This window comes from Saimiri boliviensis, chromosome 2, assembly GCF_048565385.1.
Source record: "Saimiri boliviensis isolate mSaiBol1 chromosome 2, mSaiBol1.pri, whole genome shotgun sequence".
NCBI lineage: Eukaryota > Metazoa > Chordata > Mammalia > Primates > Cebidae > Saimiri > Saimiri boliviensis.
Genome location: NC_133450.1, coordinates 114,565,074 through 114,709,252, shown reverse-complemented (window position 1 = coordinate 114,709,252; position 144,179 = coordinate 114,565,074). Strand labels below are relative to the sequence as shown.

Genomic DNA, 144,179 nt, shown 5'->3' with positions numbered 1-144,179 from the left:
ATAACAAAATTACCATGCTCCATCTTTCCCCAGTCATGTCTGCAGTGTTGTTTCTGAATGTATTCACAGGTTGCAAGTAAAGAAGTCTCTGGTGATCTGGCTCAGAAGGTTGAGCTAATGAGTGATCACTTAGAAATACTGAATCAGGCAATGGAAACTCTTAATCGGTGGGCTCTGGAGAAGGAACTGAGGGTGAGGTGACTCAGAGCTATTATAGACCATGGACAAGCTGAAGGCACGGGAAGCCTGACCAGCAGACACAGGAACGTGAACTTGGTGACTTGGTGCAGAGAAAAGCAAGGACGTAATGAATGAAAGACCCCAGAGCCTCCGGTCTAGTCCATGGAGCAGTGCTGTACTCCGTTGCCTACACTTGGATTTGCCAAAGAATGCTTTATGTCTTTATAATAAATCCACCTTTGCAGGGCCAAAAATGAGTGGGTCTCTGTGTCTTCAAACCTGAGAGCTGAAACCGAAAAAAGTCACTTACGTTGCTGTAAAAGAGACTTTTACTCCTTTGTAAGCATGGAGATGTTTCCTAAATCTAACCAATGATAGAAATAACTTGCCTCATTCAAAAGTATAGATTGTCAGGCTCCTTCTCTGTAGATTGAGTCCAAAGTTCTAACTTGGGCCCTGAGAAGATTTTTGTATTCTTATATTCAGGCAAGTTTGGGCCACACTCACTGAAGTGAATTCTAAGATCTTTTTAACAGCAAGGTCAACAAATAGAAACTAACCATTCCTCCACACATAGCAGTAGTTTAAGTTCACAGATGTAGAATCAAAAACATATTTCTTGTCTTCAAAAAAAAAAAAAAAAAACTTTTTTCTAGAATATACTAGACTAGGCCAATCAATAGAGAAATTTAAAAAGCTGAATTATGTGTGTACATTTCTGTGTGTTTTGATCTAATTTTAGAGATTAGAACTCAAAAAAATATTTGAACTATGTCTGCATTATATATCACTGAATCCATATAATCTGTAAACGTATGAGCTCTACCTCCCCAATACACAGCGCTGAACATCATATAGTTTAGGGGAGGGGAGTAGTCTATTTGAAAAAGACTCTCTTGCAAATATGGTTAGAAAAAAGGATGTGAAAGTGAACATTCCATGACAGTACAGAGTTTAATTAATTAGCTAATTAATTAATGTGAATTCTGCAAAGTTGCTATGAAAGTACTAAATTTGAATTTCCGAGACACTATGACCCAAATTTACAAGAAATGCCTTATGGAATTTTGGAGGAATAGACCTAAGTTTCAGGTTGGACTTCTGCTTTACTTTGCTTCTAGTTCTCATAAAAGCTATAAATAATTCCATGATTTCTACTTAGAGAGCTCTCTCTCTTCTGACACTAACTTAACCTTCTACTTAGAAGATAAGCCTTCAACCCCCAGAGGCCTGAAGATAGGCAATGTTCCAACATGAGAGCTTACTACTTGAGTCAGACAGATATGGGCTTAAATCCATCAGTTTCTTAGTCCTTTTACTTGTATGACTGACCTTGGTGGGCCAGGTCCATTTCCTCTGAGTGTCAGTTTTTTAATCTATAAAATGAGATTAAAACCAGCTACCTCGTAGAAGCACTGTGAGAATTAAATCAGATAATATACAGACAGCACTTAACACAGTATCTAGCACATAATTAAACCTTAATAAATGACAGTATATGAATATTTAGAAGATTGTTCTGCAAGGGCCTGTGGTGATCAATCAACCCAACCTTCACATTGTATAGATGAAGAAGCTGAGGCACGAGGACAATCAATCGCCAACTACACAGACGGGCAGAATCTGGAGAAGAGGCCAGTCTTGGGCTGTCCAGTTAGTGTTCTAATAAAAAAACCATTCAACTGTATTTGAACAACACCTTAACTCCAACAGAAAGTGAATTATAATTATATTCTTTTAAGGTATTCCCTGGAAATTGATTGGAGATTGTCACATTTTTGTCAACATCTTTTTTCAGAATATTCTCAGCTTTACACATTGGGAATAGGACTGCAGTTCAGTTCTCTTTGAAAACCTTTGCTTTTTGTAAATTAAATTTGCTTTTAAAAACAGGCTAAAAACAACATTTAAATGCAGGGTGACAAGACAGAGAATTAACTTGGTGGTGGGAGTGATAATTACTTGAGTCGATGTGGTCAGAGAGAGCTTACTAGAAAAGTGACACTTGGGCTGGGGTCTTCGTGTCATGAAGGAAGCAGCCAAGCAAACACAGGGGTACAAAGAAGTACAAGTGCAGTCCCTGAGGTTAGAAGAGTATGGTACATTCCAAGAATTGTAAAGTATTTCAATGTGACCAGCTCGTACTGGAAAACAGAGGAAAGTGGTTGGCAGGCATGGTCCAATACCACTATAATGTATGAAAACAGTTTCACATAGTGGCCACACATATCTATGCTGAATAAACAACAGCTATGGTTAAGTAAACCTTTGAAGGTCTAAGCCAGCGTTTGTAAATCAGACGCTGCTCCTAGCAGACAACAGGTCCTCAATAAAGGGTAGTTGTTTTTAGACAATAAAAGTAATCAACATAAAAATTTTAACAAAGTGTTTGGTATACAGTAAGCATTCAAAAGCATTTTCAAATAGGCAAAATATTATGTAAGGTATTAATGTAGCAAATGTTTAACTGATATATATGTGTTTGTTAAATGAACAAGCACTCAACACAGTACCCAACTGACCAAGCAGGGGAAAGTCCTAAGTGCTACCTGGCCTATCTCTAACAATTAGTGAGTGTGTCTGTAGTGGTAAAAAGATTGTGTGTGGGGGGGTGTGTGTGTATAAATAGTAGCTCCTCTCTAATGAGGAATTATGAGCAGTAGGACCAGGATATGAACTGAATATGGTATGACTAAAGTGTGTGCTCTTTATTTCATACTGAAGGTTAAATCTGACTTTTTTTAATTTTATAATTTTTTGAGAGTTTAATACAAATTTATGGGGTACATGTGAAATTTTGTTAGATGTATATACCATGTAGTGATCAAGCCGGGGTATTTAAGGTGTCCATCTCCCAAGTACATTTTTGTTTAATTACAGTGATTCTACTGTTATCAAACATCTAATGTATTCCTTCTATCTAGCTGCATGTTCACACCCTTTAACCACTTCTCATCATCCTCCCCCTACTCCCACGCCCACCCTTTCCAGTCTCTGCTCTCTCTTTCCACTAGCTATCTCTATGTGATCAGATTTTGTATTGAGAATATGTGATGTTCTTTTTCACCAGCTTATTCCACTAAATGGCCTCCAGTTTCACCCAAGTTGACCAAAATAACATGGTTTCATCCATCCTTTATTAATTGGGAAACACTCTTTGCAAATCACTACACTCCACCCTATTCTTCAAGACAAACCTCAGCTAAGCTCAGACAAAGACAAACACAGGGAAGGAAACTACTGCTAGTGGAACGGCCACGAAGTACTACCCCATGATCTCTGTGGTCTCAATGCTCGCAACTTTTGAAGGCAGGTATTATTATTATTGCCAATTGTTATTCATGAGGAAGCCAGCACCCAAAGACATGAAATAACTCACCTGGAATCACACGATGAGTAGGTGACAGGACAAGAATTTGAGGCTGAGCCTCTCGTCTGCACCAGGTCAGCACCCTGAAAGGTAATCACGGGCTGTGGCACACAGAGGCTCCTAAGGCACCAGCCTCCTGTATCTTACCCAGGAACCCAGACCACACAGCAAGAGGGAAAGCCTGCTTCTTCTGGTGCAATCAAAAGACAAACCCAGCACATTTTCAAATTCCACACTGCATGATAAAAATATTTTAATGACTTTAGCCTGACAGTATTTCAAGGACTGCCCTTCCTCTGCAGAAAACCTAGATGCTGAACTTCCAAATGCCTCCCTCAAGAAAAAATAAATCTCTAGCTCTTGTTTCTTCCAAAGCTCCATTTCTTTTGGGAGAAAAGAAAATCAATCTCTTTCATCAAAAGAATGGATTTAACCAATATCCTTTGCCTTTTTCAGGATTCCTTTTGCTTAGGTTTCCTCCCACGCAAAAGCCAGGGAACATACTCTTGCCAAGGCAACATCAATGCGTACTAAACATTACTTCTCCTTCTGCGGGGCAGGAGAAAGCTCCATCCATCAGACCCTGCCTGGGAGAGATAAGCCAGTGATCTTTCACCTAATGAAAGGACAATCCAGCAGCTCCTACAATAGTACTTGAGTCTGGATAGAGAGAAGACAGGAAACAAGGACTCCAAAGTTATAGCATGAGGCTTTTATTCCAGAGTCCCTCTCAGAGACATGGATGTCATGTCCATTTGGGTAGACATGGTGGTCATCAGAGAACAGTCAGAAGACTCAGACCCCATGGGAGTGGGAAAAGCAAAGAAAAACAATAAGCCCGGCAAGACCTCATATCTCAACCTAGAATGTTTTATTTTCAATCAGGCTTATGAACAGATTTACAAATACCATTTGCAGCTCTTCTCCTTCAAGGTGGGGACAAAAATACCAATTTTATAAATAAAGAAACTGAAACCAATAAGTAGGTGACTAGCTTAGGGATTCTTGGAAATTTCTTTGGGAAACTGGGGCTAAAAAAAACCTACATTGGTCTCCACATGATTTGCTCTGAAATCAGAAACTTGGATGGGCCTTTCAGAACTGCCCCCAAGCTACATTTTACTCACATGTAAAATAGATCTACTGATAACACCTACTTCATAACAATATTATTAGGATTAAATGAGATGACCTTGGTAAAAGTACATAGCACTCAGGGTCCCACCTGGAGACAGAGGGCACACACCAATATGAACTGAAAAAGTTTATTACAAAGAACTATGAATGGGAAATTCGCTACTAAAAGGGAATTTTAAAAGAGCTCTAAAGAATATCCTAGATCTGAGAGAGAGAACCCAAGAAACAAACTTGGAAGGGAGACCCCATCTCCTAGGCTGGGATTCAGACCTCCTTGGAGAGGGCATGACTGCAGCACATGGATGGCAGGGAAGCTTTCGGCCAGAGCGGGTCAGCAGGCAGCAGGGCAGCAAAGCACAAGAGGGAAACTTCCCCTAATGCTGAGATGCCACCGGTCAGGGAATCACACCTTTGCACTAGAAAGCTGGGATGAGCATCAGTGGGTATCACTGTGCTGCTGGCCACTGCAGGCCTCGGAAGCAAGCCAAAAGCAGAAGATCCCCCAGGGTCCTGCCAGTGCTCTGCCCGCTGGCAGTGGAGAAATGTTCCAATATGACAAGCAAGGCCACAAACAGCGGGTCTGGGGCTGACCAGTAATAAGCTGATAACTGGCACAGAGGCCTCGTTATCACCATACATCTCCTTTAGAGCCATATTGCCAGAGTACATGGGCAGTGGCAATGGAACATGAGTGAAACTGCTATCTACCTAAACTCTGAATTGGGCTTATCTTCCCTACTTGCAGATGGGCACACCTGGTTTGGGAAACGGCTCTGAGTGCTACTGGAAAGCTGTGACCATTTTCACCTGGTGACCTCCCTTCTGCATGCTGGGATCTATGAGGCTCGCTCTCTGCTAAGCTGTACACTCAGGAAAAGCCTCTACAACCATTGGAGTCACTAGTTGTTCTTTCATAGAACCCACCCAAACCCAGAGCTGTGTAAGTAACGTTGCTTTTAATCATGGGAAAGCACAGACAAAAAAAAAAAAAAATCAGCTAGAATGAAATCTACTTCTGACTCCCATCTTCCCACCCAAGAGTCTCTTGTAGCCACTGTAGACAACACAGGAAGAAGAGGAGAGGCAACTTTGCATCATCATTCCTGAACACAAGGCAATAGACATCAACTCACCTTGCAACTAGGGGGATTTGAATCAGACCTAAAGAGAAATATCCATAATTGGGTGAGGATCATATTGGGTTTGGTAACATCTGCAAAAAGCTGCAAAGCCTTCTCTTTAAAAGATGCTTTCCGATGGCTCCAGCCTCATCCAGCTTGTGAGTAGGGGTTTGGCTGGGATAACTGCTTGAGATACTTTCTTGCTGCCAGCTCCTATAAGGAGGTAATTGTATGTGCCATAGCAGAGGATAAAATAGAAAGAGGGACTGTGGAGGGAAGAGCTCTGAGGGCCTCCTATTTTCCTTCCCAGCATGTGCCAAGCACAGTCCCTGCAGCAGCCCCAGGGGTCCCTAGCGGGAAGCTGTTTCAGGCCACACAGGAGACAGCAATAACCCACTATTACTGGGTAAACAGTCCAGGACAAAATAACTGAGAAATGATGACATTCTGAAATAATGCAGCAGTTCTTGTGTCCAGAAATTTCTCCTTGAGGAAGAAAACAAGGGGCCTCCTACTTGGCTGTGTGACTGGCAAGGGAGAAAGCATATTTCAGCTCAGTATGTATAGCTGTGCTCCAGGCTAGGTTGGGCTGAAGCAGTTTTTCCATCTACATTTTTGAGGAGATTCCAATTTCTTCTGAATGAACATTTTCCAAATATTCTGCCTGAAAACTGTCCCTCACCAATATAGGACACGCTTTCCTTTCTCAAGGTAACACCACCAGCGAGCTGCCAGACCCGTAGTACCCAGCTAGCCTGGAAGAACCTGTCTCAAAGCTTCGGTGGAGCTTTTCAGAATCACAAGGCTCTAGAAAAAGGTGGGGTGGATTTCCCAGAGCTTGTACCTTGTACTTAAAAACGAACATACTGAACCCAACCGGCTTATTTTCCAAATGAGGCATCCAGGGCTTGATGTGGTAATGAACTTGTCCGGGAACACACAGTCACTAACAGTAAGTAGTGAATCTGACATTTCTCTCTCCTTTACCTCACCCTGGGCCTTCCCCCAACCCCATACTCCAGATACCTTAATAAACTATTCAGAGATGAGTATCCAGATAATCTTGTATTTTTTGCATGTCTGCCCCAAGTCCAATCAGTCCTGGAAAATGACTTCAGTTTGATAGGACACAGCAGGAGCAGTGCCTAGGGTTTTGACTACATTTAGGGCAAGGGCTACGGTTCAGACTAGGATGGAGATTAGGAGAATAGTCCAAAAATAAAGTAGCGACCTCCCTAGAAGTGTCTCAGTTTCAATTTTCATCTGGTCTGTCCTAGGTCCTTGGATATTAATAGTATGAACAAAATTAGCAGATAGAGACAAACTGACAAGTTTTGGAAGAATATATAGCTTGGTTATTCTGCAATCTCATGGTACTAAAGCCAGTGTGTATCTGTTATCAATTACTGTGTAACAAACTACCCCCAACGTCCTTAAAATGCAACCATTTTATTGCATAAATGTCTTGAAGGTTAGGAATTTGGGCAATGCTTAACAGGAAGGTTCATCTGTGCTGCACATGGTGTTGGCTGAGGCAGCTCAGCGGGGGCTGGAGGATCTAAGGAGGTCTCACTCGCATGCCTGGGCCTTGCTGCTGGCTGTCAGCTGGAGTGTCTCTCTCCACGTGACCTCCCTCTCCAGTAGGATTGCCTGGACTTCTGTACATGATGGTTGGGATACAAGAGGGAAAGTGGAAGATGCAAGGCCTCTTTAAGGTCTGGGCACGGAAGCCCCAGAACCTCACTTCTATCACATTCTATTGGACAAAGCAATGTCTATTGGACATTCTATTTGTCCAATTCTATTGGACAAACCTCAGCGAGGTTCTGAGGCCAGCCTCCCTGTGTCCATAACCCCTGTCACATAACTTTGCTGCTCTCTCTCATCATCCATTGATGAGAGAGAGCAGCAAAGTTATGTGACAGGGGTTATGGACACAGGGAGGCAGGGCTTTGGAGCGGACCCATTTTTATCATTGTCTCCATAATGCTTGTCACAGGGAAGGACAGTCTGATATAACAGAGAGAAAAGGGACTCAATGGGGGTGATGACATCAGAGTCTCCTCTCTGCCCTTTGCTATCAGTATGACCTCAGGCAAGTCACCTCCTGAGCTCTCTATAATACAGCAACTTTCTTCTCCTATAATACAGGGATATAAAGGCTTAGCTGGAAAGAACAAATAAGATACATGAAATAAAAGCATATTGAAAACCGTGGGCTCTAGTGCAATTCTAAAAATATTACACATATCTGTATATTATATACATATAACATTTTCTTATAAATATAAATTAATATAAATATATAATTTTTATAAATGCATATAGATATATAGATACATAAAGATATGTATCTATATATTAATACTGTATTACCTTATTTCTACTTTTCCTAATAAACATTTAACGCAAATGATGAGTGGCTGGCTGGCAGAGGGGTATTTACAGTCCTGAAAAGAGCTGTCCTGTCCCCCAAGCTGAGGCTGCAAACCTAGTTTCACACTTTTTAACATGAGGAATCCCTCACCTTCCCTGACTTTCAGTGTCTTCATCAGTAAGATTACAATTTTTGTGAAAATTAGGGTTTTTGTAACTTGGATTTTTATAAAGATTGTCCCAAAATTCCCCACACAATCCATACTAGTATTTTAATCACATTATTCAAACATTTAGATTGTGACCAAAGGAAATCTGAAACTCACAACTTCAACAGTCAAAATTCCTAGAAAAGTATGCTTTATCTCTGCCTGAGTAGCTTTTTAGACATAGATTTTATAATTGAAACAAAACCAAAACCAGAACCTTTTCAAGTTAGGATCCTCTCTTCTAAAAAAAAAAAAAAGAAAGAAAGAAAAGCAAAAGCCCTGTTACTGAAGTTGGGTTTGTGACTGGGAGTGTGAGAAGTTCCATCTAAAGTAGTAGAGTAGACATCTACATTTGGCCTCAGGCTGCAGGGCCACCACTGTGGCCAGGGAGTGTCTTCTCTGGGCGTACGGGTTGGGCAAAGACACAGACACCATGCTTTATCTAACTCTTCCCACCCCAAGAGCTGGTCTTCCTGTCAATGCCCAACCCCACTCACAGGGGCCATAGACTCATGTCTAGGTACTTAAGGCCAAGTCTGGCAGCTCAGGAAAGACAAAAATGAAAAGTTCTGCTCCCATGACACTGCAAATGCTTGACCTGGGTGTAGCTGCTCTGCCGTGCTTTGGTGCAGTTTGCTGGTATTCAGTCAGCCTGCAGCCGTCTTCCCAGTTCACACTGTGCTCAAATTCCACCACTCCTCCAGCCCTGTTCTCTCTTGCCACTGTTTGGACCTGGCCTCAGGGCTCATGACAAGCACTGAAGTCAGCTGGACTTGGCTGCTCACACAAATTGGTGTGGACGGCCCTGAGGACTGGGGTCCTGGGAAAGGGAAAGAGGGCAAGGAGATGACTAATGAAAAAGAAGGGCTCCTGACATGCTTGGTTTCCTGCAGCCAAGCAGAGCCTAATCCTAAACGGAACTGAGGGGATGGGCTCTTGAGACAAAGCAGGACCCACATGTAGGCAGTTTCCCTAATCTATACCTGAGGATTCTTTTAAAAACTCAGGTTGAACTTGAGCAGTGGAAAGCCAGAAACCATCACAAGTTCTGAAAAGAACAAAAGGAGTGTGTAACTGATACTTTAAGCTATGATGATGGGTTAATGTTATCCACCTTGGCTGTAAAATCACCTGGAGTGGTGTTTTGTTTTAATTTCATGCCCAATCAGTTTAATTGGTCTGGAGCGTTAAGTACTGCAGGTGATTCTAATAGGCATCAGGATTTCGTGCTCTGAGTTAGAGCAAGAGAGCCTAGAGCCATGATTCTCAATTCTCAGCATGCCTTAGAGTCACGTGCAGGCGCTGGTTGAAGCACAGACCACTGGGCCCTACCCTCTGAATTTCTGATTCAGTAGATCTGTGGTAGGGCTGAGAATCTGCATTCCTGACAGGTTCCAGGTGATGCTGATTGCTGCTGATCAGAAACCATACCAGAGCCAGAAAGCATCCTGATGCTGTCAGGTGGAGGCTTTGAGTTCTGGCCTGGGGTTATAACAGTGCTAATGGGGGCAGCAAGAAACATCTGAGGCATTTCAGAGGCAGGACACGTGGCTCCCCAGGTATTGGTTTGTAGGGTTAGTCAGCAATGGCAGGTAGTGTGAGAATAGGCTTGATGATGTGGCTTTGAGCATTATCTGCACAGAGACAGAAAACTTGGGAGATTGAGCATGTCTCTGTTTTGATTTTAAACAGCCAGAGGTCAGATTTCTCTGCCTTGCATTCCAAACTACTATTGTGTAGAATTCTTAATATAAATCAGTTCCACCCAAATGGTGAACTCGATTTACAATGCTTTAGGAACACTTGCCACCCTTTTCTAAAAACACACTGAGTTTTTCCAGATCTGGATGAAACTTTCCTCCCACTTACAAACTTTCATCCTATGTTGTTTAGCCAGCTTAAGTGTATCTTGCCAGCGTCCAAATTCAAAAAAAGGAGACTGTAGGGTATCATCACTGAAAGAAACATAAGGTCAGCATCAAGTTACTGCAGGAATTGTGGAGAATTCCAGTAAAATCATAGTAGGAGAATCTGGCTCACTTCGTCACAAGTATATGGTTCTTGCTGAGATAAGCTGTGACTGTAGAATTCCTATTTGGGAAAAAGAATATTCCTTTGAGGCAATTTAGCCATTCATTCCTCAAAGTCTAAACTAAATAACCACTCTCAAGAAGGTAAGATAAATAAGATAGTAACCACATTAGCTTCAATTCATCCAGTACAGGGCCCTTTCAAATCCAATCCCGTTAACACATGTTTAAGGCAAGAAACATTTTTCAAGAAAAAAATGAGTCATGATGATTTACCAAGATACAGTGTCATTCAGCCAGCCATTTGGGCCATGCAGTGACACCACACAGGTGATAGAGGGGTGGGGAAAGACAGCTCTGGAGCCTACCTCACAAAATCCACACGGATAACAGCCTGTATCAGTCCGTTCTCACACTGCTATAAAGAACTGCCCGAGACAGGGTAATTTATGCGGAAAACAAGTTTAACTGACTCACAGTTCGGCATGGCTGGGGAGTCCTCACGATACTTACAATCATAGTAGGCGAAGGAGAAGCAAGACACTTTCTTACTCCGGCAGCAGGAGAGAGTAATGGACGCCGGGGAAACGCCAGACTCTTGCAAAACCTTGAGATCTCGGGAGAACTCCCTCATTATCGCGAGAACAGCACAGGGAAAACCACCCCCGTGATACAATTACTTCCCTCTCTCAGCAGGTGGGGATTATAATTAGAGGTGAGGTTTGAGTGAGGACACAGAGCCAAGCCTTATCAGAGGGAAATGGGGTACATTCTCCAGGCTGGCCTACTCGGCTTCTTTCAAACACACTGGCAACGAGCTGAGAAAGCGCTGACCTAGGGTTTTATGGATTTTCTCTCATTGTCAACATCCTTGGTTTGTGGAGGAATCCAACTGGCAAGCAAGCGTGGCTCCCCAAAAGAGCCAGGTTTGGGACGCTCTGATTGTCCGCCCATTCATTCATTCATTCATTTGTTCAGTCTACAGATATCTCTTGACTGCCCACCACATGCCAGGCCCCGTCTAGGCACGGGTGTGACAGAGACAAGCTACATGTCAGTGGTTCTTGTCCTCAGGGAAGTCAGAGGCCAGAAGAGAGGATTGATTATTTGGTGGGCCTGCAATAAAAGCAGATCATCTGCATTAGCAGCTGAAAAAGAGCCACTAGGTTTGTCAAAATGGAAGTTTAAAAATAAATACAGAAAAGGTTGTCCCCTCAGTCTGGCCGGCAGTCATGAACCTATTGTCAGCAGGCAAGAATGAAGAAAAATAAGCTAATTTTGCTTTTTTATTGCCAAAATTAAATATAAGTGGGAAAGAAAACTTGCCACAAAAGCATTCTAAAAATCTTGCATTCAAAAAATGTAGTCTGTAATTAATTAAGCCACAGCCCCTCTAGAAGTTGATTGTACTAAATAACAAAACACGCCTCTCACGCTCTCAACTTGGAAAAGTAGGCCTCGTGCAGTAGAAGACTGTGAACTCAGGGAAGTGGGCAGAGAACTTCAAGTAATTAATAATTGCTACAATTTCCTGGGGGTTTACTATTTGCCTACTACTACTCTAAGCAGTATTCTACATATTAGTTCATTAATCTTCACAACTGCTGTATAAAATGGTACTGCTACCAGCCTCATTTTACAGATGAAGGAACAGGCAAAAAAAAGGCTAGGTAACATGCTGATGGTCACACAGCCAGTTCATGGCAGAGCTATGGATTGAGCTGAGTCTGTGCAAAGAGCCCGGCTTTCCCTGTAGCTCCAAAGGGGGATGTCTGTGCTTTTTGGCAGCATAAGAAAAGAGTGATGTAGCAGGAATTTTAGACTGGAAAACCTGAGCTTGAATCCTGATTCTGCCACTCAGTGGTATGTGATTTTTGGTAAGTTATTTAACTTCTCAAGTCACAGTGGCATTTGTCAAAAAGTACTAGCAGTCACTTTTAAGACTGTTGTGAGGATTACATGGGATGAAAATGAAATCCACATAGAATTCCTTGCATAGGAAAGAGCAGTTTTGCCTATAATATTCATTCCATACCTGTGAGTTTCAATTACAGTTCATCCAGTAAGTCACATGTCATCCAGAGATGCTTCGAAGCTGTGACAACGATTCACATGTGAGCAGGTCTGATTCATCTGTATCCCATGGCAAAAGCCAGTTTCCTAATTTTCTATACCTCTGACCAACTCAGAACGATTTGCTTTAAAATACCAGAAAGTACAGTCATTAATTTAACCAACGAGATCAGCAGCTTATATCACTACAATTGTGGAGAAATTTGAGGAGTTCTGGATTGTGTAAGATGACTGAACCCTCTTATTAGCAACAGAAGTCTCATCCTAGTCCAGACAATGACCAAATACCATGAAGGTGAAAAGGTGTTCACAATGAACTGATATTGTATGCATATGTATATTCGCAGTAGAAAAGCGGATTCGCATTTTCTTGAACTCCCAACCTCAGGTGATCCACCCGCCTTGGCCTCCAAAGTGCTTGGATTGGATTCCAATTTTCACAGAACTTTACGACTGGGAACAACTACATAGAAGTCCTAAAGATCACCTAATGTAAATACTTTCCTAATGCTTGCAATGGTTAGATGAAACGTGAGTTTAGGATCCTCGACTTTAATATTCTATGATTCTTTAATAAAGCATGTTGATTTCTTGTAAACATTTTCAGTGCTCATTTCTATACCCTGCTCTATGCTTGGTGCTCAGTCAATATCAAACTGATGAATTCTGAGGCTTTCCAAACACACTATAGGTAATTAACTTGGGTTCTATACAGTTCAAAGTATTAAGACTCTAAAATAATACTCTAAATTAATGTCTACCTTTTACTGGAAAGAAGGTATACAATTTTCATGACCTCCCCATGGGGTCTGTAAACAGACCCCAAAAATATGTATATTAAAAACCAGGTTACTGTAGACCAGGCATCCCCAAACTATGACCCACGGGCCGCATGTGGCCCCCTGAGGCCATTTATCCGGCTTCCCGCTGCACTTCCGAAAGGGGCACCTCTTTCATTGGTGGTCAGTGAGAGGAGCACAGTATGTGGCGGCCCTCCAACGGTCTGAGGGACAGTGAACTGGCCCACTGTGTAAAAAGTTTGGGGATGCCTGCTGTAGACTGACCAAACTGTGCCAGTGTGGGCCTCCTTTTTTAGAATCAGCATATGACACATATGTGGAAAATAAAATAAGCTTTGATCGATTTGCAGATAACAAACTTCACCTGCCTAGTGCAGAAAAATCTGCATCTTACTACTTCGTTGGGAACGCAAATGAGCAATAATATTAAATACATACCAATATGAAATACAGGGCTCTGCTACATATCTCTTGGCTTTTGCACTTTTAACATGAATATTAATGGCTCATTCTTTATGATTGCTCTTCCATTTATTCAGAGTACACTATTTTATGCCTAATTATAGGGATACTAAATATCGGAAAAACAGTATAATAAAGAGACAACAGATTTTCTGTCAGACACATCTGGGATCAAATCTGAATTTACAACTTATTACCTAGATGCCTTGGACAAGTCATTTAGTGTTTCTGAGCTTCAGCATCCTCACCTTTAAAGTACAGGTATTAATGCCACCACAGAGGGTTTCTCTGAGGACAAATGAAATAATGTACAGAACATACCTAAAACATTGCCAAGGATATAGCAGACACTCCATAAATACTTGTTGAAATGAAGCTAGGAAAGAATGTTCTTATCTTATTGAAAACCACTAAAAGCAGATTAAGAACTAGAAAGATGAGTCAGCAACAGCTACAAAGATATTTTTGTCTTGAAGTCTGAGGGGAAGGATTTCAACAGATACCACAGTCTAGTGGATGATACAGACATCTATTCATTCATTCAAAAGTATTCACTTGAGTGTCACTATATGTCAGGGATATGATTAGGAATAGGTAAACATTAATGACTATATAAATAAATGTAAGAATGAAACTGGCAAGTGCTCAAAAGAAAGATTCCTGACACAAGAATGTGTAATATGAAGGAGTCACAGGGACATGGAGATAGGGACACTTGCCCTGAGATCTGAATGATGAGTGAGTGGATTCCAGTTAGAAAAGTGGGGAGGAAGAGAATTCCAGGCTGGTGATTTCAGTCATGATAGAGAGGAGAGAGACAGGACAATGGCTAGAGATGAGCAGTCAAGTTACAGTGTTATCATTATTGTTATTGGAAGTTTTGAATGAAATACCAAAGCAACAGATAGAAAATTCCAAACATAAGGCAAATGATCAAAGGAGGTGTTCTTAAACCCATTGCATAACCTTTTTATAATGCTTCACCATCATGAGACTATAAACAGGTCAGGGGTTACTGGAGATGAGGTGTTTTGGAGAGAACTGTTGGTATGATATGCACCCTACCCCACTCCATGGAAGAAAGCATGGGAGATTTCCTTTCTGAAAGTTTGTTCATCAACTCAAACCTAGAGAAAGGAGTTTCCCAAAGCAACTTGGAAAGCTTCATCTGCGTTCCCCTAGTGTTCAGGGAATAGTGAGGACTGGGGTCCAACCCAGCTAGGTGGTCGACCAGAGGCTCTGATGGGACAGCAAATGTATGGTTGCTGCTGCAGTGAGGTCAGGCTTTGCTCAAGAGAAGATCCCAAGATGCAGAGTCCAGACCAGTATAAGGCTCCAATATTGAGCCACCTCCCTCAGAAGGAAGCTGAAGAAACGGACTGAGCCCCCTCTGATTACAAAAACCTTACTAGTTGCTGTAGCCTCAAGTGACCTTCCATTCTGCACTTCCCTCAAGAACCAGAAAAGAACAAAAAAAGAGAGCATTTCATCAATACCACCTAAAGCCACTTGGAACATTCAGGAGGTTAAAACTGCAGCAAAACAGTTACCCATGGGCAAAAAGATAGGACGATGATGGATGGTATGGAGAGAGATGTTAGAGATATTTAATGTTCTAGTATTTGCTGGGTTTTTTTTTTTCCTTTTGGTAATGTCGTGGTGGTTGTTTTTGTTTGTTTTTTGAACCACTGCCAGGAAAAGGAGTTTTGTTTATGAAGTTTATTTGTACACAGGATAAAGTCAAAGGGGATTATAATGGCGGGAGACAGGAAATGCTACACAGCAGGGAAAACCCAAACGTTACCCTTGCTTTTGTGGCTTGAACTTGCATACCACCTATGTCATTGGGAAATTATGTCTGCATCTCAAGAACAGCTCATACGTGGTCTCCTTAACATTATTATGATGACGTAGCACTAATTAAGCATTTACCGTGTGCCAATCATTGTATGAGGCTTTGGTAAATGGTTTCTTAAAAACTGTTATTAGGGAAAGAAGGACAACTCTTCTCTCTCCTGCCTTTCTTCTCAGCACCATTTTTGTTTGCTGCCACACTGTGACATTTGGAACTCGCAGAAGTCCCGCCTTCAAAGAAAAGCTCCCCTGTGTCCTCTGAAGGCCATTCTCATGCTGAGCTCACCTGCGCATCTGTGGGACCAAGAGCTACCTGAGTCCACAAACCAGACCTGCCTTTGCAGCCACTCCTGTTGGGGCTGTGGGTTAATTGCTGCACTGTGTTATGGCGCAGATTTTAAGGCATAGTTTTATGTATGCAGTGTCAGGTGTCATATATAGATTACCATAATTTGTATTACATCCCCTGATTCAAGGAAGGTGCCTGTTAAACTTGTGAACAAAAACAGAAAGAAATGTTTTTTAAAAAGTGTTGTGGTTGTTGTCATTGTGAAGTAGTACCAGTATTCCAAGGCCAGACTTGTGTGGTTTTACATTTCATGCTCTTAAACACAAGACCATTCAGGTTCCAGAGTCATATTCCTGAACAATTTACACATTGGGTTAAAATTTATGAGCCAGATTCCCCCCAACTACCCTTCATTCACACACACACACACACACACACACACACACACACACACACAAACACTCCACACCACTGACCCTCATCTTTCTCCCTGCCCAGGGAGACAATTCAATGCACTCCTCACATTGCTCAGAGCCCAGCCTGGCTCTAATGGTGAGGGGCTTCCTTTTGCCCTTTGACATCTCCTGTCTCTTTCACAGACTCTCTCCCTTTGTCCAGTCCATGAGTGTGTTTGGTTCTTGGAATTCCATCTCTGACCCAGTCTTCTTCCTACCCTACATGCTTTCCTCCCTACGATTAGCTTCCAACCACACACAACCCTTTGCTCACACCACCCCCATCTGTGACTCGATGCAAGATCTCTCTCCTGACCTCAGATTCTATATCTACAGCTGTTTTCTTCTTCCCTGTGGCCACCTCAGCTTATCCACTGACTTGTGAGGTCCTCAAATGTCAGAACCACACCTCAGTCACCTTCGTGCACCCTTCATTTCATATATTTTAAAATATAATATATAAACATGAAAATGAATAAATACGTGGGTTCAATTACTGTCTGTTTCATGAATAACAAATTAAGGTAAAAGGAGAAAGAAAACTTTAAAAGGAGGGGCCATCTGTAGCTTTATCTTCTTACCTAGGACAGAAAGTGCTAGAGAATAGCCCAAGAAACAGCGGATTCCACGAGCCAGAGCATGTGTGCTAGACAGTGGCATGGGCAGGGACGTTTGACAAATGCTAGATTTAAAAAAAAATAAGCAGGACAGTTTGATCCTCTAATATACATTACTACAGTTCAAATATTCAAAATATGTATATAATCAGTCATCACTTAATGACAGGGATACCTTCTGAGAAATGTGTCATTAGGTGATTTTGTCCTGCGTGAATATCAGAGTGTACTTACATAAACCTAGATGATAGAGCCCACTACACACCTAGGCTAGATGCTGTAGCCTATTGCTCCTAGACTACAAACCTCCACGGCATGTTACTATCCTGAATACTGTAGGCAACTGTAGTACAATGGTAAGCATTTGTGTATCTAAGCATATACAAATGTAGAGAAAGTACAGTAAAAATAAGATATCATAATCTTATGGGACCACTGTTACACATACAGCCCATCATCAATGAAAACATAGTTATGAGTCAAGTGCAGTGGCTCATGCCTGTAATCCCAGCATTTTGAGAGACCAAGGCAGGTGGATCACGAGGTCAGGAATTTGAGACCAGCCTGGCCAACATGGCAAAACCCCGTCTCTACTAAAGATACAAAAAATTTGCCGGGCATGGTGGTGCTCACCAATAATCTCAGCTACTCGGGAGGCTAAGGCAGGAGAATTGCTTGAACCTGGGAGGCAGAGACTGCAGTGAGCTGAGATCACACCATTGCACTCCAGCCTAGATGATAGAGTGAGATTCCATCTCAAAAAAAAAAAAAAAGAAAGAAAAGAAACATAGTTATGAAACATATGACCGTATTTTACATTTTTCAGCACTTGTTAAATATATTTGAATACATTTCCATTTGGGTTTTGCTTAGCACATATTAATTGTTCTGCAGACTGAGATTCTACAGTTAACCAATTGGGAGAAACAGGCCCTAGAATATAGGATTCTTGATGAGTCACTACTCATAAGAAAATAATTTTTAAAACAACACCAGCACAAACCCCTCAAAATTGACGCAATTATTGTATTTGGAGCTTTCGATCTTTTCTAAGAACAATTCAGTGGATCTGTGCAGACACCAAAGAGACTAGGGCTTGGCCTCCCGGGAGCCACACCCTAGAGGGTCGGGGATCTGGACCTGCCCACTCTTCAGGTGGCTCAGGTTTTCTAGCCATCAGGCTACCACTGGCAACTCTCTTGCTATGATGAATACCACTTTCCTTCTGCAGCCACAAGTCAGTGACATTTTGGTCATGAAACCCACATGCACTGGCTCTCAACTCCAGCACCTCTCTGGGGTCTGGGGGTGGAGGGCAACTTCTCAGGCTACAGCAGCTGCAGGAAGTGCTGGGTGACATCACCTCCCCCTAAGCCAAGAAGGTCAGGCCCAGAGCAGCCATCTTTGGACAAAAAACACACAAATAATCCACCACTTTCCACCCCGGAGAATGAGCTCACAACTGCGGGGGTCCCACCTTTATATGCGTGCCAGGTGATGTCAGGGTGAGTGTCCTGGCACTCTGACACTCTGCAGGTGCTTCATTCATGGACACCCCACAGTTCACACCAGATGGCAGCGTGGGAGAGGAACATCAGCTCTAGACCTTCCCTCACTTCAAGTTATAAGGCCTTTGGGGGACTGACTCGCCCATTTTCTTGGACTGTGTTATATGAATATTGGGCCAATCATAATGGGATAGATACTGGGGTAGGGTGGGGATGGAGAAGGGCTTCTCTAGAGGTTTCTCTACAAATAAAATTCCTGGCAATAAGCTCTCGCTTCTATCATCAACTACTCTTCTCTGGGTCATGGAAAATCCTGCATTGTTGGTCACACAGGGGGATGGAGCGGCAAAGCTGAAAGAGAACTGACTGGCTCTTGGCAAGGTGAACAGAGGTGTAATAGAACAGGATAGATGCCCACACAGCAAGCTGGATAACCTGATACCTACCCTGGGCTTCCCTATTCCAGACTTTGCTGTGTCCAAAGCCAAGTGGCAGAGTTTAAAAGCACCCTGTATTGTAATTCCATGAAAAATGAGTGATTTTGTTGTTGTTCAAGTGCTGATACACTTGGCTTGACTCTATCCTGCTTTCTTATCACAATAAAAATGGGCATGAAGATAAGCAATGTGTTTCTTTGAACCCCTCAAAAGAAAAGGTTCTAGTTTGACACCCACATTTGAATTGCCTGTAATTTCCTTATTGGAATCTTTTGACGGCCAAGGCCTTTCTGTGTCAGGCGGTGCCTGACACATGATATGTCAGGGACACTCACTTTCTAGATTACCCTGGAAAGATGTACCCTTAAAAGGAATTAGTCCCTCCAAGCATTGACTCCAGCATTTAATCTAACGCCGGAAGCTGACTGAGTTGGCTGCTTAAGGAAGGAAAGAAGACGAGGAAGACAGGAGGGAGGGAAAGCAGGAGAAATGGAAAGAGGAAATGGAGAAATGGTATGGGAAAAGGGAAATGAAAGGAAGGGAAGCAGAGAGGCAGGAAGAGATGGAAGGAAGAGGTAAATTGGGAAGAAAACTTAAGCTAGTGAGAAGCCCATTGATTCTATAAATAAACCTCAAAAACATGAAGCCTGGTTCTTCCCAAAAGGGTTCCCACTTTCCCTGACTTCATCCTGGTCCAGCCAGCCTCAAGACTGAGGAGAATCAGGCAGCTGTCGGGGGCTTCAGCCTGCAGTCCCAGTGGGCATGAGTCACAGGCCGTGCTACAAGCGGGCTCCTCTGAGGGAGCCCTGGAGGACCGGCCGTGGGCGTTCGGACCATTCCTGCTGCCACTCAGGAATGTCCCTTCAGGAAGTTGGTTCACTCCAAGGTCATTCTCTTTAGGATTTAATGAACAAGCCTCACAAAAATGAATCCTGAAGCCCCAAACAATACGCCAGCCAACTTATTGTTCCTTTTGGAGCTTAGCACCTCCTTTAGGAAACTGCACAGAAGAGTGACTTCGTTGTGAAGGTTCCTGCCCATAAGAGACACAGTCCTTTCATGGCACACAGATGCCTGTGGCAGGGCAGAGGAAAATGATTGAACTTGAACAAAAGAGGCAACTCTTCCTGCTGTCAACAGCTGGCTCCTGGCAGAACTGGGAAGGTCCAGGGACAAGAATCTGAATCCCTCATCCTCCGCCTACCGGGGCCAACAGCGCCTTTGCCTGTCACCACCCATCAATCACAGAGCTCCAGCAGCTCATCCACAATGCAGTTGTCCCTAAGCAGTTCAGTCTCATGGCCTTTTCTTGGGATGACTCCAGGCTTTCCCTACACTTCTGTCATTACCACGCTGAACAAAACGGCTCCACTCCTGAAATTCATCCAGCTGCCGACTTGCGAGGGCACATGAGCAGCTATTGCTACAGTGGAGAGAGGAGGGCATGGGCTTTAGAGTCAGGCAGCCAGGCTCAAATTCCAGTTCTTCAGTTACTTGCTGGTGACCTTGAGAAAGTAACTTAACCTCTCTGAGACTCAACATTCCCATGCTAGAAGTCATGATAACAAAAGTAGGGTCATTATGAGGATTGCATGTGTCATCTCTCTGAGAGCGGAGAAATAGTCTTATTTATTGGTGTTTAACCCACAGAAAGCACTGAGTAAATATTTATTGAATACATGCAAAATGCTTCACACAGCGTTCAGACATAGACGGCTGCAGTGAGTGGATAGCGTTATCTTCCTTCTCTTTATTTTCTGCCTCTCTCAATGCTTCCCATGGAGGAGCTTATTTTGACCCTTGTGTCAGTCAGGGTCCCAGCAGGAAACAGATGGTATGTTCCAAATGGGGAGATCTTCGTGAAGGACCCATCTGCCGGCGTGACGGAGGGAACCGACAGGGAGGGTTAAGCATTCCAGAAGTAGCCACAGCAGAAAGGTGCCAACTTTTCTCTCCCTGGAGGGCCAAGCAGGGAGCTGCTACCAGAGTGAGAGAGCCATAGCTGAGAGGCCAGCTGCAAAGGATCCAAACCTTCAGGGAATAGCAGAGCAGGGAGGGAGAAGTGGGAATTAATACCCAGCCCTCCTCTCCTCCCACTCTATGATCTCTTGCTGGTGCCTCCCAATGGCCAAGCCCAGTATCCATTGATGAGACCCTTGTAAAGCAGCTTCCACAGAGCAGCATGGAGAATGGTAGGCTGAATCTAGCCGTGCAAATGGAGAAAATCTAGGACAGCCATTAAGTCTCCAAGGATTTATGTGAATAGTCACCTTCCCCCACCTCATGGGTTCTTCAGCAGATTTACACTACAAAAGATAGTATCTTCTCAAAAAAGGTGAAATCAACAGGAGATTTTAGTTCAAAGATGACGTGAACCAGAATCACCTTTATTCCTTCCTGGTGGGGGAATCTAAACAACTAGAGCACAGCTGTTCCAGGGAGCTGGTTCCACACCTATATCACACCTTTGCTGCCCTTTCTCATGCTACAAATTTCTATACATAAAATCTAGAAGTGGATACATTTCTGGTGCCTTGAAAAAAATAAAAGGTGAATCCAGGTATGAATAACCTGTATGTAATTTTTTTATGTTTGCAATATGTGGGTATTTTTAAATACGTAACAATTAAAATCTACCAACGTTTTCCCATCATCTTTGTATTGCATATTGTGTTTGCAACAAGAAATGCTAGGCTTGAAGAGCTAAATAAGTTCATTGCTAAAGCCCTGGCATATCCGTGGCAGGGGATAAACTGGATAGCAATTGGAAGCCAGCTCTGCAGAGATGCCCTGGTCTTTGGAGGGTGGCATTCACTTTCCCAACACTGCACATGTTGGATGGACATCCTGCTAACTGGCATTCAGCTCTACTATCCAACAGCTGCCAAGAGACCCAAGGCCGTCACTGGATATGGAACTCAATGCTGGTATCTGAACACTAGCCCTCTAGACAGTCAGCTTCATCTGTTAAGTATATGCAAAAATGCATAAAGCAAGATGAAAGCCATGTTAAAATGAAAGCATACTCACAGTGAGGCATGGTTAGTTCTTCGTGGACTCTGCTTCAATCGAGTTACCTGGCCCTAAGAAAATAGCAGTATTTAAAAATGGAGGGAGGCAATGAAGGTGCTTATGAGGCCAGCCAAGAATTTTGCAGCATTTCTTTTGTTCTATATGCTACACTAACTGACTCACATAGGTTAACTCAACCTCATGCGCCACCTCACAAATAAGCATGTGTTGTAGATTTTCCTTTAGAGATGGGGAACGCAAAGCCAAGTCATATTAGGTTACTTGCCTAAGATAACATAGCTGATGAGTGGAAGAGCTGGGCTTGAAAATCAGCAATCGAACTCCAGATTGTACTTTTAACCACCAGATGATTCTGCCTCTGATTATGTTCCTTAAATATTCAGAGAAAGAGAAAAAAATTGGAAGAACATGTATTTTTCAACTTAAAAGCAGCTTGCTTCCGAGAGTAAGATAATAAATGAATGTTTCTCTCTACTTTCTACTTTTTTGCTCTTTTCCTTATTTGATTTAGGAGTCAATATATTAATTTCATAATAGAAATTATAACTTCATGTCAAAAACTTATTTGAGGAATCTGGATCTGTTATGAAAGTATGAGTCTCCGATAGCCTAGCTCTTTGCAGATAACAACTGCAAACCCTGTATAGAATAGAAGTCAAGACTATGCCAAAACATATGCAGTCAATTGATTTTCAATGAAGATGCCAAGGTAATTTAATGAAGAAAGAATAGCCTATCCAACAATTGCTACCAAATCAACTACCTATCCATAAAGGGAAAAAGGAATATTGATCCTTACCTCTCATCATATACAAAAAGTAATATGAAATGGATGACAGACTTCCATGCAAAATATAAAATTATAAAACTTCTAAAAAAAAAAGATAAGGGAGAAAAGCTGTGTAAGCTTGGAGTAGAAAAGCTTTGTAATCTTGGAGTAGGAAAACTTTTCTTAGGAAGAAAATATAAATAATGGAGCATTTATTAGAAGTATTGTTTGCTCAATGCTACTTCATCACAATTAAGCACTTTTATTCTATGAAAAATACCATTAAGAAAACACACAGGCAAGCCACTGCCTAGGAGAAAATATCCAAAGGACTTGTAACTAAAATGTATACAGAACTCTTACAACTCAATAATTACTTACAATTATTAAACTAGACAACCTATTTTCTTTAATAGGCAATGAAAGTTGAACAGACACATCAAAAGAGTATCTATAAAGTGCTAAAATCACATATAAAGATGTTTAACATCATTGGTCATCAGGGAAATTTAAGTGAAAACCACAGTAAGATGTCACTCCACATCCATCAGGAAGATTTAAATTAAAAAGACTGTTCATACTAAGTGTTGGCAATGATGCAGAGCAGCTGGAACTCTCACATACTACTGGTGGAAATATCAAATGATACAAATTTTGGGGAAAACAGCTTTGCAGATTCTAAAGCTAAACATAAACCTACAATGCAATGTTTGGAATGACTCAGCAATTTGTACACCAAATACATGAAAACATACATTTACATAAAGAATCATACATGAATGTTCATAGCCAGTTTACCTGTAACAGGCAAAAACCTAAAACGACCTAAATGTCCATCAACAGGTGATTAGATAAAGAAATTGTGACATATCTATACAATTGTACTCAGAAACAAAATGGAGCAAACTGTTGATACAACAATATGGATGAATCTCAAAATCATTATTCTGTGTAAAAGAAGACAAAACTCCCTCAAAATAGAATACATAATCTATTATTCCATTTACATATTTATATAAAATCCTAAAAATTGCCATATAGTGGCAAAGAGTAGATCATTTGTTGCCTGGAAATGAAGGTGGAGGGAAAGATGGATTAGGAAGAGGCGTGAGGAATCTTTTCAGAAAAATGGAAATGTTAGTTATATTGGTTATGGTGATGGTTTCATGAGCATATACATTCACCATAGCTCATCAAATTGAATTCTTTAAATATATGCAGTTTGTCGTATATCTTCAAAGTTGTTTTTAAAAAAACCTTTTCTGCTGAGATCCTCGCCTTAGGAACTAGACAGCAGCTGTAGCCTCAGCACCCAGCACCCTACGTTGCTCTTCCCCAAAAAGCAACCTTTGGGTTTATCGTGGCCCTTCTGACTCACCATTCTGAGAAGCCTCCTTTTCTTTCTTTGTCTTACAACCCTTCATCTTTCATCTGTATAGCCCTTTGATTTGTTTTCAAAGCTTTTGCTGCACTGTAGTCACATGCCTGCATTTAACTTACAGGAATTCAAGTACACACACAAGGCAACAAAGAAAAGCAATTACAGCATTTACAGCAAAGAGAAACAACATACACAGTGTGGGTGGTTCCATCTGCCATTTCATTCCAGGAGTCTGAGAAAGGTGATGTGACTGCTTTTCCTCCAGCTGGTTCCATTGGTGCTATGTCTCTCGTTCTAGGAGAATCTCATCATGTGAAGTAAAATTCTACTGGTTGGTTGGTTGTTTGTTTTGAGAGGGTGCCACTCTGTTACCCAGGCTGGAGTGTAGTGGCACAATCATATCTCACTGTAACCTCACACTCCTGGGCTCAAGCAATCCTCCCACCTGAGCATTCCGAGTAGCTAGAACTACAGGTGTACACCACCAAAGCTGGATTCTTCTGTTTAAAAGACACCTTTTTTGGTACAACGCAGACACTAAATGCAAACCAAGTGGTTCCTATATTGCTCACTTTTTAGATTTTTTTCTCATCTTTGCTGGTAGTTGCATTTCATAATCACATCAACTTTGAACTAAGTCGTGTTGAATTTGCGTTGCTCTCAGCTATATTACATCCTACTTTTTGATAAGCCATTTTATATATTAAGTTTCTTGCATGAATGATGACACAATTTTCATAGGAACAAGAAAAGAAAGCAAAATGGGTTAAACCTAGGTTCAGTTTTATCGCCAGTTTAACCATGCCCCCATAAATAAAAATGCTAATAACCCCTTTTTAAATTTTAGGTTCAGAGGTACATGTGCAGGTTTGCTATATAGGTAATTGTGTGTCAAAGGGGTGTTAGCGCACAGATTATTCCATTACCCAGGTCATAAACATAATACCCAACAGTTTTCCAGTGCTTCATTTTAGACTCAACTGAGGAAACAATGATCTACCCAAAAATGAAAAAAATGTTGATTGTGTTGGACTAAACAGGGAAAAGAATATTTGTCTCCTACATGGAATTTTACTGTTCTTGAGGATAATTTTATTATACTTGATTTTCATCATAGGTGATAATTTTAGAACCCCTATATAGCACCAAATTTAGGGTTTTCAGAATAGCCCCATAAGGTGGCCAGAGAAAATATTATCCACACTGGACAGAGGAGGAAACGGGGCCTCAGGGAGATTGTGACTTGCTAGTTACACAGCTAATAAGGGACATCCTTCTTCCAAGAACCCAGGTCTTCAGACTGCACATCTAGTATTCCTTGAACCATATCACCACCTCCACATGTTGCCATTTTGCTTATCAGACAAAGGCATTATTATGGCCTGGATTTGCCCTGAGTCCCAAGGACAATTCTCACAGCAAAGATAACTTATTTTCACAATGGAAGCAGAAACTGCTGCTAATAACTCTTGGCTCTTTCTTCTCTTAACTAAAAAGGAAAATGTGTTAAACCAAATATGGCAGTTTTGTGACTCTTACCCCCAATCATAATCAAAATTTACTTTAATTGACAACCAAGCTGTCAATTATCCAAGCTTTCAGAAGAACGGACACAAATAAGCCCAAATTATGATGATATATTCCACAAACTCAGAGGAACCCAACGTCAATCAACCCAGTGGCAAGGGAAAGGGTCTAGTACATGTCTCAACCCACCGTGAGCCAGTCACTCCCCAGGCAACTACATACATTGTGTCATCTTTACAACTGCAGCCTTTAACAAGGGCTGGGAGATTTCAACTAAAACAGAGAGAATAAACTTTGTTGTAGGGATCTCAGAATATTTTTCATGGATAGATGGAGAATTTGAATAAAACATCCTATAAATGTCTTTCTAAAAGTCTGAAAACAAACTGTCCCCAGTTGATTCACCAACATATTTGTTGCCACTAGAAATTGTTTTTCAAAGAGTGGTGATAACGATAGGGACTCTAGCCACTGCCCAAACGCCATGGACAGGGTCTCAGCACTAAACCGATTAAAACTTGACAAGTGTCACTGTCCCAGGTGTGACAGCTAGGACAGAAATCATTCCACGTCTGACCCAGACAGGAGGCTAAGGGACGGATCACCCCCGGCAGTTAGGAAGCATATACTTGAAGGAAGAGGAAGTATGTCCGGACAGTTACACTGTCTATAGAGATGTGTTTCCTTAATGAGTTTCCCTCCTATAAGAAGACACACAAGTTCAGGATGACAAGTTCACACATATAACTTTCCTAATTTGGTAGCAATCTCCATTACCCTGGCTGAAGCTGGAGAGTTAACCTAAGCTGCTGTGTTTGGGGCAATGATGTCTGTGCTCACGCTTTCTCTCACTGAACTCAGCTGCAGCATAGAGGAAGGCTCCAAGAATCAAGGAAGATCCGGGATCCCGAGCTGTCATAGGGCAGTAAGAAATGGGATGAGTGACTACTAAGAGAGATGCGCAGCACAGAATGATAATGTCTTTTGTTTGCTTGTGTATTTCAGAGTGAAAAGTGGAGCCCAGTTACATTATAATCTGGGCAATTTAGGTTCTTTCCTGCAAGCCCTCCTCCAATAGGCCCCAGCTGGAGGCTTGGTGTGTGGGTTTTGTTCAGTTGTATTGTTGTCTTTTTATATCAAAGGAATCATTCTGCCGATTACCCCAGTTTCCTCCCTTCTTGTCCAGTAGCAAACCAGGACCATAGCAGACAGATTCCTAATGCTCTGCAGATGAAGGAATGTCAGGAAAATAAATAAATTTGCTCTCTTCTGCTGCATTCCTTTCCTTAAGGCAAGAAAGTAAAAGAAGATGACTTAGAATTAAACACAGAAATTTTCCAACAACACTTATCTTGCCAGCTCCTGCCGAGATCACTAGCTTTAAAAGTGCTCTCTTCAGGCCTGAGTTCAGGATGGCTCTTAAGCAATTCTGCCTCTGTGCTGAGCTGCCATTGCCTTTCTTCAGCTGTTTTCCAGTTGCCAGGAAAAGGCATCCACTTGCCTGGGCCAGGAAGGAGGAGCACAGAGAAACACAGAGTAGAACTGTTTCTTCCTCAAATGTGTTTTTCTTTCTTTTGGAAAAAGAAAAAAAAAAACCCTCCCCAGAGCATTGTCTACTTTTCTACTTGATTTCTCACAGAGCATTGGATGCAGAAGTTTGGGGATGGTTCTCTGAATAGGGGCAATTTGCACTGGATTTGAACCACTGAAAGCCATATAATTACCCAAGACGTGTCAACACCAAGAACTGAAGACACTGGCAGAAGTCATTCAGGGCAGAGTCATGTTGACAAGCACACTGTTTTCTCCAAAGCGTAAAGAACTCAGTATATAAATGAAGAAGGCAAGACACAAGTACAGCCCAGTGATTATCCAAGCCATTCATTAAGGTGTCAGTCCTAGAGCCAAGACAGGACACTGTGCCTTCCATGCTACCAGAACACGCTAACTCTTGAGCATCTTGTCCGAGAAATAAATTGGGGGGTGGGGAATTATTCTATTCTGGAATGCCAGGGTAGCTTGGCATTCCAGAGGAAAACTATCCGTGATCCACTTTTATAACTCGTTTTTAGGGATATGTCATTTGCTAAGGCAAGAATTGTAATCCTTCTGCCTTCCCAGAGGGTGTATCAGAACAAAGCTCTAAGCAGAGAGTGAGTCTATCCCACTAATAGCAGCCTTACCTCAGCACAGCTTTATCAGTCTCCACTTGTCCTCACCTGGAAAATCCATTGGTGAATGTGGCAGTCAGGGTATAGAAGAGTCCCTGGGTCATACGCTTCCATCATGCTTCATTATACCCTAGTTAGGAGTGGACTTCTTCTACCTGTCTGGGACTGGACTACAATGACTTGCCACTTAGAAAAGATGAGAGCCAGGCAGGATTCTCTCTGCAGCACCTCTGACCAGCCAACCAGCAGCAGGGTTCCTACCCAGGGGTCCACCCATCACCACCAGGCAGGGGTGATGAGCACGCAGTTGCCTTTTCCATAGCAGCATTGTTCTTCGTCTAACTTTCATCTCTCTGCTATCTCACAATGCTCTTCTAAAATAAGGTATATTTGGCAGCTTTGTCAACTAAAGACTGGCAACAAAACTCAAGCGTTATGGATTTGTGTTTCTTCCATTTAATTTAGACGTCTAATGTCTTGAGGTTTTTTTTAATTTTTTTTTTGTGATTCAAGTTGCACTTGGATTGTGAAGACAATCTTTATTGGTTCATGCCAGAAGTAAGTTATTTCTGAGTCCCTAAATAGATGTAAAAGAGGCCCCAAATACCTGGGAAATGTGGCCTCCCTTGAAAAACTCAATGTAGCATGGCCTGAGTGCTTAGAATTTGTCTCATAAGAAAACTCCTTCTTTGATGAAATGATTTAAATGTGACTATGGTCTCAATGGTTGGGGGAAAGTCCACTTACAAATTCTCTTTATTAGAGACATGAGTTTACTATCATACCTTTGAAAGGACAACTTCTCTGGTTGGGTTTAAGAAGAGTTTTTCAACAAAATATCTTCTGTTCCAAAGTCAAAATCATTTAAATGGGTTTAATATTCAGCTCTACATCTGTTTCCAATGCCCACATGAAAAGATGTGTTTGGTTCATGGGCCAGTGGGTGTCACAGCTTGAATGCTAAATCATGAAGGAAGAAACTTGATTGTTAGGGAGATGGGTATTCAAATATTTAATATTTTTAATTAATGCTTACACATGTTTGGAAGCAAAAACTGGGCTTGCGGTCTCATTTCCAAAGCCAACACATCCAACCACTCCCCCTCATATGTTTGTCACACATTAAGTTTCTCTGTAAAAACTTCGTACTTTTTTTTTTTTTTTTTTTTTTTTTTGAGTCAGAGTCTCATTCTGTCACCAGGCTGGAGCTCACTGCAACTTCTGCCTCCTAGGTTCAAGTGATTCTCCTGCCTCAGCCTTCCAAGTAGCTAGGATTATATGCATGTGCCACCATGCCCAGCTAATTTTTTGTATTTTTAGTAGAGATAGGGTTTCACCCTGTTGGCTAGGCTGGTATTAAACTCCTGACCTCAGGTGATCCACACACCTCAGCCTGTTTACTCTTTCTCATCAAAGGAGATTAGTATTTCAAAATCTTTATCGACAATAAGAAATTATTGTGCTCTTATATTCAGAGACTTGTGCTAGACTCTGGGAGGCAGAGGTGAAAAGACACAGCCTTGAGGGTCTTACAGTTTATAGAACAGCTGTCCAAATACACAATGTACACTGCAGGGCAACCAGAGCCAAGGGCACACAAGAGGCTCACACAGAGCTCCTCCACAGAGGACTGAGGCTCCTGGACCGCTTCTTGGAGGACATGTGCACCCTTGAAGAAGGGAGAGGCCTGGACATTGGATGCACGGTGAGCTGGTGGTTTGCTGGTTTGAACAAAGGAAGTGGTTGGCAGGTGCACAGAGGATTGAGGAAATAAGCACTTCAGCTAAGCAGGATGAAAGAATTCACAAAGGACAGACTGGGAGGTGAAGGCAAAGAGGCAAGTGAAGGGACAGATGGCAGAGGTCATAAAGCCACTTGTGTGCACCAAGTGTCAAGCCAGTGGCACTTTATTAAACTTTCAGCAACCTTCTGTCAGTGTTAAACTAGGAAATCCTGGTGGAGTGTTTCATTTCTTCTGTGTTGTTGCTTTTGGTTTGGGGGTGAGATTTTCACTGCTGATAGGCTTTGCCTTCAGGTCTACACCATTTGAACTTGATACAGTCAGCAATTAGGAAAAATAGAGATTAGAGGAATTCCATGGCCTTAATTATGTGAAAAAGCAGCAACATAATTCCCAAACAGGTAAATTCAAGCATAACATTTGACCCAGCAATCCCATTACTGGGTATATACCCAAAGGATTATAAATCATTCTATTATAAAGATACATGCACACGTATGTTCACAGCGGCACTGTTTACAATAGCAAAGACCGGGAACCAACCCAGATGCCCATCGACAATAGACTGGACAAGGAAAATATGGCACATATACACCATGGAATACTATGCAGCCATAAAAAAACCATGAGTTCGTGTCCTTTGTAGGGACATGGATGAATCTGGAAACCATCATTCTCGGCAAACGGACACAAGAACAGAAGATCAAACACCGCATGTTCTCACATGGACACAGGGAGGGGTGCATCACACACTGGGATCTGTTGGGGAGGCCAAGGGAGGGACAGCGGAGGGGTGGGGAGGTCAGGGAAGCATAACATAAGGAGAAATGTCAGACATACCACATTGCCATGTGTGTACCTATGCAACAGTCCTGCATAATCTGCACATGTACCCCAGAACCTAAAGTACAATTTTAAAAAAAAGAATAATAATTGAATACTTTTCCTGACCATCTGAAACACAGATCCAATTCTGGATCAATTTTAAGTTGGTGTTTTTAATGATTCAATTTTTAACCACTTGCTTTATTTTGATTCTGAGAGAAATAATTAATGGACAAGGCAGGTGCCTTTTCAGTGTAAAAAATAACTTGCTTCTAATCCCAGAGCACTTGTTAATTCACAAAATGCCTCACTGTGTGTTCCATTTGATCAGCACTACAGTCTCCCAGGGTAGGTAGGGATAAAAGTATTATCATCATTCCCATTTTACAGGTAAGGTAGCTGAGCTTCAGATAGATCCTATGACTTGCCCTAGGTCACCTGGCCAGGATTGGGTCCCAACCCTCCGTATGAGGACTGTGCAAGGTCTTGATCAAGATCTCACTTTTTCTCTACCTAGCTGATTGCTTGATAGTTTTTCTTGAATTTCTTTAAACTTTAAAGAGCTTTTGGATCTTCTGCAAACTTTTTAGACCATACCTACTCTAAGAAAAAATACTTTACACCTTATTCTCTGTGGCTACCAACTGATCAGAGGTAATGTTACTACTCAAAACATTGCTTTTCAATTCTCCACTCAACACCCCTAGAATATAGGAACCGATGTCCAGATTTGACAGGTGTGAAATCAGGTGTTGTGTTGGTCAGGGTTCTCTAAAGGAACAGAATTAATAGGAGATATAGATATAGATATATAAATATATAGATATATATAAAGGTTAGTTTATTAAATCTTAACTCACATGATCACAAGTCCCACAATAAGCCATCTGCAAGCTGAATAGCAAGGAAAGCCAGTCTAAGTCCCAAAACTGAAGAACTTGGAGTCGGATGTTCGAGGGTAGGAAGCATCTAGCACAGGAGAAAGACGTAGCCTGGGAGGCTGGGCCAGTCTAGCCTTTTCACGTTTCTCTACCTACCTACTTTATATTCTAACCAGGTGCACTGGCTGCTGATTAGATGCTGCCCTCCCAGATTAAGGGTGGGTCTGCCTTTCCCAGTCCACTGACTCAGAGGTTAATTTCCCTTGGCAACAACCTCACAGACACACCCAGGATCAATACTTTGCATCCTTCAATCCACTCAAGTTGATGCTCAGTATTAACCATCACAGGAATAGAGCAATAAAATTATTTGATTTGACCAAGCTCACTTAACTCGTAATTGACAGAGAATGAATCCCAAAGCCCTCAACCACAGTAGCAGAAAATGCCCAAATGGAGGTAGGAAGTTGTAAAGCAGTGATTCTCAGGCAGGATTTCTGGCTCCCTGCATCAGAATCACAGACGACTCCCATTAAACTTCAGATTCCTTTTCCAGAACGTCTCAAGCTGAAACAGAGACCAGGGAATCTACATTTACTCAGCTCCTGAGAAGATTTTTAGCAACACCAAAAGCTAGGAAATACTGACAGGTGGCAAGGCCAAGAGAATGGTGTAGCTTGACCCCAAGAACACAGGGCAAATATGAGGAAGGAATGAGGGAGAGATGGAGGGATGGAGGGCCAGGTGGTGGAGGACCCTGAATGAGGTTGGATTAGAGAGAACAGGAAAGAGGTTAGAGGAACGGACTTGAGATGTCCCGGGAGAAGGAGTATTTTCATGTATCCGGACGGGACTAGCTTTAGTAGAGGAAAAAGATCACTAAACTAAGAAGATACAGACCTTTCAAATCAAAAAACCCAGCTGCCTCATCCTAATTCTCCTGTAAAGGAAGGAGGCATCACTTGGGAGGCAGATCTGGATCTGCTTCCAACTCTGCTTCTGACCCCTCTGTGACTCTGAGCTAATCATTTAACATCTTGGAACCTCATTTCAAGTTCAGTGTTAGTAAAATCTTACCCTGGCTGGGGAAGGTTGGGTGGGGGAGCAGAATGGTTGCTAATATGTGATTCACTACCAAATTTTCTACCCTCTCCTTCTTTAAGCTCATCTCTATCCAATGTCTTTAGCAAGGCTTAGCAGGAAGGTTTGAAAGGTTCTAAAGTCACAGAGGTGTTGTGCTGAGAAGCAGCTTAAGTCCAGGTCACAATGGAAGGAGCGGGGGTCCAGCAGAACAACGGTCAGGTTGACTGCACAGTTGTGACCTCTGAAGGCACCCAGCATCTGGCAGCCATCCTCAGGGAGAGATTTTCAAAGTCTTTATTCGTTTTGTTATTGTTGTTTGTGTGTGTGTGTGTCTGTTTTTTAGAGACAAGGTTTCTGTGTGTCACCCAGGCTGGGATACAGTGGCATGATCATAGCTCACTGCAGCCTCAAACTCTTGGGCTCAAGAAATCCTCCCACCTCAGCCTCCCAAGCAGCTGAGATTATAGGTGTACATCACCACACCTAGCTAATTTTTAAAACTTTTGTAGAAATGGGATTTTACTATGTTTCTCAGGCTGGTCTCAATCTCCTGGCCTCAAAAAAATCCACCCACCTCGGCCTCCCAAAGTGTTGAGCCACCACACCCACCTGCCAAAGACCATATTTGAAAGCTGTCCAGCCCAGGATTTCCATTAAGAGACATGTTACAAGCTCCAGGAATGGTGGATGTGCTCTTTGGATAGAAACTTAACAGTCACCAACTGGAAGGCATTTCAACTTTGAGAAAACTTGAGCACCTGTTATAAAAGGCTGGTATATGTCACACTATCACAACATCCCATCTGTGGGCCACAGAAAGCTGGGGAAGCATTGTTTCAGACATGGGGGCAAACAGAGGACTGGGGCCTGTGGTTCTGCCTTCCCGGTTTAGAAATGGGGGAGAGGTCTGATCTGATCAAGACAGAATCTGGATTAAGTAGAAATATATTCAGAGCCAAGACAACAATCGATAATATTCTTCTTCATGGAGATACCTGGAACTATACCCTCCACGAAATGGAAGAGGAATGAATGCTCCTTCCAGCTCCTCCTAAACTATTTGTTTAACATACATGAAAGATATTAATCTCCAGCCACTCACATCCCATAAAACTCCTAGCGGGGAGGTTTTATTATTCAGTATTGAGAACATCTAGTTCTGCTAGGAGAACTGAATATTAGAATTAGGAGGATGGCTTTACTCAGGGTTTAAAAAGAAAAAAAAGCAGGGACAATTCCTCCTACATAGCTGACCCTGGAACAGAACGGGTTTGAACCGTACAGGTCCGCTTACACATGGATTTTGTTTTTCAGTGAAAGTTATGCCAAGTCTGCCTGCCTCTCCTGCCGCCCCTTCCACTTCCTCTACCTCTTCCTCCTCTGCTGCCCCTGGGACAGCAGATCAGCCCCTCCTCTTTCTACTCACTGTGAAGACAAGATGAAGCCCTAATGAATAGTACATATATTTTCTCTTCCTTATAATTTTCTTGATAATATTTTCTTTTCTCTAGCTTACTTTACTATAACAATACAGTATGTAATACATGTAATATACAAAATATGTGTTAACCAAGTGCTTATAGTAGGATATTAGTAGTTAAGTTTTGGGGGAGTCAAAAGTTATACCCAGATTATTTACTGAGCTGGGGGTCAGCACCCCTATTCCCTATGTTGGAGGCTCGAGGGTCAACTATATTAGTTCACTATGGCTGTCATAATAAGGTACCACAATTTGAGTAGTTTAAACAACAGAAATTGGTTGTCTCCATTCAGGAGACCAAAAGTCCAAAATCAAGCTGTCCAGAGAGCTGGTTTGTTCTGAGGACTATGAGGAGAAGATCTGCTCTGGACCACTCTCCTTGGCTGGCAGACGGCTGTCTTCTCCCTGCATCTTCACATCATCTTTTTCCTTTTTTTTTTTTCAGAGTCTTGCTCTGTTGCCCAGGCTGGAGTGATGGCATGATCTCAGTTCACTGCAACCTCCGCCTCCCGGGTTCAAGTGATTCTCCTGCCTCAGCCTCCCTAGTAGCTGGAATAACAGATGCCCACCACCACGCCCAGATTTTTATATTTTTAGCAGAGACGGGGTTTCACCATGTTGGCCAGGCTTTTCTCGAAATCCTGAGTCATCTTTCTTCTATGTATGTGTCTCTATATCTAAAATTTCCCCCTTTTATCCCTTTGTACAAGGACACCAGTCACAGTGAATTATAACCCATTCCAAGAATTTCATTTTAACTTGATTGCCTCTGTGAATACCCTACCTCCAAATAGGGTCGCATTCTGATTTACCAGAGATTAGGACGCCAGCATACCTTTTTTGAGGGGAATACAATTAAACCTGTAACACCTCCCTTTCCACAAAATCTAGTTCCGTGATTCCAAAGGAGGGAAGAGCATCAGAATTAATGTCTTTTCATGAAGAAGGCACACTGGGGTGCTAGGAAAAGGGATTAGATCAGAGAGACAGGCTCTAGAAATCCAGTTAAGAAGAAAGTCCTGTGTACCATACTGAGAAAATAGGAAAACTCTGAGTTCTTCAGCAAATGGTTAGATTTTGAGTCCATCAACTATGTAATTTACAAAGAATTAAATTTATTTCTCGCACTTTGAGAGACTAGGAAGTCCAAGATCAAGGCGCCGGTAGATTTGGGGTCTGGTAAGAGTCTCTCCTTCCGAGGTGGGGCCTTGAATGTTTCATCCTCCCGAGAGCAAGAACTCTTTCATCACATGGCAGAAGGGCAGAAGAGAGCAAACCCACTTTCCCGAGCCCTTTATATAGAAACGTTAACCCATTCATGAGGATGGAGCCCTCGTGACCTAAACACGTCACATTAGACCCCACCTCTCAATACTCTTGCATTGGAGATGAGGTTTCAACCTGTGAATCTTGGGGGGAACACAAACATTCATGCCACAGCATTGATTAATGGACTTATCTATAGATGGCCCTCAAATGCTAGAAGGGCTCTGCACAGGGACCCAGGGACCTGACTCATCTATGGTCTGGCTACAGAGAGCAGAAAGAACACAGGGGTCAATACAAACCTGCATGCATGATCTGGGGCCCCTCCCCACCCAAATGAGGCCCTACAACCACCTTTTGGAGAAGAGAAAAAATAGAGATAGGACCCTGAAATATTGAGAATTTAGCCCCAAGGAGATGATTCCACAAAGGTGACTATTTTTTAAACTGAAAGACACTTCCAACCCAAAAGAGTGAGTATGAGATGCCTTAATTGGCAAGCTGAAACACTAGAAACATGTTTTCTTTTCTACCCATCTGGGTGAGGGTACTGGAGCAAGATTAACTCCACTATGGAAAATAAAATTTACATTTTCTTTGTACATCCAATTAGTAATATAAAACTGTCAGCCCTTGTTCCTGCTACACAGGGAAATGGAATTACAGAGACTGAGTGAGAGGACGTTTTGGCGAGTGTTTAAAAATCTAAACCCTGAACAGAGGTAGATATGAACTCAAGAATGAGGTGAACACTAAAAATGGGAACATCTGCACAGATGTTAGACTGGGTTTCAATGTAGCTCAGTGGATACCGTTACTCTGATCCAATCCTACTTTACGTAAAGTCTCAACTATGTGGCCATGATCATACTGGCCATTTTCCCCACCCCGTTTGTATTAGTCAGGGTTCTCTAGAGGGACGGAACTAACAGGATAGATGTATACATAAAGTGAAGTTTATTAAAGAGTATTGACTCACACGATCACAAGGTGAAGTCCCACAACAGGCCATCTGTAAGCTAAGGTGCAAGGAAGCCAGTCTGAGTCCCAAAACCTCAAAAGTAGGGAAGCCAACAGTAAGGTCTTCAGTTTGTGGCCAAAGGCCTGAGAGTCCCTGGCAAGCCACTGGTGTAAATCCAAGAGTCCAAAAGCTGAAGAACTTGGAGTCCGATATTTGAGGGCAGGAAGCATCCAGCATGAGAGAAAGCTGAAGGCCGGGAGACTCAGCAAGTCTACTCTTCCATCTTTTGCTGCCTGCAGCTAATTAGATGGTGCCCAGCCAGGCTGAGGGTGGGTCTGCCTCTCCCAGTTCACTGACTCAAATATTAATCTCCCTTGGCAACACACTCACAGACACACTTAGGAGCAATTCTTTGCATCTTTCAATCCAATTAAGTTCTTAGACACTTAATATTAACCATCGCACCATTCCTTTCTCAACTGTTTTCCTGTGAAACCCAAGTCCATTTTTCTCTTCCTCCTGAACTCTTTTCCTGCCCCCCAACCTGCCTCTGGATTTTATCCGTTCTCCAATATCTTAATTCATTTTGTGTTGCTATAAAGGAATACCTTAGGCTGGACAAATTATAAAGAAAAAAGGTTCATTTGGCTGAAGATCTAGATGGCTGAAAAGTTCAAGCTTTGGCGTCTGCATCTGGTGAGACCCTCAGGCTGCTTCCACTTGTGGTGGAATGTGAAGGGGAGCCAGCATGTGCAGAAGTCACATGGCAAGAGAGCAGGAAAGAGGGAGGAAGGAGGTTAAAAGGGGTTTTTAACAACCGGCACTCATGGGAAGTAACGGTAAGAATTCACTCACCTCCAGGGAGGATGTCAATCTATCCATCTGCCACCATAACCAAAATACTTCCCATTAGGCCCCACCTCTGACACTGGGGATCAAATTTCAAGATGAGGCTTGATGGGGACAAACATCCAAACCACAGCACCTTTCATCTGTGCACTGCCTCTTTTAGAGCGCAAGCCTAATGTGTGCAAAACAACCACATATCAAAAGCATTCTCCAGATGCCTCTCTTTTACTGGGAAAGGGAGCTTGCTGTTAGCACAAGAACTAAGCAAGCAACAGCTTTCAGGGAAGTGATAACATCAGGATCTGACAGTGGAGCCCATTCCAAATCTCAGCAGAGAGCCCCGGGGCCTGCAGGGACTGTGCCTGAACCTTGGCACTGGTATCCTCAAGCCTCAGAAGAACCATTTCTGGAAAAGCAAATGGAAGCCAGAGGGCAAGGGAGTCAGAATAGCAGTGAGGCAGTGAGGACCCTGAGCTCAGCCCCCAAGAGCACACCCCTCCAAGGCAGCACAACAAGTAAGCACAGGCTTGCTACCACCTTCAGGCTAGATGTTTCTCTCCCTGTTGTAACTGAGAGCTGAAATATCCCTTAGCTAGTTCTGCGACTGTGTTGTTTGTTACAGCTTCTCTCTATATTGGTATGGAGTGGGCACATAGCTGTTTCCCTGCAGGCTGGCGGTCCCACTGCTGGACTCTGAGTGGCAATGACTTTAGGATTTTTACCATCTTGCTACCCAAATCTCAAATTGTGGGCCCTACACCAGCAGCTCCAGAATCACCTGCATGCTTGTTAGAAAGACAGGCTCTATTGCAGACCCACTGAATTCAACTCTGCATTTCAACAAGACCCCACATGGTTGTTAGACAGAGTCAAGTTTGAGAAACACTTCTTTTACAGACTTTTCAAACTGGGTGTAAATGGAATCACCTGGGAAGCTTTCTAAAATATTTATTTTTAAAAAATGTTTAAATATTTAAGTATTATATAAAGATTTTAAATCAAAGCTTGGTGCTGCTAACTCTAATGAGTTAATAAGTCCAGAACTTATATTTTTTATCTTCCATGGAGGTAGGAGGCCTTCAGAAGGTGGTGGCAGACACAGGTCCAGCCCAGGAACTGACAGCTTTTCAACCACAGCCTGGATTCCCTTCTGAGGGCAGAGCAAGGGCTTGTCCTTTAGTATCTGGACGGAGGAGGATTTTAGGGGCAGAGCAGGCAGTTGACTAGCCTGAAGGATGTACTGGGTCCCTGGTTAAGAATCAATCATTCCTTAGTGGAGAGGTTAAGCTCTCTCCCTTCTTTTAGATCAAGCCTAGTAGTGATGAACTTCAGATGAATATCCTCAATACCAGCAAGCTCAAGTCACATGAGCATTAGCCCAACCTGGGCCCCCTCCAAGAACGACAACACTAACCAGCAAGAGGCTGGGATCTCAGCTGCCATCTATGGCGGAATAAGCCCAAGGAAGCTCGCCAAAAATTTAAGAAGGCGGGTGGGAAGCCCCTGCCCAGAGTCTTTGCTGAACGTGAGCCCTTTATGGGACCACAGGGTTCTTCTCATTTCTCAAAGAATAGGCTGCCTGACTAGCCCCTTCCCAGATTTGGGACCCAAGTAGCCTTAATCTTTTCTATGAACAATTGGCTTATATTACAATCTGAGTAGTTTAACTTATTTATTGTAAGGAAAATCTGCCCCAAAATGGATAGCTGAAGGAAATGAAAGAAATACATCTGTCCCCCAGTAATCTTTTTTAAAAGTACATGTTCTCATCCACCAGGTGCACTTGGGTGGAAGAAGGCGGGTAATGCCTCAGAGCAGGTGTATGACCTTCAATGAGTCATCTCCCAGAACTGAATATGTAAAATAGGGGGATTCCGTTTGAATAATCTGTAAGGGGCACCTTCCTATTTAAACTGTGTATGGTCCTACCTAAAGGCTGAGGCTTTAATTTTAAACACTTGCAATAACTGTTACAATCCCAAAATTTGATAACATAGTTTCTTCTGATTGGAACTTGGTCCATATTTTCATCAACTAAGGAATGTGTAGAAAACTCCCGAGAGGATGCAAGGGGAGATCATGCAGGCAGGATGGGGTGTCATCAGCCCTGACTGGAAGTTGCTGATGTTCCTGTTTTGTTCCACTTCATGGAGCAGCAAAGATGAATGAATCTTTTGAGCCCACGCCCATCAGGCTTTCACTGCCACCTCTCCACCAAAGTATACCCTTTCCAAGGTCATCAACAACTTCATCGTTAAAACAGTGGCCGAGCTTACCCTTAGCTGACTACGTCTCTCAGTGGCATTCCTCATGGTTGACCCCTCTGCATCCTCGAAATACTGTCTCCCTCCAGCTTCCAGGACACCCCATGTGCCTGATTTTCCTCGTACTTCTCTGACCGTCCTTCCTGGTCTCCTTTGTTTGTTTCTTCCCATCTCCACAAATACTCCATGCTACAGTGTCCCTGGTCTTTCAACCTCTTCTCTTTTCTCTCTATAGCTACTCCCCCTGGTGATCTCACTGGTCTCATAGCTCCAATACCACTAAGGATTTCCAATGTTACATCTCCAGCCCTGACCTTTCCCTGCTCCAGGATGTCAAGTGAGCCTCTATTGACCAGAGATGCTTGAGACAAAGGAGCCTGTGTTCCCAGTGTAAGCGAGGGGAAAACCACCTTCAGGCTAGTAAGTTTTTTAAAGCCTTTTTTTTGTAGAGGAAAAAGAGTATTTACTGCTTACTAGACAAGTAGAATGTTTTTCAAAAGTCAAAAGGAAGTTTATGGAGCACAAGGTAATACTCTATGGATAGCTGGCCTTGTCTTATGCACATGCATTAATTCATTGTGTGCACAGAAATAATATGTCCAGGAACCTGGGGAAACCACCCCTTTGAGAGACCTTGTTCTTGGAGTACCTCTGGCTCATTATTAGGAGGAAGATAGAGTGAGACACCTATTCTTTCATGTCAGCCATATGTATGAATGAAGGAAACAAAGGCACAGTTCTGCATTGCTTAATAAATCCAAAGACCCATTAAAAGGCAATGGTATATCTTCAGCAACCATATTTTGAGCACCAACTATATGTAAGATGCATGGCAGGTTCTGCATGCCACTGATGCATCTACATGACCTTCCCAAGGCTGTTTGTCACAGCGGCCCTGAAATCCTCGCCTCTAAGGGCCTACATGTTCTGGAGTAAATGGGCCAGGCCAGCATCTCTGAGAAGCAGGGGCTTACCCTGTCCTGAGCCACCTTCCCAACCTCTCAGCAGACTCAGCATCAGTGGCCCTCTGACCCCATCGGTCTGTGTGTCCCTACTTGTCTGAACACATACAATTGTCTTTCTTTTAATTGGCAGTCTTTGGAAAACAAGTACATGAGTGAGCACAGAGCAAAGAGTGTAGTCTGGGAGCTATTTCTCGGAAGTCTCTTTTAAGAAAGAGTTTCTAGTTTCTAAGCCGGGCACGGTGGCTCAAGCCTGTAATCCCAGCACTTTGGGAGGCTGAGGTGGGTGGATCACGAGGTCGAGAGATCGAGACCATCCTAGTCATCAAGGTGAAACCCCGTCTCTACTAAAAATACAAAAAAATTAGCTGGGCATGGTGGTGCGTGCCTGTAATCCCAGCTACTCAGGAGGCTGAGGCAGGAGAATTGCCTGAACCCGGGAGGCGGAGGTTGCGGTGAGCCAAGAATGCGCCACTGCACTCCAGCCTGGGTAGCAAGAGTAAAACTCCGCCTCAAAAAAAAGAAAGAAAGAAAGAAAGAGTTTCTAGCCCTTCCCCCACTTTCATGAGATTAGAAAGATAGGAACAGGTACATGGAGGAAGCGGTCCACAATGTGGAAAATGTTTTTGGATTTGATAAACACGCTAATGAAGCCCCAAAGCTATCACCTTTGGATGGGTTTCTCAAACATGGAATTCTACCAGGATTTCTGTCAACAGGCCTCCTAATCCCCTCTCATCTGCCAAGCCACATGCTACACAAAGGTGAAGAACAAGCAAGGCATTGAGACACGTGTTCCATCCAGCCAGGGGATGCACAATGTCTGCCCACGCAGGCTGCATCATTATCAGCAGGAACTAACAGAAGGGTCTGTTCTCCCCTCTCCAGGCAGCGGAGGGGCGCTTCCCACCTCTGACCTGTGACTGAGCCCGGCCTCAGCCGAAATCCCAGGAGATGGCCCGGCCTTCCATCTTGCTTCCTGTGCTAAGACCTGATTGGAATGAAAGATGGTAAAGGTCCTTTTATATTGGGAAGGCCTTTAGAAAGCTTGCCTCTACTATTTTATAATCTCTACATTTCGTTGTCCTTTTAAGATCATAAAAGCAAGCAGAAACGTTGAGGAGGCGCTGCTTTGCTTATTTGCTCTCCCATTCAACAACTGGGCCACCACGTTACCAGTTCCCCCTACTCCTTGATTTGGAAATGGACACTAGAAATGTTTCCCACTTGTGACTGAAGCTGCAGAAACCTCGACCTGTTTTCAATTACCCTGCTGTACCTTGCAAGATTCCATCCCCTTTTCAGTGGAAAGAAAGCCATGGCTGAGTCATGGCAGGTCTAGTGTGGCTCTCAGACGCTGTGGGAGCAGCTGACACACATTCAAGAGCAGGGAGGTCCCTGAAGGCTGGCTGAGGACACAGCAAGAGACCAGAGGTGAGAGGCGCCCCACAGGGTTGGATCCCTCCCTAGAGGTGGGAGCAGTGGGGTCTGATGCACCTTGGTGAGGGCATTCAGCAGCTGGGTCCTGAGTAGCTGAAATACTGGATACACAGAGGACAATGTCTTTGAGCCATATCAACTGGGTAGGACTGAACAGATGGTCATTCAAGCCTTTGAGGGTATCAGCAATCCATTGGAAAGCTTAAAAGGCAGATTCCAGGCTCAACCCTAGATTCTGATTCAGCAGGCTTGGGATGGGGACTAGGCAGGAATCTACATTTTTCCAGTTTTTCCAGGTGATTCTAACGTAGATGGACTCTGGATTGCCATTTGAGAGACACTGGTGTAGAACAAGGTCGGTTAGACTAGAGACATTAACCAAAGTAATTTGTAGAGAGAATGTGCTTGCTCAAAGACCTGAGGACAAATTTAAGGGCAGAGTCTAAAGAAATGAACATGAACACACTCAGAGCTTGAAGGTTAGGCTGGGAGGCCCAAAGGAAGCACAGGTTGAAAGGCCTAAGGGAGTCACAGGGGTGAACAGGCCTCAGAGAAGCCTCTGTAAGCCCATGATCTGGCAGACGGCACATACCAGCTAAATCCTAAATTCATAAGGTTCATATCACACATAGGAAAACAAAGCATGACTCTAAGCAAGAGGCCTGGCCCCTCCAAATCTACCATTAATAGGCAGTCCTTTAGAAGCATGGGTCCACTGGGGAATTTTGCATTGCCTCAGCAGAAACTACGGTAAGCACAGTTTTTTTATTGCAAGGAAGCCATAGTTCAATTGCTCTACATCTATTACTCAAACGAGGATGATGATAGGTTCCATGAGAAACTCTAAAGGTGACACAGCTCTATTGTCAATGAGCTTATGATGTAATCATAAAGCACTTTAGAAAAGTTGGCTATTTAAGTAAACCCAAATACTGGATAACATTGAAGCAGTTGACTGCAATCTAGTGCACAAATGGATCCTGTGCAGCTAGGAAAAAGCTCACAGAGTAGGCAGACGGCTGGGACTAAGTGGTTTAAAGCCCTCATAATTCTTTCCATATAGCCCCTTATTCCAGCAGGCCTGACCATGTTCTATGCATTTCACACCATCTGAAAATACGTCACAGCCCCCTCGTTCCCCTCAAAGCATTAGTTCTCACCTTGCAGCTTTTGGGACCCACACTCAGCTTCCTGCCCTGTTCCTATTCTCATCTTCTGATATTCCATCTTCCCCGTTAAGGTTTTCCCGTGCCCTTGAACGTGACATTAGATACCTCCCCAGTTTTGACTTTTGCTACCCTCTCTCTCCCCATGCACAGCACAGTGATGATTTGCAAACTCCCTCCAGCCACCTTGGGTATATAACCACACCCCCTGATCCAACCTTGCCCCTGACCCTTGCATCTCTACATTTCATTGTCCTTTGGAATGGCCTCCATGGGCAGCAGCTCCATGGGATTTTTCCACTACCAGAGAATTCATGCGTCCATGAAGGGAAAGAACGAATGGGGCGAGTATGAAGGCAGAAAGGAGAGATGGGAGATAAGGAGCAACAGTCAGACAGGAGAACCCACATTTTGAGATCAATAATTAATGTCTTTCCCCTCAATCAAGATACCTCCTCATCTCAAGTACTCTGTTGGGAAAGGAGAGTAGTTGTTTCTGGACTCAAAGATAATCTTCGGCTTGAAGCACTAGGTAAGCATAACCTTCTACATCTTGATGGAACCTCATGGGAAGGTGGAGGCCGAAGCACAAATGACATGAAAAGGAAAGTCTTGGTGAGACTGAGCATTAGCGGAAGAACTTGACTGGCCTGGCCTGATCTTCACCTAAGCCAGGTTGCTGGAGGTATGTTCTTGCTGAGCTTCATCTGTGGCCCCAAGAGAACCAATGAAGACTCTGCAGTCTGGTCTCCACCTGATCCCCAACTGGCTCTGACAGGGCTCATGTGGCAAAAGAAATCAGGTGATAAAATCACGTGGAGAAAGAAATTATGTCCCAAGTAAGAACCCACTGTCTGAACACACCACTGCACTATCACTGGCGGAAGACAAATATGATGCTCTAGGGACTTACATAGTTCATTTCTTCTCATTTGAACCTCTCTATCTCTCAGACACACATGCACAGGTGCACACACACACAAGTGCTTGTGTACACACTCACACAAAGGACTTTGAACCACCGAAGGACAAGAATAATTCCATATTCGTGTTCCATAATGCCCGGAGAATGCTTTTCACACAGTAGGCTTTCAAAACAATCCTACCAACAAGCAGGATTCAAAATATTAAAGTAAATGATGCTACTAAAAATCTGAGCCATGGGAACATGCATGAATGCCAGGTACGAATATCTTCAGGGTCCCTCTCATAGGGGTGCAGCCCCACAGATGTTCACAAGTCCTTTAACTCGTAGGCTCAAGTTAATCAAGCAAAGAGACTCATAGAAACTTGCCAAGTCTTATATCTCCTTAATTTTACCTTATGCTAAGTTTCCACGATAGTGAGGAGCTATGGCCGGTCAGCAGTCATCAGCCATAGACCAGCCCTTGGAGGCATAGAGATCTATAGCCTAGATGTGTAGCCTGATTGAAGGCTGTGTCAGTGGCTAGGAAAGTAAGGATAAGTAAGAATTATCTATTGTATCCTCTCTATAAAATTGTAAAAAAGCTACTCTTCACTTCCCCAAGAACCCCTCATTGGTAAAGATTTGCAGAAAGTGTCTGTCTGGGGTCCCATCATTTCCTTGACTTGTCATGAGTCAGCCACAGCTGTTTCCCTCCTTATCATCATCTCATTATCACTGCACGTCAGCAGAGACTTTAGGAGAAAGTTCATGGGGCTACGGCCCTGCCTCCACTGCACAAGGATGAGGAGTTTCAGGAGACATTTTTCACAAGGGCTTGTCCAGGATTTGGGCCAGTCCCACAGCATTCTAGGTTCTTGAGTACTAGCTGAAAACTTTGTGGGAAGAAAAAACCCTCTAAGCATGAGAAAAACCGACAGATATTAGAATGTTCTTGTCTTCCCAGATAAGTTGTGTTTTGTGAATACAGCAACATGTTATTTCTCCTGGGAAAAGATAAAACAAACTGATTCAAAATGTACTGAGGCAAAAAGAGCTGTAGAAGAAAATTAGTCTTTAGATTTCCTAACTTTTTGTGTCCCATAATCTGTGGCCTTGTCCCAGAGAGAAAAGTGTCTGCCATTTTGGCAAATAAGGTATGATATGATCTCAGAGAGAGAATAGAGTTGCCCTTTCTTGGGGAAAGACCACAAGGGCAAACGTAAATGAAAAGAACAAAGACTCTGTATTGTTGAGCTGAATGGCCACCCAAATATCCCAAAGAATGAACTTTAACTTTCTCAACAGAAAGGCAACCACAAGAAGTTTGGCAGCTCATGGAGAAAGTTCCTTCATGAATGTGTGGCCTTTACAGTGCTTCATCTTTACACAGAATTAACTCTGGGCCTGAAAGATGTGTGGCTTTTCCTGTTTTGTTTTAATGGCAGACTCAGAACACAGGGTACAGTTTTGCTTCTGTCTTTAAAATTGTCCTTGCTTTGCCCTCCAAGGCCTGTAGCCAGCCAAGCATTTTTGGCGAGACAGAAACACTCTCCGATCCCAAGAATGCCCAGGAACCAACAGACATAGGTGGCTCCTAAGCTTATTTCCTGTGTTCAAATTCAAGAGTGGAATCCCAGTTTGGCCTGGCTACAGAGGCTGGAAGGTAGAAAAGGTGAAAAATTCTCTAAAATGTTTCCAGGTTTTCTATTTACTGGATAGACAACAAACCAATAGCTGTTTGGAGGAGCTAGCTGGCTGGCAGCAATTTTCCAAGAATTTCCAAATAACAGTACGTGGCCTAAGAAAGGGAGGTACCAGGAAAGAAGTAAGAAGGGAGCAAAGTAAAAAATAATTTATTGGTGCTCTTGGCACTATAAAATTGAGGTGGACAGCACAGCCAAAAGTATCTTGCTACTGCAGTAGGGAAATTAGCCAAGGGTGGTGTCAATTAGAGATACAAGGGGTGGTAATTTCACTTGAGAAGCCAACTCTAGGCAAAGGGAATGAGTGCTGAGCAATTGCCCCAGCAACATGCCAAGGTGTGTGCTAGTTGTTTTCACTAAGACTACTAATAGGGGTGTGTGTGCGTGAAAGAGAGAGAGAAAGGGAAGTAGATCATCCTATTGATAGAGAAGGTGAAAGGGTTGAGGACGGCCTCTCTTCTCTCTGATTTATGGTAAAGCATGAAGAGTCACTGTCTTCAGTACACAACATAATACATCGGGGAAACAGGAAGTCAAACTTTCAAGAAGGCAAAGGGCAATCGAAACCAGAGACAGGACAAGGATGAATGAAAACACCTGGCACAGAAGTGAAAAGAGAAAAAGACTTGCTTTCTTGGAATTACACAATTGGTCTGAGCCTCATTCTCTGGAAGTTAAGTCCAGTCCTTCTGAAAAAGATGTGTGGACCACTCAAGAGAAACCATGATGATAATTCACCCCCTGCAGGCTGTGGGAGAGGAGGTTTGCAAGACAGGTGGGAAGTTGGCTCTCTGAGTAATATAGACAAGGAGGAGGTGCATTGTCCTTTGAGAGGTGACAAGGAGGCGACCATAATTTAGCAAAATACTATTGTTCCCTAATGATAGATGTGCTTAGGTATTTCTATACCAAAGGCTGTAATGAAAATAGTATAGACTTGAGTCAAACAGACACAATTTTTCTTTATGTATACAACAGGAATAATACTAATTACCTCAATCTTGGCTACAGAGTTTGAATGAAACGGCACCTGGAACATAATAGACGTTCTTTAGATTTATTTTATTCTCTATTCCTCTTCATGCTGAGATAAAGAGTACCAGTAGAAGAAGCTTGAGACACATTCTCTAGAGACAAAAAAATTGAAATGGCATAAGATAATCAGTGACTTTACCCATTTATTCTTTCAATGAAAAGTTGAATGTAACAGACAAGAAAGGAAGGGATAAGAAATAAAAGACAGTAGACAAATGGAATTCCAAACAAGTTGTGTATTGCTGGTCCTGGATTTCAGGCACTAAATGTGCAGCCTCTAGTTACGAGTGGAACATCTCTCACAGTGCCTGGAGACCAAATGAACTAATCCAGAAGCTTTAACTAATGCGAAGGAAGTGCCAGATAAAACAATGAAGAGAAACTATAAAGAATAAGAGTTGTAGCAAGAAAGATAAAGTTGGAAAGGTAACCAGTGAATCACATGAAGAAATAACTAAAAATCAGGCAAAAACAATACTAATGAACTCAGATTTCTATGTTCCAATGTCAGAGAATGGACAACAAAAAACAAGATTCCAACACTGAATGGAAAATCTGATCTCAAAAGTTTTGCCAGTGGCTGGGCGTGGTGGCTCATCCCTGTAATCCCAGTACTTCAGGAGGCAAGTCTGGCAGATCGCCTGAGGTCAGAAGTTTGAGACCAGCCTGGCCAACATGGTGAAACACTGTCTCTATTAAAAATATAAAAATGTGCCAAGCATGGTGGTATATGCCTGTAGTCTCAGCTATTCAGGAGGCTGAGGCATGAAAATCACTTGAACCCAAGAGGCAGAGGTTGCAGTGAACTCGGATCATGCCACTGTACTCCAGACTGGCCAACAGAATAAGACTCGGTCTCAAAAAAAAAAAAATTTACCAGAGCTTGTTGGAATAGAGCTCAACACTACAATACTGTAAACATGCTGAGAAGGGAAGACAAAGTAGTTATAGACCTAAATAATGCTTTGCATTGCTGATGGCATTACTCATGCACTGTGGGTAGACATATAAAATGGTACACATTTCATGGAGGGTAACTGAAAATATGTAGTGAGTGTTGTGATATGCCATCAGACTCTTCCTTCAGAACCAAAGGAGCCATTCTCCTAACTGCAAGAGTATCCTGCTGCACTGGTTTCTGATAGCTGCTGTCACAAATATTAACACAAATTTCATGGGTTATGTTTTAGGCAAATGCTAAAACTGTTTTAAACAAATATATTATAGTTTTGGTATCAGAAGTCTGAAATGTGTCTTGTGTGGCTAAAATTAAGATGTTGGTAGGGCTGCATTACTTTCTGGAGGTTCTTAGGAAGAATCTACCTTTGTTTGTTTGTTTGTTTGTTTCTGTTGGGGTTTTCTGGGAATTTTTTTTACTTTTATTTTTCTTTTGTCTTTTCCAGCCTTTAGAAGCTGTCTGCCTTCCTTGGCTCGTGACCCCATTCCATCTTCAAAGTTGAGTCTTTCTCATATCACATTGTTGACACTCTCTCCCTTCTGCCTTTCTCTTTATAACGATCCTTAAAATGCTGGACCTATCTAGATAACCCAGAATAATGTCTACATCCTAATTTCATCTGCAACCTGAATTCTTCTTTGCCGTGTAATCTAACATAGACTCCAGGAATTAGGATATCGACCTCTTTGGAGGCTGTTATTCTGCCCACCATGTCTGACAGCTGCTCACACCTTAGGCTCTCCGAAGAGTTATCTCTGGTTGAAAGCAGCTGCCTCATACAAGGTTATGCTCCACAGGAAAAACTGGCACCCAATGACTGGCTGGATGCCAGTTTTGAAGGCCCAAAAGTTCACTCTCCCACATACATCAATATGGAACAATCCTCACTAGGCATCCCAGCTCCAGGGTCCCCTTGAATCAGCTGAAGCCATTGCTGCAATGTATTGCAAAATTCAGTTTTTTTCTGTGACTAGTCTTGTTGTTGTTGTTGTTTTAAGTCCCTCCAAGATGTTGTTCTAAAGAGCTCTCTCCAATATCTTCCTGCCAACAAATCTCTGTTTCAAAGTGTTTCTGGGAAACCCAATCTAAGGAAGTGGACTTCAGGAATGGTCAGTGGAAGCTGACTCTAAAATAGGATTTAGAGGATGGAGCACCTGCTAGCCCATTAACAAGAAGGACCTCATCATTAGTGAAAACTGAAGTATGCATGGCTCTCACATGTTATACTGGTGTGTTAAAATATTCATTAGTGGTCAGTGGGATGGGATACAAATGGAAAGAAATGCACTAAAGAATGCAATATCTTTGACATTTAAGCCATTCTAGGGAAACTGGGATTGCGGATGCTGAGTATTATCTGTGTATTGGGAAAAAGAAGGGAAATCTGGGAAAGGGGATCTAATCAATTGCCTATTCAAATCAAATTATGACAGCAAGAAGACTTCCTTGGCAGCACTAAAAAGAGACTGTTACCTTGTGTAGTTTGAAAGCAGAAAAAGTTGAGAATCAGGCCGAGGACTCACTTATAGGTATAGCCGAACTCAAAAAATGTAGGACTCCCAATTCCAGCAAATCTTGAAATTCCCAATCCCCTCAGAATCATTTGCTCCTATAGAAGTGAGGCACTCCTCTTCAAGTAAAGGCTCCTCCCTTAGTCGAAGACAACACAGGATTCTCTGCCTGTAAAACAACACAGCTTCCCTTGGGATTTAGCTCACATATACCCTCCTGGCCACTAGCAGGTTGATTTGCAACAGAAGCTGGCCAGGAAAGTGCTGAGTCAGCTAGGAGAATAATGAGCCCATACCTCAAAGGGGCTGCAGGTCCCAGCCAAAATGTGCCAGCAGAGGTCAGTAAACTGTAAATGGTGCTAAAGTCTGAAGAGCCTGAATCAAGGGGAGTAGAATACAAGTTTGAACAAGGGAGAGATGGTTGCTGGGAAGATACTCTCCTACACTATAGGATTCATCAACTCTGGTAGGCACCCAGGCAGACAGTGGTTAATGTTCTGCTAGCATAGCTCTTGGAAACTACTATATTCTCCTGTAATATGTTATGAAAGAAAAAACCAAAATATTCAAAGGGGTGGGCATGCAATGTAGACATAAAATGGAAGCTGGAAAACCTACCAGCAGATGATGTTCTATGACATATCAGAAAGACATTGTGTTCACCAAAATGATGAGAGATAAAATGGGAGCACAGAAGCAACAGCATTAAGAAGCTCAGTGGTGCCTGTCTTCTGTAGGCCAAGCTGATTATAAAAATAAAAAAGTGGTAATCCCTTACTCAGTTTCCAGGACTAAATCAGTTTTCAAATCTCCCACTGTTTGGCTAAAGGAGAGACCAAGTATCCAGAAGAAACAATTCTGCAATGCCACAGCAAGTGTGGAAGTTTTTGCCTAAAAGACCTATAGCCATTTATTCAAGTAACTCTAAACTGAGGAAAGGTGAATATTCAGACACTTTGAGGCTGATGGATACAGGGTCAAAAATAACATGGATACCTAGGGAACTGAAGCATCATCATGCCTCCCTTGTTAGAGGACATAAAGGGGACAGATGATAGAGTTGGGCAAGCTGGATCAATGAAACTTACAGTTGGCTTTTTGAAAAGAAAAACAAAATTGACAAAACTTTGGTTAGACTAACCAAGGAAAAAAGGAAGAACTCAACAAAATAAAATTACAAATGAAAGGAGGTATTAAAACTGATACCATAGAAGTATAAAGGTTTACAAGAGACTAGGATGAACAATTATACACCAACAAATTGGATAATCTAGAATAAATAAATACATTCCTAGAAACATACAACCTTAAAAGACTGACTCATGAAGAAACAGAAAATCTAAACAGACCAATCACAAGTAAGGAGATTGAATCAGTAATCAAATACCTCCCAAGAAGAAAATCCTAGGACCAGATGGTGTTATTGGTGAATTCAATCAAATATTTAAAGAATTAACATCAATCCTTCTCAAATTCTTCCAAAAAATTGAAGAGAAGGAAATATTTCCAAATTCATTTTATGGGGTCAGCATTAACACTGATACCAAAGCCAGTTAAGGACACTACAGCAAGAAAAAATTACAGGTTAATAATCCTAATGAACATAGATACAAAAGTTCTCAACACTAGAAAACCAAATTCAATAGCACACTGAAAGGATTGTACACCATAATCAAGTAGGATAATCCCTGGAATGCAAGGATGGTTTAATGTATGCACATCAATCAGTGAGATACACTACATAACAGAATGAAGATTAAAAATCATATGATCAGTGAGAAGGATCCAAGATGGCCAATTAGGAGCAGCTCAGGATTGCAGCTCTAAGCACAAGTGCAGAGGGTGAGTGGATGCTGCATTTCCAGATGGATTTTTATTGCCCACAGACCAAGAGATTCCCAAGTGGAGGAGCCCCATGGGTCACCAACCCAGCTGTTTTGGCCGGCGCCCTGGCTCAGCTGTTCTCCATACAAAATACACAGGTCCAGGTGCCATTTTAGCTGGCGATTGGAGCTCCTGGGAGACAGAGTTGACCATTCAGCTGATAAAAAAGGGGACTGAAACAGGAAGCCAGGCCAGGAGATTCCTGGGCAAAAAAGTACCACGAATCTCAGTGTGGCTGTTTCAGCCAGCGTAGTGGGTCACCACACAGGAAATCACACAGATCCCAGCACCTTTTCAACAGGCAACTGGAACACCTGGGAGACAGAGTCAACCATTCAACTAAAAAAAAAAAAAAAGGGATCTGAGGCAGGGACCCAGGTGATCAGGCTCAGCTGGTCCTACCACCACAAAAAAACAGCAGTCTGAAATGCTCTGGACTGAGAGTTTCACAGCAAGCATAGCTGAATCCAGGATGGTTCAGCTCTGTGGGGGAGGGATGTCCACCATTACCAAGGCAGTCCACCACTATGAAGGTAGTCTGCCATTGCTGAGGCAGCCCGCCATTGCCCACGCAGCATGCCATTACAGAAAGAATCCACCATTATAGAGGTGGGCCACCATTGCTGAGGCAGTTCTAACTATACCTGTAAAAACAGGACTGCAGGGAAGTTCACACAGCAGCTGGGTGGAGCCCACAGCGGCTCAGCAAAGCCTCTGCAGGCAGACAGTGACTGGGCTGCCTCCTCTCTGGGCAGGATAGCCCTTAAAAAAGGGAGCAGCACAACAGAAACTCACAAATAAACCCCTAACTCCCTGGGACAGAGCACCTGGGGAAAAAAAAAAGGCGGGGGGTTATGAGTTCTGCTGCAGCAGACATAAACGTACCTGCCCAGCAGCTCTGAATGAACAATGAAGCCCACACCTCAGCACTTGAGCTCCTATAAAGGATAGACTGCCTCCTCAAGGAGTTCCCTGATCCCAGTATATCCAAAGAGTCACCTCATAAAGGAGAGCTCAGACTGACATCTTGTGGGTATCCTTCTGGGACACAGATAGCAGAAGAAGAAACTGGCAACAACCCTTACTGTTCTGCAGCTGCTGCAGGTGATCCCCAGGCAAGCAGGGCCTGGAGTGAACCTCAGCAGTCCTACAGCAGAGGGGCCTGACTGTTAGAAGGAAAACTAAGAAACAGAAATAACTTCCTCATCAACAAACTGGACATCCACTCAGAGACCCAATCTGAAAGTCAACAACTACAAAGACGACAGGTGGATAAATCCACAAAGATGGGAGGAAACCAGTGCAAAAAGGATGAAAACACCCAAAACCAGAATGCCTCTCCTCCTACAAGGGATCACAACTCCTCACCAGCAAGGTAACAAGGCTGGATGGAGAATAAGTGTGATGAATTGACAGAATCAGGCTTCAGAAGGTGGGTAATAAGAAACTTCTCTGAGCTCAAAGAATATGTTCTAACCCAATGCAAAGAAACTAAGAACCTTGAAAAAAGATTTGACGAAATGCTAATGAGAATAAACAACTTAGAGAGGAATATAAGTGAATTCATGGAGCTGAAAAACACAACACAATAACTTTGCAAAGCGTACACAGGTTTCAACAGCCAAACTGACCAAGAAGAAGAAAGGAAATCAGAGGTCTAAAATCAACGCAATGAAATAAAATGAGAAGGCAAGATTAGAGAAAAAAGGGTAAAAAGGAATGAACAAAGTTTCCAAGAAATATGGGACTAGGTGAAAGACCTAATCTACGTTTGATAGGTGTACCTGAATGTAATGGAGAGAATGAATCCAGGCTGGAAAATACTCTTCAGGATATTACCCAGGAAAACTTCCCCATCCTAGCAAGGCAGGCCAATATTCAAGTCCAGAAAATACAGAGAACACCAAAAAGATATTCTTTAAGAAGAGCAACCCCAAAGCACATAATTGTCAGATTCACCATGGTTGAAATGAAGGAAAAAATGCTAAAGGCAGTCAGAGAGAAAGGTCAGGTTACCCACAAAGGGAAGCCCATCAGACTCACAGCATCTCTCTCAGCAGAAACTCTACAAGCCAGAAGAGAGTGGGGGCCAATATTCAACATCCTGAAAGAAAAGAACTTTCAACCCAGAATTTCATATGCAGCCAAACCAAGCTTCATACGTGAAGGAAAAATAAACTCCTTTATGAACAAGCAAGTACTCAGAGATTTCATCACCACCAGGCCTGCTTTACAAGAGCTCCTGAAAGAGGCACTAAACACAGAAAGGAACAACCAGTACCAGCCAATCCAAAAATATACCAAATAGTAAAGAGCCTCAACAAAATGAAGAAACAGCACCAACTAATGGGCAAAACAGCCAGCTAGCATCAAAATGGCAAGATCAAATTCACACATAACAATATTAACCCTAAATGTAAATGGGCTAAATACCCCAATCAAAAGGCACAGACTGGCAAATTGGATAAAAAGCCAAAACTCATGAGTGTGCTGTATCCAGGAAATCCACCTCACATACAAGGATGCACAAAGGCTCAAAATAAAGGGATGCAGGAGGATTTACCAAGCAAAGGAAGAGTGAAAAAAACAGGAGTTGCAATTCTTGTCTCTGATAAAATAGACTTTAAACCAACAAAGATCAAAAGAGACAAAGAAAGACATTACATAATGGTAAAAGGATCAATGCAACAAGAAGAGATAATGATCTTAAATATATACCCACCCAATACAGGAGCACCCAGATATATAAAGCAAGTTCTTAATGGCTTAAAAAGAGACTTAGACTCCCACACAATAATAGTGGGAGACTTTAACACCCCATTGTCAGTATTAGAAAGATCAATGAGACAGAAAATTAACAAGGATATCAAGGACTTGAACTCAGACCTGGAACAAGCAAACCTAATAGACATTTACAGAACTCTTCACCCCAAATCCACAGAATATGCATTCTTCTCAGCACCACATCACACCTACTCTAAAACTGCCCACATAATTGAAAGTAAAATGAACAGAAATCATAACAACCAGTCTCTCACACCACAGTGCAATCAACTTAGAACTCAGAATTCAGAAACTAACTTAGAACTGCATAGCTTCATGGAAACTGAACAACTGGCTTTTGAATGTTGACTGGATAAACAATGAAATGAAGGCAGAAATAAAGATGTTCTTCCAAACCAACGAGAACAAAGACAGTGTACCAGAATCTCTGGGACACATTTAAAGCAGTGTCTAGAGGAAAATATATAGCAGTAAATGTCCACATGAGAAGGAAGGAAAGATCTAAAATCAACACCCTATCGTCAAAATTAAAAGAGCTAGAGGAGCAAGATCAGAAAAACTCAAAACCTAGCAGAAGACAAGAAATAACTAAGATCAGAGCAGAACTGAAAGAGATATAGACACAAAAAAAAAAACCCTTCAAAAAATTAATAAATCTGGGAGCTGGTTTTTCAAGATCAACAAAACAGACAGACAACTTAATAAAAAAGAAAAGAGAGGGGCCAGGCACGGTGGCTCATGCCTGTAATCCCAGCACTTTGGGAGGCCAAGGCGGGTGGATCATGAGGTCAATAGATCGAGACCATCCTGGTCAACATGGTGAAACCCCGTCTCTACTAAAAATACAAAAAATTAGCTGGGCATGGTGGTGTGTGCCTGTAATCCCAGCTACTCAGGAGGCTGAGGCAGGAGAATTGCCTGAACCCAGGAGGCGAAGGTTGTGGTGAGCTGAGATCACAACATTGCACTCCAGCCTGGGTAACAAGAGCAAAACTCCATCTCAAATAAATAAATAAATAAATAAATAAAAATAAAAGAAAAGAAAAAAGAAAAGAGAGAATAATCAAATAGATGCAATAAAAAACAATAAAGGGGATATCACCACAGACTCCACAGAAATACAAACCATCATCAGAGATTATTACAAATAACTCTATGCACATGAACTAGTAAACCTGGAAGAAATGGATAAATTCCTGGACACTTGCACCTGCAACCTCCCAAGCCTAAACGAGGAGGAAGTTGAAACCCTGAATAGACCAATAACAAGGGCTGAAGTTGAGGCAGCAATTAAGAGCCTGCCATCCAAAAAAAAGCCCAGATCCAGATGGGTTCACAGCCGAATTCTACCAGACATACAAAGAGGAGGTGGTACCATTTCTTTTGAAACTATTCCAGACGATCCAAATCATTTTATACGACCAACATCATCCTGATACCAAAACCCAGCATGATAGCATGGGGAGAAATGCCAGATATAGGTGATGGGGAGGAAGGCAGCAAATCACAATGCCATGTGTGTACCTATGCAACAATCTTGCATGTTCTTCACATGTACCCCAAAACCTAAAATTCAAGTAAAAAATTAATTCATTAAAAATAATATGATATTCTCAATAGACGTAAAAAAGAAAAGTTTTCTATTCAACAAGAAAAGAAAACTTCAGGCCAATATCCATGATGAACATAGATGCAAAAATCTTTGATAAAATACTGGCAAACCAATTGCAACAGCACATCAAAAAGCTTATCCACCATGATCAAGTAGGCTTCATCCCGGGGATGCAAGGCTGGTTCAACATATGCAAGTCTATAAACGTAATCCACCACATAAACAGAACCAAAGACAAAAACCACATGATTATCTCAATTGATGCAGAAAAGGCCTTTGACAAAATTCAAGAGCACTTTATGCTAAAAACCCTCAATAAACTAGGTATTGATGGAACGTATCTCAAAATAATAAAAGCTATTTACGACAAACCAACAGCCAATATCATACTGAATGGGCAAAAACTGGAAGCATCCCCTTTGAAATCTGGCACTAGACAAGGATGCCCTCTCTCACCACTCCTATTCAATATAGTATTGGAAGTTCTAACCAGAGCAATCAGGCAAGAAAAAGAAATAAAGCGTATTCAAATAGGAAAGGAGGAAGTCAAATTGTCTCTATTTGCAGACGACATGATTGTATATCTCGAAGACCCCATCGTCTCAGCCCAAAATCTCCTGAAGCTGATAAGCAACTTCAGCAAAATCTCAGGATACAAAATCAATGTGCAAAAATCACAAACATTCCTATACACCAATAACAGACTTTAAAAGAGCCAAACAGACTTAAAAAGAACAAACTGCCATTCACAATTGCTACAAAGAGAATAAAATACCTAGGAATACAACTAACAAGGAATGTAAAGGACCTCTTCAAGAAGAACTACAAACCACTGCTCAATGAAATAAGAAAGGACACAAACAGATGGAGAAACATTCCATGTTCATGATTAGGAAGAATCAATATCGTGAAAATGGCCATACTGCCCAAAGTAATTTACAGATTCAACACTATCCCCATCAAGCTACCAATGACCTTCTTCACAGAACTGGAAAAAAACACCTTAAACTTCATATGGAACCAAAAGAGAGCCCGCATAGACAAGTCAATTCTAAGCAAAACGAACAAAGCTGGAGGCATCACACTACCAGACTTCAAAGTATACTGCAAGGCTACAGTAATCAAACAGCATGGTACTGGTACCAAAACAGAGATATAGACCACTGGAACAGAACAGAGGCCTTAGAGGCAACACCACACATCTACAACCACCCGATCTTTGACAAACTGACAAAAACAAGCAATGGGGAAAGGATTCCCTGTTTAATAAATGGTGTTGGGAAAACTAGCTAGCCATGTGCAGAAAGCAGAAACTGGACCACTTCCTGACACCTTACACTAAAATTAACTCCAGATGGATTAAAGACTTAAATATAAGACCTAATAAAAAACCTAGAAGAAAACCTAGGCAAAACCATTCAGGACATAGGCGTAGGCAAGGACTTCATGACCAAAACACCAAAAGCATTGGCAACAAAAGCCAAAATAGACAAGTGGGACCTAATCAAACTCTGCAGCTTCCACACAGCAAAAGAAACAGTCATTAGAGTGACTTGGCAACCAACAGAATGGGAAAAAATTTTTGCAACCTACCCATCTGACAAAGGGCTGATATCTAGAATCTACAAAGAACTAAAACAGATTTACAAGAAAAATAAATAAATAAGCCCATTCAAAAGTGGGCAAAGTATATGAACAGACACTTTACAAAAGAAGACACACATCAGGCCAATAAACATATGAAAAAATGCTCATCATCACTGGTCATCAGAGAAATGCAAATCAAAACTACATTGAGATACTATCTCATGCCAGTTAGAATGGCGATCATTAAAAAATCTGGAGACAACAGATGCTGGAGAGGATGTGGAGAAATAGGAACACTTTTACACTGTTGGTGGGAGTGTAAATTAGTTCAAGCATTGTGGAAGAAGTGCGGTGATTCTTCGAGGACCTAGAAGTAGAAATTCCATTTGACCCAGCAATCCCATTACTGGGTATATATCCAAAGGATTATACATCGTCCTACTATATGGACACATGCACACGAATGTTCATTATGGCACTGTTTCCAATAGCAAAGACCTGGAAACAACCCAAATGCCCATCAATGATTGACTGGACAGGGAAAATGTGGCATATATACACCATGGAATATTATGCAGCCATCAAAAATGATGAGTTCGTGTCCTTTGTAGGGACATGGATGAACTTGGAAACCATCATTCTCAGCAAACTGACACAAGAACAGAAAATCAAACACCGCATGTTCTCACTCATAGGTGAGTGTTGAACAATGAGAACACATGGACACAGGGAGGGGAGCATCACACACTGGAGTCTCTCAGGCAGAAACAAGGGAGGGACAGCAGTGGGTGGGGAGCTGGGGAGAGATAGCATGGGGAGAAATGCCAGATATAGGTGATGGGGAGGAAGGCAGCAAATCACAATGCCATGTGTGTACCTATGCAACAATCTTGCGTGTTTTTCACATGTACCCCAAAACCTAAAATGCAATAAAAAAATTAATTAAAAATAATATGATCATCTCAATAGACGTAAAAAGGAAAGCATTTAACAAAACTCAACATTGTTTTATAATAAAACTTTCAACAAGTTGGGTATAGAAGAAATACACCACAAGATAATAAAGCTATGCATGTCAAGCCCACAGTTAACATACTCAATGACGAATAATCAGGAGCAAGATAAGGGCACCCACTCCCACGACTACCAACATTATTGATACTTGGAGCCACAGCAATTAGGCAAGAAAAAGAAATAAAAGTCATCTAAATTGGAAAGGAAGAAGTAGAATTGCCTCTGTTTGCAGATCATGCAGTCTTATACATGGAAAACCCTAAATATTCAGCCAGAAAAACATTAGAACTAATAAGCAAATTCAGTAAAATTGCAGAAAACAAAGTCAGCACACAAAAAGCAGTGTGTTTCTATATAGTAACATCAAAATATCAGAAAAATAAAGAAATAATTTTATTTACAATAGAATCAAAAACAATCAAGTATTTGGGAATTTAATCAAGGAATGATAAAAGGTCTGTACACTGTACATAAACTATAAGAAATTGATTAAACAAACTGAAGAAGACATAAATAAATAGAAAGGTATCCCATGTTCATGGACTTTTTAAAATTAATATTATTAAAATGTCCATACTACCCCAAATAATCTATAGATTCATTGCTATTTCTACCCAAATTATTAGGGCATTCTTCAAAGAAATAGGAAAAACAATCCTAAAATTTGTATGAAACCACAAACAACCCTAAAAAGCCAAAGCACTAGTGAAAAAGAACGAAGCTGGAGGCATTACATGTCCTGATTTCTAATAATATTATAAGCTACAGTCATCAAAACAATACAGTACTGGCACTAAAACAGACATATAGACCAGTGAAACAGGATAAAGAGCCTAGGAATAAGCCCACAGATATAGGGTAAATTAACATTTGTCAAGGATACCAAAGACAATGGGGAAAGAATAATCATTTTCACATATGATGGAAAAACTGGGTATCCACATGCAAAAGAATGAAACTGGACCTCTGTCTTATAGCACTCAAAAAAACCCCTCAAAATCAACTAAAAACATAAATATAAAACCTGAAACCATAAAACTCCTACAAAAAAAAAACACGGAAAAAACTTCCTTAACATTGCCTTCACAATTACTCTTTTAATATGACACAAAAAATGCAGTAAACAAAAGCAAAATTAAATGAATAGGACTGCATCAAGCTAAGAAGCTTGCTTCTGCATGACAAAAGAATCAGCAAAATGAAAAGTAACCTATAGAATGGCAGAAAATACTGGCAAACCATGTATCTGTTAAGGGGTTCATTTCTAAAATATATAAGGAACTCATACAACTCAATAGCAAATAATAATTTAATTAAAATTAAATTATTTTTCTATTTATTAAATTAGTAATCCAATAATTTTTATTTATTAAATTAGTCACCTAATTAAAATGGTCAAAAGACCTGAATAGACACTTTTCTAAATGCGTAAAAATGTCCAACATGTTCATGGACAGGTGCTCAACGTCACTAACAATCAGGCAAATGCAAATCAAAACTACAATAACATATCACCATACACCGGTTAGGATGGCTATTATCAATAAGACAAGAAATAAGTGTTGGTGAGGATGTAGAGAAAAGAGAAAACTTCTGCACTCTTGGTAGAATGTAAATTGGCACAGTCATTATGGAAAACAGTATGGTGTTTCCTCAAAAAAATTTTAAAAAGAACTACTATATGACCCAGCAATTCCACTTCTGTGTCTATATATTCAAAGGAAATAATATCAGTCTCTCAAAAAGGTATCTGCACTGTGTTCATTGCAGCATTATTCACAATAGGCAAGACATGTAAACAACTTAACTGCCTGTCAACAAATCAATAAAGAAAATGTGGCATACATGTAGTAGAATATTATTCAGCCATAAAACTGGAGAACATCTTGCTATTTGTGACAACATGGATGAACCTGGAGGGCATTGTGCCAACTGAAATAAGCCAGAAAAATGAAGACAAATACTGTACTATCTTACATATAGAATCTAAAAAATACATACGGAATCTAAAAAAGTCACACTCACTGAAACAGAAAGATCAATGAGGGTTGCCAGGGGCTGGAGGTTAAGGGAAATAAGAGTATGTTGGTCAAAGGATACAAATTTTCGAATGTAAGTTGAATAAACTCTGAGAATCTAATGTACAGCATGGTGGCTATATTTAATAATACTCTATTGTGTATTTGAAATTCGCTGGGAGTAGATCTTGTATTCTCACCACAAAAACAAAAATGATAACTATCTGAGGTGAGGGATGTGTTAACCAACGTAATTGTGATAATCCTTCATTCACAATATATACATATATCAAATAATCATGTTGTACACTTTAAATATATGCAATTTTATTTGTCAGTTATACCTCAATACAAGTGGGAGGGAAAAAAAAAACAAAGACATTGTATGACCTAATGACCCAAGTCCTTATGTCATTCACCACTGTTGCACCAGGTATGTCTATATGTGGACCACTTATGTTCCGTAGATAGAGGAGGGGAAAAGCCAAGCTTTGTTCAAAACAGATGGGCCAGTTTGATGTAGAAATACAAACAAGAAAAGGTCATGAGTGTTCTCAGTACCACTCAGGAGTAACCCTGAAAGACAGCAGTGAGGGGACATCCTCCCAATGGACTTTAGGTGATGCACCTGTCACCCACTTTGTGTGGAAAAGTGGCTCAAAGTAAATATATCTAAACTCATGGGCAATTGTAAATAGGTTGGCTGGTTGCTTTGTGGCCTGAAAGGAGAAAGACAGAAAGATAAGGAATAAGGAGGTCTGGAGAAGAGGAATATGGAAGCGAATGTGAATTGCAAAGAGCTTCATGAAGATCTTTGTATACCACGTTAACGCCCACCATGGAAGAGGCACTTTCTAGTTAAATGGACAGAATGATTTGGCCAGGTGATGTCAGACAGCCTTTCTCATTAATTATCCCAGTGCTGGCACAGCAGGCATATGAACAAAGTAACCATGGTGGCAGGCATGTAGGCTGTGCAAGGCAGCTTACAAAATAGCTGATCTAGTTTCTGCTGCTGCTGAATGTCTACACTATCAGGAACAGAGATTACTGACAAGCCCCTGACAAAGAACAATTCTTCAGAGTCCAAGCGGCCACGTGGTGGCACAACAATTACATTAAACCTCTTTCTCCATGGAAGGGTCAGCAATTCATCTTGAAGGAAATCAACACATACTTGGGATACAGGTTTGCCCTTCCTGGCCATAGATCCTCAGCGGGCACCATTATCTGAAGACTTGCTTCATATTTTATTAACTAACACAGGAACCCACAGAACATCCTGTTTCACTCAGAAACTCACTTTAGAATAAAAGAGGCACAACAATGAGCACGGGACGAGGGGATCCACTGATCTGTCACTTTCTGTACCTTCCAGAAGCTGCTGACTTCATAGGGTAAAGGACACCCTTTGAAAGTACTGCTGAAATACCACATTGAAGATAATGCTTAAAGACGGAGTGCTTAAGCATCCTGCATCCTCCAGGATGCAGTGTCCACCCTTAATAATAAGTGACTATTATATGGTACTGCCTCCTCTATATAGATTACATGGTTCAGGATGGAAGTAGGGCTAGTCCCTCTTACTATCTCACTCAATAACCTACCCAGGGAATTCATCCCTTCCATCATCACAACTCTGGGCTCTGTAGCTCTAGAGATTCTGGTTCCAAGAACAGAAACACTTATACCAGGGACACTATGAGAATACAATTAAACTTTAAGCAACAGCTGTTGTCCAGGCATTTTACGTTTTTTGTGCCAAGAGGTCAACAGGCCAAAAAAGGCAACACCATTTTGGCATTGGTACTTGATGAGGAGGAGGCTGAGCTATTATTACACAAGGGTGACAGAAAAGACTATTTGGCTCCCAGAAGGACCTCTTCAGCATCTCTTAGTAATGCCCTAACCAACTGTAATGGTACATGAATGAAAGTAGTAGTCATGGCTTGAGAAGGGCATGACGACTACAGGCTCAGATCGTTCATGGATGAAGTTTTGGGTCGCCCACCAGGTAAGCCACCTGGAGCAGAGCTTTCAGCCAAGCGGGAGAGAACTCCACACTGGGCTGAAAAAAAGGGATTTGATGAATGTCAGTTGTGTCCCTGAGAACAGCTGCATTGTTGAGAGTTGCAGTTTGTCCCATTAAGCTTCCTCTTATATATTTCCCTAGAAAAAGAAGCAAACCAGAGTTCTAGAGGAGCTCTTCCCAGATAGGGTGATTTTTTAAAATAAGAAATATGTGGTCCAAGAGTTGCAAGGGGTGACTGTAACAGATGCTTTGATGCTTTGATGCACCACAAGCTTCCCCGCTTCAGTTCTGAGGACTCATTCCCCTAGCTGCCAGATGTGCTATCTGCTGACAGCTCGTTGTTGAGTCCTTCTTTTGGAATTGCCCTTGGCCAAATGGAGATGCCTCACCCAAGGTCATGACCTCTCCCTGGAGACAACCTGCATCCAATGAGAGGTCAATGCAAGAACACAAAAGCTCAGCCCCGTTGCCTCAGCTTGGGACAATTCATGAGAAACCTCCCAACTCCAGAGATCCTCAGGATCAGCTGAGGCCACTGTTGCAATACATCATAGTTTATCTTTTTCCTTTGCCCAGTCCTTTTGCTCACTCTCTCAAGGGTATTGAGGGCACTCCTTTAAAAAATTCCTAAACACAGAGACTCTGTCTCTGAGTATATTTCCTGGGAACATGATCTAAAACATAATATATATCAAAATCTTTGAAAATATTCATCCACTTTAAACCAGTAGCCTAACATCTAAGATAGCCTAAGGAAAGGAGAGATTAAATCATAATTTTGAGTTTGTTATTGTAACATAATTTTTGAAACTATAAAAAACATAAATTTTCAAAAAAAAAATACCTAAAATAATAGAATTCTTTACAGCCATTACAATTCAAATTTTTGAGAAATACAGTGATATAAGAAAATGTTCACAATATAATTTTAAGTGAAGACAACAGGATACAGAACTATAAAATTATAAATGGTTTGCAAACATATTACTTAAAAAACTATCACATTTAAGAGAAATTCAATGACCCCAGTGGTAAATATATGAGGCAAAATTTAAGGAGACATCAAATTTTGTTTAACTGAGTAAAATTTGATCTCACAGTCAGACCTATTTTTAGGCAAAATAAAAATAGTAAATTCTCTAGCACTGGATATTTGAAGAAGAGCATAAATGACACTCAGCTTACTGTAGAGTGGAATTAAGCATGAACTTAAAATGTTTAAGGTACCATTTTGCCCTCTGGAATTCGACTCCACAGTGTGTATCTTAGAGATATACAGTGTGGTTTTGGTCAGCTTGCCTCTGCTCTCCCTAAGCTTGCTTGGTTGATTTCTCTTAGTTAACAGCTTAACTCTTGAAGACATCTGACTTCTTTGGCTAACTCTGACAATTCCGTGAGAAGGATTTGTTTGATCATCCCTACCTCAAAACCCTACAACCTTTAGACCTTTATCACAAGCACAGAGGAAAATAATTCAAAGGAACTCATGTAAGATGATACCACCAAGTATCTCTAGGCAATAGAAAGGAGTAACCCAGACCCACTATTAAGGGAAGGGGAGAGCTCTTAGAAAATAAGATTGGATATTGAGACAAGCTAATTGTGATGCTGTAAGGTCTCATGTTTAAATAATCCCAGGTGCACATTTTCTGAATTTCATCAGAGCCCAACCATACCAAAACAGGTCAAAGAATCTGACTCCTTTCCACCACCAAGCCTAACATTTTCTAGACCTGAATAGAAAGCAAACACTCAATTTTCCCCATTTCATACTCCCACCCAAGATACTCCAAACACCTGAAATAGATTATTTGAAGGCTCAAAGGAGGGAAATTTAAGAAAGACATTCCGTGCCCAACCAGCGCTTCGCACTCGCATGGAAACTTGGCCTATGCTATAGACAGGGGAGATGACATTTCAGCTCCCTGCAGAGAAGAGCCCTGTCTTTGCCTGCTTTGTGGCCTTTCCCTCAGTGAAGAGTGTCAGTCCCATTCTGTCCCCACCCTGCCCCTTCTAACCAAGGAGGTCCTAGCCTGGCCATGGATGTGGAGTTCCTCAGAGCAAATGGAGCTCATGATTTTGTGTTTTCAGGAGGTCATCAAGGTGTGCTGATAGCTTTGTCTTTCCTTTTTACCTCATTTTTCTCTGTTACATGATTAAGATGCCGCGCTAGCCCAAGAGGAGTTGGCTAGAGAACTGAAAAACAAAGGGACCCCTAAAATGACTTCATAGTTAAAAGAAAAACTTAACAGTGAAAAAGTAAAGTCATTATAATGAACCTAGTTCTTCTCCATATTGTCTAGAGCACTGGGGAAATCTTGATGTGGATCTCCTGATTGAAGAAAAGCCCATGTGAAACCAGAACACTTGTATTTATCCAACGAATATTTTTAAAGCACTTGCTATGTATCAGGCACTGTACTAGATGCTAAAGATACGTAAACCTAGACACTGCCCTCATGGAAATTGTATTCCAGCAGCTCAGATTTATCAGAAGATTGTCCCACAACACTGGGTAGACTGCACAACAGTGTCAGCCACAGTCGTGCCATGAGCTTATCCATCCCTTACATGTGTCTAGGAGTGCTAAGAAAGGGAAATATACCAGCCAGAAACATCCTGTGAAGAGATTACCCGAAACAACCCAAGAAAATCTGCCCAGGTGCATCTGTTTACTTCTCTTCCTCTGCTAAGCAGGAGAACAACATTGAATGGGAGAACAGAGATGTTAATAACCCCAAAAAGGTGCTACTGTCTCAGCTTTAGCACCAACTCCCTGGGTGCGACTGCAGTTCTGGGCAAAACTGCAAAGCAGGCAAAGTTGGCCTTGCAACCATCCCAACTTTAGCTTCATTATCAATCTCCCAGACATCACATGCACATAGCCTACCTTAAATCTGCCCCAAATCCTTCAATCAGCCTAGACATGTCTCTAGACCAGTGTCTGGTTTTAAATGTAAATGACGTTTAACCTTACCAGGGATGCCTCAACATCCCCTGGCAGAATTTCCACCCAGACAGAAAGAAGTGGTGTAATGGAGCAAGCATGGGTTTCGGGCCAGAAAGACCTGGTTTTCCACCCCAGTTCCACTGCTTACTATTTTGTGGCCACAGGCAAGTTACTTTAACCTTGATTAAGCCTCAATGTTCTTGGCCACAAAATGCAGATAATAGTACCTGCCCAAATATATTTCAGGAAGATTAAATACAAACAAGTTCTTCATTTCTTAACCTATCCTTCCTCAACTCGTAAAGAGAACCTATAAAGCTCAGCAAAAATACAATAAAGACATTTAAGTTATTTCTTTACAGGCATTGGCAGAAACCCCATCATGAATAGGGAGTACCTTTGGTAGTCTGCTGCAGTTGATTGCCTTGGCTGGGAGATGTGAGGCAGTTCCTGGTGCAATGTGAAAAAATCCAGGGGTTCGCCTGGGCAAGACCCAGGCCTCTGGGCAAAACGTGTGGAACAAGCTGTCAGTTTTATAATCCCCCTAAGAAAGAGCCTGAAAAGCAAAGTGCATTCTTAATTATTTCAAAGAGCTCTGGGTTCTACATAATCTGTCCTGGAAATAATGAAGAGAAGAAAGACAAAACTTGGCTTTATTTACAGAGGTGACGTTACAGGGATCCACCATCTGTTATTACCTGGCAATACCTTAGGGCTGGCCTTCACCACTGCTTCCTACACTAAATACATGTAAAGTCTGTTGTTCAAGGCCCTGACCCACATCCAACCTGGACTCCCACCACTCTCTCTCAGACATTCTAGGCTAAGTTGTAACTCAGCCCTGTCTTCCCTGAACTGCCAACAGTCTTCTGCTTCATCCTGCTTTTCTCTCCCCCTACCAAGCCCTCCTTTCACGTTTTCCCTTCGACCTTCTCCACATAGCCAAGACCCTGCACAAATGGACCCTCTCCATCATGAAGAGGCCGTAGAAATTAGAATCCAGGATCAGGGTCCATAGACCAGGCCCCAGGGCCTGCTGGGGCCAGTCAGGATGGTGGTCTGGACACCACAGACTTGGGACTCAGTCCATAATGTGGCTGTCAACCAGGGTCCCCTTCAAATTAACTCAGGACCTTTTAGAAACATATAGATGCCCATATCCCCACCCTGAATCTTCTAAATCAATATTCCTCAGTGGATATGAGAGGTACCTGGGTATCTGAATTTTTTAAAGACTCCACCCTGGGTTCTAATGTGTGACCTTAGCTAAAACCCACGGCTCACAGACAGGAACTCTTCTATAAAAAGGAAACTAGATACTATGGCATGACTTCAAAGACTCCATAAATAGAGCTCATGGAAAATAATATAAAAAGTAGTAGTTGGACAATCTGAACATTTACAAATGAAAGAGGCCAGGTTATAGGTAGTTTGGGGTGTTCAAAGATCTGAGTAAGAAACCAGTGAAAGTTTCATTATTTCTCACAAATTCCTGGGGAGCAGATGGGTGGAGGGGAGTGGAAACTGAAAATGTCTGGATATTTGCTCTGAAACTAACCAGCACCTGTAGATCTGTAATTAGCAAAGTAAGGATAGTTGTGGCTAAAAATGTGGTTTGTAAATATATCAAGGACAGTGGAATGTCTCAAGCAATAAGCAAAAAGGCTTTCTTAAGGACAGAAAAATGCAAAACCACATGATATCTTGTTTTGGAAAGGGTAACCATAAGAGAAGACAAAAGAAACACAGCAGATGCTGTGTTTCGGGCTTGAGTTGCAGCATTTCATACAACAGCTCATGAAATTTTAATTGCTAACATTTAAAGGTTCAAATTGGCAGGGAGAGGAAGTCATATGGGCTGAACACTAACAAAAGATTATGAAGGAAAGGTGAGGCTCTGTGGCACATCTCCAGCAAGAAGAGGTGCTTAGCAAGGTGCCCTGGGGTCAGGGCTTGCTTACTCTAGATTGTATTCTGCATTCTAATTAGCAAAGTGGAAGCAAGAACAAAAGAGCCCTGGAAGAAATCAGAAGAAGACTTGCACAGGAGGATGTTGGCAACTCCCAGAGAGAAGAGAAGAGACAGGTGAGCTCACAAGGCTTAGTCTATAGGTGGAAACAGCAGATAGCTGAGACTACTTATAAAAAGGCAAACTAGTTCATTGGAAGAAAATTCACTAGAATCTTTTACATTTTAGAAACAAAAGGACACAGACCACAAAAATGTCTCAACCGACAACATGAGTAAGAATGGCCAGCACCTGGAGAAGAGGTAGGGCTGTACAGGAGGCAGCAAACCCTCCTTCAGATCAGGATCGGCAGGGGCATTGCCAAGGCAAAGCATATTCAGAATACTGATTAATTGCTAACGAGGGTTCCTCTCTAGAAAAAAAACTGAAACGAGATGTCTATTAACCAAATAATCCATTTGAAGATCTTTTTGCCCAACGGCTGTTGTAACTTGGCTTCTCTTTCTAATTTCAGGTTAAGTTCACACTACTGTCATAATTTAATCAGCATGTGCAAACAGCCAAAACCAGTAACACATCCATACCTCTACAACAGCCTAATCTAAGAAGAAAAAGGGGAGGTGGGGTTGGTGGTCAAGGAGAGAAAGGAATTTTCATTCCCTGCATCTGCCCCTGGGACAATAACAGCCACCATGAGCTGAGTGTCTGGTATGGGTCAGCCCTATATAAGACACATCATTCATATTGCTCGCTTTAACTGCAATGGCAGAGTTGTGAGGCAATTATTAGACTTATGACTTGGAGAAGCTGAGCAGCTTCCATACACATCTAGCAAATGCAATTGTCTGGATTTGAACTTGTGTCCCTGGGACTGCTCAATCTAAGCTCTTTCTCTACATTGCTCGGTCACACCCTGTTTTCTTTAAGAGGGTTTTCTCCCCAGCTCCCCAGCTCTCCACTGCCCTCTGTTCTCCCTGTGTGCCTCTACAGCCTTAAAAGTACCATTTGACAGTCCCAGCACAGAGACCCTTTCACTGGGGCCCAGCCAATAAGCGAGCTTTTCTTTTAAACAAAAATGTTTGTGGCAGTGTAGCTCCCTCCCTCTAGCTCCATGTGGAGTCAGGGAGGGCAAAGATCCCCTTCTTCTGGGAGTGATCTTACTCCTTGGAAATGCTTCACATAGAATTCTGTGGTTTCTAACAGCTGGTGACTCAACCTCTGGCCCACTGGATTAAGAATCAGGTAGAAGGAATTGAAAAGGTGCTCTGCGGTCAGCAGGCTTTTTTTTTTTTTTTTTTTTGAGACAGAGTTTTGCTCTTGTTGCCCAGGCTGGCGCACAATGGCACAATCTTGGCTCACCACAACCTCCGCCTCCTGGGTTCAAGCGATTCTCCTGCCTCCGCATCCTGAGTAGCTGGGATTACAGGCACGCACCACCACGCCGGGCTAACTTTGTATTTTTAGTAGAGCTGAGGTTTCTCCATACTGGTCAGGCTGGTCTTGAACTCCCAACCTCAGTTAATCCATCAGCCTCAGCCTCCCAAAGTGCTGGGATTACAGCCAGCCAAACCTGTCCCCCTGTCAACAGCCATTTAAAAGGCCATGGAGAAAAATGCAGGACCACTTGGGAAGGGCAGAGAGCAAAGTACCTAGAAGTGCCCCTGCTGGAGCCAGAGCATGAGGGTGTAAATCCTGGCCTCAACCTGTTCTATGTGCACTTGGGCAACCTGCGTAACCTCTCTCAGCCTTCATTTTCCTATCAGCAAAATAGGTTGTAAGAAGCAACAAGGTAAAGCACTTAGTAATGCTCAATGGATGCTAGAGAAACAAAAACAGAGCAGAGACAAAGATTCCAGAGACCTCGGGAGCACTTTCAACATCCCTGGATGAAGACCTTTCATATACTTAACCTCCCTTGTTCACTTCTCCAGGGACTATTCCTTGTTTCTCTTGTCTTGTGTAGACTAATACACCTCTGAAGCTGTTCTTACAACCATTTGCCCTAAGTAGATGAGGGATAACAAACAAGCAAAACATGCGCTAAAGGTGGGTGGCTGAAAGCAATGGACTTCTTTGGAGAAAAAAAAAAAAAAAAAAGGTAAGGAGTTATGGGGTGGGGAAGGAGGAGAAATGAGCATAAAATTGGATTCCAGAGCATTCAATATGAACATTTCCAGCAATAACAGATGTTTCTTGCTTACTTTAGATAAGACTTCTACAATTCAGACCTCGGGGAAAACTGAGAAGCTGTTAGATGTTGAAAAATTAAATCTAAACACCGAATGCCTGAACCCAAGCAGAAAAGCCCAAACAAGCCTGCTGGCCCCGCTACCCATCGCATCTCACCGTGCATTGAACACCTACTACTTAGGCCAGTGGCCACTGCTGCTGCTGCCAAAACACAAGGTGGGTGGGACCTGAGCAGTGTTCTGCCACCAAGGAGGGAACTGGATGAGGGTCCTGCTTACTCAGTGGGTGGGTTCCATGTGGAAGGGTTTCCAGGCACACACAGGCTCCAGCATGAGAAATGGCAAAGGCAGGGAACACTTAGGGTTGTCGAAGGAAGAGAATACAGTCACAGGTTCTTAGTCTCTGTTTCTGGTTGGGGCAGTAAAGCCCCTTCATCCCTCTTTTCTGCTTATCACTAGAGACAGAAACTAAAAACCATGGCTTCAGGCTGCTAAAAGCCTGAAGCAAAATAAAACAGAACAACAAAATAAGGCAGGTTGGACAAGCTTACTAAATGATAGTATATACTATTTTACTATAGCTACTGGCCCAAAAGGCAGCTTTGGATTCCATCTTTGGATTTCTTGAGATTTTTCAATATGTAAAACAGAGTCGATTCTCACACAATATCTGCAGAATGAAAAAATAAAAGTCTGCATGTAAAGTGGCTGGGTAGTCCACCCCAAAGAAGACAGGGAAAAAGTATTTTGCTAAGGCACATAGTGATGAGAGGTAACTCACATGGTAGAAGGAGACCCAAACTAGGCATCCAGCCTCTAAACAAATATGTAAAAGAATTTCCCAAGGCTCTTGTTAAAAATGCAGATCCTGGTCAGACGCTGCTGCTCATGCCTGTAACCCCAGCACTTTGGGAGGCCGAGGCAGGTGGATCACCTGAGGTCAGGAGTTTGAGACCAGCCTGGCCAACATGGTGAAACCCCATCTCTACTAAAAATACAAAATTAGCCGGGCATGGTGGTGCATGCCTGTAATCCCAGCTACTTGGGAGGCTGAGGCAGGGGAATCACTTGAACACCGGGCGGGGGGCGGGGGTGGGATGAGCAAAGCCTGCAGTGAGCTGACATGGCGACACTGCACTCCATCTTGGGCAATAAGAGTGAAAATCCATCTCAAAAAAAAAAAATTAAAAATTAAAAATGCAGATCCTAAGGCTTCCCTCTCCAGGAACTGAAACTCTGGGGTGGGGCCCAGGAATTTGCCTGTCTAACAAGCTCCTGGGATGATTTTGATCCAGGTGGCCTGTGGTTCACATTTTAAGGAAAAACTGTTCTAAGTCCCGCTGAATGGTAGCCTTACCCTGAGCTTCAAAGATGATCAGCATGCTGGCCACATTTTCCCCCGAGGCAAACTCTTTAGCCTCTTAAATACTAATGGATACCAGCAGCCTTCAAGACCTATGTGCAAATATGTTCTGGAGGAGATGATAGGCAATCCCACTCATCAACGAAGGGCTTATTTGAAAGAGAAGTTTCTGGTGGGGACAGTGGCAAGAAAAGGGAATAGCATTGTCTGAACCACAGTCCATACCCCACTAAAACTTCTGTCACATGAAGTAAGAGCCTCCTGTGTAAAAGCAGGTGCCCCTTGGAGGGAACATTCCTGGAAAACACAGAGGTTTTTCTTGCTTAGTTTTAGAAAGGGGACAGGGTCAATCCCCCCATTACTATGAAATATGGGTAAACTGAGAGCTTAGTATGCTGCAAATCATCATAAAAATAATTTTATGTTATTACTGGCTTGCTTCTAATGGTGGGGTTTTAGGAGGAACAAAATAATAAGGGAAATTTTTCTGCGTGCTTCAACAGAAGGAGAGAGAAGGGACTCAGAGTTGAGAGACGTTCATCAGAAAGCTGACTGATCCCCAGTGGAGTTTGTTCTTGAAAGCCCAAGTCCAAGATACATAAAACTCTGAGTTCAGAAAGCAGCCCCTCTCTGGACAAGGAGTGCAACATCTCACCAGGTATGTGAGTGAAGAAAGCAAACACAGGACTAGGGAGAAACTATTAATAGCAAGCTTAGCTCTCAACCTAAAGCCAATGAAGTGAAACGCGATCTGCACCCTGTTTCCAGGCAAAGGAACCAAGAAGGCAATGCCCTGCCCTCCCCTGTACAGGATGCAGTCTGTCAGCCTCAGGCTCAATCCTCTGCAGCAACCAGATGCTCTGCCTTCTTCCAAACCAAGACTGTCTTCTATTTTTTTTTCTACTGGTGTTTGCTGAGTGCCTACTGTGTATGCTTGGAAGTGTGAAGAAATGATCCTATCTGCCTAGCAGTGCGTATTCCTGCCATTCCAGAGCAGTTTCCAGTCTCACTTGAGATCATAAGATGCCTGTAAAGTCCCCTGCAGACTGTTAAAGAACAATCAATGATGAGAAATTCAACTTACAGGATCTGGAAGCACAACATACATATAAATGGGTTGTATTCTGAAAGTTTCTTTTAAAATTCATAGTTTAGAGGTCAGAACACATTTTCCAAAGGGACAGTGCTGTAAATACTCATCAGATATATAACCTAAACCTAACAAATTCATAATATAGCTAAAATTATCCACATGTGCCATGAAAACAAGGAAAACATTTCTCCTACATTATTATAATTACATTTAAAATAACTCAAAAATATTTTTGAGCAGTTATCCTTAGTGATGACATCCTTGGGAAATAATGTTTAATTAGAATTTAATGGAAAGGAGATTTCCGTAGAAAATATGAGGAAATCTGGACTCACAAGGACTTTAGATTCTTATCTCACATTCTTTAAAAATTATCTCTCTTTGTAAAAATACTCTATGTTTTTGTGGAAATTGTGGCAAATCCATTAAAAATTTAAATACAAATATTAAAAATAAAGTTAAATATGAAACTAAAAATTAAAAGTTAATCTGTATTTCTATCCAAGATTTTTTAATTCTAAATATATATGCATGTATTTTTAACTTGAAAAATACTTTATAAATATTTTTGTAATCTACCTTTTCACCTTTCTGTTATCAAATTATCTATTTTATCATAGTCTTGTCAACATTGTAGATTAGCTTTTTTTCTTAATCCTTGCCAAATTGATCAAATAAAAATTATATCTCATCTTAATTTTTTATTTATTTGATTACTGTTGAAATTGGTCTTTACTCTTCTCCAATTTAATGGCCACTTATATTTTATACATATATAATTATAATTAATTATCTTTACCTACTTTTCTGCTAGACTACTTATAGTTTTCTTGAGTTGAAAATACTGTAAATATAAAATAATGCCTCCTTTGTTATTTACATATTGTAATTATTTTCATAGTTTATCATTTAATTTTGATTTGGTTCATGGTGTTAACACAAAATTTTAAGCTTTATACAGTCAAATCTACACGATTTTTCCCTTTTAATTTCCCCCTATGTTTTTAAATACTGAAACTATTTCACTAGTTCCTTTGCGATTACATGATGAAAAGGTCAAATCTATATAGACAGAAATACATCGACAGGCCTTGCCTCTACCCCTAGCGTCCACACCTCATTTGTCCCCATGCCCTGTAGGGAACCAACTTTGTGTCTTACTGATCCTTCTAGTGCATCTTTTGCAAACTTTAAAACAATTATCTATTTCATCTTTCTGGAGTGGGTACATGGTATTGCATTTTGAAAAGACTGTTTTTCCATTAAAGTTTCTAATTGTTTACAGTTGATATCAAAGAAAACTGTTAGTTTCTGAACCTTTATTTGTACTACGTTCATCTTGTTGAACTAGTAATTTTTTAAGTTGATCGTCCCGGGTTTTTAGATGGATAATTACACCATTTTTAGGATTTATAGTGATAATTTTCTCTTCTACTTCCAAATGGTGTAATTATAGTTATTTTATTTCATCTAAATAAGCCACCATTTTACTTTGTGATGGATTTATAATTAGCACTATAATTTATGGTTTTAAATCATAATTGGTATCTCTCTTTTCTAGTTTTTAAAAGGGATAGCCGTGCCACATCTGGTATTGCTGGTATCATTTATGTTAGTTAGGATGAGCTAAACTGTGTTGCTTTTAGTAAAACAACCCTAAAATCTCAAAAGCTTGGGACAATGAAAACTTAATTATCACTTAAGCTACAAGCTGATCGTGGGTCATGGAAAGGTCAGGTCAGGTCATCTAGATTCAGGCCCATTCCACCACAGCTTACACAATCAAAGGCTGCCATTTACTGTCACTGAAGCTAGAGGAAGGAAAGCTGGAAAATTCTGCACTGGCTTTTACAAGTTTCTGTCCAGAAGTGACACACATCATTTCTAATCCCATTTTACTAGCCAAATCAAGTCACTTAGCCATGCTGCAAAACGGCATAGAAATTCTATTCCTACCATTTGCCTAAAATAACAACTTGGAAATATGGGGCGGACAGAACTAATAAGCTACCATATCACTCTAAAGTACACACATTCGTATACACACCACAAATGCACAGAAGAGATTCCTTCACTGTTGGTGATAGGTTTTCAATATGTCTTAGATTCTTGGAGGGGACAGAATGATCTAAACTAATTGCACAGATTAACTAGATGATTGTTAAATGGACTCTAATACAATAATATTCATCTTTTATAAAGATCAGTGTCAACTCAAAGATTAAAATTTTTTAATGTATGAGTTTTTAAGAGCTTTTACTTATTTATTCTCTTCCCCTTGGAAAGCATAAATTAACTACATTTTACTATGATTACTAGTGGCTGAATTCCATATTCAGATTTATAATCATGTACTACATAGCTCATAATTTAAGTGTAAACGATTCCTCAGAGGTCAAAAGTTCATTGTCAAATCTTACTCATTTCACAAAATTTGGGTAATCTATGGTCTAGAAAAGACATTGCCTTTCATAACATTGAATAATAACAAAATGGCCATGTACTCAGAAATCTTATTTTACCAGGCATCTGAGTATCCATTAATCCAGTCAGGTTGACATTTAAAATTAACCATTACATATAAGAAATGTAATACACCTCAAATGAGGAAAGACTGAATGACACCTTCGGCTTTTGATACAACTGAAAATGATTTACCAGGCTGAATCATTTAGTAATTATTTGGCATTTATTGAATATATGGCCATTTTGTTATTATTCAATGTTATAAAAGGCAATGTCTTTTATAAAACCACCTATAAAAGATAGGTGTCTTTTATAATCTTTTATAATCAATGTCTTTTATAATCACCTATATTTAACATATATTAACATAATCACCTCTTCAAAATATAGGCGATTATAAAAGGCAATGTCTTTTATACTGTGATGCTAATAGTTCTGTTTCTCTAAGAAAGAAGAGAGGGCATTTAACTGTTTCACAAACTTATTTAATCACAGAAACCTATTTTCGAGACTGTTCGGTGGCACATACTTTGAGAATCTCAATTCCAAAGGAAAGAAAAACGTGAATAAGTGCTTAGTTGAAAGGATAACCTCATTTAAAAGTTGACATAAAGGCCATTATTTGGGTCACAGAAAACTAAGGCCTGAGATTTGTCATGGAGTTCATGTCCCCATTTGGTCACTAAGATAAAGACTTGTCATTGTAATGGCTGCTCAGCACCTGTGAACACCTGCCGTGAACAGACTCAAACCAGTGTGGCCACACATGAGGCAAGGCACACCCGTTATCACACTACCAAATAAGGAAAATCACGCCTTAAACCAATTATTGCTCTACACACAGACACTTACTTTACAATTACTCATTAACGATTCATACAACGTGTTTGGTAAGCTCAGAGAAGCCCCATTTTCTGTCCTTCTAGAGGATCTTGGCACCATCTTGACTGAAACATTTCCTCAAGGCAGACATGGCAACACACCTGAGGCAGGATTCCAGAAGGTTCCAGGCCATCCCAGGCAACCCGGAATTCTCCAACTAAGCAGGTGGACACAGGTCAGTTAGGGAACAAGTCTGCAGTTTTGCTGGCGCCTTATACACTCTTCATTAAAAACAGGGAAGTTCTCTAATATTTTAGCCGATCAAGGTAGCTGTATTAGTTTGTGAGGAACCACAGACTGGGTAACTTAAGCAATAGAAATTTATTTTCCCAGAGTGCTGGAGGCTGGAACGCCAAGATCCAGGTGTTGGCCGGCTTGGTTTCTCCTGAGGCCTCTCCTCTTCTTCTGCACATGGGCATCTTCTCACTGTGTCCTCACATGGCCTTTTCTCTGTACATGTATGTCCCTGGTGTCCCTGAGTGTCCAAATTCCTTCATCTTATAAGGAGTTCAGTCAGACTGGATTAAGGCCACCCTAATGGCCTCATTTTAACATAATCACCTATATTTAGACATAGGCCTATGTCTAAATATAATCACATTCTGAAGTACTGGAGCTTAGGGCTTAAACATATGAATTGGTAGCAGGGACACAATTCAGCCCATACTGGTAACCTAAATATTGATTTTTAATCAAAATGATATCCCATATCTAAAGTTCATTTTGCTAATCAATATCATTAGTTTGCACAATGGAAACTCCTTTCAGAGATTCACTATGCTAATTAGCAAAGTCTTATACATTTCTCTTCTTTTAAATATAATTTCAACTTTTAGATTTGGGGGTTCATGTATAGGTTTGTCACAGGGGTATAATGTGTGACATTAAGGTTTGGGGTATGAATGAATCCATCACTGGGATAGAGAGCATAGTACCCAACAGGTAGGTTTTCAGCCCTTACTCCCTCCTTTTCTTCCCCCTCTAGGAGTACCCCGTGCCTATTGTTGCCATCTTTATGCCCATGTATACCAAATGCTTAGCTCTTACTTATAAGTGCGAATATTCGGTATTTGGTTTTCTGTTCCTGCATCAATTCACTTAGAATAACAGCCTCCAGCTGCATTCATGTTGCTGCAAAGGACATTATTTTGTTCTTTTTTATGGCTGCATAGTATTCCATGGTATATATGTACCACATTTTCTTTATCCAATCCACCATTGATGGGCACCTAGGTTGGTTCCATGTCTTTGCTACTGTCTCACTCACTTCTTTACATCACTAGCTCCATAATCTGTCAGGTGCAAGGGCATCTGAGTGACTGAGCCTAACAGCAAGGGAGGCTGGTGAAGTATGCTTTTGGCTTTTATTCTGGGAGGAAAGGATACATATAATTGGGCTCTTTTTTGCACTATCTGTATTTGTTTGCGTATTTCAGCATAGACAGTGTGATATTACCTGTATGCCAGTTTCCATGCTAATGGCAGCCAATTACCTTAATAGAGAATGTACACTAGAGGGTTGCTTATATAGCTACACTCAGGAGACTTCAACAAATGCTCCGTTTATACCTATAAATGGAGTAGTAACCTCAAAGGAGCAGCCTTGGGTGGGGTTTGGCCATATGTCATTATTTCAACTGGTTCTCTGTTTTCTGGAGATTCTGTGTTACCTCACAAATTATTGTAATAAATCCCTTCTCTGCTTAAACTAGCCAGAATTCATTTCTTTGCAGCCAAGACATCTGATACAGTTACCAATCCTTAGATTTTCAAAAAGTATATACAATATATGTTATGCTATAGTGATCTTCTCTCTCATAAAACCAGCGAATCACAGGTTCACCAGCTGACCTGCCTAATTTAGACATCTCCATACCTACAGCAGGGAGAGTTAGAGAATCATATCCTTTCTGAACTAGAAGGGACTGTAGCAATCATCTAATACAGATGCAGAAATAGTCCTAGAGAGAAAAGATTGCTCCAGGTGACATCCATTTTTATCCCTACCCCCAAAAGTCTGTTTGTTTGAAAATAATCCCTGTAACAATTCTCAACCTAGGTATTATTTTTATTTAGGTTTAACCACTAAACCTATCAATGTCAGCCTGGAAGATGAATATCAAAGGTGGTCCTAGTTGTTGGGGTTGTCTCCTTTAAGAGAGAACAATTTTCCATTTCTGTTTAAACTCATAGCCCCAAGCGGTGGAGAGAGGGTGAGGAAAATCCAGCACAGCCAGGTCTTCAGTAGAGACACAATGGAGCCCAGGTGGGCTCCCAGAGTGACCCATCACCCAGGCTCAGCAATGAGGCTCTGCAGGATCCTTTCGGCATGTTCTTCTCTGTTTCAGACCACAATTCAGCTAGGCTTTAGATCGGCATCTTCTAGGTTGCTGGGGAAGCCTCTCTGGTTGGAGTATGGAGAGGAAAACAAGATCTCCCAGGTGTTTGGTGATGGGTCTCATCCCGGGTATTCACTCTTCTGTGTTTGACACCCGTCATATCTATGGTTGCAGGTTTGTTGTTGTTATTTTTGTTTTCCTCTGAGTTCTGCGTGTGTGTTAAAACCTAAACTGTTCAAAGAAAATGCATGTTGTTCACATCCCTCAACCAAGCACGTTTTCTCAATTAGAAGCATTTTCACAGAGAATTAGTCTTAAAACCCATGTGAGCTTAAAAATAGATTAAGAACTATTTCTTAAGCTCCCTTTCTTTGGAATTCAGTGTTTTTGAGTGGAGGTTTTTTTTTGCAGGGGGTAGAGGAGAGGAAGTTTAGCATAATTAAGCAGATCAAGAAAAAAAATCATTTAACTATTTCTTATACAATTCTCATGCTTTGGCAATTTATTTACTCATGTAATTTACTAATGTAAATAAAATTCATCATGGATATTCATTCATTCATTCCTATACTCCTTCATTCACAAAAGACTGTGTATCTATCAGGTTCAAGGCCCTGTGCTAAAACAAATATACAGGAAGAAGCCTGGAGCATTGAAGAGCAAGATGTTGACCAACACACATATTGAAGGTAACATGATTTGAGCTTCTGACATTTGGATTAATTAAAGCTGAAGAAATTGGCATCTATGTGGCAGAATGACCAACAAAAAAGACACCAGGCAGAACAACCACAGAAAATTTCATCAGCCAGGAAATCACAATACATTCTGCCCAACCAAAGAGAAAGTTAATTACTGGCTTTGGTGCATTGCATTCCTGGCTCTGCAGTATTATCTTAACACAGAAGGCAAGAGAAGGCAAGAAGGGGCTGAAAGAGCCATCCTTCAAAAATACACTTGGGAGAATTAAAAACACAGATGTTCTTCTCTGGGGCCCTTGTGACTGGTCAGATCCTCTTGCCCAGATCCTAAGAGGGCTTAGTGAGAACAAAAATGGTGGTTGTGAATGTGAACACATTAATTGGTCTTTCTTCTGTATCCAAAAGTCTAAGCCTTTCTGAATGGAGTCTTTCAAGACTCAGCTCAGATACTACCTTTTCAAGGAAAACTTTCATGACCTCTCGGCCCCCAACCCCGCCACACACACAACTATGCCAGCTAGACCTTAGATCTTCCTTAGCATTTCCACACATAGGTATTACCCCTCATGGACCAGCCTCATTATCAGCTTCCCTCATGAGCCTGGTGGGCACTTGGGGTGTCTTTGGCACATTGCAGGCACTTTATAAATAGAGATTTCTGAAGGACTGTAATATATAGCTTATACAATTTTCAGAATATGAATTTAAGGGAAAACATAAAAGAAAAATATCCATGGTGTACATTTAAATAATAATCATACATAAAAGAAACTTCACATATTTAAACAGAAAAAGACTGTCTTATACTAGAAGAGAAACACATATATATCCCACAGGGTATATGTAACACCATACATTTGCCAAATTGCTAAAAGAGAGTACTTTGCCTAAAGTTAACTCTCAACTCTACCCACTAAAGGTGGGGAGGTCCATTTATTTTTAACAGTGAGGAGCATTTCAGAATAGAATGTTCACACACACACGTACGCACACACACACAGAGAAGGCACATAATTTGAGCTACTGAAACCTTGAACTCATTAAAGCTTTAGTCGTTGGAATGCATCCTCCTAACTTTGCAAGATTATTACACTTAGAGAGCATCTGAGATTGCAGTCAAATAAAACTTAGGTTGGTCTGAAAAATGAATTCGTGTACATAATTATCATTCCGCTACATAGTAACAAGGTATCAGACATAAGCAATTCATGTAGGTTATTTTAATAATTAGCACAACTAAGTTACTTTCCTTCTCCACCTATGGCTTAATTTATTCTCCAATATGTGTACAAGTGTCTGTGGCTAGTGTGTTCCCCACATCATGGATTATTAATGCCAACCACACACACATGTAAGCACAGGCAGCAAAAGATTAAAATCCCGTGCCCCTGTTTTGCCTGCCTCTTCACACCCCCGCCTCTGCTGTGGCCCTGAGTCATGCTCCCCAGGACTCCCAGGCTCTCTGCCTCTCCATTGTCTCTCTTTTCCCCAACCTGCAGCGGAGGATTCACATTGGATGGACCTAAAACATACAATTTAGGGTTTCTTATTTTCAAAAAATAATATTAAAGTATGAATTTGGCCGGGCACAGTGGCTCACACTTGAAATCCCATGTGAGCTTTGGGAGGCTGAGGCAGGCAGATCACAAAGTCAGGAGTTCGAGAACAGCCTGACCAACATGGTAAAACCCCATCTCTACTAAAAATACCAAAAAAATTAGCCAGGTGCAGTGGCACGCACTTGTAATCACAGCTACCCAGGTGGCTGAAGCAGGAGAATTGCTTAAACCCGGGAGGCAGAGGTTGTAGTGAGCCCAGACCATACCACTGCACTCCAGCCTGAGCAACGGAGCAAGACTCCATCTCAAAAAAAAAAAAATTATTAATTCTAAATTAGGTAGAAATAAATATTTATTTAAAATGAGAAGTTTCATCGAACTGAAAAACAAAATAACAAACATCACAAAACCCAAGGGGAAAAAACTCAAATGTATTAGATAGTTCTGGAGCACTGGTCCCTGGACTGCCTTCTGACCATGCCATAACACATTGGAATGTTATCAAGATAGGTTTTGAAATGTTTCCTGGGTATCTTCACCAATAATATGGACTAGACAGTTCATCTGGAATTTTGGACTGGGTGTGGTCTCACTCAGTAACTTGGAAATTTCAATCCTTGTCTTTCCTCCATGACCCACATGTATCCAGGGGCAGCCACGGTAAGTTGACATGCCCAGCACAATATGACATCAAGCACTACACCTTCAGGTCAGTACAGCAGGTGGATGGCAGGAAGATGAATGGAAGCCACTCCAATGCAAGGAGGGCTAGCCATTACTTTACCAAGTGATTGAGAACCACACAGATATATTTTCACACACTTTCCCCTTAGCCAGATCCAAAAATGGCCTGTAGTCACTCTAACTCTTCAACAGACAAGTGTGACTGAGGCAGGTTAAAATGGAAAAGTCAGAGGATGTAAGCAGTTGTGGTTAACATGTCCTACTTGTGCAAATGTCACCAAACGTGACCACATGAACACATCACTAGGGCTTCTCTAGAGCCTGGGAAGGAACCCAGGCATGTGAGGGACCCTGATACTTAAGCTTCATCAGCTTCTTAGTAATCCCGCCTCTGCCTTCCTCCCACACATCCTCCCATGGACTCCAGTCCCCAGGCTTCTGGGTCCAGCAAGGCAATGAGGCTCAAGGCACTGAGCACTATGCCTTAGAGCAGGCTGGACAAACTGTAAAGGAAACAGGAAGAATAAATCACACAGATGCCCTTTGCCTTCAAGTCTTATGACAAAGGGGGATGGAAGGAGAGGTTAGAGTTCTGAGCAAAGTCAGGACTTTGAACTCAAGCAAGTGGACACCAGCTCATTGAATAACCATGAGCTAAGTGCTTCACATGGATTCCTGCTTTCATCCTCACTACTACCCCAAGGAAAAGAAGAGAGGGAAAGAGAAACGAAAGAAAAAGAGGAAGGAGAAAGGTGAGAGAAAAGATGAGGAGGAAGGAGAATATGGAGATGAAGAATGTAAAAGAGAAGGAAGAGAGGAAGAAGAGCAGGAGGAGGGGAATAAGAAGGGGGAGGAAGAGACACAGAGGAAGAAGTAAAAGAAGAGAAATCGACCAAACGACAGAGAAAAAGGGAAGGGGAAGGAAAAGGGCAAAGAAGAAAAGGTAAGCTGATGGAGAGAGAGAAAAGAAAAATGAGAACGTTTATTCTGTGAACTCCTCTCCCCTAGGAAGCAGCAGTGTTTATCTTTGGTGTCATAATAAAATTAAAAGCTTTTTTTCAGACTATACACTCATCCTCTTAAATTAGAAAGAGTCACAATTTCTTTTGGCTCAGTTCTGCAAAATGCAAGTTGTCATGAGCTCACTATTAAAAAAGGGAAAAACAACCTCGCAGGATGGCTGTCACTTCAAGCAAATGCCCAGTGAGCCAGACATTTGGTCGCCGTCCATGTTTTCCAGCGGCATGTGAGCCTTTCACCCAGACTTCAGTCACATGCCAAGCTCCATGTCATGTCCAATCTTCAAAATCTTTTGTACAATTCCGACACTTGCCAGCGAGACTTGAATTTTTCTTTGTTTGTCTTTTAACTGACACTCCTAATTTTCTTCCAAGAAAAAAAGAATAGCAGAAAAGTTGACAATATCACTTAATCTGTACTGTACATGTTAAGACTATTCAGAAAAGTGGAAAAATTATAATTCACAAATGAGTGGCTTGAAGTGCCAATTGAACCTCAGAAAAATTAAATTCTTTAGGAGGAATTCCTTTAATCAGAATCAGAAGCAGACTCTGTCATGGAAGTCCTGGAAACTCCATTATTTCACAGATTTGCAGACTCATAAAATTCATTATCTATTGTCAGGAACTTCTGGAGGTCACTCAATGAATCTCCAATTTACTGGGTGAGACCACACCCAGCCCAAAATTCCAGATGAACTGCCTAGTCCATATTATTGGTGAAGACACCCAGGAAACATTTCAAAACCGATCTCAATAACATTCCAATGTGTTATAATCCTCTCTTTTAGGAAATCCTTCATTACTTTCAAAGATATTGCTACTGCTCTACGTCCTTTATGAAAATAACAAGATCAATATCTATATGATCTCAAAAAAGAACAAAAAGAAAAAAGAATTAAGGAACATTCTCTCTCTCTCTCTCTCTTTTTTTTTTTTTTTTTTTGAGATGGAGTCCTACTCTGTCACCCAGGCTGGAGTGCAATGGCGCAGTCTCAGCTCTCTGCAGCCTCTGCCTTCTGGGTTCAAATGATTCTCATGCTCAGCCTCCCCAGTAGCTGGGATTACACATACCCACCACCATACCTGGCTAGTTTTTTTTTTAGTTTTTAATAGAGACAGGGTTTCACTGTGTTGGCCAGGCTAGTCTCAAACTCCTGATCTCAAGTGATCCACCTACCTTGGCCTCCCAAAGTGCTGGGATTACAGGTGTGAGCCACTGCGCCCAGCCCACATTCTCTTCCATAAATTAACTTGTCTATACCTTTTTTCAATCCTTTAATGATCTGTGTGGACCCTGTACGTAACGTGTTCTCTGCGACCCTCCGATGTGGGTAGAACAACTAAACACCTGACTCTCGTTGGTGGCGGCCAAATGAAGTATCATTTTACAGTGCCTAGAAACCTGGGAGGCCAGACTGCTCCCAGTTCTATAAAACCTGTTTGAGAATTAAGAGACACTCCATCATGTCCTAGGCTGGGTAAATGTAAAGCAACAGTGTAATTCTAAGGCAACTGACAATCCCCACTGTAAGCAGAAACACAGCACAACCCCCAGGAGCAGTGGCAACTGTTTGAGAAGGCTCAAAAGAGAGCTGGGGAACTGGGGTGGTCGGGGCTGCATGTGACGGGGAGAACACGGTGTGGGATAACACGGGTTGGTCTTGGTTCACTGGCCATGGCCAGTCTCTGCTGCCTCTGTCTCTCCTTCTGCCTCCTTACCTCACTCCTGAGGCTCTCACCTTTCTCTCTCCCTGTCTGAAACACGTATCCTGCTCTTAATTGGGAAACCAGTAAACATTTCTATAGATTTTAATCCTGAAACAGTCTTGAAACCTTAGAAACGAGTCTCAAGGAGCAGACCCACATGAAGGGAAGGACTGTGAGCCGCAGTCCGTGCACTGTGCTGCCTTCGGGACTTCCACCACCGACAGTCTCCGTGACCCGTTTCCAGTCGCTCCACCTCTGTGAACCAACCTCATCTATTAACAGAGCGGTTGAACTAGATGGGTCTCTCTGGCTTAAACATTCTGTGATTTCGTTTCTGGAGAAATTTCAAGCACTGGTAGAGAGAGAAGAAACTGAGAGGCAAGAGGTATGATTTGGACTCATCAAATTCAATCACAGCTGACTTTCCAGTCCCCCCACCCCCCGATCTGTAAGCCTGCCTTTGGGTGTGTGGCCTTCTTGCAAGACGGCAAACACGAAAAAGTTTCCACACTGAAACCCAAACCAGACCATATTGAGGGTGCCCCATAAAGTGCCGTCTTTCACTAAGATGATAAAGGACAAACGTTGGCGGAGTCAGAGAGGCTGCTCCCGAATACAGGCCTCCCCATCGGCAATGCTGCATCAGCTGGCACCTAACATTCAGAGTATGAAAAAGACTTTTGCTAAAGCTGGCTTTTGGGGGTTTATCATGATTACATGTTAAGAGCCTGTTCTCCAGGTCCTCACTTTCCTACCTTGCTAATCTTTCCCACTTCCATCCTTAGGCCCAGTGTGAGACCTCACCATCTCTTTTTCCCATCTTCTTTCCCCGATACCCTTGATTTCCTTGCAGGTCGATTTCGCTGCCCCTTTACTAGGATCTGTTCATCCTGGTTATGCTTTCCTTTGTGAACCCGCTGGACCACATCTCAAAGTTCCCCAAAAGGGGGATACAAAGACTCAATAAAATCAAAAATAATGCTCACCCTCACCAGCCTGCAGTGAAGAGCGCGTGGAACTAGGGTGGCTGCAGGCAGAGAGACAGGGAGAAGAGCTGCCTCACACTGTGGTCAGGATGGTGAATGGTGCAACTTTTCTGGAAAGCATCTTAGTAATATAGGTGAAGAGCCTTTACAGTGTGTTTATCCTTTGACCTAACCTTATTTCTTTTATTCTGAAGAAATAAAAAAAGGTTTAAGCAAAGTATGAGTCAAAAGGCAATCCAAACAGAGGAAAAAGGGCTGTTACCTTATGAAGTCTATGATTCTAAGAACTAAAAACAACTTGGCTTAAATAATAAGCACACAGACCTTGCACAGTGGCTCATGCCTGTAATCCCAGCACTTTGGAAGGCCGAGGTAGGCAAATCACGAGGTCAGGAGTTCAAGACCAGCCTGGCCAACACAGTGAAACCCCTGTCTCTACTAAAAATACAAAAAATTCGCTGCGCATGGTGGCAGGCGCCGGTAATCCCAGCTACTTGGGAGGCTGAGGCAGAAGAATCGCTTGAACCTGGGAGGTGAAGGTTGCTGTGAGCCAAGATTGCCCCACTGCACTCCAGCCCAGGCAACAGTGCTAGATTCTGTCTCAAAAAAAGAAAAAAAGATAAGCACATAACCAAAAAAACCTAGGAGCGGGATGGCCTTAAGGGTTGGGAAATTTAGCAGTTCAAAAATGTGACCTGACATACAAGTTCTGTCCATGCTTTTGCTCTTCCTCCTCCAACATTGGTTTCACACTAAACTTGGCTCCCCGGTGGCCAACAACACCAAACAGCACTTTACCGGCATTCTTATTGGTAGCCAAAAGAGATGGAGAAAGCCCGATTTCACATGGCTCTTCCTTAAAAGCAACAAAAGACTTTTCCTGGAAGCCTTCAGCAAACCTCTCATTGGCCCACATTGGATCACGTGCCAATTCCTAAATTAGTTACTGGCAGGGAAGTGAAGAGAAGGGGAGGAGGTTTTTACCCTTAACCAGTATGCCTACCCCTGCCTACTGAGATCAAAAGTATTCCTAAAAGTATTGCTTCAGTTCTCTGGAGAGGGGTGCAATGTTTGTGAGTCACTCACCACTTTTACCCCAAGAGCTAAGGTATAACCAAATAAAATGGTAGAGCTGCTTAGGGAAATGGCGAGTAATCCAGTCTTTCTGTGCCATAACTGACTTGTGCAAAAAGAGATTTGGAAATTTAAACTTAAGAACTCTCTCTTCCCAAGCCGAAGCCTTTGGGCACTTAAACTCTGGTCCTTGGCTGGGTGCAGTGGCTCCTGCCTGTACTCCCAGCAATTTGGGAAGCCAAGGCAGGTAGATCACCTGAGGTCACGAGTTTGAGACCACCCTGGCCAACATGGCAAAATCCCGTCTCTACTAAAAAATACGAAACTTAGCCAGGTGTTGTGGCACCTGCCTGTAATCCCAGCTACTTGAGTGGCTGAGGCAGGAAAATAGCTTGAACCCAGAAGGCAGAAGTTGTAGTGAGCTGAGACTGCACCGCTGCACTACAGCCTGGGAGACAGAGCAAGACTCCATCACAAAAAAAGAGAAAAAAAAAGTCTGGTCTTTATATGTAAAAAAAAAAAAAAAAAAAAAAAAAAAACCTGATTTTTAAAAACTAAATAATAAAGAGTATAAGGTAATAAGTCACATGATAGAGATAATGTATTCTTTAAAACTTTACAGAAAGAAGAAACCACACAGCAGAGAGCAGCTGGAAAACACCTCACAGAGAAGAGAGAGCTTGCATTGGTGTTTGATTGAAGGACAAGAGAAATCCATTGGTAACTTCCCTCTGGCTCTGACCTCTGATGCAGTTAAAGCAAAGCAACTTAGAACCATGATCTAGGGAATGTATTCAGAGAGAAATGGCTTTATGATGTCTTCACTTTGAAGATGCTATGATTTTAGACTGTTCTAGAATACAATGATTTTTGGTTGCTTCAAACTTCTAAGAAATGTTCCCCCTGCTGAAAATTTGCAACATTTAAAAAACTCCTGCACAGAATCACAGCCCACCTTGCTGTTCTTTGCTAAATAAACAAAATATTTTTTCCCAGTTATGTTGCTCTCCTTTAATTACATGCAGTTTTAAAACTAGCGATAACTGATAGTCCTGTCCTCGTATTTACTGGCAATGTATTTAGGTCAATCCCACCTCCAATTAGAGAAACTTAGAAAAAGGAAATCCTACAGTGAATTGCCATATGCTTTAAATTTTCAGTAACTAATCCTCAAGGATGACGACTTGGCAAAAAAGAGAACTGGACCAGCTCCCTGAAAGGTCCATCACTTCGGCCCATGTTAATTGATTGGCTTAAAATCACAGTGCTTCCAGGTTGAGAGACATACTCAAAACAGACCATTGCCCTCAACTGGAGCAACATGAAAAGAGGAAGGGCTTTGTGTTTGAGACAAACAGCTCCTATACCTGTCAGCTTTCTGTAATAAGAAAGCTATTTCCTGTCACCATATAGGTCACCTTCTTATTGGTAAAGCATGATGTAGCTTGGAAATTCTTTTCCTTGTTTTGTTGAAATAAGCCAAGTTCCAAGAAATCTCCAGAGGCATTTCTACAATACCTCAGCCATGGAAGCATGAATCCTGAAGGGGTGGTGAGTGCTGGGTTCCACTCTCTCTGCACAGCTAAGCTTAGGGGAGATCATCTTTTCATACAAGATGCATCCTGCTTTTGTGGGCCTCTTGCAGCCCTCATGCCCTCAGCTGATCTGTACAGAATGAAGTGCGCTGGAGAAGCCCAAAGCCATCAGCTGCCCATCCCTCCAAGAACTGTCTCTGAGTGTCTAGTATCATGGAGCAAGAGGAGAGAAGAAAAACAAAAACCAAAACAAAAAGCCCAATCACTTTTCCAAGAGCAAGGTGAATGCTGGGGAAGGAGAAGAAAGGGGAGGGAGAGGGCTAGGTACCATCTCCAGAATCTTCAGAACTGCTTGGATGAATCATTACCTATGATCTGCGGGACAAGAATCTGATTTTACTCATCATCCAACAGAAATTTTTCTTACTGCCTCCCAACATCTGAAATCCAACTAACAAACATGTGCCTTAGGAACATACTGGTCATCTCTTAGAGGCATTTGATATACATATTGAGTAACTAGAAAACACTCGTTCCGTAATACACACACACACACACACACACACACACACACGACCTTGTCATACAACACTCCCACACAAGAAAAGCGAAATTGCTGTTTGATGAACGTGAACCCGTGGCCGTTTGCAGCAGTCGGGAGTCCTGCCAGATTTAAGCACTAAGATGGGAAATGAGCCCCAGGGGTTTCCCCCTGCCTGTGCTGCGATCCTTATTTGGTCAAACTTCTACCTATGCCCTGGCCTCGGAGCCAGCCAGATAGCGCTGGACCAGAGCAGAGGGAGCGAGGCTGCTGACGTCCCATCCCGAAGAGATGAATGGAATTCCAGGCAGCTGGAGTCATGCTGGCTTGGGACAGTGGCTTGGAGACCAGACTTCAATGACAGAAGCACTAGGCAGCGGCACTCACGGCAATGTGTGCACCCACAGAAATGTAACTCACACCTCGATTTCAGGAGCCGAAAAATGAAAAGAACGTTTAGGGAGGAAAAAGGAAAATACAGTAACAAGCAGAGGGTCATTTCTTACTCTATGGGTCTGTTCTGTAAATAGTTGAAGACTCTGGAGCCAGATAGGTCTGCAAATTCTCCAAACAGGAGTCACGTTAAGAAGCACGAGTGGGCACAAAAACTGTTTTCCAAGACACAATTTCAATGTGGCTCGAGGAAACTGGATACGAGTAAGTTTCCTTAAAATTCGAGTATCAAGTCGCTGTCCTCCCCGGGCCCCTTGATGAGAACACGCACACCGCCCCCAAGCGGCCGGCCGAGGGAGCGCCGCGGCGGCGGGAGAGGCGCCCCCGTGGGCCCCGGGCGCCCGCGGCAGGAAAGCGTTCGAGGGCAGCGAAGACAGCGCCGCGCACCACCCCGCCCGCCCGGCCGACGCCGCGCTCTCCTCCCGCCGGGGCGGCCGTGCGGCCAGCCCAGGACCGGGGCTCAGGGGACGCGTGGTCTTCACCCCACCGGGACGGTGGAGGAGGGTCAGCGAGGGCCCGAAGGGCCGCTGCTTGAACGAATGGCTCTTTCGGGGTACCCTGCGCCCCGTGGGCCCATTTTTCTTTCCACAAAACGGGGCCCGTGTCCCACGTACCCCTCTCAGCCCTCGCCCAGGCAGTCCGGGAGACCGGCTCGCCCGAAAGCCCCGCCCCACCCCGCGGGTGCTGGGTGGTCGCCGCAGCCCCGTCCCTGCTTGGGATGCTCGCTGACCGCCCCGGGCCCGCGTGGCGCAAGAGCGCGAGCGCCCAGCCCGTGCGCGCCAAGGCTGCGTGGGCGGGCACCGACTTTTCTGAGAAGTGCCAGTGCTCCCAAGCCCCGACCCCCGCCCCCTTCACTTTCTAGCTGGAAAGCTGCGCGCCAGGCAGCGGGGGGCGGAGAGGAGCCCAGACTGGCCCCCTCCCGCTTCCTGCCAGGCCGCCGCTCATTGGCCAGAGGAATCCCCAGGAATTCCAGAACCCCTTTAAAAGCGCGCGGCTCCTCCGCCTTGCCAGCCACTGCGCCCGAGCCGGCCTGCGAGTTCAGGGCTCCTGCCGCTCTCCCGGCGCTACCTCCACTCCGGACGCACCGGACGCCCCCCGCCTCTGCAGCCCTCGCCGCCCTCGCCCTCGTCCCCGCTCCCGCTCCCGCTCGCTCCGGTCCGCACAGGTAAGTCGCCTCCGCCGAGGACCAAGGCTGCCCGGACCACCTGCCCGGAACGCTGAGGCTTCGGTCCCTCTCGTGGACCCCGGATCCCACACTCTTCATCGCTCACCTGCTCCAGCCCGCCCCTCTCACCCGCTGGGGGACTTTTCAGGACAAAGCTCCAGAGCCATCCTCTCCAGCCTTGGGGTTCACAGACCACCTCATCAGGACACCCCAAGATTTCCTTACTAGTCCTCGTTAAACCTTTGTATCGGCAGTCCAGGAAAGAGTCTGTACTTTCCCGTACCCTCCCTGCAACCACTACAGCTCCTGCTCTGGTTCACCTTCGACTTCCCAGAAGCCCCCAAATTGTTGGTCTTGCGCCCCCCACACTTTAAAACCAGCATCTCTTTCCTCCACTTCTCTCTCTTTCTCTCTCCCTCTCCTTCTCTCTCTCTCTCTCTCTCTCTAGTAATCCTGTTGTCCTTCATTTCAGCAAACGCGGGATCAAAGAGGGATGGCCCCGGCCCCATGCCCAGCCAGGTTTCTTTTTCTGCCCACCCTCCCTGCCTAGCTGATCTCTGACCCTGGGCTCTTGTGCTTCCTGCTACAGGATCCCTGCTGGGCACCAACAGCTCCACCATGGGGCTGGCCTGGGGACTGGGCCTCTTGTTCCTGCTGCAAGTGTGTGGCACCAACCGCATTCCAGGTGAGTTTGTGTGGCACCTTTAGGGGAAGGAGGGATGAGGATGAGGTGCTGGCTACCCAAGGTGTGCCCCCTGACATGCTGCCCTCTCCCAGCTCCTTTTCTCTTGAGCCTGACTGAACATCAGGAGGCAGCTTCCCTCTGATCCTGGTGTTTATTCAGCTCTTTCAGTGGTTGCTAGGGGTTTCCACCCCAGCCCTTTCTCCCCACCCCAAAGGACTCAGCCCCCTACTGCTGGTCCCAGCCTCGAAACCTCACTATGTGTTCTCTCCTAACAGAGTCTGGGGGAGACAACAGCGTGTTTGACATCTTTGAACTCACCGGGGCCGCCCGCAAGGGATCTGGGCGCCGGCTGGTGAAGGGCCCTGACCCTTCCAGCCCAGCTTTCCGCATTGAGGATGCCAACCTGATCCCCCCTGTGCCTGACGACAAGCTCCAAGACCTGGTGGACGCTGTGCGGGCAGAGAAGGGTTTCCTCCTTCTGGCCTCCCTGAGGCAGATGAAGAAGACCCGGGGCACACTGCTGGCCCTGGAGCGGAAAGACCACTCTGGCCAGGTCTTCAGTGTGGTCTCCAATGGCAAGGCGGGCACTCTGGACCTCAGCCTGACCGTTCAAGGAAAGCAGCATGTGGTGTCTGTGGAAGAAGCTCTCCTGGCAACCGGCCAGTGGAAGAGCATCACCCTATTTGTACAGGAAGACAGGGCCCAGCTGTACATCGACTGTGAGAAGATGGAGAATGCTGAGCTGGATGTCCCCATCCAAAGCGTCTTCACCAGAGACCTGGCCAGCATCGCCAGACTCCGCATCGCAAAGGGGGGCGTCAATGACAATTTCCAGGTGAGCCTTCTTCTCTGAGCCCTGCTATATGGGATCATCTGCTAGACAGGTGACCTGCCAGGAGGGCTACAGGAAATCCTGAATGTACACTAAAGCGGCAGTTCTCGGATTTTAGGCAGCATGAGCATCACCTGGAGGGCTTGTGAAAGCTCACACTGCTGCACCCCAGCCCCAGAGTTTGGGATTCTGTAAAACTGCAACTCGATTGGAAGTACCAGGTGATGCTGATGCTGGTGGTCTGGGAAGCACACTTTGAAAACGACTCAAGGAAACAAGAAATGGTTTTCCTTTAGCAGTCAGCCTGTTCAAGCCTTAGATACTCTTTAAACGCTTAAGAAAATAGCTTACTTCAAATGCATTCCCCCAATTTTAATCTTGTTTGAAATCGATACTTTCTATGGGCAGAATCAGTGCCACTTAATTGGAGTTCTCATGGGGATGCAGCCAGTATCACACAAAAGGTTAAAACAGTAGTGAGTTGTTGCTGTTACAGCTTCTTCTGTGCCTTAACTTCTAGATCAGGCATCCCCAAACTACGGCGGCCCCCTGAGGCCATTTATCCAGCCCCCCGCCGCACTTCAGGAAGGGGCACCTTTTTCACTGGTGGTCAGTGAGAGGAGCACAGTATGTGGCGGCCCTCCAACGGTCTCAGGGACAGCAGACTGGCCCCCTGTGTAAAAAGTTTGGGGATGCCTGTTCTAGATCTTTGCAACTGTGGCTTTGAACTCCCACATTTAACTCTTTGACACTGGGTCATTATATCCTCTGGGCTTAAGATCAGATTCCATTTCCTGTGTACCCAAGTCGACTGATAACTGAATCCTTTATAAATACTCAAGACTTGGCAGAAGTCACAATTAAGATGTTGAAGTTGTTTGGCAATTTATGTTGGTGTGTTATTTTGACACAGTGATCTTAAAACAGCTCTCTGAAGCTTTTAGAATGTCTATTGTGTGCTTTTCCTAGCACAGAGACAGTCCCCCTCAAACCCATCCCCACACCTTCTCAGCATTCTACATGTAATGTGTGTCCTCTGCCCACAGGGGGTGCTGCAGAACGTGAGGTTTGTCTTTGGAACCACACCAGAAGACATCCTCCGGAACAAAGGCTGCTCCAGCTGTGAGTACTCCTTTATCGTTAGGGCACATAGGGAGATTGGGGGAATTCCACTAAAAACAAGCAGAGGAATTTAGCAATAGTGGTTTTAAGTCAGTTACCCCCAGTAAGATCATTAAGCATACAAAAGTGACCTAAAGGGGTACTGTGCACAAACACATACACACATGCACACATACAACCCCTCTACCTTCATCCTTCATGCCAAATGAAATGTCTTAGACCACTAAGAACTCAAGAAGCTGGTGGGTAAGAGCAGCTGAAGTTTTCGTTTTGTTTCTTGGCAGCTACCAGTGTCCTCCTCACCCTTGACAACAACGTGGTGAATGGTTCCAGCCCTGCCATCCGCACGAACTACATTGGCCACAAGACAAAGGACCTGCAGGCCATCTGCGGCATCTCCTGTGATGAGCTGTCCAGCATGGTCCTGGAGCTCAGGGGCCTGCGCACCATTGTGACCACCCTGCAGGACAGCATCCGCAAAGTGGTCAGTGGCGGGCTGCACCCAGCCCCTTAGCATCAACCCTTGAAGGTTTATCACAGATGGTCCCCAGGTGACTGAAAATGGGGGTGGGCGCTAATGATATTCTCTCCCATTCAGACTGAAGAGAACAAAGAGTTGGCCAATGAGCTGAGGCGGCCTCCCCTGTGCTATCACAACGGAGTTCAGTACAGAAATAACGAGGAATGGACGGTTGATAGCTGCACAGAGTGTCGCTGCCAGGTAAGGGGTCGTCACAAGCCAAAAGAAGAATCGACGGCTTTTGTTTGAAGCCACAGCTCTAGGGAAGTACCCAAAGCACCACAGAGATTCTTTTCATGTTTCATGGCCTGATACCAAAATGTTTTTTTTTTCTTTAAGGTGCAATTATGGCATCCATAAATTCCTCTTTAGACTCTCAGATGGTTAATCAAAGTATTAATTATACCACAGGCTAAGTATCTAAGAGAACGAATCTACTAAGACAACTGAATAATTTACCTACCTTAGTTCAAAGACTTAAGTGTTGAATGTCAGGTAAATAAAACCTGATTGGAATATTCCTTTTTTTCCCCTCAACCCTGATTTATATTCAGCTTTGGCATAGGTTCTTCTGGTTAAGTACCAATTGTTTTTCAAATCACTTAGCCTGACACTGTTAGGATGTTACTGTCCACTTAGCTCAAATGGCACTGCCAGCTGTGTGTGTTTCACTCTAGCATCCCCCCCATGCCAGTGGCCAGTGAGTTTGGGGGTTCACCTGGCTTATCTATTAATAGCAAAGCATTTGTATTAAATACAAATCACGGATGACTGGTTTTGGGAACCAACTTCATTAAATTCCCATTCTTTTCCAATATAACGTAAGGACAGATCATAGATCTATAGATGAGAAAAACTGCTTAGAGATCTTCCTTCCTGCCCTCAAACGCATAATATAAAAATGTAAAAGTCCTGGCTAAATTTTCTGAGTTTGATTTCAGACACAGATTGGACCCACGACGTCTGCTGGTTCCCCTTGTATAAATTCTTCGTACTTTAACTTCCACCCTTGACGAAGTAGCAATTAGAAAGAACTTTCCAACAAATGGAGTGAACGTAAACTAGCACTAGAACTGTCTACGATAGTGGTGGCTGCAAATACAACAGACAGTTCTTCCACGAAAATCATTCCACCAGAGCATTTACAGCCCTGACCATGTTTTGGCTTGTAAAGGATATGTTACAGGATGTAGACTTCTGTGTGCAACATGCTCAGCAGCCCGTTCCCCTCTCGCTCTCTTGCCCTGCAGAACTCTGTGACCATCTGCAAAAAGGTGTCCTGCCCCATCATGCCCTGCTCCAATGCCACAGTTCCTGATGGAGAATGCTGCCCTCGCTGTTGGCGTAAGTTCCTCAAATGGCTTAACTATTCTTCATTGACTAGGTTGGTTCTATGTACATCCTAGACGGCCATGCACAACACTGGAACCCCACCCCCATCTCCGTCATGCTTTCATTCAGTTCTTGCCACAGCAGCTGGTTAACTGACAGCTTATCTGCTGTACAGAGCCAAAAACTCCATTATGGGTACATCGTAATTACCCATCTGGATTGCAGTAACGGCAGTGAACATCTTGGTATGGCTCATTAATTCTGATTTTTTGCTTTGAGGAAAACAGATGAATATGTGGCAGCAACAGCTCTAAGTTGGCTGCTCTTATAATGTGACCTTAGTAGCGCAGAGTTAAGAAAAATCTCACCAGAGATATTGACAGACTTAACTGTGTGAACATTGGCCTGATGGGACCTGGAATTTTTTGCCCCTTTTATCTATAGGGATAAGAGGGCCTAAGAGAATAACAGTAATTTGAGCTCCAGAGCACTAAAAGAAATAAGGCACAATATTGTTGCATGGCACCTTATCCCTGGCTTTTGTTACCAGTAAAATTAATGACTCTGCTGAGACAATATTTAATGTAGTAGGTACACATTATAAAAGTGATTCATCACAACTAAGATAAGGATGAAAACAAAAACAGCACTTGCCCTTCACACACACACACACACACACACACACACACACACACACACACCCCCTTGTCACAGCTCAGAATAACCCATTCCATCCAGGGATCATATTAGCGATACTGGCACTGTAATGATCATTTGTACATCTATTTCTGTTCCGCATTCACTTGAGATGTTAACAGGAGCAAAGATAGCTGCGGGTAGCAGATTTCTGAACCTGAATCAGGGACTGCTAAGAAAACTCACAACTAATGACCAAAGAAAATAAGTTCTTTGTCTTCTGTCTGATATAGCTGATGGGATTGTAGCCGTGGTGCCTGGGCAGATGGTAAACAAACACGTTGTCCTCTGATGACAGTATGTGCAGAGAAGGCCCCAAATGCTGGGGTGAGAGGAACAACAAACTGACTAACCTCATGGCTGAGTTGGAGCCAGAGCCAACAACAGCTCGGCTGCCTTCAAACTCATCTGTCAAACACATGGCATGCGGCTCCCCTGACAGAAATGACTCCTATAGGCTTCCCATACTTGCGCATTTTTGGAAGCATGAGACTGGAAATGCCTACCCAGATCTCTCAAGTCAGTAAAGAAAAACTCATTTGCAATGCTGAGAGGAGAAAGGAAAAACAATGAATAGGAGAGCAGACACTGTGGGAAGCCTGGGCTGTACTGAGCCAGGCAGAGCATCTGATTACCCCACTGCTGCACACATCACGACCCGGGATAAACCCCTGGGCCGCTGGCCTAACAAATATGCTGCTTTTCATCCTGTGAAACTGAAACTTTGTGCCCTCTCATGTTACGTTCTAGAGAGCTCATGTACAGCACAGTGACCATAGTCAATAATACTGGATTGCATGCTTAAAACTTGCTAAGAGAATAGACCTGAAGACAATCACCCAAAAAAAGTAACTGTAAGATGACAGAGATGTGTTAACTAGCTTGACAATGGTGATCACTATATACGCACATACATATACAGACATCACATTATACACCTTAAATGTATCTAACATTTGTCAATTATACTACAATAAAGCTATAAAGAAAGAACGATATTGTTTTTCACCCTCTGGCGAGTGGAGGGCCCTGAACAGAGCCCTCTGAAGAACAGCTGGTCCTAATCATCATGCACCCAATGAACCTCTGTTTCCCCTGCAGCCAGCGACTCTGCAGACGATGGCTGGTCTCCATGGTCGGAGTGGACCTCCTGTTCTACGACCTGTGGCAATGGAATTCAGCAGCGTGGCCGCTCCTGCGACAGCCTCAACAACCGATGTGAGGGCTCCTCAGTCCAGACACGGACCTGCCACATTCAGGAGTGTGACAAGAGATGTAAGCATTTTAGGCTCTTAGGGATGTGGAGAAATGGCCTGTCCTTGTCATCACCAAGGGCAGCACCACAGCATGGACGTTATGAACACAGGTTCTAGGATCTCTGGATCTCAATCCCATCTGCTTAGCTGTGCACTCTTGAGCACAACTTACCCTCTCTGAGGCTTTTTCCTCATTTGCAAGTTGGAGATAATAATAGTTCTTGATAAGTTTATCTTAAGCATTTTATTTAGATACTGCATGTAAAAAAAAATGCTTATAGATCAGTTAGCATTGAGTTTGGTTCATGGTAAGCACCCTGTAAACGTTAGGATATTAACAGCAACCCATAAAAGCAGCTAACTTATCCATTCTCTGGTAGAAAATGTTCCATGTTGACATTTGGGCATGTGGCCAGGAGCCAATTTCTACTGTACACTGGGTTTAGTCGCCATTGATCATATCCTGGAAATATTTCTGTGTGCTCCTGGTGAGGGCCTCTGTTTGGCTATCTCTAAGCCAAAACAATTTATGACCATCAGCTTTGTACTTTAGTTAAACAGGATGGTGGCTGGAGCCACTGGTCCCCATGGTCATCATGTTCTGTGACATGTGGTGATGGTGTGATCACAAGGATCCGGCTCTGCAACTCTCCCAGCCCCCAGATGAATGGGAAGCCCTGTGAAGGCGAAGCTCGGGAGACCAAAGCCTGCAAGAAAGACGCCTGCCCCAGTAAGTGTGAGCTCCGCTGCAAGGCTGAGCATGGGCAGCAGCTCTCCCCAGCTGGCCGCCTGGCATATGCAGCCTCCAGTTCAGTGGGTCATAGAGCGGGAAGGTTACCTACTAGAGAAACAAACAGAAGCAGAGTCCTGCATGCTCAGCAACTTCTTTTAATGAAAAACAAACTCACCTCTTCCCAGGCATTCTTTCCATGTGCCAGAGGAGCAGAGGTTTCTTGAACGGGCTTAGGAGAGTCTATGACAGGGGAGACATTTGAAAGTGGATCTTAATCGTTGCCTGTGGTTCATTTTCTTACAGTCAATGGAGGCTGGGGTCCTTGGTCACCGTGGGACATCTGTTCTGTCACCTGTGGAGGAGGGGTACAGAAACGTAGCCGGCTCTGCAACAACCCCACACCCCAGTTTGGAGGCAAGGACTGCATTGGTGATGTGACCGAAAACCAGATCTGCAACAAGCAGGACTGTCCAATTGGTAAGCCATGCCGCCCAGGATGAAATCACCTAACAGCTTGCTATTTTACTGAATGCTGCAGTCAGCATTCCAGGAGATCCCAGCTGTAGTTAGTCCTGAGTGGTTTGATTGCTCCAAGATGCAGGTGGACAACGTAATCCCAACAAAGTTATCGGTCACCTATACCCTATAATATCTTATACCGTGTTAACTGGTCAGTGTGGCAGTAACAGCAGCTTCGACCAACCATTCACTGTGCCTGTCTCCTCTCTCCTTGTCTCAGATGGATGCCTGTCCAATCCCTGCTTTGCCGGTGTGAAATGTACCAGCTACCCTGATGGCAGCTGGAAGTGTGGTGCTTGTCCCCCTGGTTACAGTGGAAATGGCATCCAGTGCAGAGATGTTGATGAGGTGAGGAACTGATGGGGCTCTGAGTTTCTGGATCTAGAAAAGCAGCTGACCTGTGTAGTCACTTCTTTGTGGCAGTGACGTCTAAACATGAAGCACGTTCTTATTTCCTCTGTAGTGCAAAGAAGTGCCCGACGCCTGCTTCAACCACAACGGGGAGCACAGGTGTGAGAACACGGACCCCGGCTACAACTGCCTGCCCTGCCCCCCGCGCTTCACCGGCTCACAGCCCTTCGGCCAGGGTGTCGAACATGCCACAGCCAACAAGCAGGTACAGTCAACTAGACACTAGACTAGCAGACCAGAGGAGAGGAGAGCTGTCCTTGACCGAAACACCTAGGAGAGGAGTAGAATTTCATACTCTTCACCAAATCGAGGAGATGAATATACCGTCTAGTTTCAGAAATGTGACTAGAACATCCATGGTAAATCCCGCTGGGGAAAAATAGTCTACCATATTTTAAAATGCTGCCCTGAGACGATGGGCTTTTAAATGCCTAGGTGCTGAGCAAATTCAAGAGAAGGAAACGCCAAGCCAAGTTTGCTTATAGCCTCAGGGAGAATGGGGAGGGGCAGAGGTAACCCACACTCTTCCAAAAGGAGCCTCTGTCTACTCAGAGATGACAGGAATCTCTACTCTTGTTTCCATGAGATCTGGGGATTCCCGAAAGCTCTGTGTAACAGCAGGATGGTGTGCCCTCAGGTGTGCAAGCCTCGTAACCCCTGCACGGACGGGACCCACGACTGCAACAAGAATGCCAAGTGCAACTACCTGGGCCACTACAGCGACCCCATGTACCGCTGCGAGTGCAAGCCTGGGTACGCTGGCAATGGCATCATCTGCGGGGAGGACACAGACCTGGACGGCTGGCCCAACGAGAACCTGGTGTGCGTGGCCAATGCGACTTACCACTGCAGAAAGGTAGGAGCTAGGTCCCTTGTGTGCCTCCAGAAAGATGGCCCATCACCTTATCGAAACACAGGCTAAGGAATTTTAGATACTTCACGTTTGGACATGAAACTGAAAGATTAAATCTCCCAAAGGTAGAAGGGCACTAATTCCTATTAAGTCACTTGGTGCCAAAAACATGAACAGAACTAGCTCTCTAGGCAGCTGTGTTCCATAGGCAACTCTTCCGTCCAGAAACCAGTTCAGTACTCTATTCAGATACCAGCGGAGCATGACTTGTGTTCACAGCATCTCTAAATCCTAGAGCACTGACACAAATTCTGCATGTGTATCTCCCAAGAAAAGTTTTATTTTTTTTGTCCGCCCGTAAAAAACATCTGCTGTTACTGAGCCGAATTCTCTTCTTCTATTTGGAATTCCAGGTACACACCCTCATGCATGAACTGAGCGAGGGGAACGCAACTGTAGCACTGACACGTTTTCTCTTTCCTAGGATAATTGCCCCAACCTCCCCAACTCAGGGCAGGAAGACTATGACAAGGATGGAATTGGTGATGCCTGTGATGATGACGATGACAATGACAAAATTCCAGATGACAGGGTAAAAACAATCTTCCATCCCTCTTTCGTCTTTGCAATTCAGCAACAGCCAGAAACACGTTAGGATTCAAGGAAACGACACAGCTATAGCAAAAAATGTACCAAATGAATACACAGGATAATTAGAAATATTCCTTGTGTTTCAGTATTTTAAGGCTGTAGATGTTGCCAAGAGAATTTTTAAACAAGGGTTTTGTTTTTCATCAGACCCTCTTTTCTCTGCACCTCAGAAATTACAATGCATAAACAAATGACACTTTGTTCCCTAGATTCATTGCAAATGTCATATCGAAATCACAGTAAAAAAAATTGACTTCGGGCATGCTAATCGCCATCTCACTAACTCCTAACCCACAGGGAGCCATTTTTTTTATGTCCTTTTAACTTTTGTAGTGATCATTTTATAGTGAGTACTCAATTAGCCTGTCCACTAAGCAGAAACTAATGATTGCAGTTTTGCAGTTGTAGACATACTATGCACATGGCTTGAGGCTCGAGCTGTTTCAAGGCCAACATTGTTAAGTGCGCCGTTTCTTCTCTTTGCAGGACAACTGTCCATTCCATTACAACCCAGCCCAGTATGACTATGACAGAGATGACGTGGGAGACCGCTGTGACAACTGTCCTTACAACCACAACCCAGATCAGGCAGACACAGACAGCAACGGGGAAGGAGATGCCTGTGCTGCGGACATTGATGGGGACGGTAAGGAGCTGCCTGATCAGCGGGCCCGCGGGAGACGAGGACATGCACAGCTTTCCGCTGACTTCTGCCAAGTCCTGGTCATTACGCATTTGGGCGGAAACATGCAAGGCTGGAGAGCCCGCCTCTTATTTGTCCCTTGTTCTCTTCAGGCATCCTCAACGAACGGGACAACTGCCAGTACGTCTACAATGTGGACCAGAGGGACACTGACATGGATGGGGTTGGAGATCAGTGTGACAACTGCCCCTTGGAACACAATCCAGATCAGGTACGTGGACTCCTTTCAGAGTCTTTCAGTAAAGAGTTGGAATATCCCTTTCACCGCCTTTGAAAACTAAGCTTGACAGAGTCCAAACACTTTCATTACCATGGCCCTCTGGGTCCTCATCGCCAACTGCAGTATGTTCGCGTAAATTGCCCGAAGTGAGCTCCCTGCCCAGAGTCTCACAGAACTTTATAACTTCAGTCTTGTCTTCTACAAGAAGGGCTACTTGACTTGCTCAGCATGGTCTACCATTGTTGAGATAAATTATACGAAGCAGAGATCTGTGACTGACAACTGTTCAATAGTATTAATCCGTAAGAGATGGGAAAATAAATTATGCATAAGCAAAATAACCATCTTCATGGCTAATGATGTGATCTAGCTATAAGAAAATCATCAAACTAAGGATATGTCCAAAACCTGGAGAAACCCCATTTCTTTGTCATTCTTCAAAAGTTTCTGCCATTCCCAACATTCTTTACCCATGCTAAGGAGTGCTACATATCAGCATTACCTAGAACAGGCTCTCTGTCTGAAAGTATTTCTTTTTTGTATGTAATTGCCCATCATTTTCTAGGGATAAAAGTTAAGGCCTTTTTCCCCCTAAAATGAATTGTTCTGGAAGCTTAGAAACTAGCTTTGTTTAAATGGTAACTTTTTATAAGATTAAAGAAATGAGGAAAACCAGCTTCTCCCTCCTAAGATTTGCTCCTGTGAAGTCTTGTCAAGCAAAAAGCAATAGGATGAATGGCTCTGAGGCCATCAGGGAAAGGCCTGAATGATCTGGATTAGCTCTGCTGATCAAATGGTTTGAGAATCATTTATTTTGAGTTTGAAACGTACTATAAATTAAACTTCAATATCATTTAACTTCATTGGATGAGTTTTTGGTTCCTCAGATTAAATAAATTTTACAACAAAAGTCAAGCATGATGTAAAAATCGTATAAGCAAGGACCATAAATACTGGCAAGAAAAATTCCAGTTTGTATATAAATAGTCCCTAAGCATCCCATGCATACTGAATAAAGTACTCTGAGAAAAACTGTTTTGGAAAAATTTATAATTTAACTTTACCTGAGCCTACAGTTGACAGTCCTTATAGATTAGCTATATGAAATCAAATGCCTAAAAGAAAAAGCCAGAATCATCGATCCTGTCATACATGTTACCCAGACATTACACAGCAGAGAGCAGTGGTCTGTTTCCATCTTTTCACGACTTTGACAAGTTGGCATGTCAACAGTTTTACAACTCAAACCTTCTAAGGAAATTCTCTGGCGAAGTATCCAGAAAATTTCATTGAACATTAATATATAAACAGTTAACATCCTACCTCATCCTTAGCAATTAAATAACTCTATTTATTTAGAAGGTTTTGTATTTAAAATTTTTTTTAATTATCCCTTCTCAGATTTTTATAAGAAAACAAGGATAAAGAGGGGAAAAAAAACTTTTAAAATGTAATTGCTAATATAGCTATTTTTCTACAGGAGTATATAAATAGGCATGAAACCCCACTGGCCATATCAAACAATGGAGAATTTTCTCTGTTGTGGGGGCATAAGTTACCTTTAACATGAACAGTTTATACTATAATTTACTCTCCATTTACTTCTCTTTCAGCTGGACTCTGACTCAGACCGCATTGGAGATACCTGTGACAACAATCAGGATATTGATGAAGATGGCCACCAGAACAATCTGGACAACTGTCCCTATGTGCCCAATGCCAACCAGGCTGACCACGATAAAGATGGCAAGGGAGATGCCTGTGACCACGATGATGACAATGATGGCATTCCTGATGACAGGGACAACTGCAGACTCGTGCCCAATCCTGACCAGAAGGACTCTGACGGTGAGTCAGGGGAGCCCCTTCCTAAGAGAGTGACCGCTGGCATGGCTGTCTAGATGGAGGAAGTGAAAGCAAGGCTCAAAGCGTTTGAGAGGATGAAGGGACCAAATGCCAACTTTGACAAGATAGTGACATTTCTGACATGAGTAAACTAACAGCACTTAAGAATTTTGCTGAGCTCTTGCTTTTTTGACCTTAGGTGATGGTCGAGGTGATGCTTGCAAAGATGATTTTGACCATGACAGTGTGCCAGACATCGATGACATCTGTCCTGAGAATGTTGACATCAGTGAGACCGATTTCCGCCGATTCCAGATGATTCCTCTGGATCCCAAAGGGACATCCCAGAATGACCCTAACTGGGTTGTACGCCATCAGGGTAAAGAACTCGTCCAGACTGTCAACTGTGATCCTGGACTCGCTGTAGGTGAGTAGTGAGTTCTTAGGTCAAGAGGCTGATGCGTACATGGAAAGAAAACAAATGTGAGACCTGGCAATTGTACCCATCCCTGTGGGTGCTGAGGCTGTGTGGGAACATGACGGAGAACCTTCTGAAAGCTGCAGGTTTTAACCTGGCTCTGGGCTCATCTTCCAGGTTATGACGAGTTTAATGCTGTGGACTTCAGCGGCACCTTCTTCATCAACACGGAAAGGGACGATGACTATGCTGGTTTTGTCTTTGGCTACCAGTCCAGCAGCCGCTTCTATGTTGTGATGTGGAAGCAAGTCACCCAGTCCTACTGGGACACCAACCCCACGAGGGCTCAGGGATACTCGGGCCTTTCTGTGAAAGTTGTGAACTCCACGACAGGGCCTGGCGAGCACCTGCGGAATGCCCTCTGGCACACAGGAAACACCGCTGGCCAGGTAAGAAGCCACACGCTGCAAAAGAGGGAGAGTTGATGGGTGCTCGACAAGCACTGGGACGCTGTGCTTTGACCAAGATTCTGACCAGGGAGTGTTCGAGAGTTCCCAGCTTCACCAGCTTCAGCATTAAGCTCTGCTTTGTGAAAACATAATTGTGTTGAAAAGGGAGCTTGACCAAGAGTTGCCCCACACATCCTAAGGTGCCTTCAGCCTTTTCAAACAAAAAACTTCCCTCCTCTCTGTCTGCTTTATGTGTGCACTCAGTGGCACACAGCAAATACGAGAGGACTTGGAAAAATTCTACATTGCAGCCCTCTCCTTTAGATCAACTGGGCACCTTTCAATCACCATTCCTTACAGAATGAAATAGAAATCTTTTCCTGAAGGAGCTGTGTTTCACCCTTTCCTTTTCCTCCAGGTGCGCACCCTGTGGCATGACCCTCGTCACATAGGCTGGAAAGATTTCACTGCCTACAGATGGCGTCTCAGCCACAGGCCAAAGACGGGTTTCATTAGGTAAGATCGCACTAATTAAATTCCACTTACAGTCACACTGATGGAAAAACAGACAAAAAGTGTTCAATGGCAGTGTCACTCAACAAGATTTCTTTTTTCCCTGCAGAGTGGTGATGTACGAAGGGAAGAAAATCATGGCTGACTCAGGACCCATCTATGATAAAACCTATGCTGGTGGTAGACTAGGGTTGTTTGTCTTCTCTCAAGAAATGGTGTTCTTCTCTGACCTGAAATACGAATGTAGAGGTAGGAGGAACATTACCATGAATGTACACTGAACATCTCTAATTCACACTAATATCAAGGATGACAATTACGGGGGAGATCACCTTAAAGACTGTTTTGGAGACAGGGTTATTTCTATTTTACTTTTGAGGACGCAAGGACAAAAATGGAATAATGTGTAAGCACTGGGGCTTAGGAGTTCCTGTGGCCTTAGTAACAATATCAGTTTGCTTAGCATCTCTGCGCGTCTCATACACAGTGCAGACGTTAGCTGCAGAAAAGCTCCTATACAATTTGGACTTCCTCAATAATACTGTTCAACTATGTATTTATAGATCTTACACACTGCTTAGCGTTTTATTCATGCCATCACAGCACGAGTTATCTTTCACAACTTCTCCCTGCATACAAAGAAGGGAGAGGAATGTTGCTTTCATATTGGCATGTTAAATTAATGTTCACTATTAAACTTAGCTTTATTTCCTCCATTCTTTTTTACTCAGTGATTAAGTACTTGATGTATATTTACTGGGCCAAGGCCAGATACCTAAAAGATCAATTAGAGTAGAGAAAGATGGTTGATTTTACTCAAAAAAAGCTCAATTATTAATATAATTTTTGAGTCTGAATTTCTAAAATAAGATTCCCTGAACTTTTCACATTGAAAGCCTTGGAAAGCATGATATACGTTCTGGAAGGTCACACTATGTCAGTCTCCTGGCATTGGGGCCAGCTAATGAAATTAAATGCTAATGTGTTTCAACAATCTTAAATTAGGCTTTTGACACTAGAAAAGAAGAGCTAGTTCTAGGTGCTGAATTTATTAACTGACACTAAGATGCCTGTGCCTTTATGAATTAGTTTTCATTTGTATATTTATATGTGTTTATTTATTTAACAGATTCCTAATCATCAAATTGTTGATTGAAAGACTGATCATAAACCAATGCTGGTATTGCACCTTCTGGAACCACGGGCTTGAGGAAACCCCCAGGATGACTTCTCCTTGCCTTCCTTTTTTCTCTGCTTGCATCAGTGTGGACTCCTAGAACATGCGACCTGCCTCGAGAAAATGCAGTTTTCAAAAACAGGCTCAGCATTCAGCCTCCAAAGAATGAGAAGACATCCTCCAAGCATATAAACAATTGTTTTGGTTTCCTTTGAAAAAGCATCTACTTGCTTCAGTTGGGAAGGTGCCCATTCCACTCTGCCTTAGTCACACAGCAGGGTGCTACTGTGGGGCCATCTCTGAGCAGTGGACTCAAAAGCATTTTCAGGCATGTCAGAGAAGGGAGGACTCACTAGAATTAGCAAACAAAACCACCCTGACATCCTCCTTCAGGAACACGGGGAGCAGAGGCCAAAGCACTAAGGGGAAGGCGCATACCCAAGATGATTGAATGAAGAAAATATGGAGGAACTGTTACATGTTTGGTACTAAGTCATTTTCAGGGGATTGAAAGACTATTGCTGGATTTCATGATGCTGACTGGTGTTAGCTGATTAACCCATGTAAATAGGCACTTAAATAGAAGCAGGAAGGGGAGAGAAAGACTGGCTTCTGGACTTCCTCCCTGATCCCCACCCCTTACATATCACCTGCAGTGGCCAGAATTAGGAAATGAGAATGAGCCCAATGTAAGACAGTGCTGGCTGCCATTACCTGGTCACATTGAAATTAGTGGTTTAATTCTGGTTGTAGCTTGTGTAGATATAGCAGAAAAATAGGAAAACCTACCATCTCAGTGAGCACCAGCTGCCTCCCAAAGGAGGGGCAGCCATGCTTATATTTTTATGGTTACAAAGGCACAAAATTATTATCAACCTAACTAAAACATTCCTTTTCTCTTCTGAATTATCATGGAGTTTTCCAATTCTCTCTTTTGGAGTGTAGATTTTTTTTTTCAAATGCTTTAATGATGTAAAATATTTATTTTTTACTTATTCTGGAAGATCTGGCTGAAGGATTATTCATGGAACAGGAAGAAGCGTAAGGACTATCAAGGTCATCTTTGTTGAGAGTCTTCGTGACTGTAAGATTGTAAATACAGATTATTTATTAACTCTGTTCTGCCTGGAATTTAGGCTTCATATGGAAAGGGTTTGAGAGCAAGTAGCTGAGATTTATCAGCAAATCTCTTGCAAGAAAGACACAAGGAAAATTAGCCTAACGAGCTGCTCTTCCCCTTATGCTCAGAGTGGATGCTATGGGATTCTTTTTTCTTTGTTTTGTCTTTTCAAGGGGAATTATTCGTTATCCATTTGCAAATGTTCTGCATTGCAAGCCATGAGGTCTTCGATACTGTTTTACCCCATCCCACGTGCCTATTTCCAGGGAGAAGGAAAGCATATACACTTCTTTCTTTCTTTTTTCCAAAAGAGAAAAAAAATGACAAAAGGTGAAACTTACATACAAATATTACCTCATTTGTTGTGTGACTGAGTAAAGAATTTTTGGATCAAGAAGAAAGAGTTTAAGTGTCTAACAAACTTAAAGCTACTGTAGGACCTAAAAAGTCAATGTTGTACATAGTATGAAAGTTCTGCAGAGAAGTATTCCCAATAAGGAAATAGCATTGGAATGTTAAATACAGTTTCTGAAAGTTACGTTTTTTTTTTCTATCATCTTGTATACCATTGCTTTATTTTTATAAATTATTTTCTCATTGCCATTGAAATAGATATCTCAGATTGTGTAGATACGCTATTTAAATAATTTATCAGGAAATACTGCCTGTAGAGTTAGTATTTCTATTTTTATATAATGTTTGCACACTGAATTGAAGAATTGTTGGTTTTTTTCTTTTGTTTTGTTTTGATTTGTTTTTTTTTTTGCTTTTGACCTGCCCCCCATTTTTACTATTTGCCAATACCTTTTTCTAGGAATGTGCTTTTTTTGTACACATTTTTATCCATTTTACATTCTAAAGCAGTGTAAGTTGTATATTACCGTTTCTTATGTACAAGGAACAACAATAAATCATATGGAAATTTATATTTATACTTACTGTATCTGTGCTTATTTGTTCCCTACTGGCTTTATGTCACGAGGTATGGGTAAATGCCACTCATAAACCAATATAGCATACACCAAAAGAAATTACAGTAAATCACACCAACATTCACACTTTGTATGTGATTTAGAAAGACAGAGTTGCTCAGGCCTAGGCTTAGAATTTGCTGGGTTTATGGAATAGAAGAACAAAATGATACATTAGCCTGCCACATCAGAAACATATAAAAGAGAAATTATCCCTAAGTCAAGGGACCCAAAGAAATAAAATTTTATATTAATGTCATTAGATGTCATCTACTGAATCCTTTTCAAACTACAGTTCTGTTTCTAAAGAGAAGAATGAAAACAAAGGGAAAAACACTGAAGCACACGCGACTCTCGCAGCTATATTTTCTGACCCACGAATGATAGCACTGGGTGGGCAACAAGATTGCATGTTGTGGAGACGCTTCGGAAATCCATGTGTATGAGGGAGGAGTTCTTGCAACGGTGAGCCAAGCATTACAGATACTGCCTTTTGAAGAAGGAATTATAAGTTTAATCAAAAAAGATGACTAAAAAAAGTAAAATTTGGAAGGAATTAATAAATGTGTGTGCGTGTGTGTGTGTGTGTGCGTGTGCGTGTGTGTGTGTGTGTGTAAATACAAATTATTGTGTGAAGAAAAGGCCCAAGTGTAACAATAAGCAGACCTTGATGTTTGGAAGGGCTAATCATGAATGTGGAATACTGACCAGTTAATTTCCAGTTTTAATAAAAACAAATCAAAGGAAGAAATTTTATGACTAGGTTAAAGCTCTGGCTGTGAGGTCTATTAAACACTAGACTGGCTGAGTGAGATAAAATCTTCCTTGTTGATTTTTCACTCTCATTCTATAAATCCTCATCATTCTGAGTAGCACTGATCACATATAAATGTCAATTGCCAAATGATTTTATAGTACCAAGGTGAAGAAGCAAGAACTAGAAAGTGTTGATAATAGCTGTGGAGTTAGGAGAACTGATCTAAAGGAAATAATTCTTTGAAATGGCAAAGAATTAAACAGCATCATTCATTCTCAGAAGAGTTCAACGTGTGAAGTCCTGGGAGATAATTCTAATTCATTCTTGGACAGTGAAGGAAAACTGATTTAAAATACCAAGATAAGACAGATAAAGTGACTGGAAAGAGGAGATTTTCTTCCAGGCATGTCCCAGGTTCACCCTAAGATTGACCTTCAAGTCAGCAGGTTGCACTGAAATAAAGGACTTGTTAAAAATTTAAATCACGTCACTGAGATGATAGCTTTTTTCCTCCTCCAAGAGTTTATTGTCATGCATGTGGGAGAGCTAAACTGAAGAGCAAAAACTCTAAGTCTTATAGGAATGTACAATAAAGGTGGTGCCAGTAGGTTTTTTTTTTTTTCCCCCAAGAGTCATATGTAGAAAAGCCTCCAACTGTAAGCTCCTAGATTCATTCCTAAAATTAAATTAGTTATCTCTCTTCCATAATTTTTTTTGGGGGCAGGGGGGATGGAGTCTCCCTCTGTCGCCCGGGCTGGAATGCAGCGGCGTAATCTCAGCTCACAGCAATCTCCGCCTCCCAGGTTCAAGTGATTCTCCTGCCTCAGCCTCCCGAGTACCTGGGACTACAGGCACCTACCACCATGCCTGGCTAATTTTTGTATTTTTAGTAGAGAGAGAGTTTCACCTTATTCTGGACAAACACTAAGGCCTAAAGGGAAATCCAAAATAAAAACACTTATTTTTAATAAGAACACTTTCTATCTAAATCAGGGTGACTTTTTAAAAAAAATCCAGAAGCTTTATGTTGAATTACATTACAGATTTAGTCACCAGTCCTTGTTAGAGTTACCATCAGTTGACATGCTATAGAATTGTCTCACCTCTTTTATGACAGAATTCATTACTTAAAATCACTCTATTTTCTTCCCTCTTACATAAATAACAGAAAGGCTCACTATGTCCCAAATATGATTTGCAAAAGCACACTATAAAGTCATAATCTCTGTGCAGTGCAAGTCTAGAAATACTGTTTCTTTTTCTCTACCCTGTCCCTTCCCTTTTCCCTCCCTCCCATTCTCTCTCTCTCTCCTTTGCCCTCTTATCACCTTTGCCCTCTGATTCTTCCCACCCATACCTAAAACACAGCGTACACCTTATGTCATTCCTATGAGAATCTAAAATCACGACTTTTTATTCTGCCATCCCCCAGCAAAACTCTTGGCATCAAGATAAATTATATGTAGCACACTGACATCAGCATGAACCACTGCTATTTTAAATGAACAAATACTAAACTGAAATAGAGTGTCTGGAAAAAGAAACTGCCTATCAACACACATGAAAATAGTAGCTATAGAATTTCTCATTGTAAAAAGTCAAGGAAATTCCATATAAGCAATCATAAATGTTATTCACTATCGGTAGATGAACATGTGCCGGCAAAAATAATGTTGTGTGTACATTACTCCAAATTGTATTAAAGGCACCACAATAAATAGCCTGCTCATTTTTTGATTCAGAAATAAATTGGACTTCCAATTCTAATGCCAACTCATCTTACAGAAGGTCAACATAAAATGTTGTCATGAATCTAGTTACTGACTTGTAACTAGACAAACCATCTCTCTTAAAATGGTACCACAGACTTTTTTTAAAGTAGCTCATCTTTATTTGATGCAATCTAAAAGGCCCAAACTCTGAAAGAAAATAACAAGCTATTGTTAACTATTATTAACAAAGTAATTTATCAATCATTCAGTCAAACTCTGACTTAAGAAATGTATCGTCACCAATAAGACAGTAAAGGCTCTTATAACATTGCTTTGCTGAGACAATTAATTTTGTCTTATGGCAGGCTGTATCAACGTCACAGACATGAGACAGGTGAGAAAAAGGAAACGCGGGGCCAGAGCAAAAATTCCCAGTGACCACAACGATCTGTCTGAATCACAGTAGAGTTGAAACATACAAAATTGAATACAAGACAATCACAGCACTTCAACTAGTTTGACCATAACACGTATGCGTTAAAATGTTGGTTTTTCTAACGAATCCTAATATTGTAAGATTAGCAATAAATTTAAAACAATGTTCCCAGAAATCTTAATGAACAAAAACCGTTGATCAATCACATCCCAAGTCTCAAAAATATCAAGGAAATATAATCCACAAAGAGAGACTCCAAATGTCAAAATCATTAAAGAATAGCCACCACAATGTATTCATTGAATTCAAATAATTCAATAAAAAGTGTAATTTAACTTCATTACCAACTTTCTTAAAAGCACACTCAGCAAGTCCTTGCTTAGGATTCTTTACATTCTTCTGCTGCATCTTTAGTCTCCTGCTCACCTGCACATAAAAACAAAAACCAAAGTTATTAGAGATTCAGAAATGTATGCATAATTAAGAAAATACCTGCAAAATATTAAATCCTTTAACAGATGAGGCAACAATCACATTCTCATTTAATATTTATTGAGCAGTCACCACAAGCTGCAGACAAAGTTTACAAGAAACACAGAAAGATCTGGGTGCCTACTCTCTACTCTCATTGAGCTTATAGCTCAGGGAGAACACTTCAGGTTTTGGAGCTAAAATATTATGGATGTGAAGACACACGCAGAAGTTAATATTTTGCTTTCTACTAAGTTCCTGGGAAGTAGGGTGAGACCAAAAGTAAATGTTTTATGTAGAACAGATAAGAGCTGATCGCCTTTCCTTTTCTTGAAGTGCAAAAAAAATATTGTGACATTACCAGAAATGGAGTGGAAATATATTTCTATCCTTAGTGAGAAGGTTATCAGAAAATGCAGAATTGACAATATAACTAAATTTTAAAAAGACAAAGTAACAGGAGAAACTGGAACCTTCATGCATGACTGATAGGAATGCAAAATGGTGCAGCACCTTTTGAAACAGTCTGGCAGTTCCTGAGAAGGTTACCATAGACCTGGCAATTCCACTTCTAGGTATATCCCAAGAGAAATAAAAGCATATGTCCACACAAAAACTTGTACACAAGTGTTCATATCAACATTATATATAATAGCCAAAAAGTGAAAACAACCCAAATGTCCATCAAATGATGAATGGATAAACAAAATGTGATATATCCATATAATTGACTCTTATTCAACAATAGAAAAGAATGGACTATGGATACATGCTACAACATGGATGAATCTTGAAAACATTAGGCTAAGTATAAGAAGCCAATCACAAAAGGCCATATATTGTATGATTCCATTTATATGAAATGTTCAGCTAGGCAAATTCACAGAGACCGGAAGATTAGTGATTGCCTAGGGCTGGGGTTGGAGAAAAATGGGAAGTGATTACTAATACCTACAATGTTGCATTGTGGGGGGTGAAAAAAATATAAAATTAATAGTGGTGATGGATGTACAACTCGGTAAATATACTACAAACCACTGTACACTTTTAATTGGATGAATTGTGGGAAACTGGTGAACTGTGGCTCCCAAAAAGTCACATCCTCATCCCTGGAACCTGTGAAAGGGGTCTTTCTACATGCAATTAAATTAAGCATCTTGAGATAAGATCATCCTGGATTCTCTGGCTGGGCCCTAAACTCGACAACAAGTGTTGTTATACAAAAAAGACAGAGAGAGATTAACACACACACACACAGATAGAGGGAGGCAACGTGAAGACAGAGGCAGAGCCTGGAGCAACGTGGCCACAAAGCCAGGAACGCCCACAGCCAGGAGAAGGTTTCGAAGCATGGGAGCGTTCTAGCATTCTCTCCTAGGGCCTCCAGGTGGCGTGTGGCCTTGGTGACATCTTGATTTCAAACTTCTGGCCTCCAAAACTGTGAGAGAATAAATTTCTACTGTGGTAGTTTGTTGTGACAACCATAGGAAACTAATACAAGTATATAAATTATATCTCAATAAAGCTGATATTTAAAAAAAGAATCCACCTCGTAATTAATGGCAGATGACCTGCAGTTTCAGAGCAAAGTGATAAATGTGGTGATACTGTCAATACATGGAGAAGAAATATTAAACAGGATGTAGAGGGAGGTGGGATGAATGAAAAGCAGATAACAATATCCCTTATGCATGAGGTGGGAGATGATGGGACATAATTCCACGCCTTCCTAAGTGCTATTCTCTCACTATGAGGTGTTCACCTTTTTGCCCACCCAGCGAATAACCACGCATCCTTGGAGGCTCAACTTAAATGCTACCTCCCAACCCTCTGTAGTGTTGTCTATGTACTTTGTCCTGAAGCTCTTACTATACTTGTCCCGCCCTACTGTAATTAGCTACACTTAAAATTTATCATCAGTAGACCCAGATTGAGTAATAAAATTTTTCATCAATAGATCTAGAGCAATGGTCCTCAACCGGGGGAAATTTTACCCCCAAAGAACATTTTTTGCCATGTCTGGAGACATTTTTGTTTGTCATAACTGCAGTGGACACTATGACATTAAGCAAGTAAAAGCCAGGATTCCGTTAAACACCCTACTCAAAATAAACACGTCCAGCTCAAAATGCTAACCGTGCTGAGGCTGAAAAACTCTTAGAACTTAGGAAAGCATCTAATACACAGTAGAAACTCATGAAATGTTTGTGGGGCACATGGATGAATGAATGGATGGCAGATGGACAATGAATGAAGATGACGGAGCCCTGGGGTTTTAAAGCATGGCTGCACAACAGAATCACCCAGAGTTCTCAGAAACTGACTTAAACTGCTGCTGCCAGAACCCACCCGTTGAAGCTGTTTTCATTCACTTGGGATGGAACCAAGGTGCTACTCTGTTTTAAATCTCACCAGGCCAGAGGTAAGAGGCAGCACTGGCTAAGGAACAGATAGGACAGCTTAAATGAATGCCAGGCCGGCTCAAGGCAGATGCAAGTAGAGAGACTGGACAATCAAGAGCACGCAAAGCGTAGAGAGTTCCATACTGGCTATATGTGTCTCCAAATAAAGTATTAACTAGGAAAGAGCAGAGAACTGAAGGGAGCGCCCCAGGGCATGCCTGCTCTGAGTGACTAAGAGGAAGGTTGCCCAAAAGAATGGCAATATGGACGGTTAGAGAGATCCCGAGACAATGTGGATACAGCGGTATCTTCATTAAAAAGAAATTTAAGAAGAAAAAAGCAGCAATTCAGCAGATGGAAAAGAAGATACTTTCTGTACATTATTTTCACTACCACCACCTACTTTTGATGATCCTAATGTAGAAGTAATTAGTAAACCATTTAGTCCAGAGCTTCTCACTCTTCAGCATGCACATAAATCACCTGCTGGAGTGTCTTCTGATTCAATAGGTCTGCAGTGGGCCTGGGACTCTACATTTCTAACAAGTTTCCAGCTGATGCCAACACCATTAGTCCATACATCTAGTTTACAGTCACAACAGCAGATCTTCAGTAACTTTTTACTTTACCCAATGTGAATGAAGCAACAGAATCAGAAGCTTCCAATAACTGTTGAAGTGATAAGTACATTAAAATTGATAAGTACGCTACAATTAAATATCAAAACTCTCAAGCATGTCTTTGTTCATTTTACACTGCTAAACAAAATGACAGAGAAAAGATCACTAGCAAATATTTATATGAAAAGTCTACCTCAAGAAAATTAGTTGAAAGGAAATGGAAAATGTAAATTAATCAAATATAAACTTACTGTACACTAAGGTTTTATATTAAAAATGAATTAACACTAGAAATTTCTAATAAGGCATCTCTGATATTTTGGCCAAATAAACTTTGGAAGAGGGTTGGTTTGACGACACAAAGGGAAGTTAAGTCACTAAGAGTACTGAAGAGGTAATGTGGAAAAGCCTTGGAAAAGTAATTTAACAAATAGTAACTATGAGGTCTGAAGGCACACCCTGTTTGAGACAAACAGAAAACTATTAAAGCCATGAGGAGTTAAGGACTTACCTAAGAGCAATTCAAAATATTTTTAAAGGAAAAAAGAAAAAACAGCTAATAGGGTCACTGTTTCTAGAATCTCACTGCTCTCGTGCAAACCATTAAGACTGTACTATAACAAAGAAAAGTTTCTGAAACAATCTAGCTCCTTTGAAACTGTTCAGGTGATATGAGTAAGGACATATACCCGCTTCAAACCCCTTCAAATAATACCAAAAGTCAATCCACCTACAACCAGGCCTCATTCAGCAGTTACAATCAATGGGCAAAATTTCAACCTGAAGTGTATTTAGATTATACAGTCATCATTATTAGCTAAACTTTTTCTATCTGAGGACCCCAGTAAGATGACATAATTAGCTTTCTTTCATCTAAACGGAAACCTATAGTTCTCAAGTGTTCACTGTGAAATCCTGTCACTAACATTAATTTAGCAGCATGGACATTCCATCCCAGGAACTCTGATTGCAGCAAGTCCGGATAGGTCCTTGGACACAGCTAGAAAACAAACAAACAAAAAACTCCCCTTATGATCTTGATACTCACTGTGGTTAGGAATAATGCTCTGTGGTTTGTAACAGTGCTTCTTGAACTTTATAGTCAGGAAGTATCGCCAGGGATCTTACTAAAACGAAAATTCTCATGCCTTAGGATTTGGGTGGGCCCTTAGGGGCCCTGCATTTCCAACAAGCTCCCAGTGGTTGGACTGCACCACAAGCAGAGGAGACTTACAATGTGGAATGGCAACTCAATGTCGCCAAAGGGCCAAGCACATGAAGTAGAGAGGGCTAGGTGGGGGCCTTGTCCTCTTGGAGAATACATACACCTTCTAAAGAGAGCATCTGCTATGCAGCTCCCATGGGTGGTGGCAGGACTTACTGATTTGTCAGAAATGTCAGAAATCCAGGCTTTTATGGAAAAATCTCCTGACAATGTTAAATGCTATGTAAGCCAACAAAGTCCAGACACAGAGCTAAATCATTTTATGTGAATGTCCTCATTTGATCCTCATTACAACCCTACAGGGTATTAAGCCATCTTACATCATAGGTAAGAAAACTGAGGTACGCAGGAGAGAGAGAGAGAGAGAGAATCTCCACCCAGCAGCAGAGCAAGGATTCAAGCCCAGGTCTTCCCTACCCAGAACCCACATTCCTAATCACTAGGCCACATCCCACTAGTGGGTTCAGGGCCATCTTCCCTCTGCTAAGCTAGGTTCTAGCCTGGGATTCTGCTACTTACTTGTACTCTCTTAGTTTGGTCCTTTAAGTAACTAATTTGCTCTTTGGTTTTATGTTCACAGTTTCAATCTAGAGTGACACCATTCCAGTTTGCTAGAGATGGAGAATTTCCTGGGTTATGGGACATTCAGTGGTAAAATCAGGACACTTCTGAGCCATCCAAGACAGTTGGCCACTCTAGTTTTCATTTAGAGGTATTATATTAAAAAAACAAAAACAAAACAAAACTTATACGACTCTTGTTGCACTTACTATAGACTTTTTAACTGACATAATTGTACTTATCTATGGGGTACATAGCGATATTTTAATACATACAATGTGTAGTGGTCAAATCAGAATACTAGAACTTACTCCTCCTGTATAGCTGTAATTTTGTATCCTTTAACAAATAACTCCCTTTCTCTTCCTCCCTGCTAACTTTTTCAAGAATACTGTTGATTTAGTAGGTCCTATGAGAAATTCCACTTTGTTTTTCTTAAAGAATTATTTTATGTGAATGTTCTCATTTGATCCTCATTTGTTTATAGCTCTTCATATTGTATATAGATTCTCATATTGCATATGGTTCGGTCCCCCTTTTTTACTGCACAACTGACTTTGTGTCCCCATGCCCTATTTCACTATGCTTGTTATTTGCTAATACCAGGTTCATCTTTGTTTTATGAATGTTTGTTGATAACCAACAAAAATTGGTTATCTGTTGATAACCAACTGATAACCAGCCTAGTGGGAAGGCAGAATACTATACGGGCATAGATGGCTTTTGTTTTGATTACCTAGAAAGCAGCTCAGTATAATCTGTTTAAATACTAGACTAACTCACAGACCAGATGCTTTCGGCTTCAGAAGTGCCAGTGCATTCAGAATTGTCTCTGAGGTTAAGTGTGACCTGAGAACACTTAATCCCCACTCTCCTCACGATCCCACAAGGAGCAACTTGCAGTGAAAGCATCCTGGCCTCACTTGACACCCTCCACACTGTCCACGGGAAGCTAAGTTTGGGGGATTAAATGGCACGCTCAGCTCAGCGGAGGGGCCAATGTGCAACTCCCACTTGACCCTGCTCCCCAAGGGTACATGCTTTGCTCCTCCATCCTATTGGTTTTATATGGACAAGTCCCCACAGATGATGCCTGGGGTTTTCCATCTCTGCCAGTAACTTGGTAGGTACATTTATTTTAAGCGCACAGCATTAGAAGCCTGTCTGGCTGCCCGCTGGGATCACAACAATGCTCTACATTTCATCAGCAATAAAGCAAACCTTGATATCCATTAGTCAGAATCCACCTCTCTCTCCATTGGTTCTGACCTGAGTGGGAAAGAGAAGGGTACTATTTACCAATCCCCTAAAATCCCCGTAGTTAGTGAGTACAACACTCAATTTACCGAACCTTGTATTCAAAAATGCAAATAATAATGGTTACCATGAAGCTTAAAGCACAAACATTGATATTATATTTCACATTGAAAACTTTTAATACAACTGAGAAGCAAATCCTTATTTTTCAATACCACAATTTAAACTGGTCTTCAAGGTCACTAAGTTTGGTTCTTGTTTTGAAGCCTCCTTTGACTCTTCCTTTTAGAAGCAGAACTGAAATAGTTAGAACAGACCTGGGCACATTAAAAAAAAAAAAAAAGACAACTACATATAAGTAATACGTGCTATTCAAAGACAAAACAATAAATGGCTTTTCTTATTTCCTTTCTATCTGCTTATAGAAATCTACTCTGAATCACACCCTTGTGTATCTATTTCCTGAGAAGGAGGCAGAAGAGAATGAAACAGCCACGCAGCAACAGCTATGTCTTCAAAGGGCTTTTTGTCAAGAAAACTGACATAGCATTCAGTTTTGATGCACACCTTTGTAGAAGGCACAAAATGTACAATTTAGTACTTTAGAATAAAATTGATCAGCAAGTTATTTTAACAATTATAAATATCGAGGTTAGTAAAACAACTCCAACTTCAGATATAACATGCTCAAAGTGATCATACAGGATCTATTCCTTAGTGCTTATTATGTAATAAACAGAAAGTAAAACATGGTTCACAAATTCACATCTATGACATCTTAGTCTTCCATACTCACAGGGTTCATTGTTATAATTACAAATTAAGATTATTTGGTATAATCAGAGATATTTGGTATAATCAGACATATTATTATTTGGTATAATCATTATTTGGTATAATCAGATATATTCTATGTCTCTATAGCTTCTTTCTGTTAAGTCACATTAAGTTCCAATTCATTCTATCTTGTCAGGCTCTACTCAGTGACACATATGCATCAGTGTGACTCATGTTCACAAAAAATAAAGTCATATTTTAGCAAATTACAGTTCTAAACCTCCCCCACCACCATACCGACTCCATAGGAATGAGATCTCATACACAAGAAATCATTGCATCCAATTTAGTAAGTTTGATTACAGTAGTCAGAGGAGATTCAGATACTTTCTCTCTAATTAAAACCCTTTATCCAAAAAGAAAATATACTGCAATTTCAGATTGGATCAAAGTTTTCGCAGTTTATTCATTAAATGAAGATCTTTGCTGTGGAGAAAGCAGACCACACCCACCTAATTAAATTGTATTTGTAAGTGAACTCTGCTGCTAGATAAAACATTATAGCTTGAAAGTTCAGTCAGTAAGATGGCAGAATGGGAGTTGCTGAGCTCCCATACACCCACACAAAAATCCAACCAACAACTATCTACAGACAAGAATATCTTCATGAATATTCCTGAACTCCTTGAACTTGAAAGGTTGAGACAACCCCCTTGGACCACATAACTGAAAGGAAAAAAAAAAAGCCTCATTCAAGGGGTAAGAGGAAAACAGGAATGGTTTCACTTTGACCACATCACCGCTCCCCCAACCTCTGCCACACCTCAAGCCAGCAAGGCACCACATACAGAAGATTCCCGTGGGCCCGCAGTATCTACGCTGGGAAAAGAAAGTTACAGGCAACATTCTGGGACCCTGAGCAGGAAGCCCACTCATGATTATCTCCTGAGAAACACTGGGAGTGCCAGCAAGGCTTGACCACCTACAATCAGTTAGAAACAAAGAACAAAAGTGAGACTCACAGAAACCAGCACATGGATCTTGGCAGTGGCTCTACATTCTAGCCAATGGAGTCACTCCACCAGAGAGACTAGCCAACTGCATTGTCCTGTGGTAAGTACAGTCAACTGATATGCCAGGCTCCATTCCCTAGCCAGCCTCCCCACCTAGCCCTGGTGCTCTCCTTAAGCCTTCCCCAGGCCAGGCAGCAAGAGGAGGTCAGTGATTACCTGAGGAGGGTAGCAGCTGGCCCCACCCAGCCCCAGTAGCCAACTAGCATAACCCTACCAAGCCTTCATGTTCTGCTTAAGGCTTCCCAGGCTGGGAAGTGAGTACAGATGAGTGAATGAGTATCTGTGGAGAAAAGTACCTGGCCCCACCCAACCCCAGCAGCTGTGTAATGACCCCACAAAGCCTCTGTGCTTTGCTTAAGGCTTCCCTGAGTGAAGGCTGCATTCAAGCATTTCTCTAGACCATAGCCTGGCCCATCCTGAGTAGCTGAGCACAACCACAGAAACCGTACCCAGTCTCTGAGCCCAGCACACAGCCCTGCCCAGATACAGATTAAAAACAGCAGTACTTCCCAGCGAGGGAAAACAACATGCAACCCTGTGCAATCAGAGGCTATTACAGAGCCCAGCCAGTAGCTCCACCTTACTGTGGAGTCCAGCTAGTGGTCTGTTTCATCAGACCACAGAGCACAGCCAGAAGTTCCACTTGGCCTCAAAGCATAAGCAGCAGGATCGCCCAACAGCAACCCGACAGCAAGGGCTATCTGTCTGGGGTTGCTACCAGCTGGCCCATCCATCATGAAATGCTAAACTAACCAGCGAAAATCTACCACTGTGAAAGAAAACCTTCAAGGCCAAAAGAGGTGGCCATTTCCTCAAATGTGTAGACATCAAGGTTTAGAAAGAATCAGGGAAATGTGACACAACAAAAAGAAACTAATAAAGCCCCAATCATGGACCCTGAAAAAAATGGAGATTTATGAAAAAAGAATGAAGAAAGCCTACATAAATTATGGGACACCATCAAATTAACTTTCTTATAATAGAATTCCAAGAAAGATATGATAAAGAAAAAGGCCCAGAAATTATATTTAAGAAAATACGGCTGAAAGTTTCCAAAATCTGAGTAAATATTAAAACATCCAGGTATAGAAAGTGCACAGATCTCCAATTAAATTCAAGCCAAAGATGAGTGCACCAAGACAAATCATAATCAAACTACTAAAAAACAAAGACAGCCAGGTTCAGTGGCTCACACCTATAATCCCAGCACTTTGGGAGGCCAAGGTGGGCAGATCACAAGGTCAGCAGTTCAAGACCAGCCTGGCCAGTATGGTGAAATCCCGTCTCTACTAAAAATACAAAAATTTGCTGGGTATAGTGGCCCATGCCTGTAGTCTCCGCTACTCAGGAGGCTGAAGCAGGAGAATCGCTTGAACCCAGGAGACAGAGGCTGCAATGAGCCAAGATCATACCACTGCACTCCAGCCTGGGCAACAGAGTGAGACTGTTCCAAAAAATAAAATAAAATAAAATGAAAATAAACAAAGACAAAGAATCCTGAAAGCAGTAATAGATCAGAAATGTATCACATTCAAGGGAATCCCAAAACAGCAATCAGCAGATTTCTCAGCAGAATCCTTGCAAACCACAAAAGAGTGAGATAATATAGTCAAAGTGCAGAAGAAAAACAAAACCGGCAGCCAAGAATACTTCACTCAGCAAAGCTACGCCTCAGAAATAAGAGAGAAATAAACACTTTCCCAGACAAACAAAAACTAAGGAAGTTTATCACCACTAGGCCTTCAGTACAGGAAATGCTAAAGGGAGCTAAGCTGAAATACAAGACTCCTAATTGATACACAAAACTTATAAAAGCAGAAAACACTAAATGGTATAAGTAATTCACAGAATTATTCAGAATAATACTGTAAGGGTGATGTGTAAAGGAATTTTCTATTACAAGAGTTAAAAAACAAAACTACTCAAAACAAATGCAGCTATAATAAATTGTTAAAGTAATCCAAATTACAAAAAGATGTAAAATGTGACATCTAAATCATAAAAAGTGTCCAGGGGAGGGTGTTATTTTATATGTGATAACATTTAAGTTGTTATCAGCTTAAACTAGCCTGTTATAATAAGATTTTTGTTTGTGTTTTGGTTTTTTAAAGAGATGGAGTCTTGCTATGTTGCCTAGGCATGACTCAAACCCCCAGGCCAAACTGATCCTCCCAGTTAATCCTTTGAAGTAGGTGGGACTACAGGTGCAAACAACCATGTCCAGCCAGCACAAGATGTTTTATGTAAACCTGATGGTAAACACAAAGCAAAAACCTATAATAGTTGCACAAAATATAAAAGGAAAAGATTCAAAGCATACCACCACAGAAAATCACAAAGGAAAGTAGCAAGAGAGGACGAAAGAAACAACAGATCTGCAAAACAACCAGAAACAAACTACAAAATGGCAGTAGCAAGTCCGTACCTATTAGTAATTACCTTGAATGTAAATGGATTAAAGTCTCCAGTCAAAACACAGAGAGTGGCTGAATGGGTTTAAAAAAATAAAATAAAAGGCCAACTATATGCTATCTGCAAAAGACTCACTCTACTAGTAAGGAAATACATAGACAAATTGAAGGGATGGAAACATTATTCCATACAAATGGAAACCAAAAAAGAGAGCAGGGGTAGCTATACCTACATCAGACAAAATAGACTTTAAGTCAAAAGCCACACAAAGTGACAAAGAAGGTAATTATATGAATACCAGAGGAGAAAGATGGTAGCCACCTTGCTAGCTGCTCGGGGAGTCAAGCCGACACCAGCCTCAGGGCCAGAGGCCTTCACTCCAGACTGGGAAAACCAAGAAGTCTTCACAGGGACTACTATCATAGCAGTGCAATTTGATGGGGGCGTGGTTCTGGGGGCAGACTCCAGAACAACCACTGGGTCCTACATTGCCAGTCAAGTGACTGACAAGCTGACTTCTATTCACGACCACATTTTCTGCTGACACTCAGGCTCAGCGCCTGATACCCAGGGAGTAGCTGATGCTGTCACTTACCAGCTTGGTTTTCACAGCATTGAACTGAATGAGCCTCCACTGGTACACATAGCAGCCAGCCTGTTTAAGGAGACGTGTTACCAATACCGGAAGGCCTGATGGTGGGAATCATCACCACAGGCTGACACCCTCAAAAAGGAGGGCAAGTGTACTCAGTGCCTATGTACTCAGTATGATGGTAAGGCTGTCCTTTGCCATTGGACGCTTCGGGAGCTCCTACATTTATGACTGTGTTGATGCTACATACTGGAAAGGCATGACCAAGGAAGAGTGTCTGCAATTCACTGCCAATGCTCTCGCTTTGGCCATGGAGCAGGATGGCTCCAGTGGAGAAGTGATCTGCCTGGCAACCATTGCAGAGTCAGGGGTAGAGTGGCAAGTACTTTTGGTAGACCAGATACCCAAATTCGCCATTGCCACTTTACCACTCCCCTGAGTCCTGGAATTCTAGTATGCAATAAGAGATACCTCATACTGATGCAAAATTTAATAAAGTTTGTCAAAGAGAGAAAAAAAAAGGTCATTATATAACAATAAAGCGGACATTTCATTAAGAGGACTTAACTGTCAACATATACATACCCAACACTGGAACACATAAATATATAAAGCAACCATTATCTGATCTGAGAGATAAACTGCAATAGTATAAGACTAGGGGGACTCAGTACTCCACTCTCAAGGATAAACAGATCATCTAGACAGAAAATCAATAAGAAAACATTGGACTTGAATTACACTTTAAATCAAATGGACTTTATAGTCATAATCAAAACATCACATCCTACAGCAAGAAAATACACATTCTTCTCAAGCACACATGGGACATTCTGCAGGACAGGCCACAAAACAAGTCTTAACAAATTTAAGAGGATTTTAATCGTATCAAGTATCTTTTCTGATCAGAATGGCATAAAACTAGAAATCAATAACAAGAAATCTTGGAAAATTCACAAAAATGTGGAAATTAAACAACATGCTCCTAGACAAACAATAGGTCAGAGAGGAGAAAAAGGAAATCAAACTATATTTTGAGACAAACAAAAATAGAAACACCACATATCAAAACTAATGGGATGCTGACAAAAGCAGTTCTAAATGGAAAACATATAACAATAAATGCCTATTATAAAAAAGAAAAAAATCTCAAATAAACAATCTCATAAAACTCAAAAAACTAGAAAAAGAACCAACTAAGGCCAAAGTTAGCAGAAGAAACAAAATAATAAATATTAGAGCCAAAATAAATGAAATAGAAACTAGAAACAATAGAAAAAATGAATAAAACTAAAAGTTGGCTTTTTGAAAAGATAAACAAAAATGACAAACCCCTAGCTAGACTAACTAGGAAAAGAAAGAAAGAAAACTCAAATAAATAAAATCCTCTGAATTCATCACCTCATCATGTAATGGGAAGATAACGATTATGGCCATACTTGTGTCTCATGATAGTTTTAGCTTATGCAAAGAGTCTGAACATAAATGACCAAAAATAAAGAAATGCTTAAATTATCATACACCAATAGGATACACTACAGTCATTATAATGAATGATTTAAAAGAATATTTAATAACAGAGAATGCTCAAAATATAAAGAAGCAAATAGCAGAACATACCATAAGAAGAATATAGACAGAATTTAAAATCTACAACTAGAAAAAAGATGAATGCTAATATTATCAATGAATAGGTCTGGACGATGATTTTATCTTCTACACTTTTCTGTATGTTTCAAATATCCTTCAACAAATTTACATGTGTTGTGCTATTAGAAAGCAAAAACAAATACTTTTTAAAGTCTTAAAGTTAAAACTGCTTATTTAAAACAAAACAAAAATGAAAGAGATGTTACAACTGACACCAAAGAAATACAAAGGGTAAGTCGAAACTGCTGTGTAAAATTATATGCCAGTAGATTGGATAACCTAGAAGTGAACAGATTTCTAGACACATACATCCTACCAAGACCAGATCATAAACAAACCTCATGAGACCTCTCATGAGCAAGAAGATTGACTCAGTAATAAAAAGCCTCCTATCTAAAAAAGTCCCAGGGCCAGATGGCTTCACTGCTGAATTATACCAAACATTTAAAGAAGAACTAATACCAGTGCTTCTCAAATTCTTCCAAAAAATTGAAGCAGGAGAAAGACTTCCAAACTCATTGTACAAGGCCAGAATTACCTTGATACCAAAGCCAGACAAGAATACTACAAGAAAAAAAAAATACAGGCCATTATCACTGATAAATATGGATGTGAAAATCCTCCACAAAATACCAGCAAACCAAATTCAAACGCAATTAAAAGAATCATTCACATGATCAAGTGGGATTTATCCCTGGGATGCAAGGAGGGTTCAACAAATGCAAATTAATAAGTGGGATACACCATAATGTATATCATTAATGATAAAATGAAGGATAAAAACCTTATGATAATCTCAATACATGCAAAGAAAGCATTTGACAAAATTCAACACCATTTCATGATAAAAATTCTCAACACATTAGGTTTAGAGGTAATGCACTTCAACATAATAAAGGTCATATAAGATAAATCTGTAACTAACATCATACCCAACAGTGAAAAGTAGAAAGCTTTCCCACAAGGATGCCTACTCTCATCACATTTTTTTCAACATCTTAATGTCTTGGCCAGAGTCAGGCAAGAGAAACAAATAAAAAGCACCCTAATGGGAAATGAAAGGAAATTATCTCTCTTTGCTGATGATATGATCTTATACATAGAAAACCCTAAACACTCCACCAAAAAATGTCGGAACTGATGAAAATAATTCAGTAAAGTTACAAGATATAAAATCAACATACAAAAATCAGGAACAGTTCCATACATTTAAAAACAAACTATCCAAATGGGAAATTAAGAAAATCCCATTAACAATTGTCTCCAATAAAAAAAAAAACTTGAGTAAATTTAACCAAGGAGGTGAAAGAACTATATATTTATAACTACAGAACACTGATGAAAGAACATAAAGAAAATGCAAATCAATTAAAAGATGTCCCATGTTCATGGATTAAAAGAATTAATAATTAAAATGTTCACACTACCCAAAGTTATCTATAGATTTAATGTAATTCCTATCAAATTCCAATGTCATTTTCACAGAAATGAAAAATAAAATCCTTAAATCTACATAGAACCACAATAGACCCTGAATAGCCAAAGCAATCTTGAGCAAAAAGAGCAAAGCTGGAGGTATCACACTCGCTGATTTCAAAGTATAACACAATTGTAATTGCAACAACATGGTACTGGCATAAAAACAGATACTTCACCAACAGAACAGGACAGAAAGCCCAGAAATAAACTCATGCATTTATGGTCAATTGATTTTTGACAAAGATGCCAAGAACACACAATGGTGAAAGGTGTTGAGAAAACTGAATAATAAAATTTGATCCTTATCTCACTCCATGTATAAAAATCAACTCAAAATGGATTAAAGAGACAAATACAAGACCCAAAACTACTAGAATAAAACATATTTATGTTTTATTGGTGACACTGGTCTGAGCAATTATTTTTTTTAAATATGACCTTGAATGCACAGGCAAAAAAAGACAAATGGGATTATATCAAGCCGAAAAGCTTCTGCACAACAAAGAAAACAATGAACAAAGAGACAATCTATGAAGTGGGAGAAAATATTTTTAAACAGCATATCTGATAAGGGGTAAATATCCAAAACACATAAGGAACTCAAACAACTCAATAGCCAGAAAAAAAAAAATTAAAAATAGGCAAAATACCTGAACCAACATTTTCCAAAACAAAACATAAAAATGGCCAACAGGTTCATGAAAAAATAGTTGGCATCACTAATCATTAAGAAAATGTAAATTAAAACCAAAATGAGATGCTACCTCATATCTGTTAGAACAGCTATTATCAAAAGATGAAAGCAGCCAGGTGTGGTGGTTCATGCCTGTAATCCCAGCACTTTGGGAGGCCGAGGCAGGTGGATCATTTGAGGTCAGGAGTTCGAGACCAGCTTGGCCAACATGGTGAGATCCTATCTCCACTAAAAACACAAAAATTAGCCAGATGTGATGGCATGTGCCTGTAATCCCAGCTACTTCGGAGGCTGAAGTAGGAGAATCAGTTGAACCTGAGAGGTGGAGGTTGCAGTGAGCCAAAGTCATGCCACTGCACACTGCACTCCAGCCTGGGTGACAGGAAAAGACTTCGACTCAAAAACAAAAACAAAAAAAGATGAAAGATAAGTTCTGTCAAGGCTGTGGACAAAAGGAACCCTGGAACTGATAGCAGAAATGGAGTAAGTACAGCCATGATGGAAAACTGTTGGAGGTTCCTCAAACAAACTAAAAGTAGAACTATCATATGATCTAGTAATTCCACTGCTGGGTACATGTCCAAAGGAATTGAAATTAATATGTCAGAGATATCTGCATTTATCTGTATTTCCATATTCACTGCAGCATTACTCACAATAGCCAAGATATGGAATCAACCTAAGTGTCCAGGAATGGATGAATGGATAAAGAAAATGTGGTATATACAAAATATGGAATAATATTTACCCCTACAAAAAAAAGAGAACCAGCTCGGCCGTAGAGACCCCCATCCAGGTGGCGCTGAAGGAACTGAGAAGCAGACACCCAGATAGAACAGCGAAGCAGGACTATCTGGGGCCAACAGCCTTCCCAGCTGAGAGCCTCAGGAGCTGACAGCATTCGGTCTGAGTGCATCAAGCAGACCCTGACCCACTCATTTATTCTCTCTGAACAGGTGATGATTATTAACAAACAGATGCTTGGCATTTTCTCATAACACAAGAATATATCAGGTAGGCAGCTGGTGCCTGCTTACTTCTGATCACAGACAACTAAAAAGTATTCTTCACGAGCGAGCCACGGGGGCAGGGCCAGATATCCGGCGCTTAAAGAATTGTTTTAACTGGTGTATGATATTTATATATTGTCCTGCCACTTTAGAGTACCCCAAGTAGTTTTCTACTTGGAGGGAGGGGCAGCTAGGTTTACCTTGCCATCTTTTTTTCTTAGCAAACACTATATTCTATAATACACTCAGCATTTCTTAACAGGAAGAATAAATTTTGAGATGAATTGCACAGCAGGGAGCCTATAGTCATTAATCATATATTGTATGTTTCAAAATAACTACAAGAATAAATTTCAAAAAAAAGTGAGGTAACAGATATGTAAATCACCTTACCACAAAAAAATGGTGAGGTGATAGCTATGTAAATTAGCTTGATTTACTTATCTCACATTGTATACATACATCAAATCATCACACTCTACCCACAATGTACACAATTATGATGCCAATTTTAAAAATATTAATGTAAGAAATCACAGCTTGTGAAATTTCGCATAAGAAACAAAAAATCCAAATCTTTATATAGAATGTGTGATTTACATAATTCTTAAGCAACATTACCTGCTTTCATTGGCAAAGTCAAGAATGTGAACCCTATTTTCAGTATTTTATTCTAAAACTGGTTATACAGTTAAAGTATTTATTAAACAGGCACTTGGCTTAAGACAGCACTTAAAACATCATGGAAAATGTAGCAATGAGTTGCAAGATAGAATCTCTGCTTTAAAAATGTTACACAGTTTTAAGGAAGAGAAGGTGTGTATGTGATCCTACAGAAAACCAAAGTGCTTGGACATTAACAGAAGAAAGAAAAGTTTTAACAGAGGGCACGAGGGAAGGCTACAATCAGAGATAATAAGGCTGGAATCACAACCATTGAAGGGGTACCTGAACATTTCTGGGAAGAAGACATCCTGAACAACAGCAAAGGCTAGGAAATCACTGGAAATCCTTAGACCAGCTATACACTGAATAACATTTAGGTGACTAATTAGAGATTGATTAGGAAAAGAATTTCAGGTAAGGCCATGGAGACACTGAACAGCAAATTAAAGAATTCTGACTTTGATCAATAGGCAGTGGAGAGCCATAAAAGGTTTCTGAGCTGGGAAGTATGGTTATCAAAGCTGTGCTTTAAGGAAATTAGTTAAGTGGCTGTCAACAATGGCAGGAGGAGGAGAGAGACTTAAGACAAGGAAGTCTGAAAGAAGGGTCATGACCGTTGGTCCCGCTGAAGTTGTAGGAAGAGAAAGGAAGGGATGGGCAGGAGAGACCCCGTAGGAATAGAACAAACAACACCTGAACACTGGAAGTAGGAAGCAAGAAAGAAGGATGATTCAATGATGACTCAAATTTTGAGCTTGTGTGATTGAGGAAATGGAAGTCAAGACAGAAATCTGACTCGGTTCAGAGTTAATGGATTATAGATTTAATAAGAAATAGATTACTAGATAGAAATTTAATAGCCAATCTATTTTAGAGTAATCTACGTAAGAGGTAAAAGTTGAATCTATTTAAACAGATTCACCAATTGTAACACAGATTTCTAACATAAATAATTGAATGTTTGTTTGTGTCAAAAACTAGTTGTAGTTGTATCCTGTACCATTGCAAGATGCAACCCTAGATCATGATGAAATACCTGAACATCGCAGTAGGTTGGGCAAGGACGTCTGCACATAGAAACTAATATAACCGCAATGAGTTATGGTGTTTTACATGTGAAATTGATTCCTTAGGACAAATTTTCATCACTAACGTTTGAAAATACCAGAGTATGAAGTTGAAATACCAAGCAAATCTATTCAAATTATTTCTCTCCATTCAACCTGATTTCTTTTCCTGTGAAACCAACATTATTAACTGGATGACAGAATTAATTACCATCAAGAATAACATATTTCATAAGAGTACTAACCTCAACCTTGATTTCATAAGAACATGGGTAAATATATTTTATGTCTCCATGCTCTTATTGACGCTATCTGTGACTTACAAATATGCCTTCTTATCCTACTCTAATTTAAACCATGATACCTTTATATTGAGGTGCTTTCAAGAATTATTTACCAAAACACTGGTTCGCCAAGCCTCACCTGTTTCTGTTTTCTCTGAAGGACTGAGTTTCAGATGTTGGTCTTCTAATGAAAGGCTCACACTGATACCATACAGTGGGTCATCCAAGAAAGAGGGCCTTTTCAGTCTCCCAATGCCAAGAGTCTTCGACATAAAATAGTCTTTTGTGTCATTAACAATGTTATCCTCAGAAAACTGAAGGCATTTCATATTCTCTGCTTCAGTGATGAGAGCTTCTGACATGTGATGTCCAGTCAAGGCTTTAGTGAGATAGTAGCCTTTAGAAGCTTCACATTCTGCACTCGCAAGCAAATTTGCATCTTCTTCCTCAGTTTTCTGGATCTTTGTTTCTGATTCATTTAGTAATGTAGAGATGATGGATCTGGAAAGCTGGGGAAACACAGGTGTTACATCTTCAATGTCTTTATTTTCTCTTTCTGAAGAAAGTTTAACGATGGATTTTTGTTTAACTATGCATTCATCCAGAAGACACCTTAACTGTTCTTCAGAGAGACATGATGTGGACTCTAACTGATGACACAAAACGAAAAGTTTACATAATCAGTTGACTGAGTAAACACATTTATTTTTGGTAAGCATCCAGTAATACAATATAAATGCAAGTAGCTCCTTACACAACACATACAAATAGAAAAATAATTCATTGTAAAGTATCCAGAATTGTAAGGGAAATGTCATAATCCTGCAAAAATATTTGGCTGGTGTTTCTCTGACCCCACCCATCCCTCAGCATGAACTCTACCACCACCCAATTCCTTAACTGAAAAATAAAATAGGCATACAAGGCAAACTACCCCTACCCTTGGGGATTCAGCATTCCCATGTCTGTCTACAAGTCTCAGTGGACAATACTGCTGAAGACAGAAGAGGAAGGGTGATGCATCCTGAGATGTGTCGTTGCTTCAAAGCTACAGGTCTAGGCAGAGGCCAGGGGCATTCCAGAGACCATGGTGCATTTGGGGAGAATGATTTGATCATACATTTTTAATCTCTGCTTGTAAAGGTTACCAGGGCTGAGTGTTTCAACCAAGACCTTAAATATTTAAAAGCATTTTTTTTCTTCCAGCAATATTCTCAGGAAATAAATAAAAATAAATCAGATAAAAGTAGAGAGCCATGTTCTACAAGACTTCAGCTGAATAGCACAACATTTGAGTTACAACAATCTTGAAAAGGAATGATATTAAAATATAGCAAAACACACTGGAAAAAAAATGTATACTTCCCAAAAAAATCACTGTCTTCCATAGTTTACATGTGGATTTTCTAAGAAAAGACTATTCCTCCTTTATAGGGAGATGAATTATCTGAGAACAAGAAGTTCCCATAAGAAAACTTAATCATGAATTTCAATGACTTTAAGTTCTACTTCAGCAAAGTAAAATAACACTATTGGCCTACTCTGAAAGTACACAGTAAAAAATAACTAAATATTCTATATATATAAACTGCTGAAAAAAAAAGTTATTATTGGTACTAGTATAGTTAATTCTCCACTGTTATGTAAAGCTTCTAATGCAACTAATAAATACTAGTATGTAAAACTATTTTTGTGCCATGTTTTAATTTTTTTTAAGTACATTTAACTTATCTATATTAAAACTAGTTTTTACACTAGCAAGTGTCACTAGGAATATAAGAAATTGTCTGGGAATATACTCTTAGTAATTATTTGGAATTCAAAATTCAGATGACTGACCCTAAGGTTAATATACATGTCAAGAAACAGGATTTGAATTATATATTAGCAAATTCTACTTTTAGTCACTAGGCATTTCAAGCATCCAGATATAGTACTTTATCCATAATCAGGAACATTCTCTTCATGCTACTATGTAAACCTAGTTAAGCAGAAAATGAAGGAAGTCCTGCTATGATATTAGATACCAAAAACACACTTTCAAAATTTGCTTATGTAAAATTGCTTATAATGTATAGAGAATTCCCTAAGATTTAGAAAGAGCCCATAGAGTGTCATCCTCACCAAACATCCTCATCAAAGCCTTATTATTATGAAATCATCAGACACTAGAAAAAAAATCAGTCTATAATGGAGCAGGAGGAGGTCTCTAGGGAAAAGGGCAGGAGGGAGGATTAGTAGATTATCCAATATGCTTGACCATTTCTAAAAGTAATATTGATATGATAGATGTTTGGCATTCTGATGATACATTTCTCTAAATACACAGAAAATGAAGCAAAAGGAGTATCAAAGCAATTAAGAACTCTGAGGGAAAAAAAAAGTTATACAAAAAGAGGAAACAGATCCAAGATGGCGAAATAGGAACAGCTCTGGAATGCAGTTCCCAGCAAGAACGCAGAGGGTGAGAGATCACCGCATTTCCAAACCAGTTTTTACTGCCCACAGACCAGGAGATTCCCAGGTAGAAAAGCAACACAAGTCTCCAGCACTGGCACAGTGGGTCTCCACACAAAAATTCACACAAATCTGGGCAGACATTTCAACTGGCTCCCAGAACATGTGGGAGACAGAGTCACCAATCAACTGAAAAAAAAGGGGCTGAAACAGAGAGCCAGGTGATCTGGCTTGGCAGATCCTACCCCAACAAAGACCAGCAATCTGAAATACTCTGGATTGAGAGTTTCACAGCAAGCACAGCTGGACCCAGGATGGTACAGCTCTGTTGGGGGAAGGGCAGTCATTACCAAGGCAGTCCACCACTACCGAGGCAGTCCACTATTACTGAGGCAGTCCACCATTACTGAAGCAATCTGCCATTACTGAGGCAGTCTGCCATAACTGAGGCACCACAATGACAGAGGCAGTTCTAACTATACCTCTACAAACAAAACCACAAGAAAGTTCACACAGCAGCTAGGCAAAGCTCACAGCAACTCAGCAACACCTCTGCTGACAGACTGTGACTAGGCTACCTCCTCGCTGGGCAGGGCATCTCTGAAAAAAGACAGCAGCACATCAGGAACTTATAAATAAATCCCCACCTTCCCAGGACAGAGCACCTGGGGAAAAAAGGCAGCTATGAGTTCTGCTTCATCAGACTTAAATGTACCTGCCCAGCACCTCTGAACAGAATAATGGAGCTCACAGCTCAGCACTTGAGCTCTTATAAGGGACAGACTGTCTCCTCAAGCAGCTCCCTGACCCCTGTATATCCAAAGAGACCCCTCATAAAAGAGAGCTCAGGCTGACATCTGGAGGGTATCCTTCCAGGATGAAGATAACAGAAAAAGAAACTGACAGCAACCATTACTGTTCTGCAGTGGACACAGGTGATCCCCAGGCAAGCAGAGTCTGGAGTGGACCTCCAGCAGTCCTACAGTAGAGGGTCCCGACTGTTAGAAGGAAAACTAAAAAACAGAAAGAAATGATTTCATCAACATCAAAAAGGACGTCCACTCAGAGACCCCATCCAAAAGTCAACTACAAAAACCCCAGGTAGACAAATCCACAAAGATGGGAAGAAACCAGCCCAAAAAGGATGACTTAACACTTCACTGTCAATATTAGACAGATTAACAAGACAGAAAATTAACAAGGATATCCAGGACTTGAACTCAGATCTGGACCAAGCACACCTAACAGACATCTACAGACTCTCCACCCCAAATCCACAAAATATACATTCTTCTCAGCACCACGTGGCACCTACTCTAAAACTGACCACATAATTGGAAATAAATCACTCCTCAGCAAATGCAAAAGAATGGAAATCAAAACAAACAGTCTCTCAAACTACAGTGCAATCAAATTAGAACTCAGAATTAAGAAACTAACTCAGAACAAACAACTTCATGGAAACAAAACAACTGGCTCTTGAATGTTGACTAGATAAATGATGAAAAGAAGGCAAAAATAAAGATGTTCTTTGAAACCAACAAGAACAAAAAAAACAACATATCAGATTCTCTGGGACACATTTAAAGCAGTGTCTAGAGGAAAATTTATACCAATCAATGCCCACATGAGAAGCAAGGAAAGATCTAAAATCTACACCCTAGCATCAAAATTGAAAGAGCTAGAGGAGCAAGATTTAAAATACTCAAACCCTAGCAGAAGACGAGAAATAACTAAAATCAGAGCAGAACTTAAGGAGACAGAGACACAAAAAACCTTTCAAAAAATCAATAAACCCAGAAGCCGCTTTTTTGAAAAGATCAACAAAATATACAGACCACTAGCCAGATTAATAAAAAAGAAAAGAGAGAAGAATCAAATAGATGCAATAAAAAACGATAAAGAGGATATCACCACAGATTCCACAGAAATACAAACTACCATCAGAGATTACTACAAACAACTCCATGCACATAAAACAGTAAAGCTGGAAGAAATAGATAGATTCCTGGACACTTGCACCCTCCCATGCCTAAACCAGGAGGAAGTTGAAACCCTGATTAGACCAATAACAAGGGTTGAAGTTGAGGCAACAAATCATAGCCTACTGACCAAAAAAAGCCCAGGTCCAAACGGGTTCACGGCCAAATTCTACCAGACATACAAAGAGGGGCTGGTACCAATCCTTCTGAAACTATTCCAAACAATCCAAAAAGAGGGAATCCTTCCCAAATCATTTTATGAGACCAACAACATCCTGATACCCAAACCTGGCAGAGACTCAACAAGAAAAGAAAACTTTAGGCCAATATCCATGATGAACATAGATGAAAAAATCTTCAATAAAATACTGGCAAACTGATTGCAACAGCACATCAAAAAGCTTATCCATCACAATCAAGTAGGCTTCATCCTGGAGATGCAAGGCTGGTTCAACATACGCAAGTCTATAAACATAATCCACCACATAAACAGAACCAAAGACAAAAATCACATAATTATCTCAGTAGATGCAGAGGAGGTATTTGACAAAATTCAACAGCCCTTTATGCTAAAAACCCTCAATAAACTAGATATTGATGGCATCTCAAAATAATAAAAGCTATTTATGACAAACCCACAGCCAATATCGTACTGAATGGGCAAAAACTGGAAGCATTCCCTTTGAAATCTGGCACTAGACAAAGATGTCCTCTCTCACCACTCCTATTCAATATAGTACTGGAAGTTCTAGCCAGAGCAATCAGGCAAGAAAAAAAAAATAAAGGGTATTCAAATAGGAAAGGAGGAAGTCAAATTGTCTCTATTTGCAGATGACATTATTATTATTGTATATTTAGAAGACCCCAGTGTCTCAGCCCAAAATCTCCTGAACCTAATAAGCAACTTCAGCAAAGTCTCAGGATACAAAATCAATGTGCAGAAATCACAAGCATTCCTATACACCAATAACTGACTTAAAGAGAGCCAAATCAAGAATGAACTGCCATTACAATTGCTACAAAAAGAATAAAATACCTAAGAATACAACTAATAAAGGAAGTAAAGGATCTCTTCAAGAAAAACTACAAACCACTGCTCAATGAAATAAGAGAAGACACAAGCAGATGGAAAAACATTCCACGCTCATGGTTAGGAAGAATCAATATTGTAAAAATGGCCATACTGCCCAAAGCAATTTATAAATTCAATGCTATCCCCAGCAAGCTACCTATGACCCTCTTCACAGAACTGGAAAAAAACACCTTAAACTTCATATGGAACCAATAGAGAGCCCGCATAGCCAAGACAATACTACGCAAAAAGAACAACGCTGGAGGCATCACATTACTTGACTTCAAACTATACTACAAGGCCACAGTAATCAAAACAGCATGGTACTGGTACCAAAACAGAGATATAGACCACTGGAACAGAACAGAAGCCTTGGAGGCAATGCCACACATCTACAACCATCTGATCTTTGACAAACAAGATAAAAACAAGCAATGGGAAACAGATTCTCTGTTTAATAAATGGTGTTGGGAAAACTGGCTAGCCATGTGCAGAAAGCTGAAACTGGACACCTTCCTGACACCTTACACTAAAATTAACTCCAGATGGATTAAAGATGTAAACATAAGACCTAACACCATAAAAACCCTAGAAGAAAACCTAGGCAAAACCATTCAGGACATAGGCATAGGCAAGGACTTCATGACTAAAACACCAAAAGCATTGGCAACAAAAGCCAAAATAGACAAATGAGATCTAATTAAGGTCCAGACCTTCTGCACAGCAAAAGAAACAATCATTAGAGTGAACCGGCAACCAACAGAATGGGAAAAAATATTTGCAATCTACCCATCTGACAAAGGGCTAATATCCAGAATCTATAAAGAACTAAAACAGATTTACAAGAAAGAAACAAACTCATTCAAAAATGGGCGAAGAATATGAACATACACTTTTCAAAAGAAGATATATATGTGGCCAACAAACATGAAAAAATGCTCATCATCACTGGTCATTAGAGAAATGCAAATCAAAACCACTTTGAGATACCATCTCACATCAGTTAGAATGGTGATCATTTTTAAAATCTGGAGACAACATACGCTAGAGAGGATGTGGAGAAACAGAAACACTTTTACACTGTTAGTGGTAGTGTAGATTAGTTCAACCATTGTGGAAGATAGTGTGACGATTCCTCGAGGACCTAGAAATAGAAATTCCATTTGATCCTGCAATCCCATTACTGGGCATATATCCAAAGGATTATAAATCATTCTGTTATAAAGATACATGCACACGTATGTTCATTGCGGCACTCTTTATAATAACAAAGACCTGGAACCAACCCTAATGCCCATCAATGACAGACTGGACAAGGAAAAGGTGGCACATATATACCAGGGAATACTACGGAGCCATAAAAAACAATGAGTTCATGTCCTTTGTAGGGACATGGATGAATCTGGAAACTATCATTCTCAGCAAACTGCCACAAGAACACAAAAACAAACATTGCATGTTCTCACTCATAGGCAGATGTTGAACAATGAGAACACATGGACACAGGGAGGGAAGCATCACACACTGGGGTCTCTTGTGGGGGATCAAGGGAGGGACAGTGCGGGGCATGGAGTTGGGGAGGGATAACATAGGAAGAAATGCCAGATATAGGTGACAGGGGGATGGACGCAGCAAACCACATTGCCATGTATGTACCTATGCAATAATCCTGCATGTTCTGCACATGTACCCCAGAACCTAAAGTGCAACAAAATATATATGAAAAATAAAAAAAAATTTTTTTAAGTTTTTTTAAAGTTATACAAAAAGAAAGGAAAACCACTGCATTCAGATATATACACAGAAAACTAAGAAAAAGAAACTAAGATAATTATTAAGTCTTGAACAAACAAAAAGTTACACGATAAAGGATGCCATAGGCTAATAATTGCTTCCGCTGCGAAAAGCATTTACATAGTCAATGATAATTTAAATACTGATGATTGAGATAAGCAATAATTGTGACAACTATGTTGGGGAAATGTGAAGAGAAACAAGGGATGTTTGGACTTTATTAGTTAAATTTTTGCCTACCATTACAGAAACCCAATATATAATGTCTAAAACTGATCAATTAAGAAAGTAAGTTATTAATAAATAATATAGAGGTAAAATTAGGGAAAACATATAAAAGATTTAAAAGGAGTTAACTCTGGAGAAAATATCAAGAGGTTGGGAAGGCTGAGGCAAGGGACTGCTGTTTTTATTTAAAAGATTTTAACACAATTTCTTTATTACTGTAACAAAAATTAAAATTAATTTAAAATAAAATATTTTTTAAAAATATTTTTTTTTTAGACAGAGTCTTGCTCTGTCGCCCAGACTAGAGTGCAGTGGCATGATTGTGGCTCACTCCAACCTCTGCTTCCCGCGTTCAAGCAAGTCTCATGTCTCAGACCCCCCATAGCTGGGATTATAGGTGCCTGCCACCACACCTGACTAATATATATATATATATATATATATACACTGACTAATATATATATATATATTTTGTATTATTAGTGGACACAGGATTTTACCATGTTGGCCAGCTGGTCTTGAACTCCTGGCTTCAAGTGATCCACCCACCTTGGTCTCCCAAAGTGCTAAGATTACAGGTGTGAGCCACCATGCCCAGCTCAAACTTTTTAACAAAAATGCACTTAGAAATAAAATTTAAAATATTTAAATGAAATTCCCAAGTGACTGTATGTTTGGACATCATAAGTAGACTCAGGTTTCATGGAGCCAGAAATTTACGTAATCTTACAGCAAGAGAAGGGCATATCTTTTTAAAAAAGGAAAAGAAATACAAAATTAGGTACAAAAGTGAGTTTCTTTTCTTTTAGAAAGTGAAAAAGATCACAACAAATTACTGGAGTCTGGGAGGGTTGAGTCCATCTCTTACAGTACCTCTTTAGGTCACTGACCAGAGATTCTTACAGAAACGTTTGCTGGTTGCAACCTGGCTTCCTCTTCCCACCCTAAAGCTCCTATAAGAGAGAGACCCTAAAGCTGAAACTTCACCGGCTTCATGGTAAATTGCTTCTGGGTACTATGAGATAAAACATTACACATTTCAGTTTGTGTGTATACAGAAATAAGCTGGACTATAATTACCCTGATTGTCATGGGAAAAGCATCTGGATAGGAAAGAAAACACAGAAGACTAGAACCTGAGCTTCCATCCAAGCTGTGCTGCCTTGAGCATGTCACCTGAGTTCCCAGGGGCCCATCACCTTTTTCTGTAAAATGAAGAACTGAAGAAGATAATCTCTACATTAAACTCTAACTCTAAAACTGCTTTTTATGAATGACTACTCTATAAATGAACATAAATTTAAAAATAAACTTTTCTACTGACTTTACAGTGTAACCTGGGTAGAGTTATGAAAACAAAATAATAGCAAAAAGAGAACTTTAATTTCTTTAGCTCCTTCACAATATCAATCCTGAACTCTCATAAAATAACTAAAAATTCTCTGGCCTCAAAATAGAAGTAAAAGCAAACCAAATACATTAAGCCCTCAAATCAATTTAATGATAGCACTTCTGGTTGGCAATACAGATCGGAAACTTCAACACAACCCTCTCCCTCATCTTTTGATTCCCAGCAGAGTCCTGCCCGCAGTCAAGGCTCAGTATATGACTATCAGGAGAATTGAATGAGTTAGGGTGCTTAAAGCATTTTTAAGGTACTATATTAATATATTTACAAATACTGAACTGAACTAAACTAGGGCTCCATCACAAACATTCCTAGCTACCCTCAATAGTTAAGGAACCATCTAACCCCAGCCTCTCTCCAGATTGCTCTTGAAAATTCTGAACTAATAGTAAGCACCATAACTGATCCACTCGCTGTGCAGGCACCATCAAGTAACCATCTGTTCAAGCATTCCCCTCAAAGTATTCATCTTTCGTGCCAGCTCTAATTTCCCAATATTCCATAAACAAGTTATTATTCATGCTATTCCTATCCTTCATAAAACTCAGCATAGTGCATCTCAGTGCTCGTTTTTCCAGGCCAGAACCCAATCTCTTTTCACTCTGTATATGAAAGCCCCTCTCTTCCCACCTTATTTTAGCAGCTCTTTTATGAATCTTCTTTCTTGTTTCAGCCCAAATACACACATTTCATAGTAAAAGGGCATATGTATTGGATTTTTCATCAGGAGAAGAATAGAATACACTTGCGGTGTTAGTTCTGCTGCATCTTGCTGGTCGGGCTGGCACACCAGGTGATATCTTACAGAATAACAATAATAGGTAGCAGTCATAAAGCAGACTAGACTCTGCTCTAGGCATATTACATGTATGGATTCCTTTAATCCCTTCAATAAACCTACGAGGTAGATACTATTGTTATTTCCATTTTGTAGATGAAGAAATTGAGGCACCAAGAAATTAAGTGACCTCTCCAAGGTCATATAGCTTCTAAATGGTGGACTTGAAATTCGAATCCAGGTGGTCTGGGTCCAGAGCCTAAGTGTCTAGCCACGTGGCTACACTGCTGCCTGCTGTAAATCAGCTCTCCCGCTACCACCCTGTCCTTTTCCCAACTGCCATTCATTTTTCTGTCCCTTCTATCAGATACAGAAACTCTCCCTGCAGAACATCTTACTTAGCTTGTGACTTTATTACTCAAATTAGTTTAGTGTTTTTTTGCAAATGTACACAGTGCCCTCTCTCTGAGCTCAAAAAAAAAACAAACAAAAAAAAAAAAAAAAAAAACAGTCACAACGCCATTCCCAGGATGCCCACTGTTTACACTTCTCCACCCAGATAAATGCCAGTTTGGTGTAGAAGCTAAATTTGATGAGGAATGCAACCTGTAATTGCTGGAGATGGAACGCAGACTGTGGATTACCTCACTTTCATCCCTGCCCCACCTCCTATGCTATATATCCGGAGTTTCTCCATCCATAAAAATCTCCAGTTAATTGGGCAATGGATTTGTTGACAAAGCAATCAAGACTATGTGCCTGGTACAGATAATCAAAAAGTCTACCCATTATAAACCAGCAGAAGCAATCTTGTCCTTTGATGTAAGCTTATTTCAGGTGTTTTTATTTTCCCCAAACAGAGTTCCTAGAGACCCACCCCATAAAACCAACACCATTATCACAAGTGAGAAAAGGGTGGAAACCTAGAATGTTCTAAATGATTAACAAGGAGAATATGGACGTGAACGGATTTTAATGACACCTAGTCCTACCTCAAAATAAGCAACTAAAAAACATTCCACCCTTTGCTTAATGATGAAAATATAAGTTTATAGCTCTCTGTTGAAACCACTTCTGGCAACACCTCAGTAGTTTATTTTAGTCAAGATTTTTTGGCTATAAGAAACAGAAACCCTCATGTCAAAAACAGGAGGTGGTAGGATTGATTGCTGTAAGATCAAAGAAGTCACTTCATGGATACCAACAAGCAGGAAATACAGTACAGACTGGCCTTTTGGAGTCTAGAGCTGAGAGGCCACCAGGAACCAAAGTCATGTGCTCCATCTGTCTTTCTGGGTCCATGTCATGTCTTAACTCACTGTCTGCCTGATGTTTCCTCCTCTCTGCAAACCAGCTTTCTCCACTTATTAATGGCTTCTGCTTTCTCACGCCCTCTGCTTGCCTGTATAGCATTAACTGACTCTCTAAGAGTGTCACACCACCAACAACTGACTACATCCTTTAGCTCTCTATATCCTTTTGCTCAAAATTTCAAGCACGATAACCTGGTTGGTCACTGGCCAGGTTGATGGACTGCCTGTGTCAGGTTCAAGCGTCCACCACTGGTCCAATCATCTGAACTGAGGGTCACATGGGAGAAACACAACCATCCAAGCCCATGGTTTTGGCAGGGCTGTGGCTAAGGTGATTTCTCAACCAAGAAGGCATCAACAGAGCAGGGATCCCAAAATAAATCTATTATATTTTTGAACTATAATCACTATGAAGTAAGTAACCATCAGAAGTAACCTGCCACTTAATGAAGTTCTACATTCGACTGAAGGATTAATGATCTAAGTGTTTCCAAACTTCACCAATCTCATTAAATCTGGGTACTCACTGAAGAGTTATTTGAGATACAAATGCAGAACCAGTTGTCAGAAAATATTTACTTTTGCATAGAAAAATAAAGGCACTCTAGTTAGGCTACAGAACAGCACTGTCGAGTCCAAATGCTCCCAAGAGGCTCACATCACCTGCTATGGCTCTCTTGGATTAAGTAAATCTAAAAATCATGGGGAGAAAATAATTGGTGTTCATTTTGATGTCCACGTCAGTGGCACTGAGGATTCATAGGACAGAAGGGCTTATTCTTCCTTCCTCTCCCAGCTCCTTCCCTCCGTATTCTATTCTCCCACCTTCCTCTCTTACATGGAGGCTACCCCAATTATATAAAGGCAAGTCCAGCAGGTAGACAGCTCTTAGGAGGCCATACCAAGGACAATGGGTCCTGGGGGCCAGGAACAATCTGGCGTATTTTTAACCAGAATAGTCAGAGGCCGTCTGGCCAGAAGAGAATCTGAACTCTAGTCAAAAAGGAAGCAAAGATCGTTGCCAGAGAAACTATGTAAACCACCATCAAGAGTGAGGGTTGAGGCAAGGCTGTAAACAGGAAAGTGAGTCAGCCCCCAGGTCAGCAGCCAGGAGGCTCAGTGGATAGAATAATACTGAGTGTGAAGTAGGTCAAGGCAAGCGGCTCTGAAGTGAGGTCATGAACGTTGTGGTAGTGTGGGAAGCCCTTTTTATGTGGGGCCTGGTGTGTCAAAGTCGCCGTGCAGAATCAGACACCACCCATGCCAAGGCTACCTATCTCCCCCAAATGGCTAGGTGAGGCAGGGCTTGCCTCGTGCGTTTGCCTGGTGAGAGGCTGCTGTGGCCCTGGGCATTCTGTGATGGCTCGTGTCCTGTTGCCCAGGTGCCGAGGCTGGCACCATGGCTTCAAGGATCCAGGCTTTCTGTTTCTATGTACCAGAATGAGAGAGGCAGGCTGCCAGCAGGAGAGATGAGCATGGATCGAGGGAGCTGGAAGCAGGAGGTAGAATTCTCAGGTCCCACCATTTGAAAAAGAGCTAGAAACTTGGCTTGCTGGGGACAGAAAGAGAAGAGTGTGGAGGTGGTCGGCAGGAGAGCCACACTGTGCTTTCTAACAGGGTGACTGGTGAAAAGGGACTCTTACGTTTTCATTTTGTGGAACAATTACCATTTGAGGATTGCCAACAGTAGCTATTTTCTAGCAGTAGAGACAGCAAGTCCACTTGGATCAGATGCCCTTTGTTCTGAGCAAGTCGCCGGAATGGCCCTGTTATCACATGTCTATCACTTCTTTTCCTGAAACAAGGCTGGGGCCCAGCTCTACAGCTGGAGGGGGCTGCCATCCCTGCCCCGAACTCCCAGCTAAAAAAGCCTGGCCAGGAGATGAGGTGCACAGATTTGCATAAAGAGTCTAAAAAAGGAGCCACAACTGAGTAGTTCTCAAGGCCACAGTGAACTGGAGCCTCCTCCACCCCCTCCCCCAGGGAAGTAGATCCAGTCTGTTACTTTAGAGCAGCCAACTCCCTCTGCTTGGCAAGATGGTTCATTATTGGTTATTATTATTTATGAACATCAGTTGCATGGGTGAAGGCCTTCTGTACTCTCAGTTTGATGATGCCTATTTTTACTATGTAGAGATAAGTTGGGTCAAGGAAGGTTGCAATGGGGTCAGAAGTCAAGAAGGCCATTAGCTATTGAAATACCTTAACCTTCAATGGATCCAGATTAAGCCGCACCCTCTAGTAGGAAGTCAGCTGATAGATGAGTCACATTGGAGAAATTTGGTATAAATGAAACCTAAGGAACTTATGTATGCCCACCAGAGTCTCTAGAACTTTAAATACTTTACTTGATCGTCTAAACTTCACAACTGAAGAGAAGGTATCCTCAGAACTGTGTCAGGGATCTTCAGCATGTTTCTTCTGTGCTGGGCTGGCCTGTGGTCTACAAAGGATCTTCCCAAACAGGGGCTCATTCAAGGCCAGGTCAGGGGAGTGTATTCAACGCCCTCTACCTTGTACTGGTGCTGAAACTAGGTGGAGATGGTATGGCCTGGAAAGTAGTACCTGGCCTTGCACGGCCCGCCCATAGGCTAGTGATACGGTTTCACTCTGTGTCCCCACCCAAATCTTATCTTAAATTGTAATCCTCACAGGCTTGTGATAGTGAGAAAGTTCTCACAAGAGCTGATGGTTTTAAAAGTGCCAGTTTCCCCCATGTGCTCTCTCTCCTGCTGCCAGGTAAGATGTGCCTTGCTTCCCCTCTGCCTTCCACCAGGATCCTAAGTTTCCTAAGGCCTCCCCACCAGCCATTAGGAACTGTGAGCCAATTAAACGTCTTTTGTTTAGAAATCACCCAATCTCAGGTAGTGTCTTCACAGCAGTGTGAAAATGGATGAATACAGTCAGACAAAGCCCCAGGTTCTGACTACCAGTACTTCTGCTTTCCAGACACATGGGCTCTTGGTACACGATCAGTGCCATGATAACCAGCAGCTCCTCTGCCTCTTACTGTGAGAAGCATCTCACTAGTGTAGCTATCTGGACCCTGCCCCCCTCACCCCAGTCAGAGAGAGCACTCAGCTAGGCCCCACCCATATAAAAGAGACCTCTCAAAAAGATGCTCTACCCCGGGAACTGGAAAAGAAAACTGACTATTTCCTTACATTGCCAAGAAGTTCCCCAGCAGCATAAACAAGTCAAAGGGCCCACCGTCATTAAACTGCGCCAACATGACTAGATTGAGTTTATCCATCACCCGTATCTGTGCACTTGCCTGCTGCTGAGCTGAGCAGAGCTAACACGGCCCGTGCTGCTCTCACAGGTGTAGACCTGGATATCACTTCTGATGCCACTGCCACGGCCCCTCAAGTCATCGTGGGCACATCATGCCCTTCCTGGCTCCTTCCCAGGATTTCTTCTCCATTGCTGATGAGGTGTGAATCGCTAATAAGGTATGGGATGATCAGCTGGCCACTTCCAGGCTTGTGCAAACCAGAAATGCAAGAGAATTAATGCCTCTGGGGGCAGACTTTGACCAAGGGGAGAGGGGAGGTAGTGAAGGAGTTAATTTCCCCCCAGAAGGAATCCCTGAAATGCAATCACCCGCATGGCATCTCTCTGAATACATCCCACAAGATCAAACAATCAGCTGTACTTGCCAGCAAGCAGTAGTCGGGTCAATGACACAGCTCTTCTATTTACTGTCCCTTTCTTTGCTTCCCTTCTCTTGCTCCCCACTTCTGCTTCTCTGCTGATGCTTTCACTAATGAAGCGGCAGCATGTACACTTTTGCCTCAGGCCCTGCTGCTCCACACTAAGACACTTACAATAACCAACAGCTTCCAAGTCGCGGCTGAGCAGGGTTCTGAAGGGGGCAACTTGAACCAGAGTGGGCCTGGAAGCACAGGGTCAGCAGCTCCAAACAGCCTCTGCAGACCGTCAACAAGGCTCACACGGTGGTGCTGGCTGGGTGCAGGTACTGCAGGGTTATGGCCAGCAACGTCAAGGCCAGAGGAGACAGGAAGCAACGTGATGCTTCAGGATCCTTGGGGCTCATGGCTCTTGGCTTAATAGCTGGTTTCTACTGGCATAGCTGGGATCAGAGCAGCAGAGTACTGTCCAAGGGGGCAGAGACAAAGGAGAAAATCCTTTGGAGGCCTAGGATTTGCCCAGGGTAGCCAGAGGCAGCACTGCTAGAGGGAGAATATGAATTGGAGCCAGTGGAGAAAGCCAAGGTCGTGGCTTAGGTTGGGGTGTCGAGATAAACAGAAAGAAGGACAAGCATGAGGTATAAAAGAGGTCACAGCACGTTGTTCCGTGCCAAGGCATGTCCACTGCAAAGACAGACGAGGCCTGCTTTCATTCTGGGTGGGCAGAGGGTAAGACCAGGCCGGGGGCTGAAAGGAGTGAAGCAGGAGAAGACTCTAAAGTCCACTGAGGAATCAAGCTGAGGTGCGAGGTGAGCCATGCACACATGTGACATTCCTTCACATCCTAAATATGTCTCCAGCACCCTATCTTTAGGGTATTTTCCCGTGGCATTTTATACTCCATTTTGGAAAGCCTCTCAAGCTAAGTGTTCCTTAAACTTGCACACTATCTCTCTGAAAGCAATAGAAAGCCCTGGAGGGAGAGGAAATATCCTTACCAACAGCATCGAGTAGCAGGAGGAGGTTGACGTTTCTAAGCTCAAATTCCAGCTCTCTCACTCCCCAGCTGTTCGGTATCGGGCAAATTACTTAACCTTTCAGAGTCTCAGATTTCCAGTCAATAGAGGAGAAATACTAACAACTAGCTGACTCCAAACAACTAGTTGTAAGGAATACTAACAAGAAATACACGTGTGAAGCTGCAAGGACCATGCCTGATGCAGATGAGGTAGGAGTTCGATCAATGCTGGAACATCAGTAGCAAATCTCAGCTTCCATCTGGAATCTGGCAGCAGCAGCAGCAGCCAGTTGGCCTCTCCCGGAAGCTGGACACTGAAGCCTGTACTTTCCAAGTTCAACTGGCCCCTACTTTTGAAGATCTCTCTCAGATACCAGGAATGGAGCTTCCTGGACGATCTCAAACTAACAATTCACCATGAGCATGCTGTCATGAGTACTCTTATAGATTCATGGGGCTGGGGAAGGGGTGCCACAGAGGCCATGAGATGCTGGGAAAGAGCACACAAGAGGGAAAGGGGTGGCATGTGATCCTCTATCAACACCCTTGGAAGGTTTATACTTCAAGTCTGACACTATTAAGTCTTCAGCATCTGAACGTACTGTATGTAGTAGCCACCAAGTAACCAGAAAGGGCCTGGTTTCTAGATACTTTTACATTTGCTTACAATAATCCCTGTCAGGGCACCAGGTGAGTCTTGTAAAGCGCAGGGCTGAAGTTAAGTCAGGTTCATCCGTGCTCCACGCACACAGGCACGTGCCCTATTAGTCAGCTTTTCTCCTGTTCGGAAGGCTGCCCCTCAGCCCTCTCCACCTGTGCACGCCCTCCTAAGGAAGCAAACTCTATTTCAAACGTTCACGTTTCCAATTGCCCTCACATCAAATCCTGAGGTGTGTTTCCTCGCTACCGTCCCTGAGTCTAAGCAATCTAGGTCAATGTACAACTCTCTGAAGGAAGAAACTCACATTTTATAGCAGCCTCACTGCATCAGAGTGACTTAACCTGAAGAGGTGATTCCAAGAATGGAATCTAAGCCCCATAGCTGGATGGTAGACAGATATTTGAAAGATACCACTTTTAGCACCCTCAAATCAGGCTGCACGGGGCAGAGTCAGGCCTAGTCTAGTTCTACAAATGGTCAGTCCTGTCAAATTTCACTGGCTCTGCTTTTCCTCTTGGGTGTAAATCTCGTGCCATACTGTTAATTCCACATTTAACTTGTTAATCACAGAGAGCTTTTTCTGGTCACAAATGGGTGACCTGTAGCATTTCCCAGGGTTGACAAGTGCTCCTGAAGCTCTGCCCTGTCTAGACACGTATCTGAAATATCTAATTATCCTGTACATTCTGCAGAGCACACAAAGCCCCACGTCATTACATAAACATGAAGCTCCATATTAATATATCTGCTCAGTGAACTGTCCTTTTACATTTGCCAATCTGAACGTGAAATCATGCTACTGCTGAGAATAAGGATAATATATTGTGAAGAAGTTCCAAGTAGTGCTATGATCCAAATTATGAAAGTTAAATTATCTAGAGAACAAACCAAAAAAACTGTGTAGTGAACTGGATCCAAATTCAGAAGAATCTAAATAGCCTGATGCATATTCCCTCTTAAATGGTGCATTTAAATAGTTTCCCAGTCGGACGCGGTGGCTCACGCCTGTAATCCCAGCACTTTGGGAGGCTGAGGTGGGTGGATCACGAGGTCAAGAGATCGAGACCATCCTGGTCAACATGGTGAAACCCCGTCTCTACCAAAAATACAAAAAAAATTAGCTGGGCATGGTGGCGCGTTTCTGTAATCCCAGCTACTCAGGGGGCTGAGGCAGGAGAATTGCCTGAACCCAGAAGGTGGAGGTTGC

The 144,179-nt window shown here is 41.9% G+C and overlaps 2 protein-coding genes and 1 pseudogene across 2 annotated transcripts; 2 read left to right on the top strand and 1 right to left on the bottom strand.

Moving 5' to 3' along the window:
• The first annotated feature begins 88,356 nt into the window (after window positions 1-88,356).
• On the top strand, window positions 88,357-103,499 carry THBS1 (thrombospondin 1). The gene is made up of 22 exons (XM_003935731.4): window positions 88,357-88,440; window positions 89,030-89,125; window positions 89,401-89,960; window positions 91,004-91,079; window positions 91,364-91,563; window positions 91,678-91,800; window positions 92,850-92,943; window positions 94,729-94,902; window positions 95,437-95,613; window positions 95,920-96,093; window positions 96,356-96,483; window positions 96,599-96,751; window positions 97,184-97,402; window positions 97,884-97,991; window positions 98,537-98,696; window positions 98,846-98,964; window positions 100,587-100,821; window positions 101,018-101,245; window positions 101,414-101,685; window positions 102,104-102,201; window positions 102,308-102,447; window positions 103,328-103,499. The coding sequence occupies exons 2-22, from the start codon at window positions 89,059-89,061 to the stop codon at window positions 103,333-103,335; spliced, it is 3,513 nt and encodes a 1,170-aa protein (XP_003935780.1). The 5' UTR covers window positions 88,357-88,440; window positions 89,030-89,058; the 3' UTR covers window positions 103,336-103,499.
• A 4,617-nt stretch (window positions 103,500-108,116) lies between these two features.
• On the bottom strand, window positions 108,117-141,700 carry LOC141582248 (fibrous sheath-interacting protein 1-like). The gene is made up of 4 exons (XM_074389941.1): window positions 141,597-141,700; window positions 141,346-141,508; window positions 126,751-127,261; window positions 108,117-108,797 (listed from the first exon to the last, which is right to left on the bottom strand). Exons 1-4 carry the CDS (start codon window positions 141,698-141,700, stop codon window positions 108,751-108,753), a joined length of 825 nt encoding a protein of 274 aa, XP_074246042.1. The 3' UTR covers window positions 108,117-108,750.
• On the top strand, window positions 119,480-120,200 carry LOC101029284 (proteasome subunit beta type-6 pseudogene; annotated as a pseudogene).
• Window positions 141,701-144,179: the final 2,479 nt, after the last annotated feature.

Bases quoted from the DNA above. Each gene is read 5' to 3' on its own strand.
- LOC141582248 (XM_074389941.1), bottom strand. From the start codon at position 141,700: ATGAGCCCCAAGGATCCTGAAGCATCACGTTGCTTCCTGTCTCCTCTG. The intron at 141,509-141,596 runs GTGAGCCTTGTT...TGCCCCCTTCAG, and splicing joins CACCCAGCCAGCACCACCGT to AACCCTGCTCAGCCGCGACT. The intron at 127,262-141,345 runs GTAAATAGAAGA...TTGTGTCATCAG, and splicing joins GGGAAGCAAAGAAAGGGACA to TTAGAGTCCACATCATGTCT.
- THBS1 (XM_003935731.4), top strand. From the start codon at position 89,059: ATGGGGCTGGCCTGGGGACTGGGCCTCTTGTTCCTGCTGCAAGTGTGT. The intron at 101,686-102,103 runs GTAAGAAGCCAC...CTTTTCCTCCAG, and splicing joins CAGGAAACACCGCTGGCCAG to GTGCGCACCCTGTGGCATGA. The intron at 102,202-102,307 runs GTAAGATCGCAC...TTTTCCCTGCAG, and splicing joins CCAAAGACGGGTTTCATTAG to AGTGGTGATGTACGAAGGGA.